We start from the raw sequence: 144,179 nt of genomic DNA, 5'->3' as shown, positions 1-144,179 counted from the left end.
TATTGTTATGCTCAAATTGGAAAAAGGGTTTATGCTAGATTGCTGACACAGCCCTACCCACACAGCACATCCCCCTGAAGAGCGTATATAAGCCAAACACACGTCTGTGTGTGAATTTTTAGCGCATTCCATGACTTATATCTCCACAATGACAAGCCTGCACAAGACACGTTTTTGATGACAACGAGATAACCCCATGTAATGCCTCCACCATGATAACTGGATTTTTGCTAAGCTTTCCATGACCAAATTACAGCCATAATGATGACACTCTGCACACCACTGCCAAGCAGCATAAAGTGACACCTGCTTACAACAGCTTGAAATGGAACTTGTCAATATGACCAGAAACATTACCAATAACTAATGGACTGTTTTTTCTAAACCTTACCCATATTGGATAGTACCTGCTCATCTTGGCAGCCTTACAGAACCAGAATCTAGCTTTACACCACCCAGAAACTCTGAGACCAAAGAAGCAATTTCTATGTTGTTGATGGAACAAAAAAATACTGTCCATATCATACAAAGGAGTACCAGTAAGACAGAGCCAATTAAATCCCTTTGGACTGCATTCAACCTCCATCTAGACTCCATACTACAGAAAATCCACACACTCAATCTGTGCAAAAACCAGAGGTAGAATATTTTCATTACTCAGTTCAGCACTAGGAGGTTAAAAATGCCAATGTCCTATTCCCTTTAAAAATCTCTCATCTCCTACCCCCTACCTGCCAGCTGTATAGAGTATTTCCCTTGCCACTAATTCTGATAGCATGCCCTAATTAACTCATTTTATCTTTTGGTATAAATCAATTACAATTAAAATATAGTTTATCAAACCTCAGTGGAGTATTGTTTCATGTTAAAAACATTTTTACTCATGAGAGAAAGTGTGATTAACTTCAATAGAAAGCTTAAAGTTCAACTTACTATGAGCAGAGGGAATCAAGCACAATTCTTCCTTTGCAGAACACTTCAAGCTTCATCTCGGTGCAAGGAAATTAAACAAGTGGAGGGTTTTACACTGGTCATTCAGATCATTAGCATGTAGCAGGATCTAGGAAAAAAAAAACAAAACAAAACAAAACAAAAAAGTTGTTTTGTTTTGGGTTTGTTTGCTTGCTTTTAAGAACATGTGGTGAATAAGATCATAAATGTCCAACACCTGAAAGGACAAAAAAAAGCTTTTTAGGCATCATACTTTTTGAAACACATTTGAAATGTGAAGTACTGTATTTTAATTTCAGATTGTAGATAAAAATGCAACAAGTCCAATGTTTCACTACAGATAAGGGATTCAGTTCCTTTGGCCATGAGTTAGTAGCAGCAGCAAAGTCTGTCAGAGCTACCTTGTTTTAACAGAACCAGAGGTCCATTGAAGGTGTCGTGTCCCAACTCTTAATCACCACAGAAACCATTTTAAACGTTAAATATACAGTAGAAGAACCTTCCACACACTATAACATTATATATAGAAAACATACTATATTCCAAATAAACACGATAGAGAGGGTTGAAACAGAAAAAGGTCCATACCTAGATAAACGCGACTAAGAGATTTCCACCACCCCACCCCGGGGCATTTTTCGTAACGCATCCCCACTGTCGCAGACTACAAAAGCTCAAATCCTGGTCTAACGGGGTTCTGTGGCTGTGTTGGGCATAAACAGTGGGGTTCTGGTCACAGGGGCTGCAGGGTGTTGTGTGGGAGGACGCCACACACCGTCCCGGGCCGGTCCCGGCCGGTTCTGACAGGGAGGACAGCCACCCGCTGTGCCGGCGCTGCGGCCAATCAGGGGAGCGCATGGTGCAGCTCCTGAGGCGCCGCCAAGTGGAGGGCGGGGGGGCAAAGGGACACACCTGAGGAGACGCTGAGGGGAAGGAGTGGGGAGGCGCATGAGGAGATAGAGGAGGAGGCACGTTTTGAAGAAAACAAGGGAGAATCGGGGAAGGGGACACGGTTGGGGACACAGAGGTATGCCATGCCTGATGGGGGACCTCTGAGAGGATGACCGCCCGTGGAGGACCCCATGCTGTAGCACACAGCCCTGAGGGACTGCAGCCCATGCTGGTGCAGAGACACCCCTGAGGAACAACACCATGGAATGTCAGCAGCCCACCCCATGCTACTAATTTTCAAGAAGAATGAGAACAAACATGTTTTATAAAGATTCTTCCAGCTGGTTCAGACTACAAATAGATGCCACTATTATTGGCAGCCTGTGCATAATCTGTGAGACTGCACAATCTAGATTTACCTGTGTTGGAATAGTATTCTGAGGACAAAAATCCGTAACTGTACCAGAAAGTACTTTTCATGGTTTAAAAGCTCATAGCAGGTATGATACAGAATACAAGAACGTAATGTATTTTTCTAAGAGCCTGAAGAAAACATCCTTACTGTTTCTTATTTATGCCAAGATCCCATGCTTTGTGCTTTGCTGTATGGGTCTAATTCTATACAACACACAACTTTCTAAAACATCTACTACACACACACACAGTTACTCTCTTAACTGCTGCGTGCCTCTATGCAGCTGTGGCAGAACATTGCAGAGTTAGCTGAAAACATTGCCACTCCTGCGATGCAAAGTACTGAACTAGTACAAATCCCACCTGCCCATTAAAGTGTGTTCAAAAACCCCTCAAGTGCAGCTTTGTCTCAGCAGACTTTACAACTAAGTACAGTATTGTCTGTTCATACCTTTTCACTTTGTTAGATCAAGTATCTAGCTTTCTACAGGTGGTATAAATCTTCTTTTTACACTTAAAAACCCTGTTCTTTGCTATGCAGAACAGTGAAAATAAAGGATGTGTATGCCATGTACATGTATGGGTACACAGATACACATTCATACAACATTTTCCTCTGGAGACACACTACCTCCCTCTTACTCCATATTCACCCTGTAATTCTAGCACTGCTCCAACAGTCCTCTTCAACACAATACTCTGCTGATTTTAAAATTCTTAGTCATCATAAAACTCAGGTGTTCAAAATGTAAGATGACTTGGGCATTGTCAGATACATTGTACATGAGCACACAGTCTGCCCAGCCCACTCTGCCCCGAGTTTTCTGTTAGGTACAATGATACTCAGCATCCTCAAAAGCAGCACCTGAAATCCAGGTGGCTGTACTAAAAGTCAAAATTTATTCTCAGCAGTGAAACTGCAATGCAATAAAAGAGGGGCATCATTTGACAAATGGATTTCTGATGCACACTTACATTGTAATGAATAAGATCACTGTATTTACCATTAGCTGGGAGGTTGTAATGATTGCTGCTATCAGAAGCTTGAAGTATTTCCTTTATGTTTTTATCCTTTAAGATTCCATGGGGTTTTTACTGCACATTTGTAACGAGCACAGCTCTAGATTAGCAAACCACGGTTTTGTTTGACCCCAGCTACCATGTAAGCTTCTAGTTTTTCTCTAGACTAAAGTACATTGAAGTATTTTTCTGCTTTCCTGCAGTTTTTAAGTAGATAATAAGTCCCAAACTTCACCAGCCTTTAGCTGAAAGAAGCTTGTCACGGTGGTTGGTAGCTAATGAAGATCCTTTTAGTTTATCTTCATCAATTGTCAAATATTTGAGTCCATGAAGTGGTGTGATGAGGTACAAAGACAGATATTTGAAGGGATTTTAACTCATTTGAGCAATTACATGCTTAACTGCCCTGCGATAATCTGTCAGTCTGAGTCTTTTCTACACAGCAGAAGTGGGGAGTATTAGAATAGCTGGATTTAGAACATAAAGGCCTGGCCTGAATGGAAGAAAGGCACCAGAGAAATTAATTGCCAGTAACAAACAGCAGGACTGCTTGCAAGTTATATATCACATAGTTACCTACCAGCAGTGGTAGAAGCCAGCTGTAAAATAACATCCTGAATTGTGACAAAATAGTCACTGCTATGAAATCAGTGAATACCATGAAGAATTTAAACTACTGTTAGCTAATCAAACACATTGTATTACATAAATTATATAGATACTGAGATAAAAATTTTGTATTATATAAAGTTTTGCTGAATGTAAATTTCAATAAAACAACCATGTTTTTAATTACAGCTCTAGGAGTTTTAAGAGGTGATCTTATAATTTATAAGCTCATGTTTATTTATGCACGTGTTTCTGCCATACTCAGAATGTAACACTTGTGTAGACTCAGTAATGGAACAATGAGTAAAACAAAAAAGGGAAAAAAGATGATTCCTTTACATGTTATTCTTTAATTCTGAAATATTCAATTAGAGTCAGATTATTAGGAAGATCTAACTGATAATGTGTAACACTTATAATGGTATAGTTAGGACTTCCTTGGGTCCCATAAGTTCTAAGGGGAGCCAAGAGAAAGCTATTATAGAGGAGCTTACTTCAGTCCAGGCTCAGTGCTGCTGTGGGCCACTGTTTCCAGAAACCTGACTTACTGTCCTTTTTCTTTTCCTTCCTCTCCCTGTCAGGTCCCTGACGCCATCTCCTTGCTCCATCGGTTGCCTCGCTCCTTATACAGCCTCCCTATTCACCACTGTATCGCATAGGAAGACCTCTTCAGGTAGGAGCCAGTGATCTTGACTGCCAGCAAATATAGCCATTGCACAGCGATATTATCACCAGAAATCCTACTCCACAGCACCTTTTTCCTACACTCATAGAATCCTGTCTAACTCAGTAACACTCTGGGATTTCCTGCAGCAGGGAAATAACAGTCCCAGTTATAGTCTTTTTACACCACAAATTAAGCAGACCTCAACTTTTGCACATGTTTGGGGTTTTGGGTGTGTTTCCCCACCCCCCACCCCCTTTGGAATTACACCATGAAACGAGCATGAGGAATACAGACTTGAGACTACAACCAATGCAAGAAATGTCAAAACACACATACTGAAGTCTCTCATTACCTCTGTGGTAACACTGACCATAAATGGCAAAGTGTGTTTCTCTATGGAGAGGGCCATTTCATTCACATTACTCATGTTAGTTATGATGTTTATTTTAGATTTGCTGTCTCCCTAAGGTGCCAGCTCTGAGGGAGCTAGTTAGCATGGTAGCGTTAGGTACAAAGCAAAAGCCCTTCACCTCAGGGACTGTGCTTCAGTTCTGACCTAAGGTCAGAAAGGAAATAAGATAGGTAATCTCAGCTCTGTCCCTAATGACCAGTATTCCACATCACAATGCTACACAGGGCTGTCAGCTTGTGCTCAGGAGAGGCCCAGGACACAGCCAGCATGGAGAACTAATTACCCTCCCATCCCAGGGAACAAACGGGCAGCCCAGCTCAGCAGGCTGAGATCACTGGTGAGGTACGGCAGCAGGCTAATAAAGTGGAGGAGTGTCACATGCATGGCTGTGGCATACAGTTCATGAGGCACTTTATTTTTCCTTCATTAATGAGGATTTTATTTTAGACTCACTGTATCACATTAACATATCTGGAAAAAAAAAAATAGAGCTGATTTATTCAGTCAGCCTGGTATTGCAAACATCACCTGCCTTTTGTTTTTACAGGCCTAATTCACATGGGCCAAATTAAGTCCAGACTTTTATGAGTGGGGCATAAAGGGCACAAAGAGCTGCTTCCCCCATCAGTGGAAGAAGGAACCATAAATTGGCTGCTTACACTGGAGAATCCAGAGGTAGAAATTCATGCAGTGCCAGCAGCATTAGTTGGGTCAGACAGGCCATGTCTGAGCTGGATGGAGTAGGATGTGTTCTCATTCCCTCCCAACAATAGGGCCAAGGAATCAGTAAGGAAGCAAAGTCTTCAAAGAGCTGATGCTTAGCACTCTTCCTGCACCCCTGGAGCCACCACCACCACCCCTGAGTATCACTATTCACAATGCACAGAAGGGTCTCTCCCTCCATGAGGCATCTGAGACTAATTAGCTCACAACCTAATATTTATTGGGATGCAACAGCTTACTGTAATTGCAGCATTCACTAGCTGCCTAGACCAAAGGATAGAAATACCTGGCACCAGAAACACAGGTCACTGCCAGTACATACACACACAGGTGCTCACAACTCCATTACAATGAGCATCAACACTAGGAGAGCCAGCAGGACATTTCTTTTGTCTTACTATAGCACAGAACATACACACAGCTTACAGCAAAACATGGAGCAGTGAGCACAAAGGAAAGAGATATCTTAAAAAGCTTATGCTTTTACGGCTGTTATAACAGCAAAAGCCTTAATTAAAAGAAAAGTAGATACTGAAGGAAGCAATTAGACAGTGGGAAAAACACACATGAGTGCCAGAAAGTAAGTTCCCTTCCCTTCCCTTCCCTTCCCTTCCCTTCCCTTCCCTTCCCTTCCCTTCCCTTCCCTTCCCTTCCCTTCCCTTCCCTTCCCTTCCCTTCCCTTCCCTTCCCTTCCCTTCCCCACCCCACCCCACCCCACCCCACCCCACCCCACCCCACCCCACCCCACCCCACCCCACCCCACCCTACCCTACCCTACCCTACCCTACCCTACCCTACCCTACCCTACCCTACCCTACCCTACCCTACCCTACCCTACCCTACCCTACCCTACCCTACCCTACCCTACCCTACCCTACCCTACCCTACCCTACCCTACCCTACCCTACCCTACCCTACCCTACCCTACCCTACCCTACCCTACCCTACCCTACCCTACCCTACCCTACCCTACCCTACCCTACCCTACCCTACCCTACCCTACCCTACCCTACCCTACCCTACCCTACCCTACCCTACCCTACCCTACCCTACCCTACCCTACCCTACCCTACCCTACCCTACCCTACCCTACCCTACCCTACCCTACCCTACCCTACCCTACCCTACCCTACCCTACCCTACCCTACCCTACCCTACCCTACCCTACCCTACCCTACCCTACCCTACCCTACCCTACCCTACCCTACCCTACCCTACCCTACCCTACCCTACCCTACCCTACCCTACCCTACCCTACCCTACCCTACCCTACCCTACCCTACCCTACCCCACCCCACCCCACCCCACCCCACCCCACCCCACCCCACCCCACCCCACCGGCACCCACGGTGTGAGCATTTATACCTGGGAGTAGGTTGTGCCCTCTGCTTCTGCCTATGTGGCATCCTGGGAAATGTAGTCTGTCAGGTGGCCCTTCTTTTGCACTGATTACTTTGACTACATTAAATAACATTAAGTAACAAATAACATTAAAGGATTTTAAGTATTTATATGAGTACGTGGGGTGCTGGGCTCTTTCTCAATTAAAAAGCAAACCTGAATCTTTTCAGGTGATAGGAATTATAACCACATCTTTAAAAAATATGCTGGTCTGAGCAGGGAGGAAGCAGAGCCATGTTTATCTTGGCCTGACTCGGACTCAGCAGTGTAAGCTTGAGATGTTTGTCTTTTTATTAGAGCACTGAATTTCAGAATGCCAGTGTAGTACAAGTGAATGCCACAGTAGCCACATGCTTTTGTTCTCAAAAACAAATTTAGGAGTAAAGGAAGGGGACATTAAAACAACACCCATCCACTGGGAATATATCAATTTATTGTATATTGACCTCCTTCCACAAGAAAGGGGTTACTATATACATTGCAGGTGGATGTTCTTCTCGCCTATATGGACCAAGAACCTAATTTTTAAGAAACACAGGCTGAGATAACTCCCTATACTCTCAATGAGAAAGGATGCACTGCGTCAAAATATGGCTTCCTAATGGTATTTTCCCTTGTGTTGCTATGACACATGGAAGGAACACAGCATAGGAAACAAACCACTTCATGATAAGAGTAGGCTACCAACTTTGTCTCTAGATTTCATATCTATCATATCCTAGCAGCAGCAGCATGAGAAAAACACCTGTAAGCTTCAGTGATAATCAAGGAAAATGAATCATACTGTTCCCATCCTTTCTGAAGAAGACAAACTATTTGCAACTTGTGCAGATTTTTATTTCAAACTATATGTCACATAAAAATGTCAACTCAACTGTGGATTAGATCTAAAATCAGGTTGGAGTCTGTTTTACTGGAAAACAATCAGCAGCAGCCTTCTTATAACTGTGAGGAAATCTGTACAGACAGACTACTAGACCAAAGAAGACAGGCAATGCACTCTTATGGGGGTTTTTTGTGTTTTGGTAAGAGCATGTGCCTCTACCAGAAATAATAATCTGGTTCTTAGGTCTTGAATTAAGCTTAAACATTAGTTTTACTTGCAGCAATGTCATTAAGCCACAAATAAATGCAGTAAGTTCCAAAACTGAATCACTCCTTGTTGAACCCTGTCCCGGCAGATGCTCGTGTTTTTCTGGATGAGAAACAAAGCTGGCAGAATGAGGCACAGGCTGGACTTTGTGTCTCTACACCCAGTAGCAGAACTAAACTGGCATATTTAGAAATAAACAGTGATGAGACACAGATCCAACACAAGGATGCCCTGGTTCATAGTATCCCTGTCTGGACCATAACACAGAGCAATGATCCTTACGCAGGACAAATCTTAATTACATGGATTACCACATCGTGATCATAATTTGATAGGGAAATGGGATGCTGGAAGGTATGGCAGTAAAAACAGTTGAATTCCATAACTTTAATTTAGGCAACTGTAAATAAGCTTTGCAAACATGGGTGGTGAATGGATTTTTGCTATTGAATTCAGTTAGGATTTCACCCCATATCTTTTTAGCTTAACAGTCCTGTAAGCTAAATTTACTGACATGTTACAGAAAATAGAACTGTAGTAGCAGGTGTACGCTCATCGCTTTAATTCATCTAGTGAGTCCTGGTGTAATAGAGATTTTATATTACAGCAAAGCCTTTCTGACAGAAGCAAAACAACCTTCCAGTAACACTAAAAATTATCACTTTCATTGTCATAGCACATGGGAGCCTTAGCTGGTGACTAGAACCTATCACAGACAAATACAAAAGACAGAGCAAGAAAGGAGTTTTCAGAATGCAGCATCTTCTATTTCAAAAGTGACAGATAGCCCTCTAAAAATTAAAACTGCAAGAAATGTGAGAGACAGAAGTTTTGCCTGAGATCTGTTTCGTATTCTTATTAGCATCATTCCCCAGGGGCAAGTAATTTTGAGTGCAATACAAAGTTGGTAATATGCTGAGTATAATTATAATGAGGATTGATTAAGTTGGTAGCCAAAGTACAGTAGCTTTATATCTGAGAGAGCATCATAAAAGAAAATCACATGAAAAGTTTTGGAAAAAACTATACACAGGGATTGACAACTAGCTCCCTAGTGAAATAACATCAAAGCTGATATATAGTATGCAAAACAACCCACAAACAGAAAAATTATTCTAATTCTTTTAAGGTTTCCATGTCAAAAACTTAAAATCTGAATACATTAGATGCTGCAAAAGAGAATAAAGTATTGACAGCTGTAGCTATTCCATGCAATTAAGCTCAACGTGCCCCCTTTTTCAGTGGCTGTTGAACAACTAGTTTGCCTTTGGAATTTTCTTCTCAGTTTCACAGGAACATTTGGCAACAGAAACAATTTTTGAAGAAACCATTTCAGGAACTGATTCATCCCTGATTCTAGGGGAATTACAAGAGCTAACTGGTATAAGCACTCATTAAGCCAGTCCACTGTTGTAAAGTATTTCCTCCTTTTGTCTTCTGTTTTTATTTCACATTTACCTGCAGTCCTGCTCTGGGTCTGACATTTGAATGTGTTTTGAATTCGTAACAGTGAATCAAGGTGGCTGAAGTCAGACAAAATCTGAACATTTCACATGCCTGAGTCCTGCTTCTCTGACAGGTAGAACTCATGGATACAACTGTTAATTGTTATTTCTAGGTCATGCTCACTTAAACTACCAAAGAAACAAAAGATTATCTGTACCCAATGTTGTAAAGTGGAATAATCATAAAGACTTTTGAGCCTGATTCTCTGATGGGCTGAAATACTGGCCCCAAAACAGCAGTGAACTTTCTAAATGCCTCCCTTTGTAGGGAGTCTTTCCAGTAAGTGGAATTGTGGATGCCAAAATTAATGGAAAGATTCAAATGCTGAATTTAAAGCATCTGCTTTGAAAGAACAGCATTATCAGACCAGCATGCTCCAGGGCCAGTATCATTCTAGTCTAAAGTATGAAATATATTTGTTTTCTTTCCATTTTAACTGTAGAGCAGGTATGGTACATGACTGTGAATATAAAGCACTTTTTAGGAATCTAGGACCTTCTAGTTCAGCAAAGTCATGTCGCAGTTACTGAAAGTCACTACATCATAAAAAACAATTTAAAAGTAGTCCACATCCCATCTTCACACTACCAAAGCATTTTACCCCTATTGCTTCATTACTCCACTAAGGCATTTGCTCTTCTGATTTTCAGCCTCAGTATATTTGTAGCTTATCATATCCACTCATCCAACTGTTCTTTCTCTGATCTAATACTATCCTGAGTTATGAACACCTTGGATAGTGTCTAAATTTTTTAAGAAATATGAAAGAATATATCTTCATGGGTTACCCAAAAATGCAGAGCCTTTAGTGAACAGGATATAGCCACCTGAAAAAAATTCATGGGTCAGAAGGGGTGCTAAGTATCTCTGAACTGGATATTACAGTGTTGATGTGTAAATGCAGCATTAAAAAGGGTAATACTGGCTCGTGCAGCAAAATGATATTGACACAATTAGTTCAATGCTGTTTTTAGAGTTTACGGAATATGACCTCTGGATTTTTCATCTTCAAAGGTTACTTCTAATTAGCATCCAGTGATAACATGTTCGAGATGCTTCTTTAAAAGATATCACAGCTCTAGCAATGAGTACTGACATGGTATCTATCAAAGTCTCACGGTGCCTGCAATTCTGACAAAAGGCACTCCAAAGGACTGGCACGTATCACCTTATTTGCATTTTTGCATTTCATTATGCTCATAATTGCATACCAACACAGCAATTCTTCCCCACTATCTCAGAAAACATTATCAGCAACGTCTGAAACAAATGCTTAAATGTCAACAATTGATGAGCAAGAAGAGCTGACCTTTGCAGGATCTCATTCTTTTGAGAATTGCCCTGGTATGACTCAGTCCTCAACTTACTGTTTGTGTTTGATAACACCAAAAGAACAGAGTTTCTGTATGGATTGGTTTTGTGTATTGGAAAGAGAGAGGAAGTCAAAGAGCTGTAAAAATACAATACATTTATACTAGTAGTCAGCTGGGATTGACCGAACATTTGCAATGACAATTCTTAAAGTCACCGAAACATTAAACTAAGTGGACATTAACATTAAGCTACAATGGAATTTCTATGGAATTATATGTTACATCCACATTAGAATTAAAATGAATTTATCCATGATTAATGTTATGGCAATGAACAAAACCTTTCTTCCACAAACATGCTATCTGTTTTACATGTTATGAGAGGTGTTTGACAATTGTAAATCGCTAATCTAAAACCAAGGAAAACTATTCACAGTCATCTCATATATACTGCAATATTGACTGGCCTTCACTAGACTGAGCTAACATTTTACTATAGTTTGTGTTTCTACCATCATTTCATGGCTCCATTTACCTTGATTTGCATAGCAATTTTGGTACACATTTTTCAAAAAAACACTAATCAATTTTAGCTTAAAATAAATTACACCACCACAGAAATTGCTGCCACTGTCCAAAAATGCTAATCAATTTTGAAAATCTACATCATGGCTTGCATCCCAGATTTTTTCCATCCAATCCACATCAAAAAGAAATGATAGAAAATTATGTTAACATGTTCGACTGCTTGTTTGCTTGTTTTAGTTGAGGCATTGGTTATGCTTCAATGGCAAACTAATCGCCTGTTTGGAATCTCATCCAGTTTGTGTTACTTTTTTTAATGGCAATATGGAGATGCTGCAGAAGATTTCAACATGGTCCATAGCGGAAGTTTTAGATTCTCTAACAGGAGCATTTTTGTTACATCACTTTCAGAGGTATTAATAAAAAGAAAATTAAACTGTTTGTTTTGAACAGTATTACATTCTTCTGTGGAAGGATTTCCATTTCCCTGTATTACAGTTTGTTCTAATGAGGCAAAGAATACAACAGATCAATCTGAAAAAAAAACCCTCTGAGGACTATCATTTTTTCCAAGGCCTATAAAAGATTATTCCTGGGTTTTTTTAATGTTTCAAATGAAACAATGATTTTAAGCTGGTATTTTCATCCACTTCAGCTCTTTGGTTCACTCATAGCTTTCAGTACAGAGTTCTTTTCCACACAGCTTTCACACAGGTTCATGCTTATTCCTAATTACTATCTGTTATGGTAACAAGGCTACCTGCACCTCAGTCCTCAGATTGTTTCTGTCTTGTGGCTACACCTTTTGTGAATGTATAGGGACCTTTTTTTTTCCTTACAATATAACTATATAGTTCAGTATCCTGTGGAAACAGCTGAGCTACTTCAAGATTAATTAACCTTAGTGAATACATGTTAACAGAGCTATTGCGCTTCGGGTACTGCAGCTAATCTCCATTTCATGGGTGCATTGCTTCTAAGTGAAACAGTGTACAGATAAAGTAAGGAGCAAAGGAAAGATGAGCCCAACAGTATCCATAAATCTAGAAAGAAAAAAATTCACCTCTTGTTCTCTGCAATTAAAAGTGTCTTACAGAGATTCATTTTCACGGCCAGTACTATGGTTCAGTCTATTAACTGGTCAATCCCTATTTTGAGAAGCATTAAACAACGTTAGCATGGTAGCGTTCATACATAGGTGTATGCTACATACGTGTATGCTGACTTGACTTTAAGGGACCAGTATATCATCCAAGGTGACTAAGGACCTGAAAGGATTAGACTTGCAGGTAGATTACTTTCTGAGGTTTTCCTGCACATTACCTTGCAGACAAAAAGGCTTTTAGAAATAACTAGTAAAAGGCACATAGGAGAAAATCCAAGATAGTTAACAAAACTATGCATTAAAATTTCATTTAAAAGTCCTATTTTGCACATTCTACAACACATGAAAGAGAATTATTCTTCCAAGACAAACCATTGTGTTGCATCAAGTCCTGAGGAATTTTCTAATTCATTGATTCACCTTGTTTGAACCACACAACTTTGCTATTGTTGTAATAAATTACACAATGTCCAGATCTCTTTTAAGATGGCTCACATGAAATAAGGATGCACAAACACTATATATTGCATCGCCCTTTTCTTGTTTAAATAGGCAAAAAAAAAAAAGTGGGAGGACAATAGCAATAGATTTGGATCTACCAACTATATCCATCATCCTTATGCAGTATGAAATACTATAGATCTTGAGAAATTTCAGTAGTACTGACCAGCATTTTCTAAAAAAATATGTATTAGCTTTCCTAGTTTAAACATTTGAAACATCGCTTTTAAAAAGCACTTCAACATGATTTCCATTTTAAAATCTCCTAGACCTCATTAAGATCACATTCTTTGTTTCTGGCTATTGAGAGAACTCGAATAAAGCTGATACTCCTCATTATAAAATATTCTGCAACATGATTTAAAACAAAGCATGAAAATCTATCTATAAAAATAACTTCCCACATGGATATGATTAACAACCAAGATGGAAGCATTTCTTTCTGTCAATAACAACTTCCAGTAATGATGAAGATGGCCCATTATAAATGGGAAAAAAACCCATAAGGCATTCCCCACATAAAAAAAAATAATCAATATTTTATAGGAAAAATAGCACTGGAATTATTTAAAGCAATTCTTAGGTTTACGTCCTTTTTGTTCAAAGTTGGAAAATGAATCTTTTTTTTTAGTTATGGTGTGTTTACTATAAAAACATTTGTCCCTGTTCTTCAATGAGAGATAAAATGCTGGAAATACACAGTGCACTTATTGGACAATTTAACATGCTAGGGTCAGGCACTCTGAGACTTCACAGTAGCACAACAAGAACAGATATTGAAGATGCTTGAAATCCAGATTATGGCTTTCAGAAGACATGGTGTATTGTTCACCCAGGTTGAAAGCAGATGTATGTTTATATACTTTAATCTTAGCTCAGATGTGAGCTACCATGTTAACAATTTTGTTGCCCAGGCTGCCCTGGCTTGGGATTTAAATAAAAACAAATTACAGGTCTTAACAGTGATAGATGGACTTCTCTTACATTTGTGTGGAGTATTTTTGCCTTAAGATTAAAGGCTTACGCATTTATCTGCATAAACTAACCCCTGGAGTAGGGTACTGCTGACATTTTCCAAGAAAAATGAATATCCTAACTTATTCCAAAGAGAAGACTTGGTATTTGTATGGCCAGAGTGACCTTTGCGAGTGCCCTTTCAGATTAGGTGCACTACATGGAAAATTGTGCTCTTACAGTACTCCATAAATCATACCTACCAATTTTCTTTAAAGGGGTATGTAAATATCAGTGTACCAGGTGGGTAAACAACACTAACCTCGTACAAATGGCTTGAAAATTGAAGAAAAGCACCTTATTTTGCTGCTGAAATTGCTTTTGAAGCCCAGCATCGTGGCTTGGGTTGTAGAATGCATGAAATGATTTGTGCACTGGGAATAGAAAATGGGTTGATGATAACCACACTCGACACAGTTCCTATGTTTCTGAGTTCTTTCGATGATCAAAGATATCATTGCTGTATATTACTTTTCTTTGCAGATCCCAAATGCATGTGAATTTCAACTGACATACACATTATCTGCATGTTTCCAAAATGGACAGACAGCTTTTTAGTTTGTATTTCTCATTTGAGCTAGTTAATGTTTCTGGTCCAGTTTCAGTCTGAGTCTCCTTGCAATAGTTATGTAGCATTTCCATTTAATAAAAACAAAGCAGAGAAGTTCATGTGCTGAAGAAGAAAAAAATATGAAGTTACAGCCTTTGAAACTGTCAAAAGTGTTATTTGAGTAAATACTGACTATGAAAGTGAGAAGATGTGTTAATTGTTGCTAAGCTATAACAGGTAATAGAAAAGATTCTAAATCAAGAAAAAAGCCCTGGGGTTAGACACATAAGTAGAGTAGCATATATGCCATGGATATCAAAGCACCTTGGTGAAACTCTAAGAACCAAATTCAGATGTGGTCCACACAGGATTATTTCAGTTTAACATTTAACATTTGTAACTTTTATTAATTCTGAAGGTCTCATTTCTACAAATGGGGTGTTGTCATTGTGTTGCTTTTCCCACAACATTCCAGTGCGTTTAGCATAAATATCTACAGAAAACTGGTAACTCATTTTGTAATGGATATTGTAAAAGCAGAATTATAGTGTTCTCAGCCATGATCTATAACCCCAGCCTTACCTTTAAGTACCCTAAGAGACCAAATACAACTATCCGATTTATTGAAGAATTGCCTTGTAGACTAGGAACTGGAGTTTATATAAAACTAAAGATGTGACATATTCAAAAAATTTCTATGTCCTAGGATCTAAGACTATAGTAAGACAAAGTATCAAACTGCTATTAGTCATCGTAAATACTTTTCTAATAAGTTTTTAGGCCCAATTCACCTGTGTTGATAAAATTATTTGGGATCCTTTTTTGGCACGGCAAATGGGAACAGCAGGAATGTACAAACTACATTACCAGAAATTTCCAGTCATTTTGGCTTTATTTTTACTATAGAGATGGAGAGACTTTTAGAAGTCCTGGGCTCACTTAGCTTCAGTTGGATTAATTGAAGCTCAAACACTCTGAGGATCAGGCTGCATGTGTCAACATGGGTACCAAAACCCAGACCAACTCCTGCTAGTTCTGAAGTATGGACCTTAATGGTGTGATCACAATCATATTGTAAGTAGTAGAAGCTGGGAGCAGAAACAGGATGTACATTTCTTCTTCTTGCCCACTACATGATGTTGAAATAAACAGATGAAAACTGTAATCAGCCATTTGGAAAGATGAAGTGTGAGTACAGAATAAAAGCTATAATCCATTTTTAGCATATGCTTAAGAAGGTGCCTTAGAGTTATATTGTATATCAACATTTCCAGTGTCCTCCTTCAAAATCCTTAAATCAGCTCAGCTCAGAGTGCCTTTGGGGCATAAGACAGAAGACAGAATTGCTCGCAGGAAAGCATTTGAAGCATTTTCTGAAAACAGATTTATTTTTCACAAGGGGAAATAAACCCAACAACAGAGGGATATCATCTAACTCCCAAAGAAAAACAACACTGGAGGGAGAAAAGAGCTGCAAATGCTATAAAACCAAGATTGAAGCATTTCTGGTAAAGTTGTTCTCACTGAGAAGGGAAAAGAAATCATGGAGGGGATGAGGGTAGTGTCTGAGGACATCCCTAGCCTACAGACCACTGAAAAAATCAGTATCTACCTCCCAGAGATGCCTCCCTGCCAGCAGCAGGTCACTCAGTCATTTTACCACTGGTCCACCCAACAACTTCTTCAGTGGGACAAGTTAACAGAGGAGATCCAACAGCAAATCCAATGTGTTTTAAGACAAGATTGAAAAGCAGCTTGAAACACTCATAACATTTCAAGTCACAAAACACCACACAAACACCCCAGAGATACATACTGCCTTGTTGGGAATGTGCCACATGTTTATCAGCTGTTCTCATCTCCTCGTGGCCTCTGACTTGATGTGCTCAGCAGCACTCTGAACTTCCAAGAGCTTGCAGTTAGTTTGGAGAAATAATGATACTGAATTTCTGTTCCCTACAGCCAGTATCTAAAAGGCATTTGCTTCCTGCTGCTACTCTCTGTGGTTTTTTCTATTGCTCTTTATACTTTGCATTAGACAGGGTTAAAAATGCTCTAAGAAGAAGTTACAGTGTCACTAGTGCACTGCATGGGAAAACTTTGGAAACAATTCCATTGTTTCAGGGTTAACAGACAGAGGAGCTGCCATAAGTTAGGTCCTCCACTCTATCTAGAATATAAGGACATAGAATTTCTTTCATTTAAGATTAAATCAGAGACAAGCATATTTCAACAAGGGACAGCACAGCCCTATTTTGTTATGATAAAAATATGTGATACATTTAAAGAAACTGTTTAATCCTCAGAACCTTTTGTAATGGAAGTTTTAGTTCTCATCTATGTTTTGCACTGATACTGATTTAAGACAAGACCAGGAATAATTAAATTCAACACAAAGACTCATATTAGTATCTGGAAACTTGCACCATTTCACCTAGCTCCAAAAGGCCTCGTTATAACAGAGAAGTGAATTACCCTTGACTTTAGAAGTCATGAGGAAACACCTGAGAAAAACTCCATATTGTAGGAAAAGGAATAATTTCTGGTTTTTTTTTTCAGAACTGCCTATGTACATTAGGTAACATGGGGGCTTACTGAAAACCACTGATATTTGTATGCCTGAGCAACTGGGATGTTTTTGAAAATTCCCACCTTTTACAAACGTGTTAAGGGAGTAATTTGCAAAGGAACTTGTGGATTTGAGAGAGATGTGTTCAGTTATTGGTAGATTTAGATTTACTCACAAGATGTTGAGAGTTCAATGTGATTACTCTAAGGTATAAAAAGTAAGCAAGTACACACACCTTTATAGACTCAAGGCTGAAACCAACCCAGGACTTGGAGGCAGGCAGAATGAGAATATTTTCAAGGTGACTTCTTCATGTTAGAAGCATTTTTTGAAGGCAGCACAATGTTGCGTACAGCATAATGTTGGAGAGGCTATGGAATGCATTTCCAGTGGGGACTGGAAATAAATATAATGTTAATATTAGTTATCCATTTAAAACATCTTTGAGCTTAGGAGGAGCTGCATCATGCCAAGCTTTACAAACATACTCTATCTCCAATCTTCCCAGCTCCCAATATTTAAGGTCTCATTATCCTAAGGCCCAATCCAGTTCCCAGAGAAGTCACTGATTTCACCATACCATAAGAATGCAACTGAAGCCTGCATCTAGCTTTCACAAAATCACCAATTAAACAAGAATGTCCACTGGCAAAAATACCATCTTAAAATGTCTATTCTGCAAATACCTTGGTAAGATATAACTCATTTTCTATTTACTGAAACCTCAAAACATCACATGACCTTGCATCTACTTGCACAAGAAGAAAGAAAAAAAAAGAATTGTATTTGACAGGCACTGCTAATAATGAAAATGTTTTTAAATGTAAGCTATAGCTGTGTACCAATCACTGCCTAATCAGGGTTATGCTTTTCAAATTACATTGTGTCTTCTTTCACCTCCTGCCTATTATGTGAAATGAAAAGAGAAGTGCTTAGGCAAATGCTTGATCTGTTCACATATATTTTTAATATTAATATGTCAGAGCAGTGGCAATAATGATATTAGGCAAATGACGGAATTCTCCCCCCAGCTGGACATGTTAATTGAGAAGCCAAATTTTAGAGGCAAAGTTCATGTCTGTGCAGATGGCAGGACAATGCCGGATGGCAGGCCTAGGTCAGTGTCAATCCCAAACCGTACTTTAATGGCTCACTTCTCTGCTTTTTCAACGTCAGCTGGTCCCTGTGGGGTGTATAAGTTGGGGAAGTCTGTCTCTGTGTTTTTTTCTGCCCTTGACTCTGGTGCACTAATTTCATGCAGAGAAGATGCCCCTATGTGTGATAATAAAAAAAGAGGAATTTGTGCTTAGAAGCTCAAATGAGAGACACAGTTCCAATGTTTCCCTTAGAGCTGATGTAGCTGCATTAAAACCAATACCATACTCTTGCTCTGTCAGTGCTTGATCCAAAGTTTGCTAACATCAAGGGGAACGTATTCCCCATTAAAATCCATTCACCTGATAGTTTCCTTAGTTTAATAATATTTTTTCGGGGGGGGGGGCTATAGTCTTTATTTGCATTTATGCTGAGGCCACTTAATATTTTGGCCAGGTTGGTCAGATTTTAAGATGCTTTATTCTGCTGCAAGCATATAAAGGTATTTTGCCTTTTGTCAAAAGGCCCTGAATATTGTTCATGTTTATATAAGTATTATATTATCCCCTTTAATGTGATCTGTGAATCAAAAGCTGAATGTATATACTTATATATTTAGAGAGATATACAGCTATACAGAGTCACAAAAAGACTTTAATAGTTTCAGTTTCCTAAGTGATATAATTATTTATTATCTCTAATTAAAATGCAGAGCTTGGCTTCCTGCATGAGACTAGATGAAAAGCCTTTTTAATGAAAAGAGCAACTACGGGCTCTAAATTTCTTTATGGAAGAGATAACTTATGTAATCACTGGTAACCTTTTTCAAGAATATTATCTCACTATTTATAAAACAATACCTTCTTTACTTTAGAAATTCCCATTTACATATGAAAAAGAGCTTTATTTATTGATGCTTTTGACTGATGTGCATTCCTCTTTCAGGAATACCCTCTTTTTCCAGTCTTACATATGCCACAGCACCTACTTTCTTTTTGACGTTACCTGCAGTGATATTTTAAAACAATTCTCTGCTTGAATTATCACTAGGTACAAAATTAGTTCATTCTTCAAATAAAATCACATTATATTTCCTTGTTTTATAATGTTATATTGAAAATGTTTTCTATCCTTATAGGTAAAAGAATGCAACTTTTAACCACTAGAAGCAGGTATGAACAAAGGCAAAAACATTCTTATTTTCCTTTCTTGTTGTAAGAAAACCTTTCTTTAACACATCCCCCAACACACACACACACACACACACACATTTTCTGGGTTTATAAATTTAACTACTTTATGCATCAGGAGGATATAAGCAATGAAGAACTGAAAGTACATGCCAGTAAAACTTGCCCACATCTACATTAAAAATGAGTAATAAACTCATATATTAACATGACTTCTTTAATTTTTATATTGACAAATTCTCCCTTTTATTTCTAAACAGAGGGGTTGCTATCATTTATGAAAAAAATATTAAAATATTTGAAAGCTTTACGGACTAGTATTCTTCTTATATTTGTATAACTTCCAACATAACTACAATCCAAATCTGACCCATCTTAAGCACTGTTAACATCATTTTCTGCTAAATGTACAGCAAAAAAGTGAACTAGTTTTATATTACTATAATATGAATATACAGTACAGATTGATGTGTGGCCAAATATCTTATGGGTATTTCACAACCATATAAGGTTTGATTCAAAGCTCACTGTAGTCAAAGGAAAGACTTCCACTGATTCTAATAGGCTTTCAATCAAGATCTTGACTATGTGTATTTTTTCATGAAATGGAAAAATTCATCATCTGTGGAATTGCCTGGTATGACCGAGGGCAGCAAATGAGTTCAGTGATGCTGCATTTGTGTAAATCTGGGCAAATTTGACCTTGTGTACTGACAGATAGGAAAAGAAGTAGGCAATGTGTTTAACTAAACATCTCCTGGCCTTGTGTTTCACTAATTAATGGCTGCGTAAAGTGAGACCATTCAAATAAACATAATTTTAAAATCCATTTACTCTTTACAGTGCTTGCTTTTCAACTTTTTACTGAATATTGATTACCTTTTAACTTACCTCCTCTCTCAAACCAATACCTCACCATAAGTAATCCCATTTTTTTTCTCCAGAAAAGAAGCCACCAACTTTGCTTAAGGACATAGTACCAGCCAGTGCAGATTTTATGCAACAGACTCCTAGTTATCTGACTAACATTTTTCTGGACCTCCCATAAAACTTCTGTAGGCCTCTCCGGGCATGAATACCTCTATGTAAGCAAAGTACCTATATTTCCAAGTACATATGTGCACATAGTCCATGACATTATCTAATCAATTGTACCAGGTTTAATCTTACAACTAATCTAGTCAGGGAATGGAAAATAATAATCTATGTAAATCAGTTTAAACTTGAACAGTCAATATGAATAACACTGTACACAGGAAACAGTATGCATTGATCAAACAAATGTTTAGTACTCTTTTACAGGCAGCAGATGAGTTTATATTAAGTTGCCTTTAATTTCATTCTCAATATTGTTAGCTAGATTTTATTCTGCTAGTGAAAATATAACTATATATTTTCAGGAAGGACAACCAATATCTTGGAAAACAGATCAAAAGAGCACAGAGTAATGTAGAAAGAGAGTGAACAGAAAATAAATACAGTTACTATTTAATTTTGAAAGTATTATTTAGATCAGTGATATTTTTATTTCTGCTTCATATGGTTAAAAAACATGGAAGTACATATTCAAAATTAACAGGGGGGGAATTTTTCAGTAGTCATTCTGCATACATGGGGAAAGACAGACCTGATACAATGCCCCAGCAGTCAATAAAAAGCCTCTAACTCTAGTGGGCTTTAGATCGGTACTAAAACTACTTGACTTTCAAAATGGGTAACATATAACTGATTCATATATTTAGAGTTGTACATCCTTCAAAGGCTTTTATCAGATAGCATCCACTAACTCCAAGCATCCTCGCTTCAATTGTTCTTGATATAATAACCAAACCTCATCCAATTCATCTCATTTTGCTCTCCTATTAACAGCACTAAAGGTTAAATCCATCCCCCACAACAATAAACTATCTTCATAATTCTCTTTAAAGACAAGAGGTAAAAGATGGACTTTGCATAGGACCATTACACTTACATTTACAAATGCTTACCTTACCAATGCAGATTGCCTCCATGAACAGACACAAGGTTACTGCGTGCATATATTGTTAGCTAGCATATAAAGTCAGCTATGAGTAAGCATGTGTTCATAATTGTGTTCACTTAAACTGAAAAATCTCTATTTAGAAAATTATGCTGGTCTGTTATGGGTCTGCTATTATTGTATAATAATTCCGATTCCACTACTTTTTGTGATTAAAGTCTTGAAAAAATTCACAGTCAATTTAGTTAGGAAGAATCCATATGCTAGAACTACTCAGGTTTGATTTAATCTCAGATGATGCAGATTTATAAAATCATACCACAAGAGCTGAAAAATGAACAGGCAATCCAAGAAAATTTTGGGGAAATCAGACTATTTTTTCCGTTTGTAATTCAGATAACATTACACAGGCTTAATATTTGACATCATCAGATATGTTTCAGCCTTTTTTTCTGTTCCAGTTACTCTTAGCAACTGTGTTGAACACTAATGCAGTTTGTGCATTATTGCCAACGGGAAATCCCTGGCATCAAAGGATTAATTTTAGTCTTTTTCTTGCTTTAGTAATAGGAAATAAATTTTACCTAGTCATTGTCCGAGTCAAGTCAAATAAAGAAACTATATCTGCTGACGAGCCGTTACTCTCACAGTCAAATAGATTAGCATTGATTTACTGTAGGTAAGAGCTGTTGAAGGGTCCGTTCTGTATGTGCTCTGTAGCAGCATGATTATTTACTGTAAACCTACCCTCTGATTTTCTCCTTAGGCTAGTATTGTTATTATTAAAGCTAATTCACATGAAATTATGGTAGCTCTCCTGGTCTACAGTCTTTGGTCAGAGACCTAAGCAGGTGTTTGCTTAATAATTTGGTCAAAGATCAGTGAGTTAAAGGTTAGGCCATAGAGGGGAAGAATGGAGAGGTCAGAGCACTTGCAGGGTCTGAGACTTGATCTTCCTGAGTCTGGAACGGTCGAACCTCAAGGTCACCCATTAGTGATCTTGCTTTAACGGACTGTGAGATGTCAACCATAAATTCACCATGCCAGCACCTTTAACCCTATTAATACTTCAACTACTGGAAATAAAAGCAAGGACTCATAAGGAACCAGCCCATGGAGAATTATTCACAAAATGTCTATGAGATTAAATTTATCTAATAAAGCTTACAACTCTCAATACAGCTCTCCAAGGAAAAATCTTTTCTTCATTTTACCCTCTTATAAAGATTCGTTACATTCTGTATTAAGATGGTAGATAAAGAAAGACCCTTCACACACAACATGCACATACATGTGATAGTGTCTAAATAAATACAAACATATATTTTACAATATAAGATTTTCTCAGATAATAGAAGTAGTAATTAATGAAAGTAGAAACAAAACTGAAACATCTGCTGTTCCCAGAAACTGTACCTGTCCATGTATGTGTAGTCAAAATTTTATAATAATCATCCAAAATTAGAGGCTAACACATAATGACTAGTCACCTGCCTATCAGAAGCAGACACGTTTTCTCCTGCTTTGAGTCAATAACTATGTTTTGATGGTCAAGTATTTTTACATGTAGATCGTGGGATCACCAAACTGTAACTGTCAATTGGGAAAAATGATACCATCTACTTAGGCATTTCTCCTTGAAAAGTACTTCTTTCCTTGCACTCTCCAACTGCACTTCAAGATGGAGGAGTTTGTATTTGCTGAATCAATCCTGAGTTGCAGGGATTCAAATATTTTTAATATCTTAGACTAAACCAATTCAGCATAGTTCAGAGTTTCAAACAATTTCAGATCAAAAATGTGTGAAGCTGCTTAGTATCACCATACACCACAACTCCTTTTGGGGCATCCCACATCTCCAGACCCTGGGAGAGTCATCTTTTGCTGTGCCTGGGATCTTCTGGACTGCATGTGAGCAGAATGAATTTATATTATTAATAGAAATTGCGCTATAGACCTCCATAGCGCTCTTCAGAACAAATAAAGGACCTAGTTTATCTAGAAGAGATTACAATCTAGATTAGAGCCAGGACTGTACGTCGTAACTGTTCATATAGAGGAGATATAAAGGGATAGCTGATGGAGGGATTTCTCAGCCATTTGAGAAATCAAGATATTTGGCCAGTAAAAGAAGTAACATCACAGGCCAGGTCAGGAAAACATTTACTGCTATTACAGTGAGGATGTCCATGGGACAATGAGACAAAGACAATGAATTGTTTCCCCAGAGAGTTCCCAGGGACTCCTGGCAAGCAGCTCCTTCTATTGCAGGATGAGGATATAAGAACTTACAAGCATCAAAGTATCGTGAAAGGGAGCAGAAAGGTAGGAAGGGTGAGACATAAAGGAACCATCCACTTGAGATAAATGAAGACATCACAGCAGAGTAAAAAGAGATAACAACAGACAGTTAGGTGCAGAGTGCTAATTGGGAGTCTGAACTGAATCAGTGGCCCCAGCCCAGCATTAATGAAATATTCATAGACAGCCACACAACACACTGTCAGTAAAGGACAGGTTGCTTTGCCTTTTAGTGAGAAGAATTTTACTGTATCACTATCCTCTTGTTTTCCCTACCCTCACAACTCTGAGACTGTAGGAAGGAAAGGCATGCAATTGCTGTAAAGTATGTTTTCTCCATGGAAATTTCATACTGGCTACCTTGGCTATGCAGGAATAAAAAAATTAATTATATCATCCATAAAGGCCAACCACATAGGAAACTGAGACATCCTGAAACTTCACAGATATCTTTATTTAACTTCTACTCATCTTTTCTTTGACTTTTAGCAGATCTTAGTTTCCATGTCTTCTTATCTTAAGAAACCTCTGCAAACATCTGAACAGAAGTTTTTCACATGTGAGCAGGAGGGAGCGTGGTGTTTCAACAGAGAAGTAGCTCTCCTATTGATAAAATTTCATAGGTATTTCAAACTGAGAAACTAATTGTGACAGAGGCTGTCATCTTTTATAGGATATAAAGTGCCCACAATTCCCACAAAGATCAACAGGTTCTGGGCTCCATCCAGAGCCCCACAGAACTGAGCCCTTCATCCAGAATACTTGGCTTCAATTCATATCACTTGAACTCACATTGTTCAGATGAGCTTAAATCTTTACATAAACTGTTTGCTCAATTGCACTGCATACCGTGCATGCTGCTGTGTGCACCTGTTTGTTTTGATAGCAAGCACAATAGGATATTTTGTGGGTTGAAATCATCCATTGTAACAAAACAGTCTTTTTTTAATTAAAAACAATTCTGGAAATGAATGCACAATAAGAATATGTACAAAAAATCCTTTTGTAATGATTGAAAAGTAAAATGTGTCAAAATATTTTTAGAACCTCACAAGTATTTTGGTGACAAAGTCAGTTTTCAGAGGAGTTCTGTTTTTATTGGGTATAAGCTTGTCTTTTAAATGATCTCTGAAAGATATTTTCAGTAAATCATTAAAGTATTCTGTTTTAAAAATAAAAAAAAAATTACTAAAGGGAACTGTATACTTACTGTGTTTCATGTTCTGCTTGCTAATTAGGAAGGAAATGCACTTTTAAAAAATCTGATCAGAAAACAAGATTTCCAGTCTACTTAATCAGTGTGGGTTAGAATCCATTCACAGAAAGCATATCTTGTAACACTTCTGCATATTGAGTTTGCATTAATTAAAAGAGGAATAACATACACAAAGCCTAAGCTGTAAGACAGACTGACCATGTTCATCTTTAACATGAAGTCTTGTACTTTGGGGGTTGCGTTTATAAATGCCTGCAAACAAATAATATCTTTAGCCCCCAATCTTGCAAAGAACTCTATAATATATGAGGTCAAAATAGAAAGAACTGTAAGGTAATGATAATAATGAATAATTATTTTCTAAGGATAATTTAATACGCTTTGTAACACTGTGCACTTAAACATGAATTAACATGGAAAACAGAAAATTATTCATGTAGCATGTTGTTGCAATAGGTCATCTCATCCTATTCAGTGACAGTAGAGTAGTCATTTGGACACTGCTGTGTATAGCGAGCTCTTGAAATGGAAAATACCTTTAAAGGTGTGAAGTTATAAGAAAGTATTATCATTTCCCCTCAAGACTATATGCTAGACAAGCATAGTGATCTCAGAAATCTTTAAAATGATGGAGATAAAATTTTGTAATTTTCTTAATGGTCACCAAAAGGGTAAAATTAATCCAAACTTGGAAAAGGACAGCTGAAGATCTTTAACAGTGCAGGACAGCCACAGAGAGAAATTTCAATACCAGCTATGTGTCAATCGTTAGGTAGATTCCTGGCTCTGTAGGACAGAACTATTGGCACAATGTAACCTCTTGCTACATCAGGGAGGTTGGATTAGCCATAAACCAGGATAGATGTTGTTCTATGAATTTGTTGCTTTTTTTAGAGTAGGGGAGACCAGTGGTGTCTTCCAGAAATCAGTTCACTGCCCAGCACAAAAGCTTTGCCCTTTTGCCCCCTTTGCATGTGGGCAGAGGGGACGCTAACATGGTAAAATTCACTTCTGGGCAAGAGGCCAGAACATGGCCTATGTACTATTAAGCCTTCAAAATAGGGTTTAAGTGGGACTTAAGCAGTGCATGAGGCTTTTGTTGGCTTTCTGCCCAGAACTGAACTCTACCCACAGAGAATATTACATGTTGTCCATGCATTGTCTACCATATATGGGTGCAATGTAATTCCCCTTTGTCACCCTGACAAAACACCCAGCATTGCTTAAACTGAGTTGTTCTAAATGGTCCGGAGTAAATTATGCCTGCTGCATGTAATACAACCAAGCAAAGTACTGCTAACACAGGAAGAAAGTGTGTCTTTATGGTGAAGGAAATTTAATTTTCTCAGGACTGCCATGCCAACATGATAAACAGTATCGGCCCTTGTTATAGGAAGATGTGGTTTCTGGCAATTACTTGTACAAAGCAGCATACAGATTTTCTGCAGGTCTTTATTTTGAACTTACAAACTAAGAAGAATCACATACTATTATGCTTATGTAGCATTCTTCATATTAAAAGGTAGCTTGAAGTATTGCCACATTCTTCAGTGTGCTTAATTTTATGCACATGAGTAGCCTTTCAGATTCAATAGAATTGCACATGCAGTAGAAATAAATTAAAACATAGTGTATGACTTTAAAGGAGCAAGGCCCAAGTTGTACTTGCATTCCTGAAGTGAAAGCTTTTCCCTTTTCTAATTTTATTTCTATTTCTATGGTTTTTTTGCTTTGGCACTAGGGCTGTCTCTTTCCTGATTGACTCATTTTCCTTTGAGAGTTGTTTAGATAGGTTACTAAGAAGGTTAGAAAAGACAAGAAACAAAGGTTTAATGACTTGCAAAATTATGCACAATACAAGAGAAATACACACATCTTGAACATTTCCCAGACTGATACAGTCTTAGTTGGAGAAAGGATGATGATGAGGGAAGCAGGATTGGCAACAGAAACATCAGATATCCTGGAAGAAATAATAAATCATAATTTGCTATTGTAAATTCTACTGTCAGCTCTTAAAACTGACCACAAGTAGTCTCTGATATATAGTGAAGGGATCCAGAACTGCTGACAGGTCCGTGTATACCAAACTGATTAACACTTTATATTACATAGACAATTATTAGGGCCTTTGAATTGGAGTTCCTACATTGCTCTTACTTTTAAGTAAGCAGCTGGTTTGGGTTTTTTTCTGATACTTTCTGTAAACGGCATGTGGAACCTGAAGATTATAATTCATTTTTATTTAGTTAGCAGATGGCTTCCAGCAGCAATTCCTGAAAAGTTTCCTCGTTTATAAAATATGAAGTGGCTGACCTAAGTTAAACCAATTAGTAACTTTCCTTTATCATTTTTCCAGGTCCTTTCTTCATTAGGAGATATCAATCAACTGCAGGGCAGTAAACATGCTAGTTCTGGTATTTGTGGAATGCTCAGATCATCAATTGAAGTACACGCAGTTCAAGTCTGAAATATTAGCAGTTCAAAAATCCATTAAGATCAGTATCAGATGAGTTGTTATAATACCCATATTGAAATGTGTTGCAGAGAATCAGCGTGTGACACCTTGGAGCTGAAAGAAAATATTTCCTGTTACTACAATGTTCATACAAAAACTCTAGATTGCAAGGGCAAGATAAAATGTTTTTCACCTGGCAAATGTTCCCTTTTAGTAATACCATCTTCATTAATAATGTTCATATTAGCTTCTTCAGCTGTTTTGTACCTCCAGATACAGAAGGTAGAGAAAATGTTTCAGGATGAAAGTATTCTTATGCAATACAACTAAACAGTGATTCACCTATTTGTTAAAAACAGACAAACATTTTACCTTGTTTCTATGACCAGGACCTTTCAAGAAGATACCAGTTTTACTTTCAAAAAGCCAAAGCCACATCATTTGAAATAACATACATGACTCAGACTTTTACCCACTCTAAATTAATAACATGAGAGGTGATTCTATCAGTATCTCTGCCTAACTGTATCACATACCTTTATAGTCTGAAAATTTCAACTATCTTTCCAATTACAGTGGAGTGGAATGCAGTTGCTAGATTTTATATCAAGTAGAAAAGAAAGCAATCTGTGTATTTTCTGAATTGAGGAATATTAGAAAGGAACAAAATCCTGATTCTGTATATCTATACAATCGGGTAAAGCTTCAACTCATATGAGTAGGATCCTGGCAGGATCAAACCAACCATTCACCAGAAATGTTGATGTAATAAATTTGTGGTTTGGAAAAAGGCAGGTTAAAATGATAAATGTCAAATATTAGTAGTTCTTTTTAAAAAGGCATCTCCCCTGACACTTCACCCTCATCCCTTGCTCTCCCCTCCACAGATGGCAACGAGGTGCACAGCAAAAGAAATTAAGATGATAGTGTGTTGACAGGAGCAAGGACACTCCGGTTTTCATTCCTGCAGACAACAGAAATGACATCACATCTCCTCAAACTGACACATTAATAAATTTAGTATCACCTGAACTTTTCTGGAAAAGAGAACCTTTTACACCAGCAAGTTATCTGGTGTCAGTAATAATAGGATTCTGTATCGTATTCTGCTCCATATATGATAGAAGAATTACCTTTTGGGCCCTAACAAGTTGACAGGGGTTCATTTTGCTTCCTCTTTTAATGACATCTTCTTTGCAGGTGAACTGCAGATGTAATGACTTCCTCTTTTGCTTCTGAATACTCCCGAAATGTCATCATGACCCAAGACGTCTCAATCTGGCTTAATGCAAACGGGAAGCAAAGGGTTTTTAAAGGTGAAACTGATCTTGCTAATGAAGAAGTATCACTCTTCATCTGGACAGGGAGCACAAAGCTTGTTAGATCGAGCTAGGTGAATGTCACAGGTTAGAGTTCAAGCATAACACAGAATTGTGACTAAAGATGTTATCTTCTATTTGTGTAGAGATACACAATCAAAACAAAGTAATATCCTAAGTATTTTGGAACAACCAAGCAAGATAGGAAATAAACCTCTGCTGGAGAGGTCAGCATTTTGGGGACCTTAATCATGAAAAGTTCAAACATTTTTAAAAAAGAAGACAATAAACATGTAAGAATATGTTTAAAAAGAAGAGCAGGAATAAACAGCAAAGGAAGAATATTGGATGCTAGTGTAGCCCATTCATTGCTCCAAGCTGAAGAATTAATGCAAAAGTATCTGATATGTGTGTTTAGCCACAGCATTTCAGATGCTAAAAATACTTTATATTTGCCACTAAGTTGGATTATTCCCAAAGTATGTACATATATATTTTTAATGCACAAGAGAGCCAATTAGGAGACTCAGGTAATGTGAGGGCTGTTTTTCAGTGCAAGTGGAAAGCAGCTTGCCATTCAAACATACAGAAAGTTCCCCGAAGCCATTGGAAGCTTCTGGGGAAAAAAAACCCAAAACCAAAAGCATATGCAAGTACCAAAAATATTCAGATTACCTTTGCTGACTGAAAGCACGCCTGCCCGTACTGCCTGTTCATCATAACTTTTGTGGGAGATGGCAGTCCTCTTGTTGAGAAGTCTGACTAGCTGTGGAAAGCATTAACTTTCAAAGCCTTTGCTGACTGCATAGAAATGGTAGTGGTTACAAAATTTAGCTCGCTTCTTTGCAGATGTTTCTTACATGTTTAATTCATTTAATAATGTTTTGTTTACAGTCCAGGTTCTGGTGATACTCTTCTATTTAAAGCAGCCCACTGTTTGCAGGATTGCAGGATGTCTCAGATGGACACATTGTGTGAATGGGCCCAGATTGAAGCTAATGCAGAAATTGTTCAATGATTCACCAAGAGAAAATAAAAAACAAAAGCCTACTGGATTCAAACGCTTCTCTGATTCAGGGAACATTTTAAAAAAAAACACCACATGAATATTTTAAGTGCCAAATCTAAAATGGAGATTTGAAAATAAAGGCTCAGATTTTCAAAGGAATGTTTGCACCATTCAGGCAATCTTCCTTTCTGCTTGAAAAAACCCTACTATTTTTAAGATAACACTATATTTGAGATGGTCTGATTTAAGTTTTTGAGTAGTTTTTCATAGAAAAAGCAGAATGTGTTTGCAATATATTTTGGGTTTGAAACACCGACTTATAAGAGTTTTTCCTTATTTATTCTTGCTTTCCCTAAGATGCTTAGTGGTCTTTACTAATATGGAATATAAACGCCAATAGGAGGGGATCTAAAAAAGAGTTTGATTGTTTTTAAACACAATATCTATGACTAAATATGATGAGCCCAGTCCCTGACTGAAATCCATGAAGATCCATAGCAAGAAGATACTACATAAATTAAACTACATCATAGTAAATTTTACCCCAAACGGTGAAGTCAGTGTTTACAGTAAAAATAAAAAATTCATTGTGTATCAAATCTTAATACTAAAGGACTCAGATGAACAAAATGGAACAACTAGAGGTTACACTCCATAGCAGTGGGTCAACTCTGCAAAAACTATTCAGCAGAGTTCCCTAGAGCTCACCACAAAAAAATGACAGAGATGAAAGAACAGTGAGTTCAAGAATCAAAATTCAATTATGGGGCCCAGAAATCTGCTGGTTGGCTTCTCCATGCCATCTAGATAAGAAATGGGTCAAAATATATCAGAACTTCATACAAGCACTGTAGTTCCTTATTACACAACTGGAAACAAAGAACAGCTTTTATGCAACAGTGAAAACTTCCAGGCCATACATTACACAGTGGATTGATGCTAAGATTGTTTGCTGGAGAACAGCCTTTATTCACTCTAAATCAATGAGTGCTATAGACTGGATGATAAACTTGCCTGTCAAACTCTAAAGTTGCTATTCAAGTTGCTTTATGAAACAAGGGTGGTCAAATACAAGTTTTGGTTATCTAATACCCAATACAGCACAGAAAATACACTACCTTCTTTCTTGCCTGTCTGAGGTAGAAAAATTGGCTAATGAGTTTGATCCACTTACCTTGAAAGAAAAAGTAGAGTATTTACAAATAAGTTTAAATGAATTTTCAATTAAAAAAATTATGAGCCACAGCCTCTGTGTTATTTTAGGAAAACCAAGCAACTACACTTAGTCCTTACAGGTGGAATAATGACTTTTTCACCTGTCAACCAACAGCTTAAAATTCCCACACATGTAGACCATTTCTGTTTCATCTTTTCTTTGAATTTCAGCTGCTTTGCTTTTCAATGCCTGTGCTTTGCTGGTGTCTCCTTTGTGTCTGAAACTCTCACACTGAGTTCTGCCTCTTTGGTGCTGGGCTTTCTTTTCACAGTGACATTTCAACATAAACAGTCAATATTCATTACCTCAAAGGAGACTTCCCTCCTATTGCTGACCAATTAAATACCAGCTGAGTTAGGCAGACAAAGGTAAAGAAGCTGTAACGCAAGACTGGCTTGGAGTATACTTCTTCCTTAATGGAAAAAAAGTATATTCAAAACAAAGAATTGACGATATTGGGAAAATCCAAAGCAGTGCAAAACCAGTTCCTTCAGAAGTTATGCTCCTCCTCTTTCTCTCACGTGGTTCTTTCCTAATGTTATTATTCAGTCTGTAGACAGGAATAGAAAAGATGCGTATGTATCACAGGGACAAAGACAGATCGCAGGTAGTCCCCTACAATCCCAACTTTGATGAAATAACAAGGATGTAACAAAAAATAACATCTAATGTTTGATGCCAAGAGAAAGAGCTTTCCCTTTTTCATTTCTGAGACATGAATAAGATTCAGATGTGGTTTGAATGTTGTTGTATTACATACAGTTCAGCAAAGACTGCTTCATTTTATATTATGTAAGGTTCACCTCTGAGAAGGAAAATGCCATGTAAACAGATGATGAGCAGGGGTGAAGGGGTACACTAAACTTACGGCTGATGAAAACAGGCTGCTGACAGACCACCTGGAGGCTGATAAACCTCCTTCTCTTCCACAGAGTGGGAGGGGATGGGCATCTGTATCATTCACTGTCTCCAAAATGTAGGCACAGCCTTTCGGGGAAGGAACAGTTCTATCCATGGATTCACATAGTTTCACCTGCAAAGTGCAGGACCACTGAATCATAAAAATACCTAGCTGAAAAGGACTCAGGGAGATCATCTATACTGCATACCTGCCTCAAGGCAGGATCAGATACCTGAACTATTTCTGACAAGTTTGTTGGACCTCTTCTTTAAAACCTCCAGCAGCACAGGTTCTAAACCTCCCTTGGCAATCCAAGCCAGTGCTTAACTATGCCTACAAGTTATTAAGTTCTTCTTACTGTCTAAACTAGATCCTTTTTGCTATGAATTAAGCCTTCATAAACCGAAATTTGCACATGCCCAAATGGAATCCAGAGAGAAGACCAGTTACGTTTTGGCCCATAATATTTTTCAAAGACTTTAAGCATATGCAATAGATGTTGGGTGATGAGGATATTCAGAGAACAATTAAAAAAAATACAGTAATGATTTAGAATCTCAAACAATGCAAAAACTTAATTATTTGTCTTAAGAAATGTATTAGTAGAATAACCTAACAAAGAGAATGGAACAGTATGGAATATGAGGGTACAAAGATCAGCAGCAAATGTGATGCTAACAAAAATGAGTCTGAAATCGAAGGGCTTAATGATTGTTCAGTACAAGATCAGTCTGAATTTTCACAGTCTGAAATAGCATGTTTAATGATATGAAATATTTCTTGCATTTTTACATGAATGTATAAGGATTTTTTTTTTCCTTCTTGTGAAATAGAGAGAGTTCTATAGCACAAAAGGGCCCAATCCCACAACCTACCCTCATTGGGAGGCTTGCTTAACCAAGAAAAGTAGTGTCAGGCTTTCTCAGAGGATAAAAACAATGTAAAGAATTGGTGTAGATGCTTTATAGAAAGGTAACACCTTGAATCCCTGAAAGCATCCAAATGATTTTTACTTAAAAGGATGTGACATTGCCAAGAAAGAAACTTTATCCTCATGAGAGATCTTTATTAGCCAGGGTACTTAACCCTAAAGATGAGGAGAATTTAATAATCATAGGGTTGTTTTCTCCTTCTTTCTTTCATTTGTGCAACCAGCAGCTAGAGGGCACAAAAGAATGCTTTTACCTTATGATCTATCATATAAAAGAGCTCTACAGACCAAATAAACAAAAAAGAAATCAGTGCTAATATCATAGTATATTACATATTTTGTTTAGAATCTTAATCTGTATTCTGTTTCGCAAGAAGCAGTAGCAATTCAGAGGGACAATAGCATGACGATGCAGGAGACTAATCAAAGACCTTTATCCCACCAAGAATATGTATTTAAACCCCAGAACATAGCAGGTATTTCACACCGCATACGCTCTCTGTGAATATGGTCATCATTACTTGCCTTAACTGTTTTGCAAAGCTCTCTGTTTAAAACTAATATAAACACGTATTTAACCTCCTTCATTCTTACATCTTAAATATTAATGCTGGCTGTGATTCTGCATTAATAACAGCTATTATTTTTGCATTAATAAGGAGCTTACAAGAATAAACATGGAAGTCATAGTGCAGTCTTCCTGTCAATTAAAAAGAGAGTCAGTTGTAGTTGCAGAGTGCTTTATCTTATCATTTCACTCAGGACATTCCCAGGTTCATGGATCTGATCTGAACAGCTCCAGTGATAAAAAACCTGTAAGTACACAAAAAACCATCATGGCAAGAAAACCACAAAGGAGGTTATCAGCGAGTTGCCAATTTTGGAACTCCTCACTTTGGAAAAAGCATTATCACCATAAACGAGGTCATTTATGTAGACAGTGTGAGCATAGAGCTTGACATTTTTCCACCAGAAATCCTAATAACCCCAGGAGGGGTCACATCTGTTGCTCTACTGGTAAAATGGGGTGGACCTTAATAGCAACGTGTGTATTTGTATGTGTGTACCTACATACATATAGTTAAAAAGCAAAGCAAAACAAAGACCCTTTCCCTTCACCCCTAATGAACTGCACCAACCCCTTAGGCTGAAATGACTTGGATCCGGATAGAGTGCCATTTGCCAAATTGTAAATTGCCTACATTTATTTTGGGAGTGCACTAAACAGAGTGCTAATTGCCTTGTTTAGCACTTTCCCTTCTTTCATTTGCACTGGTGTAAAATCTTAGTAAATTAACTCAGGATTTTATTATGTAGGTAGCATTTGAACAACTGAATCAGTGAGAAAGCGGCATCAAAGGACTGATAAAAGAGGAGTTGACTCTACCCAGAATGCCATTTATATGTCCCTTGAATTAAAAAGGATGAAATTAACTTTTAATCCTTTTGCTTTTCATACAGCTGATCTTAACATAACATGTATTACTCAGTCATTTTATTTGCATTTACTCATTTTAAAATGTTAATAAATGTGGTTGCAAGCTTACTGTATGGGAATGTGCAATTGCTTGTATTCATATACATAAGTGTGTAGGATTCCTTAGTAATTTTTTTGAACTGCAGCCAAACACAGACTTGAGGCTTCTGTTTATTGTCAAAGAGAACACCCTGAAGAGCAATTCCCATCTAACTGTTCAGTGGGCTATGCAAAATTAGCTGGTGGTCTCACACTTATCCACAGCACCAATGGTATCTTATTTTTACATAAAGTCCAAAGAGAAAAAGGGGAAGGGGGAGGGGAAATGATCACCATATTCTCACCTCTACAATAATCATCTTTCCCACAGGGAAATGAGAAATATGTCATTTATTCTGGGAACAAATTCAATGACATTATATATAAACAGGGGGGGTTTAGATTGAAATCTTGCACCAGCAAAATTTCCCCTTAAAAGCCATAGGTAGAGGATTTCAACATGGTAACGCTACCGCTTGTGAACACAACTTCATTACAAGAAGATGCAGACTGAAGACCACAGAGTCAGCACTTACTAGCTCTGGGTTCTGTTCTGAACACACCTGCTAGACAATTGCTATCTCTAAGCGATGGATTTCATCAGTGAGGAAGTATTTGGGATGTTCTACTGACAGAACTTTAATTTTCATAAGTTCAGAAAAGCTGGAACTTTTGTCTTCAAATGCAGCCAAAAGTCTCCTAGGTACAGAAATAATATATAAAAGCCCGTTTGTCGCTGTCAATAAAACACTGTGCTTGCCAAAATTTTATTTAGTCTCTTCTCCTTTCATTTTACTGTCCTTTCAAATCATGAATCTGCATACATGAGGAGCTCAGAATCTTAAAAAATACGAGAATGGATTTATTAAAGTTAGAACAAATTTAAGAAACTATTAAAACCAGTAAGATATGTTTTCTTATTTTCTGATAATTTTTTAAAGGCTACTTTGCTGATTGTTTTCCCCTTACTACCCCTGATTGTAATGGGAACAGGAAACACAAAACAACTTAGTATGAAAAGTCAGTGAGTCCTGAATCCTTAGCTTCATATGTACCCTGGAGTAAATAACATATTATATAATTATTTGCAGGTACCCAAACCTCAATACCTTAAGGTACCTTACAAAATAGGAAAAAGGGATTGATCTACAAAGCAGCTTTTTTAGTGATATTTTTTTAGTTCAGTTTCCAGACCAGCACAGTTTGGGAGGGTTCCAGGTAAGTATGTGAACTTTTGGATGCTTCTCCTAACAGAGCTGCCAAGCCATTTGATGTAACTCTATTATTATTTAACACCTGGCTGCACTGCTGTTAAGTGCTGTGTGAATAAAATAAGATATGATTTAGTGTGTGCTAGCAACTATTTGCCAATGAAACAAAAGAAATGTTTTCTAATAATTCTCTGTACATAAATTTATAATAAAGGTCCACAACCTACTCCTTACATTACAAAGGTGAAGGAAGCCATGCCATATGTTTCTATGACAGCACATACAGGCACACTGTTTGGGACCACATCTTCTTTCTGCAAGACTTAGTGAGCAGGAAAGAAGAAGGTTATAGATTTATTTTTATCTGTGCAAGAACATCATGGTTATTTAGGATGCGATATCCCTATTACTGCTGGTTTTTTTTACATTACAGGTAACACATAGCACTCATTCAAGCACTAGAACTCCATGATGTTCCCTGCTGATAGCATATATGTCATGAAAATTTAGACTCTACATCTGGAAGCTTTTCATTATAATCTGAAAGTGTTGGATTTAAAGTACTGCAGAACAGGCAAAATGGGCACCAGAGGGAAAGTAGCCACAGACCACATACAGCCCAATGGATATAAGCACAGCCTTTCCTCAAGGTGCTGCATAAATGTGTCAAAGATTAAGTTGGTTCTGTCAATACAGTGAAGAAGTGAGCTCCTGAGCCCATAGAGAAGATAAGTACATTTACTAGAGAAGGAAGATCTAGGACATGGGTTGAACAGTTCTAGAAGAGGAATACTCAATAGCCTAAGGAGAGTATTTTGTTTTTAACCAATCTCCAATGTTTGACCACTTTGGCCTTACAGATTCAGGAATATGTTTTTAATGAATTAATCTAATACTGAAAAAGAAATGGAAGCAAACAGCTGCTTTCAAGTCCTTTGTACTTTGGCATTTAATCACAAAAAAAAACATTTAATGCAGCAGAAAAAATACACAAAGGGGAACTTCTCTATGAATAGAGTACAAATATTTTTAGGTTCTAATATAGTCCCTGATCTCAGGCGAAATGAATATGCTAACGAATGTCTACCAAAAACTTTCATGCAGAGGAGTTGGCCACCGTTAATATATCAAGCAAATGCTGCCCAGCTCCACTTTGTAACAGAAGACAATTAATAAAAAATATATTTTATTACAGTTAGAAAATGCAAAGAACTTTACAAGTCTATTAATATAGTGGCTTCTCCACAATAATTTTTACTTCATATTACCAATAGGATTTTCTTAAAAGACACAGCCTTCAAAATAGAAACAATCCAAGCATGACGGTTACATTAATAATGTAAAACTAACCCTGTCCAGATATCCTACAGGAACAAGTTTTGATATTCGCTCCTTGTTCAACAGGCACTTTTGTGTCGGTAAGTTAATTTTCAGAATCAGTTCTAGGATTAGTGCTTCCTCTGTTGCCATTCTTAAGCAAATGCTCTGCTGGAGTACAAAGTATTTCCTTCCATAAACAAATTTTAGAAGTTGATTTACAGAAGTGAATAAATAGGTATGAACTTGAGGATTTTCTCAGGATCTTTTATTAGTTATCTTTTACATTTACATCTTGCTTACAAGCATCTCTAGCAACTATCATGACATATCCCTATTTAGTATATATATACACACATCCACACGCATGTATATGCAAAATGAAAAATTAATGGAGTGGGACTTACATAGTGTCAGAATTGTGGGTAGCATTTCCCTATTTCACTCACAGTGAAATCTTCCACAGTAATATGGCTAAAGGAGATTCCACATATCAACAAAATGAAACTTTTGTCTTAGTCTCATTCTCTACGCACTATTTTATTTAAACTTTTAAACAAAATTAGTGTAATCTGGATGTACAGGGAAATATTTTTTTTGTTGTTAAATAGTTAAAAGTCTGATTAAGTCATGAACTAACAATGAAATGTTATAATGTAAAGTCTTAAGAACCTGAGGCACAAGCACAGCTGAGAGAAAAGCCTACAGTGAGAACAAAATAATAAACACACACCTACTACTGCTGGATCAACCTTTTGATGATGGTGAAGGATACAGGAATAACTCAGTGAGAAGTCATTGTATAGTGGCTGTTCTGCTCACCTGGATTTTTAGGAACATTGTTTTCTGCCTTGCCACAGCCTTCCTATTTGCCCCCCGTGCCTCCCAGTTCTTCATGCAGATACCTTAACTCATTCAAATCATCATGGTACCTGGAAAATAAAGCACCAGTTTTTAAACAGTTGTAGTAGTTGTGATGCTGAGTCAGCAGAGTTTTGAGGTGATTCTGCCTGCGTCTTTTTCTTTAAAGGGAGCACACCAAGAACACAGTGCTATCATTGTAAATGCCAGAAAGTTTTTCTTAAACAGACACAAGAACAATGAACTTCTTCAAATGAAAGAAACCTCAGGAAAATTAAGCAACACAGAGAACAGAATGAAAAACTTGACAAAATTCTCTCCCTGCCTCCTGTGTCCTCACAAGGTGGGGTCCTTTCCCTCAGGCTTGCTCTCAGATCAGCAGCTCAGTGACTTTCTAAATTTTGACAAGCTGCACGCAGTCCCCTGGCTCCCTATGAAGCACTGTGCTTTCGCTGCCTCCGAGTCCTGTCTACTCCCTGTCCTCAGCAGCATCTCGGCCTTAGCCCTTGCTGCAGGGTCCCTTTTCCCCTACCTCGTCTTCTGTGATCATGCTCAGATGCTCTTGGGGAAAGAGTAATCTCTCCTTATTTGAGAGGGCTGACTCAGAGAACAGCAGTCAGGAGAAGTTAAACATCTCCCTAAGGGAGCTTCACAGGCTGTGCATGCATACTGGCTTACACATAATAAACTACAAATAAAACAGGTATAATATAATGCAGTACCTCTAGGCTATTATTTCCTAAATTATACCCTTTAAGAGATACCATTTCAGTTTTCCAAGTCTGCAGAAAAGCATCTTTCCCCAACAGACCTGCTGGAAATCCTGCCTCGACCTGGAGCCTGAGGGAGGCTTGCAGGTGACTTTGGAGGAGCCTGGACTTCCCTCACTGCTCTTATCAGTACAGAGTCTTGCGCATCAAAACTATCTATGAGATCAAGTCACCACACTGCCTCCACACAGCACTGTCACACAAAACAGGACTATTTTTCATCTACAAAGTGCTTCACTCGAGAAGTACAATATATTGAGGGGATTGGTGAAAGTTCTTGGTATTATTTGCCATATTTCATGCTTGTAAACGATGGCACAAATTTTAAATTATTTATCCAGTGCTAGAAACAGATTAGTGACAGAAAAAACAGTGGCATTCATAGCTCCTTATACCCATTTCTGATCCCCCAGCAGTGACCAGCGGTCCCTCCTGGGTAAGTATTGGCAGCATTTGATGTCAGCCGCAAACGATAGCAGCACCAATAAGAAACAGTTAATGGAGGTTTGATATTTCATTTTGGTGGGCAGGAAAATTAAATCTGCAGTTTGTGACTCCTAGGAAATTAAGACTCTATTAGGAAAGGGTTAAAGACGGATTATGTAAATAGGGATATTGTTATTTGTCCCATATGTAGCACTGTGGAGTGAAGACTGCTTTCTTTCCCTCCCTATTTTTTTTTTTTTTTTAGTTTTTCTTTTCCACAAATTGAGAGATTAACCTGGTCTCAATTGAAATGGCAGCCCATATCATACCTTCCCTTGATCTCACAGCATGGCTAATAACAGCTGGGGCCTACCAAGCAGGCTTCTTTATTTTTCCTTTATTGTTCCAGGCCACACAACCGTGAACCTTCAGCATGTTATGTACTTAAGCATGGTCAGGTTGATGTCATTATTTTCTTATTGTTGTGGAGCTCCCTGGGTGTTTGCCCATATTCATAGAGAGGGGCTTGTGTGCTCTTTGTAGGTTAACCTTTTAAAAAGGAGATGCTCGACCACTTGCAAATGTAGCCCAGGGCTGTGACATTGCACTAGGCCGATTGGTACGCTTCAAAACACATATTAGCACCACTTGTGCTATTTCATCTTTCTTTTTAATTTTAGCCCAGTCTTGTTAGATAAATCTTATCTGTGCCACAAGTAAATGCTTGATAGAGCACATTTTTAAAGCCTTTAGAAGGAGGGGAAAAAGAGTGTGGTTTGTCTGGGTCACTGTGTGCTTTGTCTAAGTATAGGCATAGCTATTTGCCAGTTTATCTGTCCACTGTCCCTCCGTCTAGCTCTCCAGCTACCCAACAGCAAACAAGCCATGAGCATTAGTGCTGAATTGTGAGAGCTACAGGGAAAAGTGCTTCTCTGCATGAACCATAGCCACATTTAGCTTTTACAATCCTATAAAAATTGGTCTACTTGCTATCAGTTCAGCCTGGAAAGCAAGCAGCGGCTCTCAATTGCCTCCAGCTTTGATATAAGCACCCCACAATATTTCTGTTTAAACTACAGTGGATAGAGGACACCTATAAAAATATTAATTAGCTCCAGTTGACACCAGATGCAGTTAACATACTGTGCGCCAGCTCTGAAATACTAGAGTTTTTATTAGGTAAGCTAATGTTTATTGCAATCATTAAAGTCTGAGTCATAAAAGGCTGAGCATAAGAAAGATGTTTCAGGTATTATTCCTTTCACGTATCAAACGTAAGTTTGTTAAATCCTACTTCCAGGGTTAATTATTTTGGAATTCATATTGCAAATACAAGCTTTCAAAGAATTTGGCAAGATTTTTTCATGCACTCAGCAGGCCAAATGTAAATGAGTAAGGGGATGAATCTCCACCGGCTTCAATGAATTTTGGCCTTGTAACTTTTAAATGAAGCAGATACAAACAGCAGCACAGATTCCAGGCTTAATGTCTGAATTACTTCAGTAGCGTCAATTATGATAATAATAGTCCTGACACCAATGTATCCTTTGCTACAGTTTCTTTTGTAGACTGGTTGATCCTTTGCTTTTTTAAACTAAGAGGTCAGGAAGGTGAGCTGTACAGCTGGGCAGCAAGCAGCCTTATGTATCTGGGTCACTGTCAGTGCCCCAAAGGTGTATCTTAAGTTATTTGTGTAATGGGAAGCGGAAGGCTGCCTGTGCTTGTATGCATGAGGATTAGGTTTATGGTTACCACCAGTCTGGATGCACAACTTGCCCTCTCTGTAAAACCTGCGCCACACAGGCAGGAGGTGAAACAAAATGATGCAGAGAGCTTTATAGGATGGAAGTGAACTACTCTGGGTTTCACATACGTAATGACACCTTTGGAACCTCCTTGTGTCTTTACTGGATACAGTCAGGATTGTCCCGTTAATGTTTCTTTCAATTATTGTAGAAAAGGCAACCAACAATTAGACTTAATTTTTTATAATTTGGGGGGGGGGGGGGGCCCTTATTTATAACAGAGTTCTGATTTTATAAGCTACCTCAGTACATATGTGCATATGTCTAAGCATAAGGACAGGTTTGTTTGAATCCTTTGCAGGTTACCGTGCAGTGTGTTTGGTTGCCTGGATCATGGCTGTGCTGACTCTTCAGACTTGAGTTTATTGAGCCAAACAGAGCCAACCAGTTCTCTCTCTTCTGTCTGTAAGGAAAGAGCTTGAATACAAGCCACTCCTATCACAAGCACAAATTTCCCTGGACAATCTGGCTTACTCCAGAGTGGAGCTAGGACAGCCAACATAAATAAAGTTTGAATGGGCAGGGAGTTTGAACTTGATGGCAGCCTCAAGGCCCAGGCTAACATGAAGGTGGAGACAGTACCGAACTGGCACTGTGGTTCCCCTTTTTCATCTTCAGACTTTATTTTTATTGTCAAAAGCCCTTGTTAGTCTACAAGACAATACTCAGTAATATACTGAATTCATTTTTTTCTGACATTTTACACCTTAGCAATTTATCCTTTGCAGTGCAAGTAAACTTAACGTTCAGGTAAATAGTTATTTTCTCTTGAAACTAAAGGTGAATATTTCTTTCTACAATGAGACATTCTGAGTAACTGTTTTAATTCCCCAAAATGTGTGTGCGCTTGTATGTATATGTATATGTATATAATTATAGGTATACACACATACATATACCTCACTGAAATGTTAATGTGTAAGGTGTATCCTTGCTTCAACTTTGTTTAAGCAAACGTATAATAAGAATCACAAGTGAATAAAAGTAAGCTCTCCCCCATATGTATTTTAGTGGTATAGTTCTAGAGAATGACACTGGGTTTGGTGTACAGCAATGAACAGCAAATTCATTAAAACCTCATCAGTCTAATCTTTGATTATCTTAAGCAAGGTGGTATCCCCTAAGTTGCTCTTTGTACACTTAAAATACTCCATTTACCTGAAGCTCAGTTTTTAAAACTACTTTAATATTTTCCCAGACAGGCATGGTTCAGCTATGAAAAACCGCACATTGCATTAACATGGGTTTTGTTTTGACTGAAGCCCTTCAGTATGTTATGCCAAAATCTAGAATCATATTGCCTGGTGTATGAAGCCCGTAAAAAATTAAATAAACCTGTAGAAAAATCAAGAGTTTAGCCCAAAACCTATCCTCCTTATAAATATTCTTAATTTTTGTAAATTTTTGTGGACCAAAAAATATTTTGAATTTTACTGACAAATATCCAGTGTCTCTTTTCAAACCTTTTGGTTACATCAAAAACCAAGAAACACAACAACATCAGCAGAAGACATTATTTTCTATGAACCATAGGCTACCATTTGGAAAATATGACTTGAACAGGATGTCCTTTCAGATAGCAGTGTGCTCTGTTTATGATTCCATAAGATCTTTACATATTTTAAATGATATTCAGAAATATGCTTATGCTTTTTTTTTAAGATCTTATTTTCTTATGTGAACTCTTTTAACAAAGGTATTACTCTAAGTATAAAAGCTGTCCAATTTTTTTCCAACCTTTTGCTTCTCTCTAAACCACAGTCATTTTGTTAGACATTGAAAATGTCTTGATTTAGTTGTCTTGCTATTTTGGGCCTGTCCTGCCCCCTGCAGTGGTAATAAGGATGGGGCTTCCTGCTGGGTCCTGAAGAATACCATTTCACGGCCGCCACATAGCTGGCGGCTTTTATTTATGGAGCCAAGAAAATGAATGGGTATTAGTGTCCAAACATTTCAACATGCTCCTGTGGCCATGCACAAAAGGGACTGATTTGCAGCAAATTTCCACTTATTTTCCAAAAGTATTTACCTTGCAGAAGCTTGGCTGATCACTATAATGGCATAGCAGAGGGGAAAAATGACCATTTCAGAACCCAATTTTTATATATGTTTCTGAACCTTAAAAGTGCTATACTTCTTCTGAATAAAGATAATACTCTTGGTTGCTAGGCTTTTATGGATATGTGGCTAATGCCAGCCCTTTTTTTCATGTGTGTCTTTACAACAGATGAAATAGGCATTACCTAAAAGCAGAAAGCCTGTTCTGCAATGGGGACTGCATGGGTGAAGGTTCTTGTAAAAGACCAAAGTTAAGGTTCTTTTAAGCGTTGTGAATGGCACTCAGCATGGCACAGCCAAAAGGTGTTTCCAACACCTGTACTTTTACCTGCCTGCTGGGGGCAGCACAGGGTGTATTTTACACCTTTCCTAAACTACCGTAGGAAATCTGGGGAAGACTTTCAATCGGTGCTCTGCTGTGCAACTGCATGAAACCTGCACTGCGCTACTATACCGACAAAAATTGGTGAGATCCACACCACGATGCTATACTGACAAAAATTGGTGAAATTCCCACATGCTCTTTAAACCACTGAAATGTAATAACCACGAGAGGTTATTAAGATACAGTTGCTGAAAGTTCTGTCCAGAATCTGCGAAGTTCAGGAATGCAATTCAATCTTGTGCTCATGTCTTCTTAAATAGTTCCAGATGAGCTTTATGGCAGCAAACTTCAACTGTAGTCAGCATGTGGGTGTTAGATAATGTAAAGGCTTAGTTAGATAAAGTGAAGACTATTCTTAGTTCTGCAGGTGTTTGCAGGCACCAAAATTCAGGGGCACCTCCATGTATACTCACTCACAGGTGGAGATCATATGCCTGAAGATCCACACCATAATATTTATAGGGAAGCCACAACAAAAAGAAAAACTGGATTACTTGTACTGTAACATCATTTCTTGGAAGTTCCCAGCAGGTAAGATGTAAAGTCTAGATAATAGGATCACAGCACTACACTAGCTGCTATACAAGTTTATACAGGTCACCAGATATTGCAGTCTGCAACCCTTGAGTGTAAGTTTCAAAAGAAACAATACAGCAAAGAAAGACTTGTCAATGACAATATCCTTGCAATATTTTTCCCATTTTATTTTTTTTTCTATAAGATATGATTCTAGATATAAACCACATCACTACTGTTCATGGTTGCCTCACCTGCATTGAAATGGAAAACTATCACAAATTATTTCCAAGTTGATAGTTCCATGTTGTCCTCTGTATTCGTTGACTTTTATCTTGGAAAGTTATCTAGCAATTATAACAACACTCCTGATTTAGCTCCTGATCTTAAGTGTACCTCTTTTTCCACTAAAATCAGTTTACATATATGACAAAACCAAAGCAAGTGTTCTGTTTCACCATAGTGTCTGAATACCTTACAGAGTAAATAGACCCATAAAGAAAAAAATCTGAAATCCTAGATGTGCAGCAGAACATCTGGAGCTGCTTCATAGTTACAGCAATTGCTTCTTATTCCTTTGCTTGCTATTCAGATTCATTCTATTCAGTCTCCATCTCCTAAATCTATTCTCATTCAAGCAATCCCAAAGAAACAATACACAACATGGTTAAATCCTCTGCAATGAACAACTTTACCTCCTCCTGTTATCCTACCTTCAACTGCTGGTATCAGTTTCACTATATATATGGAAAAGAGATGGAGGAATGAAGTGGTGGAATAGAGAAAAGATAAATAACCTCATCTGCTTCAACATCCTTCAAACTATGCATGAGGCATACCAAGGGAAAGAACGATGGGTACATGAGAGATGCTCCTTCCTTTTCTCGCTCCCTAGAGTTTTACAGGATTTTGCTCCTCTTCACATTGCATGGCAGACTACACCACACACCAGAACAGTATGTTGGAAGGAATAAACAAAAGGTGCAGCTGGAAGAGTATCTACAGATCTCTAGGAAAGGAAAGACACTTTCTGTATGCCTCAGTTTCTCCCACAAAGGAACAGATATAATAAGGTTCACAAGAGAGTGTTGTGAGGGTCTGCTATGAATTCTGGACACACCGTGTATTTTTTAAAGTTTTCACTCAGTTTCTGGTCCCTCCTGTAGGCATGTATGATACTTAATGAAAACCTTAGAACACCTTTAGAAACTACAAATTACTTCACAGCTAATGTAACAATTTAATTTTCAGAAGCAATCAAGGCCAATCAAACACCAGACATAAGTGACCTTTTTTATAACAAACTATAATTTTAAACATTTTAAAAATAAGAATATGCCATTAATCTCCCTAGCTCATAACAGTGCTATTAAGACTGTGAATTAGTGAATTATTGTATTTTAATCTGGTTAAGAATAAACTGTCCTGAAAACTCTTGTAGAAAGTAGTGTATATCAAAGCTTGTTCTTCCCACTAAGACTTGATTTCATTATGTTGCAATGAAGCAGGCAAACTTTAACAAAAATTAATACCTTGCACTCCCTTTTATTCCCTTTTTTAATATATCTCGGTTTAGTCAAAGACTGAGAAAGTCTATCAAACCCTGCTCAAGGTCCTTTTCTCAATCATTAGAAGTGAATCATCCTTAAACCCCCACTTATTAAAAAGGTTTAATCTTGTCAGGTTAGGGGAAAAAAAAAAAAAAGAGAGAGAGAGAAAGAAAGAAAGAAAGAAATTTTGCTTTTTTTCCTGGGGTTAAAAATTATTTTTATCTGACAATGCCTTTGCATGTTATGGCATTAATTTTGCAATAAATTATAGTGCAGGTAGGTGGAATTACTCACATTGCTTGACCAAAGTGTCTGACCTAGCCAGGCCTCTGATTGATGAGTAGTTTTTCATTTTGTTCTACTAGTCCTACCAGACAAAATCGAAAAACTGGGTGAAAAAGATCCTATTTCATGTAATAGCATTTTGTTATATATCATTAGCACCTAATTCTGTCACCACTGCCATGTCTGTGTTAACTAGGCCTTTCAACTTAATCCCTTCACACCTCAATGTGACATTCGTCTTGGACAATCCATGCACCAAAACTTTTGGTCCCAAGGAGTGAAATAATTCATAGACTGCTGTTATGTAGTAACTCGGTCCACACCGTCCATGGGGAGGTCTCTTGCAAAATTAAAAATGTGATTAGAGCATGATTAGACCTACCTTTGATCTAAGTTCCTTAACTATCAGTACCAGTGTATTCTCAACAGACACTTTAGGAAAGACTGAATACAAGCCCATGCAACTTTGGCTATTCACCTGACTAGCTATTGCATACTGAAGTTCATGTGGCTGTTACTTCACTACTGTTGTTATCCAAGGTACTCAGATTTAATTTAGTTCAGATACATCTACCTGTATTATTACATGCCTTTATGGCTGTAGACAGCATCAGTTTAGGCTTGTTCAGAACCTCTTTTCAGCACGGCTACTAGATTTTGGTAAACTTTATGGTTACACATTGGTTGTTTCTTCTATTTGGGCCAGAAGTCATGCTTAAGTCCAAGGTTGCCTTATAAGCACAATGATTAAACCAAAATTTTAAATCAGGTGTGGGCCTGGAAGAAGGTCTAGAGTACTACAAGTAAGTCCAAACTCACCCTATCCCCAACATGTCATGGCTCCTGTCATGCTGCTCCAACCAGCATTGTGGATAAGACAATCATACACATGGCTGTGGATGGTTGGCTTGAAACTTTTGACTTCTACCCTGTAAAGCTTTGTGGCAATGTCACAAGGTCTACATGGTCTGTTTTACAAACTGGGCAATCATGAGAACGAAACTCACTCTAACGCAAGTAGGTCTCATGTTAAGGGCTTACCAGTGACTTACATGAAAACTTGCTCCTTCTGCAGGCATTTATAACGGACTTGAATTTTAGTCAAGACAGATGAAGGGCAAAATATTCAATGATCTGGCCTTGCTTTGCAACTCCAGTTTTGTTATTGCCAATCTTACTGCTTCCAAGCAGAGAATGAGGCAGCAACTAATAACTAATAAGACCACACTGTTCTGGTAGTGAGAATTTCAGTGGGTGGCAAAGCTGATCAAAAGATAGTGAAACTTTAAATGTTCTATGTCAAAGGGCTCAAAACTTATCAATTTTTCATCTTTGTCAACATTTCCATGACTTTTCATCAGAATCACTAAGTACATGTAAGAAATGCTTATGTTCTGCAGAGAAATATATTTTGTGTATCACGGTTTTACACGTGCATAGTACATAACAATTTCTTATAGATTTAAACTAGTAGATCATGCTTGTATTGTGGTACTGCTTGTTCAGATTACCCCTGGTGCATGGCATACTCTCTCACAGTTAATTTGTCAAATCATCCCAGAGACATCTCTCATTTTAATTTCCCTTCCGAAGCAGTTCCCTCAAGAAGTGAATTAACAAAACAGTTTTCTTCTTTGGAAGAAGTTTGGTTCTTCTCGAAACCAGTCAAAGTTCATGGAAGAGGCAAGGATCAATTCAAATGACCTAATTACAGGATCAGGGCCCTAAATTATGAGAAGTTTTTATTTTACATTTCATGCTACAACAGCATTTAGCCATGTTTTGCACATGCTTTTCTTTTCAACCAAGGACTACTGTGCTTTGATGCCAGCACACTAGGTCATGTGCAAGTTCTTTGAAGCATAAGCTGCATATTCCTTAACTAACCAATTATGTATTTAGTAAAAACAGGACATAGGTAGCAGGCAAAAACTAATGTCATAGAGACACGTTTTTTTCATCCTTCTCTCTAAAGAAGTCGCTACCATTAATTTTGAAGATCCTTTTTCTGACTTTTATCCTAAGTATAATTTCTTTTTTGGTTGGGTTTTCTTTTGTTGTTGAGTTAGTTTTGTTGTTATTGGGTTTTTTTTTTACACCTGGCATCTGTCTGCAATCTTTAGTCTGAATTAAAGTTACATTGCAAGTGCCTTACCTCAGTCGCAGTGAATGTATATCCAGAGACATTCCATTGGTTCCATTGGCATCAGTCCATACGTGCACAACTGTAAATGACACGAAAAAAATCTGGCCTCTGATATGAAAAAGGCTATTTATGCACTTTCACAAAGGACAAAAGTCTTATAACTTTGGGTCTACACAGAAATGAGACACAAATATGTTAGTGAAAAGCCCCAAGTTTTCTAAATGTAGATGAGCACAGATTAAGAAAGCAGTAATTAATTTCCTTTGACCTCAAGCTGAAATTCCTTTCTAAAGCTGTCATAAAGAGAAAGAGGCCAGAGAGAAGAAGTGAAACTGTGTAACAATGCAATTAAACCCTTGTAATGAGGTCAGCCATTGGACTTGTTGCAACTGATATCATTATAGCAATGAGGAGGCATTATACGATGGCCTGATTTTTTACAGGATTCATTTTTTTCTTTAACTCTTTAACAGTCAGATATGTATTCTATAGCATTATAAAATAATTGTTGTTACTGACCAGAAGAGTAGGCATAAGCTTTATTGTCTTACTAACGCTATTTCATAAGTTCTGGTAATGAATGCATGAAAAAAACTCAGTGACAGTGGAATACAGGACAACTTTGATACAGACAACCCTTCACTCAGACGCTATGTCGTATTTGCTGTGAAGGCTTCCTCCCGGAAGGCAACTCCACTCCCTCCAACAATGGTACAGAGTAACTTTTAGCAATCCGCTGATAATTGGTGATGGGTAATACTTGACTCATGTGGGAGCTGTTGTGCTCAAGGAAAACACAAGCAGACCTGTAGGACCAACCTGAACCAGAAAGGATCCTAAGTAGTCTCAATCTCACTTGAAATTTGTTTATCCATTGAGAGTGCTGGGAAAAGAATTTGCTCCACTGGAAGGGTATCCACGGGTTTCATGTGGTCTGCAAACATAAGTTTTGATTGTCAGGTTAGGCATTAAAAAGAAATAAAAAGTTGTGAAACTCAGATTTGGGCCTAGATTCAAGGAGATTTAGATAGGGCGTATTTTACATAAAACTTTCATTAGATAAACAATCAGTTTTTCAAGTGGAAATCTAAGCTTAAGATATTTACCCTTTCTGGAAGGAGTATCCCAATGGCCTGCAGATGAGAACCACCTCTGTTATTACCTACCTGTTATTATCCATTTCCTCAGCAGCTATTCACAGGTTGGTAAATAAGAAGTTGGGGTTCTTCCTTCAGCATGTTTATATGAGTGAATCCTTCCTAGTGCTTGTGTTTAGGTTTAAGAGGTGGTTCAGGGTCATGAATGCAAAGTGACTGTAGGTATTCCTTCTCAGAATATTTCAATCATACCCATTTCTCTATTTCCATAGTTATTTGTTTAGGTATCCCCTTGCTCAGTATGCTGGTTCCTAGCTTGAGATGCCTTGCAATAGCATAGAGAATATGCATACTGAACTCAGGGTTGTGTATTCAACTATGGAAACAAGGGGACCTCCAACTTATATCTTTCAGCAACTAAATCCATTCATTTATCTTAGAATCACTTATTTCAGTTCACATACCAACAAATCTTTGAATCAGTCAAAATTTTATCCAAGTGCTCTACCCTTTCCCCATGAAGTTTTTATGAGATCAGCAAGCTGCATACACTGCTGAAGGAAGGTGCCCATATCAGAAGCAGATGTTATTTTAGCCTGTTGTGGATCTGCAACCTACTGGGCAGAATTCAACTACCTTACATATGAGAAAGGCTCTTAAGAAAAAGAAGAGATAGCCCACTTTCATTCCTGTTCTAGCTGCAGGAGTATGTTTGCAGGGTAAGGAGAAAAAGAAGTTAATGGAGAAAAATGTTAGCTTATTGGGGCCTTATGCACTTTCACAAAGGACAAAAGTCTTATAACTTTGGATCTACACAGAAATGAGACATAATTAGTCACACCCCATTTATTTCTTAAAAAAAAATTGGAGTAAACCCGAAAAGGAATAAACTGGGGCATTTATGTAATGCCACAGAGAGGAGGAGATGATTGCTTGATGAAGAGTCTGTTCATTGACTTCAACGGGGAAAGGAGATTTCAGACTTGAGCTGCCTCTTTCTTAGGGGGTCAGTTCTTCTGGCCCTTGAAAATGTCAATGCATATGTGAAAGCATCAAAAAGAAATTCAAACTGATATCAAGTATTTCTAACTCTTCCCTCCACAATCCTCAAATTGTTCAGCTTAAACTATTTTGAAACAAAAGTTTCAAGTACCTTCACCTTTTCTGAGTATGTTCACCATCCCCTTTGTGCATATTATACTTTTAAAAGAACTATTAGAAGATGGCTTACTAGTTGGAAATGAAGAAAAGGCACCATTTTCTTGCACTTAGAGGACTGAGTCACCAGTTCAGATGCCTTTCCTTTTAATGGTGCACTGAGCCATCATATGCCTCAGTTTCCCCTCAGTGACTATAATACTTACTGACCTCTGCAGAGAGCTGCAAGCTTTCTGTTAACCTCTGTATTAAGTGCAAAGCCACAGCATTATTAAACATATTTTAAACAGAGTCAGCTGAGTGATGTCCTATAAATTGTCATTTCTCTCCAAATGGACCACAATATAGTATTTCCTCCAGAAATGCATTTATTATTTAACACTTTTCCGTGAAAGGTTTCTTTTACATTGCAAATGCTCAGAGTTCTTTCATAGGTCTTAGACTATTGACCCTTTACCTTAAAACATGCTATTAATGCTTAACGCTGTTATTAGTATTCAGGGAAGTAATGATTGGTACTAAAATGGAAATATGCAGTAAAAACACCTTCTATTTTGTAAAATAATTATGTAGCCTAATAATTATTTCATACGATTCTTTTTGATTGATAGGGAAAGGGCACCAAGAAGTTTGGAATCATGATTCCTTAAGGTCTACATTCAAATCGCAGCCACCAACACCATTGTTTCCGACAGTTACATTTTATGAGAATGGCAACAGGATGATCTCTGATTCTGTTTGGATGAGGGTTACATCAGATAAGGTATACTTAATTAGCTTTTTTTTTTTTTTTTTAATGGCAAGGAATTATAATTCTATAAAGGGCAATACAGCATTCTTGCAATTTCCCTGTAAGTCACTGGTACCCTGGAGGTCAAACATAGTTCAAGTCTGCAGTGAAGTGAGACTACCTCCTTCCACTCTGCTGTCATCGCACCTGACCCTAACCTGGTAAAAGCATCTCTCGTGGTGCTAGAGAGGCCTCTCCATTCTCGGTGTACTAGCTACACTGGTCTTTCACATTTAAGGCTGCCAGATAAATGTCAAATCGCAATGTTCTTATGATGTTTAATGGGAACCAGGCTGAGAGTGCTTGAACTTGTTTCACTTTGGAGAAGTTTTTGTCACTTTGGCTTAGATGGAAAAACAAGTTTTAGATCAATAATGTACATAAATGAAGTAAATTCACTGAGCTGGGCTTTCTTAGCTGATTTGCTGCTTGCAAAAAAACTGGAAAACCTATATAGCTGCATGTGTCTGTGTGTAGTACAGAAATAGCTACAAGATTATTGTTCCACAGTTTACAAAGATGGATAGTTCTAGCTCTATTCTTTTTTTAATGCATAATATTAGAATCTTTTATAGTCGTTTTCATCACAGATTTTCAGACTCTGAGACAGTTATAGCTGGGTGACAGTATGCATGTACAACTATTTTAAACTGTTTTTGCTGGGCCTGTGTTGCCAATTTTTCCTTCAAACACTGTATTAAAATTGAAAGTACTAAATTTAATCCAGGTTTACTACTCATGGTACTACAGCAATGGATTGCAAATGAAAGGAAAATTACTGCGAATAAGTAGTATACATGTACACAGATAAATTAATCATTTGTAAACAATTTTAAATAAATGTTAATGTGAATTTGGAAGTACTGAGATGTATTTCCATCATAATGCTGATGAAGACAAGGGCAGCTGACGTCTTTCCCTCTACCTTTACCAGCAGAGATTCTTAAGTAGGGAGAGAAAGGAGCTAACACCCACCACCACTAAGAATCCCGCTCATCACTCAGTTAACCTGGGAGCTGTTCAGATATTAAAGTGATAAGTGCCACAATAAAACTTCAAGGCCTCTTTAGGAGCTGTGGAGAGGAAGAAAGGAGACCCTCCTGCCAATCCCACCTCACCTACTCAGCCGCGAATGCTCTGGGTGGAGCACAACTGCTCTCCTGGATCCCTACTTCAGTTCCTACAGGACTACTGAAAGACATCAGCAGTGCCCATAAAAGCAGTAAAACACCAACAGGATCAGCAGTAGGAGCAACAGCTGGCCAGATACAAGAAAGGAAATAAAATGTACCATCTGAAGGTAATCAAGGGATTAGTTACGACTCACTAGTCACAACTCCTTTCTGGACAGACTCGTGCTTTGATCTAGCTACATATGGCCCTTTGCTCTGGTTCTGTGCTAGAAAGAGCAAAAAGAGAAACACAGGAAGTACGCGTTAAATGGAAGCAGTAGGTGTGAGATATTCGGAGCTATTTATACATTAACTACTTTGGGACAATTAGCTGGATTCAGAATTACATGTTTTACTACATAATTAAAATTCAGGTAAGTATTTACTTTTGTGGAAGAGGTTATGAAATTAATAAAGAAGAATGCCAATCATCCACCTAAGACATTACCAATGACACTAGTAAGAGAGATGGGAGGCAGGGATGAAGGAAATTTCAAATGTTTTATGAAAATTTTGTCACATTTCTCTTAATAGTGTTGCAGTAAGTAATGAAAAATTGAAAGAACTGCCTTATTTCAAGGCTGAATTTTTCTGGTTTAACTTCTATTAGCTCTAATCATGTTGGGGTTTAAGCTACAGGAAAAACTTTTTGTTAGCTGTTAGAAATGTCTTGCAGACCGTGAGTAAGCTCCTAGGTTTCTATCAGGCAAGTTACGTAAACTCTCTAAGTTTCTCAGTAGGAAAAGTATTTTCATGATCTCAAATCTTTTCTCTCTCTCTTATCAGAATCCTTTTACATGGGTTTTTGTTGTGTTTTTTTTTAAGCAACTTTACTCTTTTTCAGTGTTCTTTTTCTTGTACATCCAAAAATTTCACTTACCCTCTTGTATTAACCCCTGTGTTCAATTATGATGACAACGGCTATTAGTCTTTTTCAGAGGTTCTCCTTTCTCCAAGCTTATAAATGTAATTTACATTCTTGTTCCTAGAAGCATGACTCTACATTAACATTTAGCTGTGATAATGCAATGTAATCTCTATAAAACTATGTAAGTAACCTATTCCTATTGCTATTTACAAATTACTATTTGCAAAATCTGTTTGTATTTTCTCCAAAATATTTACAAATTAGTATCTGCAAAATCTATCTATATTTTCTCCAAAATATTAACTTTGGGCTATATGCAGATCTGTGTGGAACCACACTAAAAAATACACCGATGAATGATCATTTCTCATTTAGGAGCAGATTTTGAGATCAACTAACCATTTTTAAATCTGCTTGGTAGGGGCTACATTGATTTTTGTATTATGCCAATTTTTGTGAGGAAGCCACGCAGCGTAAAATGAGTCACAAAATTTTCATTCTTTCAGAGCAATTACTTTTACCTGTTGGAGTTGTTATTAATTCTGAAATGCTTAATGACATTATAAGCCTGCCCTGACAGTGTTAAGGTTTCAGTTGGACCTGAAACTAGTTAACAAATACGTAGGAGTCTTTTTTCAGTGCCTCCACACACATTACAACTTCTCCTACGGATTATGCAATGATGCATATGTACATTCTGATAATAACAGTATAGATGTGTGGTTTCATATATGCCAAATATATAGAAAGCCTATATATAGAGTGTATATATTTAGCCTCTACTTCCATCACCCTGTGAATGTAATGCCAGAGGGAATAATTAAGGGGCAAGAGTGGTTGACCTAGACATTGGTTGACCCGCCCGACAGGCTTTCAGACTGAATTCTCTGGTCTGCTAAAGAAGAAAGCCTTCACAATGTGTCTTTAAAGCAGCCATGGAAGACAAGAAGAGGGTTCCCTAGCGATTCTGTGATGATGTAAGTCTGTCAGAGATGGCTCAGCTATTTGCCATCACAAGGCATTTCCTGCCCCCAGCATAAGAGGATAGTCATAAAGTCATATATGGAAGGCAGAATGGGAACTGAATGTAGTGAACTTCACTACCTTAGATCCTTTGACAGCAAAAGTAGACTTTGCCCTTTGTAACCAGAACCATGTGAATCTGAATGTTCAGGCCCTTGTGGTTTCTCACTTTGTTCCGTGGCTTTGACATACTAGGAAAATGTGGCTTGATGGTCTTATTATCCAAACAATAAATTTGTCACAAGCAACAATCTATCAGACTTCTATTAAAACTAATTTGTGTATCACTGACCTGTTTTCAGAATGGTCGTCTACCACAACCCAGTCCAAACAAGAGGACTGGCACCAGTAAAATTTGTTTGGTCTCTCCAATTCATTTGTTGCTGAGTCCCTATGCTGAATCTGCACCAAAAATACTGCACAGAGGTGGCATTGGGGTGGCATTGGGGTTTGACCATAAAGCTACTCATTTCACATGGGCTACTGACAAGTCATCAGATACTAAAAACTTCGGTTTGCTGATTGATACAGTCTGAATGGAATCTCCATTTCTACTGCAGAGATGAAAGTCGCTGTGTCAATTCATTAGTCACCTTCTCTTTATCATTAGGAAATGTAAAATGGTAAGTTTGCAGGAAAGATATTCATTACTAGACCCCAGCTGGAGCCTTTCAAGATCAGGGATTAAAAAGCACAAAACCTCACTGTTTCCAATTAGGCACAAATGTCTTTCTCTTCTCTCTTCCTCAACAATCACATGACTTGCTCTGGATGTGGCTAAAATGACACATTTTGGCAAACTACTTGACAACTTTTTTGACAGATAACTAATAGATTCAGCTTATTAATTTCTGTCATGAATTAACCCCAGTTATCATGCCCCTACAAAAAGGCTTCTACAATACCCCTTTTACAGAGCATGCCATACCCTTCAGAGTGTAACCTTTTCCTGCACTCCCCAGCAATTCCCAGCTCAGGGACTGAATGTAGGGCATGGAGCAGAAGACAGTCAGATCTAAAAAAAGAAAAAAACCAGAACCTCCACAAGCCCAGCTGACTTGCAATGAAAATTCAGGTTTCCAAGATTTCCACAGCATGCAATCTCCAAATGACATCCAAGACAATACATCAAATCTCAGGCATGAGTAGTACAAGATCTTTTTTCCATTCTCACCACATTTTTATGACTCCTCTTACTGTATCTTAAGTGTTTGGGGGTTTTTTCCTAGTTCAAAGGCATGTGGCTTATACAGTCCAACTTTCTTTAGAGAAGGTTACCATATTTCAAAGGCACAGTTTTTAAGGGTGCTTAGAAACCTTTCTTAAGGAAACTGTCCACCAAAGTCTGCCTTATGACGAAAGCTGAGTTCCAATAGATACTCACTCATGATCCCAGTAGAGTCAATGAGACTTCTGCAACTGATCATCAAGTTTCAGTCCTTTGTACACTGCAATTATTTTTTCCAATAGATTTTTTTAAAGCCTATTTTCAAATAAAGGGTAAGGTTCAAAAGAAAATGTTAATGCTTTTCTTTCTTGAATGCCCCATCAGACTGGCTGGGAAGAAGGAATTGGTGTACAATTTTGTTCCTGTTAATTTTGTTAATAGTCTTGTGCTGCGACTTGTCTAGATGCTTTGTGACTAGTGCTGGTCTTTTCTCTTTTTTTCCCACTGACATGCTTTTGCCAAGGATATCATTATGACATTCTGTAGTAACAAGCATTCTTCTGTTCAAATTTATATCAATTAGTTTGGGACAGTAATTCAATCGGACGGCCCACTGGATTTTGAAAGACTTGCAACGATGTCAAAGTGGCGACCTTTTTCCTACACTCTCAGCCAAAAGCCATTTTTTAACAAGGAGCTCTTGAAAAGAAATGCCACTTTGATAATTAGTTATTGATCACGGACAATGCGGCGACGAATACCATCGGATTAGCCAGACGCCAGTGGGTCGCGACACGAGGGTTTCCTTATCGCAATAATCTATGAAAAGAAATATAGAATAAAGGTCATTAAGGCTTCTGTTTTGGGAACATAACCCAGTTATAATTTAACTTTCTTATTAAAAATAAAAATACCAAAGCATTCTAGATGCACTTAGTTTTGTAATGATCCTGTTAAAAAAATCTTGTGGGTAAAGAAAATTCGGGTAGTTACACTCTTTAGGCAGCTACAGTTAAAATTATTTTGATAAATTAACCCTGCTTTGGCCAGCAGTCTTACCTCACTAAAACACCATTATCTTTCCTACACTGAAATGTCCATTAGAAACTATTTTGGATCTGTGCATAGAAACACCATAACAATTATAGATTTAAAAAATAATGGACTTTTTTTCATCTACTTTAGGAAGAACTTCAAGGCCTGCCTCAAATTGTTTCATATAAGTTATTTAATGGAGAAAAAATGGCAAAGAACAATTTTATTGCACTTAAAAGAGCAGAAAAGAGGAAGGAATCCATTAGTTTTAGGGTTTCTTTCCAGAATATTAATGAAACATAGCTTTGCTAAAATGTGCAAGAATATACAAGTACCTGTGCTGTAATTTTGGCTGATCTGAGAGACTATTAGGCAAGTACTGAAGTAATACAACTATTTTTGAGGTATGGGGGGGGGATAATGTTAGAATCCCATTGTAACTGAACTCTTATAACACTGTAGGTAATGCCCAGACATGATTGGACTACCAAGTAGTTTACGTTAATAAACATATTACTTATAGATAATCACTTCAAATTCAGCACAGGGCTCTATTACTTTATAGGCTTGCCTAGAATAGTTATAATTTCAGCGTGCCAATGAGAGAGAGAAAAAAAATTATGGTCAGAGGAATAAAATTCCAGAATGTCGCATAGGATATCAGAAGTCTGCAAGTCTAAAAATCAAACCCAGATTACTTTGTTTCTCATATACAAAATGGTTTTCTTATAAACTGATGACTAATGGCACTGAAAGCAGTGTGGGTTGTTTGATACTAGTCAACATTCCCGAAATTAAATTCGTATTATCCACTTACTATTGCACAATTCCTGTCTGTTTCAGCACAGAAAATAATGATATAATGGACACCAAGACAAGATGAACCTCTCAAACCTGAAAGTTCTTTTCACATAGGTTTGGAGTCTTATGGACTGGAAAGCGTATATACCCATTTCATGGGTAATAAGCATCCATTCATTCCAGGGAAAAAGAACCTCATACTATTAGACTGATGAACCTGTCATGAACACAAGATTAATTTCTTCTTGTAGTCAATATTATTTTGTAAAGTTCATTATTAATTCAGTGTCATTTTATTGTTATTATTAAATTACTATTATTTTAATTTATGACAAATTAGCTTTTCGAAGAGCTTCTAGAGATTCATTTTTATATTGCAGTGTGTATGAAAACATTCTAAAAATGTATGCAAGGCAACAATTAAAACAGTTGCTCATTAGCTTCATAAAGGTAATCTGTTCTGACTTCCATGATCTGAACATTATTTCATTTTATTGCTGTGACTGCATGAAATACAGTCTTAAGGAGGAAACTACAATTTCATTGAAGTTGAGGGGACTGTGTGCCCACAACAAAGATAACACGATACAAAAGTTTTGCTGTTGGTGAATAAGGATAGTTCTGCTGGGTGGATATCTCATGACCCTTTTTTGCTGTTATGTTGTCATGGGGACTTTGGCAACATAATTCACTTTTAGGTGGCTGATTTTTCCTTCTGTCTATTATGAACTGTTATTTTGGTCCAGATTTAGAACATTAAAAGAATAATTGTAATACTGTTCTGAGCTGCAAAGAGAGAAACTTGAAGCACTCCAGCTGAGAGCATGTAGATGGTTTCTGGTCTTCCCAGTTTTCCTTTTGTAAGCAGGAAAGACCTGCTATCACTATCTTCAGGTAACCAGTAGCACCCCTTTTTCAGTATACTGATGAACACATTAGTACCTCTTACTTAACCACTATGACTTATGCCTGAAAGCTTTCACTGCATACTATAAAAAATGTCCACAGAGTACATCTGCACATGCAAAATCTCATCTTGTGAGCATAGGATAAGGAGGTCAAACTATTCCAGCGCAGTGTACCCCTCCAGTACACAATTCAGTTTATCGGTTCTTCCCTGTTTTTAATAGCTGGACCCTGGAAACCTCTCCCTTTCCTGACAGGCAGACGGGCCATTCAGGGACAGTGAAGCTGACCCTTTCAGTGAAGAAAGATCATGAATGCAGTGGAACATCTGCCTTTCCTGACGACTGGCCACAGTCTCTAGAAATCTTCTGAACAGGATAATGGTATTAATATAGATATGATCATTGTTAAAATAAAGCATAAGATACAGCTCTTTAGTTGAGCTTACACCTTGCAATCTCACCTTGGTGCATCATAAGGCAATGGAAAGAATACTGTCCCTCAGACCAGTTGTTTGTGTAGATACCACGGTGAGGGGCGTGTGACAAGATAAGGTTTATTTTCACAACAAGGCAGTAAGTCTTACTTACCTATTTCCCCAGGGTGTTCTGAGGACTAATCAGTTAGTGTTTGCTCAAATCTGCAAAAGGCTATATAAAGTACTAAGTATTATTATTATTACCTTATTATGATATTGACTTTACCACATTGAACTGCAGTACTTTCCTCTACTTAGGTGTAATATTACCATGAAGTGTTTATATTCCCGTAATGTAAATGTTTCCTTTTGAAGGTGAGTTGAATAGCTTATTGTTACGTGACCCACAATATAATTTATTTACGTGAGACAGGAGACTCTAAAAGTGTATTCTAGGGACCTTTCCAGTTAGACTTACGCTTTTACATTCTCAGTTTGTCCTGAGCAGTGTTTGTTGACATGCATTTCCGAAAACCTGTTTGGCCAATCCATACAGCCCTCTAGGGCCCTGTGTTTTGCTGCACCAGTAGGCATGCTGTCATTACTTTGGCACTGAAATATAGCTGACTGTAAAAGCTGGGCTGCTATTCTCTTGCTGAATTCACCTGATTGGGAAGTGCCTAGCCTTGTCCTGAGAGCAAAGGCTTAACAACTGGACAAAGTCAAACCTGCAGTTCTGTGCAATGATTAGTACTTAAGCCAAGTGCCAGCCTGCCCCCCACTCTCCCCCAAAAAACCCACAAAGCCACCTGACCTGTCAAGTTTGCTCTTACTATCCATATTCCAAGCTGACAGATATTTACTCTCCTCCCCCCCAGCCCTTACATCTGGATCAATGGGGACAGGCTTTCCACCCCTCAGAAGATTCACTTACATTAAGTGCCGAGGTGGAAGCAGTGAATGAACAATAGACGGCTGTCAGGCTCGACAGCAGGGCATGGATGTATGAGCGTGGAGCTGACAGCGAGGGCCTCAGAGGGTAAACTGCTTTGCTGGAACTAATTAAACAGATGAAATTATTACATGAATATGCAGATGTTGTTTACATTTTACCATATGGTATTATTTCAGGTAATAACTCGCAGGAGGATCCCTTCCTCTCATCAAGAGGAAATGAGTTGAAAAGGAGGCTCCACGTGTCACCTTTCAGTTGCTAGGCAGACATTGATATGTCAGGCTTCTCTCCGAGTCACAGGGAAACTCTTCTCCTTGTAGCTATACGACACCGGAGAGGATCTGCATTCTTCTTACTATGCAATGTTGGAAGAGATTATCTTTTATTAAGCGTAAATGTTAGGGTTGCAAAATTTTTCCCATTATGCACAGAAGGCATGCGCTTTTCCAAATGTTGATTCACAATGTGTGCTTTACAACTGAGATGCTGCCAATCCATAGTCCATAGGTAAGAACTGACAGATCTGTCCAAATATGTAGAGGCTGGAAGTATGACATTTCTGCAAAGTCTGACATGTGGCTGTGCTGGTTAGCATTTACTGCTTTGCTAACCTGAAGTGTTGATAGCAGAGGCATTCCTTTTTGATAAGTTTCCATTCATCATACTGAAAAGGTTGCTCTCTAGAATTACAGAGGCACAGGACTACCATATCCAACGGTATAAAAAATTACTAATTACATGATTTAGGATGGGTAGTCAGCTAGAATCTGACACAACAAAATTGCTGTACAACCTAGGCAAAGATACATACTGAGAACAAGCAACATTGCAAACGTTTCTAAAACATGTTAACTATGGAAGCATGACAGTGACGGACCATAACAAACACAGTGCTGGAACTGCCTGGTTTGGAAGCTACTCGTTACGCGATAACATTCAGGAAGGATAACTGCAGAAATGTAGCCGTACTCACACTGTCTGCATCCAGTCTCTGATGAAAAACTGTCACAAATCTTGAACAAAAAAAAATATGGATGTAATTGCCAAACAAGGCTAACAATCCTACTCATGAACAGATCACTTTGCAGCAGTGTCTACTTCTTAAAGATGAACATGCGACTGTCCTGCCATTTTACTACTAGATTATTCAAAACTCCCACCCTAAAACAATTCAGTATTAATGTAAGAAATACCTCTTTCAGGCTGATTCAGCATCTCATTTTTACAATGACCATTTTCATACCCTCTGAGGGATCAATGGCACCACCTTTTTGATTAGATGCACAAAATATCTTTGTACTACTCTCTTTATTGCTTCTTCTAAATGTTCCTAGCTGATATGTGGACTGACCATATTGATCTTTCCCCAAAGGCTCAAGTACCAGATATATTTCTGTAGCTCATTGATAGGGGATAATGCCAAGTTACATCACCACTGCACTGACAGATTGGTTGCACATTGTCACTGATACATTTGGCTTCCAAATATCTTTCTTAGGTACATCATTTTAATAGTTCATTGGGGTCACTGGTGACCTATATCATTTAAGATGCAAAGACATGATGTCAGTGGTGCAAAATGTGGTCTTGATTCAAGCTATCATACTGTATTTTTGAAATAAGAAAAATGCTTTCTCTGTACCACTATTTCCCCTGTAAAAATCCAACTGAATAGTCAGTATAACTGCCTCTGGCCATTCTGAGTGCATGAACAAGAAAAAAAAACCCCAAACATCCAGGTCTTCGTGACTTAGAGATAGATAGCTTTATAAGGAACCAGTGCTGTAAGTTCAGAAAGGATTTCTTTGACTTTGTCTGCTGACATAAACATTTAGCAGTATAACATATATATATAAACAAACCAGAACAGTTCACTTTATATACATTCCCTTTGGAGAGGAGGTGAGAAAACAAACACAGAACAGATGTTAGTCATGCTTAATATACTACTGGAGGGTACTCGGATACTAAGGTGATGAATATGGTAAAAGAAATGAGTATTCTCTTCTGCAACTGCTGTTCCTAACTGACAAAAAAGCAATGAGGAGTGCTTCATTCCTCTGCTCATCAATGCACCACCTAACAACCAAACACTGAAGATAAACACTCTGGATTTTCCTCAGGCAACTAGCACACACAATAAATGTTGCTACTAATTACTGACTGATATCCACCTTTCCCTCCTCGTTTGGTATTGTTGAAAGTTGGCTTTGATCACGCAAAAAACCACATTCCTCTGCAATAAATTAAATCACTGCAGCAGTTAGGAAAAGTTTCTGTAAATTCCTACAGATTATCTTGTCAAAGTCTTTGTCTTTCTTGTTTTATTCATAACATTATATATTATAGCATACAAAGAAATCTTGTTTTAGAAAACTATTAATTTTTCACCAGAAACTCGTCCTCTGGGTTGCAGGGCAAGCCACAGGTTTTGTTGGGCACACAGGGGGTCCATTTATCTCATCCCTGCCCAAGACCTGTCACTGCACATTTTTTTATAAGCACAACCACCTCTTTCCTGCTGACAAAGACACCGAGTTGTAGAGCAGTTCTGATCTCTCGTTATGAAGCTTATTGTCTGCCCACAATGTATACTGTGTTTCCTGGTCCTACTGAAAAAGAGCCCAGGGGGAGAAAGGCAACAGCATGGAAATAAATTCAAGAACTTCAGTATCAGGTTAAGAGAAGAACTTGCTGTGAGTGGTCAGAGGTGTGGACAAGGGAACAAATGAAACAAGAAGTGCTACAACAAGAGCTGAGAACATCCTGTTGTTGGCATCACGGGAGGTGGAGAGCAACTGCAGACAGATCACTGAGCTGGCACTGCCTAAGGCTGTTACTGCTGAGCAGAAATCATGATACAGCTATTATTAATAATAGTATAATGGTACTCAGAGGTCTCTCGATGGTGTTAGAAGCAGCAAATGAGACACCAGATGAGGCCTGGAGAATAAGGTCCTGCCTTATGACTTTCCATCTTTTCCCATTTACCTCTATCAGATAGGCTTTCTACAAGTCAGTATTACTTCAAAGCCCTATATGTTGTATAATCTGAACACAGACAATGTAAGTGATGGTAAATGCAAGAACATATGTATATATATATCTATATAATATCCCTAAAGTTCACCTTTTCTTTTCTTCTATTTACTACAACAATGAATCACCAGTCATTCATCAGACTTTTTTCCCACTCACGTGATATGTCTAAAATTCCCCACCTAAGTCTTCTGTCTGTCATGCTGTTCCTTTAGTGTTATTGTACTGCTCTTCTTGTCTCACTGTCTGGGTATTGTGAATTCATGTGGACACAACTGTGCTTTCTCTATGTTTGGAAAATGTCCAGCACATTAGTGTCACTGAAAAAAAATATAAAGTAGGTAAACTTTGTTTTCATTTGTTCTTACTCATCTTTTGTTCTTCTTCCAAGAAATCAACTCCATTTGGCAGGTGCCAACTCTGTAAGATAACTTACTAACACTGTAGGACATACAATTAAAAGTAGCATGATTATCAAATGCATATGTGATTTATCATGCAGAGTTGAACTAAACTGTGGCTTCTTACCTCCACTAGAAAGTCCCAGTGAGCAAAGGGCAGTAGAATGTCCATTTGTTTTCTTCATACCGGATTCTGTTTCAGGGTTTCATACTTCAGTATTTTGCCACCTGAGGTTTAAACTTTCCCCAGTGCATGCAAAATGAAGTAAATTGAGTCATAGCAAAGACAGATTTGGCCTGAAGTCTCTTGGATGAAGGCCCAAACCCAAGAGAAGAAATAATTCAGAAAACCTTGCATTCAAAATAAAGCAGTATAAAGGAACTGATATGTGTTCTTGACATGGAAAAGCCACAACTACATAACGTTTCACTTGTCCAAACTTCATGATGATCTGTGTTAAAGAGGAAAACCTAGTGCCAGATCTGGAGTTGTGTTGATTTCCATTACAGTATTTCACTTTAATAGACGTGATATATCAACTAGGGTTTTATCTTGGTTTTTTTTTCTACGAACGTTATTGTGTTGATATCTAGAGGGGAAGACAGATATTTCAAGCTTTATGTATTATGTAGAATTGTTTTCAGGTTGTGCTAAATTCACAAAGCAAAACAGAAATCTGCAAAACATTCCCATTGCCTTAAATACCATTCCCAAAATTTCAAAATCTTTTCACAGTTGCATTTTGTCTTTCCATCAAGTAAAAGCATCTCAGATTCCTCAAAAACAGCAAAGAGATATTTCTTGCACTATATGGGGAGGGGAGAAGGTTTCAGATATGAAGCAACAAATAGTCCAAAAATTGCAGAAAAATACAAAAAAAAAAAAATTTACAAGTATTTTAGTTTAGAGAGAGGTTTGAAGACCAGCCTCTGTTTGAAAGCCCATAAATTATGGCCCTTACTATTTCAGCATCCCCATCCTGCAAAGAATTCAGGCACATGTAGTCCTGCTGAAGCTCACCAAGGAACCTACCCACACGCATCTCAGAGCAAGACCAGGGCTCTTGTTTTGCAAAGCTCAGTCCTGAAAGGAGCTAGGAGCCAGATGTTTGGGAAACTAACTCAGGTTTGTAGGCGCCACCTGCTCATCTGCCCATGGACATGGTCAGCTGCTCAATGAAAACTGCTTCCCAAAGATGCACCGGTGATATGGAGTCAGAGAAATGCCTCACAACTACTTAATGTTTTGTGTTTCCAAATAACATGAGTTAATACCTGTGCCCTACATTTCCTTTTGGGGCAGAATATTGTTGAAATAAACATGTAGGAGGGGAAGGGATCCACTCGTCATATCTATTTTACTGGCCTCTGGCATCCTTCTTGCTGTTCATACTCTAAACTGAAACTTTACTTGTAGAGATTACCAAGAACTCTCTACTGAGAAAGCAATCCATATACAATTGTGTATATCTGCTATGTCCATTTGACTCTGATAAATTTTACTTCAAGTTATTTTAGGAATAGTCTAGAGGGACTCAAGAACAGCAGAAAAAGTTTTTCATCTGAGGTTTAGTTGTCTAGAAAAAAAATAAAAAATCACATATATAGGAATACGTGATCAATGATTTCTTACATGCTAATACTTTCTCCTTTCATTTTAGAAGATCCTCCTCCCATCAGTGGTCTATACAAGGCTCAGCTTCCCAGACCTGTGGACTGCAAAACTCTGGATTTAATTTTCCATTCAAGTTATTGATGGTGCTTAACCTCATGCAAGACAGTCATTTAACCAAGGTTAGTTTTTACACCTATGCATTTCCTATTTTTCTATTGTACAACTATATAAACAAAAGCAGAACAAGCCCTATGGGGTTTTGAAGACTGCAGCATACGCATGTGGCATATACTTTAAGACTGAATGACAAGTTCTGCAAACAGACACAGGCACTCTTCAGCAGAAGTGCTACCAGGAGATCCCAGGTGTCTCACTGACCCACTCTGGTGTTTGGCATAGCAGAGTTGCTATTGTGTTGACTCCTCGTGGCAGATAACTAGCCCTCAGCCCCTTTGGTGCTCAAAACTATGATAAGCACAAGCCTTTGGAGATGCCATCACAACTCCTTCCAGCTCTAAAATGTGAAGAAAGTCTTTGTGCTACTGCAAGATGTAAATTTGTAGAAAGACTTCTTTTCATGAGAGACTTGTAACTGCAAAACTCTTCAAACACAAACATGGTTCACTGAAGACAACCACATATTTGTTTTTCACTGGATACCACTCTGCTCTATACCAGTCTGAATACATCTTTGAAATTACCTGAGTACTAATTGCATGTACATACTGTGACTGTGGGACTGTTGCATAGGTCATGAGTCACCTACATTGAAGCCATCCTCCTTACTGGTATTTTTCAAAAAAGCTTCCATGAGAGAAACTATAGCTTTTTAATGGAATGAAAGAAGCAGTGGAGGTATTGTTATCTTTGTTACTATTGTATTCAACTACAGTCAGAAATACCAAAGAATATTTCTGGAACCATTTTACACGGTGACTAATGCAAAATATTTTAGCTGTATCAGCATGTATCCAATCCTAGATTACATTTTGGCATTTCAGACAAAAGACATCCTGGCAAAAATTAAACTGAGGAACAAGTAATATGATTATGACAATTTATATTTGTAACAGTTGTGAACGGTAACATCAGCGCTTGCTAGTCCTTTGATAAATTCTTGTTACCTTTCAGTTCCCAAACATATCTATGCAAGCATAAAGCATATTGGAGGCAGATGCTGCAGCAGATGAATGCACTTGCCAAGTGGTGTTTTGTTTGTTGGGTTTTTTTCATCTAGGTATTCTTAACTGTTGTGTTACGTGCACCAAATAGTTCTTACTTCTGGCACGCCTCATGCAGTGTTCTGGGACATTGATTAATACAGCTGGGTTTTTTCCCCATTCTTCCCCCTATTCTCTTTCCAACATCTTCATGTTAGGTCTCATCTTGCAGCCTTTACTCAAATGAGTAATATCATTTACTCCAGTGACACTACTTAGATGAGTAAAAGAAACAGCAATAAGCTTGAAGGAACTGCAAAGTCACTCTTATTTGAGCTGATCCAGTAAAATTTGGGGGGGGGGGGGGGGGGGTGTCCTTTCTTAACCTTGAAACATCATAATGGAATATAATAAAACAGAAGAAAAACTGATTTCAGGACAATCAAATTTAAAATTGGGTTTCCTTTACAACAACTCACATTAACAGGAACACAGCATCTGGTCAGTTTTTGGAAGTCTTATAGGCAAGAGCAAAAAAAACCCTGGAGATCTTTACTTTCGCTTACCTGAATCTGGAGAAACTTTAGATATCAACGACGTTGTATCTTTTTGTAGTTTTACACTATCTCCCATCATTAAAAGAATCAGAATGTTTTTTACCTTTATTTACTAGGAGGGGAACCTCATGTCATCTCTGGTATTCACCTGTTCTGCTCCTTAACTGTCTGTAGGGTCTCGAGTTTGTCTTTTTATAAGTTTTGGAATTCATTCACTTTTATTGTTAATATCTTCTGAAATGAAAGAGGGGTTGGTTGGCTGCATAGTGAACATAGAAGAGGGCATCAACCTCATGCATTACTTGGCAGACTGTTCCTGGTTTTGAAAGGAGTGAGTGCACATGCAGGCGTGTATCTTTATGAGAGCATACATATAAGCAAACAGTATTGTCATATAAAAAGGCTGGAAAGGTTTGGGAGCTCGAAAGCAGTATCTTTCCTCTCTAAACTGCTTTATTACTGGCATTCCCTCCCTCTTGGGCATGTGTTCAGCTGAGACTAGGCCAAATTGGCAGTCATTTTCAAAGTGCTTGGCAGCCCCATGATCCCTGGGAGTTTTCAGCTGACATCTCTCTCTCAACCAGTCTATGCAAGGGTCACTGGGAGACCTGACTCCCAGGCCCAGGCTTGCTCTGGCTGTGTCATGAGTCAGGACCAATATAAATTAAAACCTTAAAGCCATACTGTGAAGGCATTCTTTACCCCATGAGGTATTTTTTTTTTTCCCTTTGACAGATTGCCTTTCTACTAGTTTCCTATTTTTTTATTCTTGGATAATACAGTAGCAAGTATGTTCCTTTGAGTTGAAGAAATGGGAAACATCTGGTGAAGAGAGAGTTAAACTTCCACCAAATTTTTTAATATTTTTGGTAGATTGTTGTTGCTCAACAAGCAGGAGTGAAATAATAATAATACTAGGGGCTGCTTATCACTTACAAACAATAGTCCAATGACAATGTTCACACTGACGGAAAAAATGGGACTAGAAATTAATAGTGACAGTCCTGCAGGAAACAAGGGAGAAATTGGATACCAAGTTATAAAATACAGACTAACCCAATAGGCACATGCTGCTGTTATTATATTAATATTGTTAAAAATATCAAAGCACTTTAAAAATGGAATTGTACTGTAGGTAGATGGACAGTATTATTTCCACATTCTTTTAAATAGAAATTTTCACTCCTTGTTTGGCTTGGAGGCATGGATGTAATTTGTTGCTCAAAAACCAGTAGCTGAATGCTGTGAAAAAATAAGACTCAGGATTAAAGTCTCCCATCTGAAGGACAGAATCAGGCTACACCGAGAGCTCTCACTGTTATTAACAAAAGCATCTGAGTCACTGCAGATATGGATTTCACTGATGTTGTTCAAAAGTGGGGTGGGCTGTGTTTATTTAGTTAGTTAGAGAACAGGGAGAGATTGTTTTTCATCTGTGCAAAAATAAACAGAGAAAAAATGGACCAAGCTCATGTAAATAAAACAGTAAACATGAACCTTGACAAATCTCACTGTTGCTGACAAACTTAATCCCACAGCCCAGGCTCAGACAGGTACAATCCCTCTAAAAAAATCAGCGGACTACTCCACATAGATAAAGTTCATAATATGAGCTGTGCATCCTGAAGGAAAAGACCACGGTATCGGTATTGGCAATTCAAGGTGTTACTGCAGCTGCTGTGTTTTCCTGCTATGCTTGTGCAGTACCTAGCATGGTAAAGGCTGATCCCTGACATATGCATCAGAGCCTGGATAATAATGATGCCTCACAGTAGTGCAATTTCAGCTGAAATCAGGGGATTAGGGAATCGATGTGGCTTCAGATAACGCCTCGAGAGGGAAGGGGGCTCCTGAGAGGGTGCAAGATAACCCTACAAGAGGCTTCTCCTCCATGCAGTCCCCAGGTGGAGATGAAGGATGGCTGTTGCCTTTGCTTTTCCCCCATCTGAAATGCTGAAAGGAGCCATGAGAAGCAGTGTCGGTACCCAAGGCTGGGTGATAGAGACAGCACAAACAGTGGCTCAGCACCCGACTCTGCCAGGGACACATCCGGCGTGGTCATGCAGCTCTGTTAGCACCCTGACACTTGACAGAAATTAAAAGACCTGATCAAAACCCGCAAAACAAATGCACTGCATAGCCCCAAAGCTTGTTCCCTTTTTCAGCTGATTGTGAACAAAAATATCTATTCTCTCACATTGACTTCAAGCAAAGTCCACAACCCATTTTCGTTCAAAGAGGTTTCTCCATGCAAATAATTTCACTCCCTGTTTTTAGTAAGGATGCGTTTCCTCCCCTCTCAGCGCTCTGTGAGACAGACCTTCATTTTCTACCAGACACCGAGACTTGACTTAATAAGCAACGGGGGTAAAATATCCACTCTTTACACGTAGGGCATCCTGAGGTACATACAAGCGTCGCTCTAAGATGTGATAAAGCAATCTAAAGCCAGGCCCAGCCTGCCAGTTCAGGCCTAAAGGGATTTGATTCAGTGTCAAAACCTTTGGCTCAGGAGGTCACTCTCTCTTCTTGCTTTTCTTATAACAAAGGCAAGGGTTGGGGGGGGGGGGGGGGGAGGGTTTCCTCCTCTTTTTTTTTCTTTTTTTTTTCTTTTTTTTTTTCTTTTTTGTCTTGTGAATTCATCAACTGTTGTTTGTTGAGCAGCGGGCCTTTATTCAGCCTACTGAAACATTTTCATTAGATGGAGGCCTCTGAAGTACGCTGGCGGCTGGGACCACGCGAGGACAAAATCTTAGGCCTCTCCAGAAGCCGGCTGATTGAAATCAGCACTGTGTCAGGGGCTGTCATATCTCAGAAAAGACATAAAACACACGGAAACATCAATAAGCAACAAGCCTCTGACAGCTCTGAGACATTCCAGCTGACAAGAAGAGAAAAGGGGTAAGGTTAGGGCTCATGGGGGATATTTAAAATGCCTAACAGCCAGCCGAAGTGTTGGCAGGCTTCAGGGAGGCCCAGAAAAGACAAGATAAAGTCTATCAGGTTATCACCTGGTTCGAGACAGATCCCTCACAGCAAGGCCACAGGGATGAGACAATGACACAATGGCTTTTTTCTTTTTTTACTATTATTATTATTATTCTTTTATTATTTATTTTTAAATGTATCAGAGAAACAGACAGCATTTACACTGAGGTTACCCAGACAACGTTTGTGCTGGAGAAGATTAAAAAAAAAAGAAAAAGGAGAAGAAATGTAAAAGAGGGAGGACAAAAAGAGAATCCTGCAAGTTAAAGAATTCTGCTTCCAGCTACCATGTACAGAAATCAAAAAGGATTAACAAGTTTTTTTTCATTTAATTTCCTGTACACCAGACGCTTTTGTTAAGAGATCAGAGATATTGCTATTTATTGAATTTTTAATATGATCTTTATTAAAAGGCAGCACACATGTTTGGTTTTCTATTTTTATTTTTTTTTAAACATGCATGGGTATAAAAATCAAAGCACAGGAATGAACCATAGTTGTTTGATTTTCACCTCTTTATATTATGGTGATTCAGACTCTTATTTAAATTTTAAAATAATAGAAACCCAACCCATATTGAAATGGCCCCTCATCCTCCTTTTAACTCATCTCTATTCTGTTAAGTAATCAATGGGCCCAGAGCAGCACTTTGACCAATCAGATAATGAATTCTGCCTTTGGAGTCAGCGTAAGACCAAGAAATGAGGTGTGTAGTTGAGTAGAAAGGGCTACGTGTAATTGTTTTACATTTTCAGATTACCAATCACACATTCAAAATTTCACCATCAGCTTGCATACCTGTAATCACTGTTGCACATGCTCGTTTGTTACATGCAATATCCCCAGGTTAGTCTTCAGCATGGATTGTATCGTCAATTAAAGGAGTAAAAACCAAACTATATGACCTCCTTCCACCCCTTGGTTCTGGGTGCTAAGGAACAGGACTGATTTTGTCCTGGAACAGCAGATCCAGGCTCTCCTTCCTTAAACATTTGACCTGACAAAAGTATGACGATTTCTTAAGGTTAGCCTTGTGCCAAAATCTAAGCAAACAAAAACATACCCTGACCAAAACACTGCAGCTCTATAGTTTTTCTTTAGAACCTGTAACTATATTCTGCAACCATTTAAAAAGTAGATTAGACTCAGACTTCATAGAATATCCTACCTGTTTCTTTGTTGCCCTGCTCATATTGGTGTAAATCCATAGGATTCAACCAAGTTTTACTGGGTATAAGTATTATTATGCTCTTATTATGCCCAAGTCTGAAACCTGGGAGACTGAGGTTCAAATGCTTTCTTCTACCAGCCTTCAGTTCTGTGAATCACTTAGTCTCTTTGACAAAAACTTCTGTAACCTGAGCTGATGGACCTCAAGAGTGAAGGTGGACATGAGCTCTACCACCTCATGTTTAGTTTCTTTTTCTGGCAAGGTTTTCCCTTTCCGACATGTCAGCGGGATTTCATAGAGCCTAATATGAAATCCCATATATCTTCGTGGTAGACCGTGTCAGGAAATTTCACGATAGCAGCCTTGCGCGTTTTGTTGACCATAACATCACTATCAGGGCAAGCAAACTAGAGGGAAACTGCTGGTGCAGCCACAAAGAGCCAGAAACTGTCCCATAAATAGCTGTAAGGAAACTCCAAAAACTAACCATTAGAGACAGACTTTTGTCTTTCCCTTATCTACAGGTTGCTGCTGCACAGCAGTGTAAATACAGTCTCCGGGCTTCACCTTCCAAAACGTGAACTGGGAGTAACAGTTCTCCCCTATGGCACTCACTTGTGAAAAAGAAATTAATTGTAAAGTTTGAAATCTCTGGACAGCACGGGTCACATACTTTAGATGGATTTAACGCCTGGAGTCCTCTGTAGTGTCTCACACGATAAAGCAAGAGCTCAGCATAGGCTTAAAGACCTACTCCAGTACACAGCAAGAGGCATAGTCAGCGTTATACATAATCAAGGGAAAACAGTAAAACGTATTTACATAAAACATTTCTACACAACCATCAGGCTTATGAAAGAAAATTAATAGGAAGTCAGCAATTTCTACTTAGGAAAGACAAAGATATGATTTTTCCTCATTTGTTGGAAGGGTATATTCTGCTGATTAGCATGGCACAAAGTTACGAACAACATAGGATGCGTATCGCTCAGGTTCTTTTCATTAGCCTTTTAGATCAAAAGCACTCTTACAAAAGGTGTCCTGAGCCTGAAGTAAGGACAAGTCTCTTGACTGAATACAGCATGTGTCAACCTGGACACCCTTTGACCCACCAGGTTATTTCTACTTCTGGCACTAAGAATTCCAGAGAGGATACCTCATCTGTGTCTTTTCTTTTTAATGGAAAGTTGGAGCTATATCTAACATCAGAAGTAATTACTCACTGTATCAATAATTGTGAAGGGTGGTATGCAGATCACAGATGGCCTGTGGGGAACAGCAGGCATAGACAGAATGGTCCAGGTGCTATTTGATGTTGGTAGAAGTTAGAGCCATCTTCCAGCTTGGCACAAGAGACTTTTTTAAGATTACAGGAGTGCAAAGGTGAGCTTTCATATGCTCCTGCACATGACCCGTGCTTTCTAAAACCCACCTGTATCTCAGGCTCTAGACAAAAATCTGAAGTGATATGGGCTGTTGCCTTCCCCGCCGCCCCCCCCCCCCCCCGCCCCCGACTTTTCTGACAGGTATTTTTCCAAAGGTGAATGCATTTAACAACTTTCCATTGGAAACTGATTTTTTCTATAGTCCAAAATAAAAGTAAATGTCCATTTTTCCCAGTGTTTTGAGTGGGAACTTTGTTTCAGGTGCAGTGGTCAAAACAGGATTCTCTTCTTTCACTGAAGAATGCCAGATTATTGGGTTTTTTCCTCTTTTGTCCTTCCCTATTCTTCTCTTGAACACATTTTTTGAAGGAAAAAAAAGATCAGATGAAAGACATTTTTTCCCCCCTGAGATAAAAAAAAGGTACCAGAACTCCTTACTTCTTGAAAGTAGTCCACAAGATGAACTTAAATACATTAGGTTTTTGTTCCTCTGTGTAAAGACTCAGTCTATGGAAGTTGCACTGAAAACCTGCCAAAGAACCTCCTAAGACTGAAAAATCAGGTTCACTGATCACTTCCTTTTAAGTGTATCTGGCAACCCGTACTATTTTTATGACTTGGACAGAAAACTGATTTCTATGTAGCCTACAGCTATTAGGCATTTAAAATCCTCTAGTATGAGATTGCCTGCTATGAGATAGAGCTGCTTCTGACCACAGTAATGAAAATCTCTTGAGCCACTGGATTCTTAGAACTTCAAGTAGCTCAACTTGAGACTGCAGCATCAATAAACTCCAACTTGTTTTGACTAAGGAATTTTACATGGAAGTTTACAAAATGATGTACTGAAAACTTAAGTGGGTAATTAACAAGCGCACAAATAATAACAATAATAGGCTAATAGCTTACTTGTGTGTCAGTGGGATTTAAAGATAATAAAGAACTGTGCTGAAATTTTATACTCTCATGGGAAGCCACACTGAACCATGACTACAGGTACCACAAATGGAATATGTAGCAGAGTGGAAGCAGCCCAATTCCTTTTGCAGTAATGAAGAAGTGATTTCATTAGAGGGCAACATGGTTCATTAACATTCATCATTATGTATTAATACAGACTAATATAGTCAGAAGGGTTTTTTTTTCTTCCTCTTTCCCTCAATGCATGGAAAAGTATGGTCTGAACTGTAGTAACCATCTTGGTGATCAGTGCTTGGTCTGAACGCCAATATATAGTCAATCCCAGAAGTGAAAACACTGTGGGTGTATCCAAATTACTGCCTCTATCCTTGCACTGACTTTCCATGCATGTCAGCAGAACTTCTGGGGGCTTCTTAGAGCTACTGTAAGTCTCTAGGGTCTTTTCCCCAAGAGATCTGTAGAAGAATTCTGCCTTTCTAGGCACAGGGAGAATCATGGGAAGGTAGTGGAAATCTATTCACAATTCCAGTGATGTAGCCCGTTTCTCCATCACTCAAAGAGAATCAGACCTGGATTTCTTATTTATAGCCAGTCCAGCTTGTCAAGCCCCCTTGACTAGACAAAAAACTCCAATAAACTGTGGTGAGAATAAGGAATAAGGGGTGGGGAACTTACAGATAAGAGTATTAATAACTCCAGCAAAGACAATTATGTATGCTGCTGCAGCAAGAATACCTAGGCAGGGCTTAGGGAAGAATTAAAAACACAGTTTCCATAGGTGAGTTCAGGAGGATTTATGTGGTCATCTAGTCTACACCATCTAGTAAAGACCCAAACTAGAATTGATCTAGGATGAGTGCCTCCTCCTGCAAAATGCTTTGCCCAGGACTTTGCAGCTTGTTGCAATGTTCTCTTGGCTTCTGACTGCAAATACAGTAGCTCTTGGAGTGCCATCACTAGTAAGGTGAGCAGGATTTACTATGCCTTAAAGTAATTACATGCAGCTTCAAATTCAATGAGTTCAGCGACAATGAAACTCCAACAAAGTATCGTATTTACAGGAACACGTGTTCATGCACTGCAATGCTGCAGTCAGAACTGTGAAAATACATTTTCTAATGTGTGCTGGGAATTAATTTTCATGAAAAGGGAGTGTAGTCCCTCTGAATTTCCCCACACAAACTGAGTATATGCCATCAAGTACCACTTCTTGAAGAAACCTGTTAGGTTAGTTAGTGCCAAAAAAGCCACTCAGCAAGTAGTGCGACTGTTACAATTTGTGAGCTGTGCTCACTGTGCTCTAGACTTTGATTTAAAAGCATTATGAAACTATGTAATTTTGGTGTAGTCTTTTTATTCCCATGGTAATTTATGTCTCTGTGTAAGCATTTTATTTTATCTGAGCCATGGTACCAGAGTTATTTTCTGAAGCTTTGATGTCATTGAAATTAAAACCAGAGCTGCAGATAGTACCCATGCTGTTTGTCACAGAGTCAGAGGTTAGAATGCATTTGCTGCTATTTATTGTGGCTCAACAACTGCAATAGTTACCGCTGCTCTTCTCATCACTGATACAAAAATATTAATAACAGACAACTCAAGAGTAGCACATAACTGACTTTGTCAGTCACCATCAGCATTATAAAAACACATTGCACAAGTATCAGCAAATCTCTCCATGCTGCAGTAATCTTACTTGCCTTGGGAAAATTTTAATTAAAAAGATGAATTCTGACCTTAAATATTTTATTATGTAGACAAACAATTTGCATCTTTATTAATTAAACACTAAAAGATGTCTCTGGATTTGCTATATATAGATGGTGTGAAATGTTAAAAAGTACCTTGTCCAATATCAATTTATTTCTAAACTATATAAAAATTTCCTATCTGTGCATAAACAGCTAATCATGTAAAAAGCTAGACTACATATTCTTAACTTAAAAATTATATCTAAGGGCGTGATGGCGTTTTCTGAGATTTTTTTTATCAGGAAAACATTTGGCAATGCGTACATTAATAGAGTAATAACGGCCACTCACATGAACTCCTCCAAGGGCAGGTCTGCAATATAGTTCAAGGTGGAGTAGCTATGAGTGATGGTAGTTACCAACAGGTGTGTGATATCATGGCCTTCGTCACTCAGACTGCGTGCAGACCTTGCACAGACCTCTATGAAGCATCTTAGCTTGTACTAGCTTGAGGGTACACCGCAGAGCAAAACTACTTCAGCTGTCTGCTATGCTCCATACGGCACAGGAGACTTTGCAGTCATCTATAGGTGCAGAAGACCCTGCAGAATTTTAGTTTGGGATTTTAGTTTATTTTCACTGTTTTATTTGAAAGCAAACAGAAGATCATCATGTTTGATTCTATACTGTGTTTCCATGTCTTTGCCCAGTGGATAACTTCCAGTCCTCAACATTTCTTGGAGCATTCTGTGCAGGTTTTGGCAAAAGCAGGACTTTTCCTAATCTACAGGATGTCTTTTGTGCCCCGAGTCCTCTACCTGGAGAGAGGCACTAGTGCTTTCACCTAGTGAGATCACATTATGCCTGGGGACCTGTACAAGTTGTGCAACAACTGCATAGCATGGCCCCACAGATGGATAAAGGTCTACAAATCAGAGCTAGGAAACATTGCTCTGGGATATAGCTATGAAGAGTTGCCAAGAAAGGAAATAAAATGCAGAGAGAGGTAAGTAAAAAATTTATGGAAGTAGTTTTATAATCCCCATTCTCAGATGCCTCCACCATCTAGCCCCAGTCTTTTGCCCTGCAAAGGTCAGAGCAGAGAGTTTATGCAATAAACTGCAGACAGAAAAAGTAAAGCACACACATCAGAAAATTAATTTTAAAATTAAGAAAAAATGTACACTTTAAAATAATATATAATTAACCCTTTTTAATCACCACTTCACTACTATTTAGAAAAAGGGGATGGAAGTTCAAACAAATGAGATGCTTTTATTCAACACTAGTCAAATTCACATACGCAAATTCTCTTTAATAATTCCCTGATACAGTAGGTATCCAAATTTTAGAATATACCTATGTAACATTTATCTCAGACTGCAAGTACTGTTGCAAAATTCTGATAAATTCTTGAACAGAATATTATTAGAGGAAGAAAAGTCATTTCATTACTTTCTATGAGTCTGATTATGTACCCTACAATGCAGTTAGAAAATAGAAGTGCTCTTTCCTTTTAAAAAAAGAAAATAAAAAGGGCCATCAGACCACTATACTAGATATCCCATTTCTCTAGCAAGCATCTACTATCTGCAGCAAATCTGCTTCCAACATAATCTTTTGTTGCTCTTAATTATCTAAAACATCCAAGCCCAAAGCTTCTGCCTTCTCTCCATCATCGCAGAGGCATGAGGTATTGAAAATATTCATACGCTTTAACTCCGCTAATATGCAATATCAGACCTGTCTGTTCCATCTGAGAATACTCTATCACATCCTTTGATGGCGAGTACCACAGATGCTATTTACCTATTCTGTGCTCTGTTGTCTTTACACCTAATCTTGACTGAGGTTTCAATAGCAGGATCTTGTAATAAATCTCCCTTCCTGAAGGAAAAAAAGCTGCACCTACAAGCATTCAAGTGAATGACTCTTGATACCAGTCACGAACTTAGATATGTTGCACTGCAACATAAAGAGCTGCTTCTAAGCCTAATAATTTGCCTGTGATGAGCGTTAATGAAAATTTCACTTCAGCTCAATGTACAAATATACATTTACCATACAGCTATCTATGCATGATAATGTAATATTAATGCACCAGGTCAGAGCACAGAATAAATGTTATATCTAAAAGAATTCAGATAAGATTTTTCTTGCAGTTTTTCTAGGCTGAGCAGCCTTTAGTGCTTCTTAGTAAAGATTCTGGGGAAAAGTCAATTGTCTGCACTGACTGCTACCTTTCAATTTCTCATTAGGGTTGTCTACTACATTAAAACTGGGAGTAGACCAGCATGATTACAAAAAAACTTGAATATTTTTTTTCCAGGAACTCCTAAGTTTCACATCTTTCTGATCCATCTTAATAGTTCCTATCTTGCTGATGACTCACATATAGCTGTGATTCAAATAGAGCTAAAATGGAAAATATCATTAAAAGCTTTGTATTTTTTTAATTTGCATTTAGTCTCTGAACTGTTTCTGACCTATGATATTTTCATAAATAGACAGACTGATAACTGTAACAATCTGCACATTCCTAAGGATAGATCACAAAGAATTTCTTCATTTGGAAAATACCTAAAACCGATAAGGCTAATTTTGCCCGTATTCTGTCCAACAGCATATGCCCAACCTAACAATACCATGCCATTATACTAACATAGTCTCATTATGCTACCAAATTTGCCACAAACACTAGTATCCAACTTTTCCAAGGTTTTTGTAGAGACTTAATGTAATATTTCCACATGCACAACGTGTATGGTTACCAACTGATAACAAAACTAGTAGCATTCATTAAGTATTGCTATAAATCTCTCCACTGAAACAGCAATAATATTGCCTTCCAGCAACCACAATAAATGTAATGCTTAATCTCTCTGTGATATTGTATAACTCTAGCCTGCAGCTAGACTTCCACTGTAGGTGGTACTGTAGAGGATAAGTCTGGAGTGACAGCACATGATGTGTTCCTCTTTCCCAGTACGCAGAAGTTCATGAGTTTGAAAGACTTTTTCTTTTCCCCCCTTTCCAGAGAGAAGCCAGGATTTAGAGGGGAATAAGAAAGGAAAAAGAATGAAAAGGTTTCAAGTGGTACAATACCACTCTTAGTAGGAACCCTATGCATTTTTTTAGATTATATTTCTTTCCCCTCTAAGGATGCATATTTGATCTATGTCCCTTGAAACTCCATCTTATCCTCATCTTTGTGGTCCTTTATAGATCACTCTTTGCTTTATCCTTCTCCAGCAGAGTGAATGATATAACTACCAAAGCACATTTTGTGGGAATCACAATTTTTTTTAAGCACATCTCTGCAGTGTCTGGTTTTGACCAAGGAAATAACAGACACACACACACATACACACACACACGCACACACACACACAAAAAAAACCCAAAAACCAACCCAAACAAAAAAACCAACCGAAACCAAAAAAAAACAACCTTTCTTTCATTAAAGTTTTCAGTGCCAGCTTCCAGATCACAGCAGTCTAGGCAGCGTCAGAACAATATTCAATACTTCTGGGAACACTCATCCACAGAAAACACCTTCCTTTTTTTTAAATGTCTGTCCCTTGTCCATCAGTACGGTTCGTTTCCCAAATGTTTCCATTTCTCACCATTAGCCACCTAAGCACAACCTTTGCTGCAAGCAGACATGAAAGCAGCTCAGTTTGGTACATCCCTGTGGCAGGTGGATCCCTGCCTGTCCCATGGGCAGGGATCCACACAGGGGAGCTTCCAACACCAACGTCTAAACTGCAGATCCAAATTCCGCACAAGGCTATGCAAGATGTCCCCTGTGCTTATCCCTGAAGGAAAGGCCAACTCCTGTAGCGCTTCCCTCCCAGGGTATAAGGTGAGGAGGAAAATGGAGCAGACAGAGGAGGACTGAGCATCCTTGCAGGACAAGGGCCATGCCACTGGGGCAAGCCATGCGGCCACACCACCCAGCACCCGTATAAACTCTGCTCTTTGAAAAGCAGCAGCTCTCGCCACAGGCTCCTGCTTGCTGCAGACTGAAGCCTGTGACAGCCAGCTGAGGACCTGGCTGAGGCCTCTGGCTGGCAGACTGTGCCCTCCCAGAGCAGGGGCTGTCACAGTCGCTTGCTCCCCCTCCCCAGCGCTCCCTGAATGTCAGGCTGTAATCCTGCCCTGCTGTTTCGAGCCTCCGAAAGCAAAGCTTCCTACCTTCTGCTTTGCTATTACCATAGGTATGTAGCACAGGGCTGGATTTGACCTAAATTTGATTTATTCATTTTTCCAATGCTTTACAGGGTACTTAAGCCCTAGGTCAGCAAAGCACTTAATCACATGCTTAACCTTAAGCACATGCTTAAGTGCTTAATCAGGGCCTTGTTGCTATATAAAGCACAAAGCTATGAAGCAACTGAGTTGAAAAATTGACACCACCCCATTCTCATTTGCTTACCTGGATATATATTTATAAGCCAAATTATTCACATTAAATGCGTTTAAACATATTCTGGTTTGAAGCCTAATTTAGGAGTTTACAATACAACCTAGACCGATCTGAATATTGGGGTCCCTGTAGGATTTGTGGCTATTAAGAGAATTACACTCCCAGATGCAGAAAGTGATAACCTTTCATAATGTAACTGTTGCCATATATTAATATTCTCTTAATTCTAATGATTGATCTAGTAAGAAAAAAAAGGATTATCTTTAAAGGTAAACTCAAAATGAGCAATTCACATGTAACACAAAGATACTACTTACAGCAAGATGCACCCATATGCACTCTACAGCTACATATGCAGTTTCAAGATTACTATTTTAAAATGTGTACTGCATCCTTATCTAACTTGTCCAGTAGGTGCAATTATTTGTAGAATTTGTTCTACAGTTCTGCAGGAAATTTCCCTTTTGCTCGAATGGTTCAGATTTGCTTCTGCTGTGATTTTTCTTCTGACTAAACATCCTCTGAAACATTTTTTGATGCTTCCCAGAATTACTGGCACTCTGATTACAATATCCTGTTGGATGGATACCATGAAAGCTGCTAGCTTTGGTAACTATATCTAAAGTATACAGAATGTCATATAAAGCAGTTTATTGAGGGGAGGGGGCCTGGACTTTAAACCAATAATAATTTTATTTGAACTGGGAATGCTTATCAAAGCATTTGCTTTTTCATACTACCTTCTTCACTTCTGTTTAACAGAAACATCATACTACACACATCTAATCCATTATTAATTAGGAATAATTGTGTTCCAAAAGTTTCAGATAGAATGGGTAGGAAACTTTCATATTTATTTTTATTTATAAATTAAATAAAATGTATTTAGAAAAAGCTTCAGCCACACTAAGACACAGTTAATGTAACTACGTCTCAGTTTCTCTGATTAAATCATCAATTCAGCATGAACACGGTAAACCACCTATAAAATATTTCCCACTACTCCAAAGGAGCATACACTCAGCATCCTCCAGAAAATGTGCAGTATCATCTCTCTAAGCTATTTCTATATGACATAACTATACTTGCTCTTCTTCCCCTGGAACGTAAGGGAATAAGATAGCAGTATCCTAAATAGTCATTCACACTAGGAAAGTTTTCCTCTCCTGACCATCTTACACCAGTTTAACCAGTTATTCCAGGCTGCAATTAGCCTCTCCTAAATTTTGGCAAAATCCATGCCACTGCAATCGAATAATTACTTTGCCTCTCTAATCACACATCAGGGAACTATATGAGAAACGGTCATGAAAATGGCCATGTCCTGCCTGTTACAGAGATAAAAATCACATGGTCATCACCCAGCCCAGGACCTTATTTCCTTTCTTTGGCTTCTTGCTACACCCATTAACTGGGGCTTCCCAGAAAGGACCACCACTCTTACCTGTCCTTGAATCAGTACATCTCAGCAGCTTTGGGGCTTCCTATGAAAAATGGTTTATTACCTAGACATGGTCAGAAGAACCATATTCCAGTGGAGCAGAAACATGGAGACTGACATGGGAGCACTCTCTTCTGACATGAACTGCTGCTGGGAAGTGGCCAAGGATGAGGGAGCTTCTAAGGAATAGCCATTAGGCCCCTTTTCAGAATCGAGCCCAGAGTCAAGCCCTCAGGTTTCTAGTAGGGGATGAAGTTGGAGGGTTTTTGTTGTCTACCCTGACATTTTCGAAACACGCTTTTTATTTTAAAAACAACCCTGAAAATGATTCAAAGCAAATTTGCATTAGTTTCACTCTTACCTTGCCACATCCAGCGCTGTGGAATTACTTCTGATGTGTAATAGTGTTAAATAAAATCATGCTCTATTCAGGGGCTGGTGAAATCAATGTTTTCTGTTACAGGATTGGTGCATGGTTTATTTCCATCCATTATATTCTCTGCACAGCAATAGCAGGCTCTCAGTTAGGAGATGAACCCCAACCACTTAGTAGTTCATGGCTGGAAGCCATCAGCTCCACATTATACAAAATCCCCGATTCATCACTGCCTCTCTCCATCCTCACACCTTTCAACTCACGCATCTGAGGTAAATACAAAGTAAAGCAGTGGGAAATCAGAACCAAAGTTTCTATAGTGAGTTTTACTGCATTTTACTGCCTTCTTTTCATTCTTTCAAATCCTTAAAAAAAAGGACCTATTTTCTTGTGGTTTTTTTTCCTTCAAAGATAATAGTACAGACTTCAACAATATCTCTGCCAAAAAGGAAAACTCCTTGAACCTTGACTTTCCGTCCTACTACACATAATGAGACAACTACTTAAACTGCATTTAAAAAGTGCTGAGTAGATGAACTCAATGCCTAATGATGTTACTCAGCTTGTCAGCAGCTGATTGACACTAAAAGTAATAAATTAGAACAGAAAATGATTTTACAAGATCCCTGGGATGACAGACAGGCTAAGTGTAATATCCTCCATTACAGTTGTCACTAGATTTTATACAGTTCAGATCTGAACAGCCTCGGCAGGAAAGTGGAACAATTTCATGAGATAGATCTTCAGATGATGTAGAGTAGCATAAATCCTCTGAAGTTAAAGAAGCTAGCCTAATTTATGCAGACAGGGATCTGGCTCTGTATCTTTATACATGTTTCTACTCAAGTATTGGAATGAAATAATTTGTTTTCCAATGCAAATCTGGGCAGAGAAAAGCAGAAACCCTATAAAAGAGGAATGCTGAAGGCTGATGTCTTGGCTGTGTTTGTTTCTATTCCCCCCAGCCTCCCCCCACCCCCCCCCCCCCTTAAAAGGACAGAAAACAGTATTTAGAGCATGGCGTCACTTATTTTGTTGGCTGCCTTCATTTCAGGGAATCCCACTGTAAATCCACAGCTCTGCAGAAGCACCTTTTGAATCATTAGCATTCACTGTCAGAATCCTTCGTAACGTGTTAGGATGTGTAAAAGCAAGACAAAAGGCAAGCATGTGGATACTCCACCAAGCTCAAAAAGCCATTATGCCATTATTGTTTGGGGTTAATGAAAAGAAAGAATAAAAATATGTATTTGAGCCCTAGCTACCTGTAAAGTCTAAATAACTGGTCTGGTTTCGTTTGGGTTTTTTTGTTTGGTTGGTTTTTTTCTGGTTTTGTAAACTTCCATTCATAAAACTTTTCTTTAGAAGAAAACAGTATCTTCATGTACGGTTTATTCCAAGCTCAAGGATGACTGTGGATGATTTTAATTCTGCTTCATTTAATGAGCTCTTCTAATGCAATGATTTTCTCCATGGAAGACCTTAACCACAGTGGCCATTTGCAGCTGATGATTTTTTTTTTTTAATAAATAATTTATAAAGCCATTGCAGACTTATATTTTTACACTGAAAGAAAGGGAAAAGGGGGGGGAGAGGATTGCATCTTAAACTCTATTTACAAATTTACCTTGGCAGGCCCTCTTGCTGCCAATAGGAAGCCATGTTGCATATTTAATTTGCTCTTTTGTTACGATGGGGCTTAGGTTAGTTAATTTCAATTTTCGATTTCAAAAGCTATCAAATATGGCTCAGATGAGAAATCAATTTTTCTCAGCTGCCTCTGTTTTTGTGATGGGGAGGTTTCCCATTGGCGAGAGGACAGCCACGTGACACGGCAAGAGATTAGTTCACTAGACCCCGTGTTTCAGCCACCTCAATTACTGGCTGCCTCTTGTAATTTAGCCTTATAACACCTAATTTCAAGATAGAACTCATATTTAATTCATGAAAGCTTCCACAAGAGTAATTGTGAAATAAATTGCCATAGAAAATATCCATTTGTGACTCGTTTTAATTTTGTATGCTACTAGCACGCTATTTGTTCTACTTGTTTAACACTTTAGCACAAACATATTTTATATTGAACTTTATGGACTGCTAATAGGTTATTATTTTTCACTGTTTCCCCTTCACAGACACACCACTGAATGTCCCTCTCCTTCATGCAGCTCTGGGTCTAGTAACATTGGAATAGATATGCTAAAACACAGAAACTTGTAATCTCCTAATTATTGAATGGATTGTTATGATCTGTTCATAACTTTAAAAGTAGCAGATAAAATCACAAGTGATGGTTTGTAACTGGTAGTTAGATGACAAGGATCATTTAAAGGGCCAAGGAATAAATACAGTTTAATTTCTGTAATGTTTTAAACAAACCCATTCATTACACATATTGATGTTTCATGATAACAGTGGTATATGTGTTTTTAATTCTTTAACCAAAATAAATGTTTCCACTGTATACACACCATTTTGTCCTTTTCCTCCCTGTTGCTATGACAACAAGGTGGGTGAGGCCTCCTCAACTGCCAAACTCAGCTGTCATCCCTTCACCCTAAAAGCCTTATAATTGCTTTTATTTGCATACGACAATTAGGCAGGATGGCTCACAGCAAGAAAACCAACCTTTCTCTCCCCCAGTGCACACAACGCCAGCCTGTAATTTATAAAAGATACACGCCATGTGGTGGAGCACTAAAATAGAGTGATGAGTCCTTTCATCTGATTGTAAGCTATTAACAAAAGAAAACATCCCCTTTCAGGCTGTAAAAAATGCCTATCTGGTGTGAACCTGGAGAAAAAAAAAGGAGGGGGGGGAGGAAAAAGTTTTGCCTTCTCCATGCAAACCCTTCACATTCATTATCGCATTGAACTCAGCAAAAGAGTTTGAAAGCAAGAGTTACATTTTGGTGCTTTATGAACAACGGAGCGCCAGCAAAATTGATGACATGGTAAAACTGGATCTAGATTTTTGTTCTTGGATTACATCACACCCAAAGATGCCAACATGAGATGATAGTTCCTAGCCAGCTTGCTGAAAGCGCTGCAAGAAAAGCATGAGATGGGTCACGATGTCAGACAAGGACAGTTGCATGAGAACCTAGAAGTTCAATACTTTTAATAGCTCTGTCTTCAATGAAGCACTTAAGCCCATGCTTAAAGCACGCTTGCTTATATGTTGAGCTGATATCGGGGCATAAACGCCTGCACAGCTTGCTTATATGAAGAATCAGCGTCCACATAAATGTTTTTATGCAAGTTGTTTAACAACATGCTGCTGATTTTAACTTTCATAATTACAAAAGTATCTTTCTTTAAGGAAACCAGTTAAGCAACTCCTCTCCAACAGCCTCTCTTCCTCCTTTCTACTCTCTTCTGGAAGCTCCTCATGCAATATTTGTAATACCTGAGCTGATTAAATATCTCCAACCCTCAAAAATCCCACAAAAGACCCACCTTCCCTCTGACAGATTTTACATCTACAATCTTGCTGGTAAAAGCACAGCATGTTAAATTTAGAATTCAAAAAACAAATTGGATTTAGGGAAAAATATGGGATTTGGTACTGGGAAAATGAGGATGCAATAACAATACAAAAAAGCAATACATTCTTTCGCTGCTGTACAGCTAGCTTGATCTAAAAATAAACCAGCTAATGCATTACAATGGCATTACAGCACACACATTTTTAAGCCTCTCTGACTTACCTTCCTCAGAAGGGCATCCCTGTTTTGAAACTGGGGAGACTACATAAAGGAGTAAAGCAGAACAGATCTAGGCTGGCTCGAACACGGGACTGATCTGTTGTCTCACTGCGGCTACCTCTGTGACCTGATATTAATGAAGAGGACGAGTCAGGAGCACAGCTTCCAGGTATCTCCTTCAACTTTGCCCACCTTATTGCTCCAAACTCTGCTTTAGCACATGAGATTTACCCAAACCAGTTTCAATGAGCGTGTGGAAGAGGGGGGAGGAAGTTTGGTAGGGAGAGTGGAAAAGAGAACCGGGGGCGATGTTTAGGCATGGGACACGCACTGTCAAGTCCTCTCATGCCCTCCCTTGCTCATTAGCTCAGGCAAGTACTTGCAAAACACAGCACGCAACTTCCAGCAGCACTTCCCAGTTTTATCGATACAGGGAGCAAGAAAAAGTCAACAGACCACAAGTTTCTCGGTACAAAGCTTGAACAACCAAGAGTTTTTGCCAGTGCCCTAGACTGGCAGCAAGTTCAAATCACAGGTCTTCCACTGACTCATAGGCTGATTCCCAACAAATCATAACTCAGGCTTTAGTTTATGTGGCTGCTCGTACATGACATTGGTACTTTTTTTTTTTCTTCTTTTTCTTCTTTTTTTTTTTTCCTTAAGTTCTGCAAAGGACAGGAAAGTCAGAATTCATTTGGCATAGGATTTTTTTCCTAGTGCAATTTACTAATATTTTGTCCACTTCGGCTTTACAAGGTCCAAATACCACGTTTATCCATTAAGCATATATACTCCACCCTAACTGGACTTGATCTGTTTGTCTTACATTTCAGTACGGTATATTCCTCTTCTAACTCTCTAAGTATTCACCTTACTGTTCTTAGCATCCTGTTCCTATTCCCAATGCTTGAGAAGTATGTGGGAATCTCAAATTAGATTCTCAAAAACTGCAATGTAAAATTTTATTTTTTAGGTAATTTTTGAAATAAGCCCTCTCTCAACCCCATTTCCTACTACTGTTACAAAGTCAGTTGAATTCACCTATTGATTTCAATAGGAGAAATTTGTGCCTCTGTGTTGGAACAATTTTTCATTGCATATTTAATCTCAAAACCATGCTATTGCTGAATTGATCCTTTCAAGTGTCTGGAGCCAAATTCTTTCTTGGGATAAATAAATACAGAGACTGCTGTGCCTTTTGACTTCAGACCTGAAATTGGCCCATGATCTTCAAAACAAGATAGAAAAACTTTACTATAAAAGCACATTATGAAAGTAGTATAATGCAGGACTTCACTAGGATCAGAGGCACTTAGTATTTCCTGCTCTGTAAGAGATGGGTACTTTTTACATATCGAGGCTTTTAATCAAAGTGAGTTTTTTTGCTCTGTGCAATAATCCATAGAACCTAAAAACAGTAAGATTTCTTAATATGTAGAAGTACGACAAGACGTAAATGAAGCTTCAGGAGGCTTTTCAGTTTTAGTGTCTTCACTCTCTGTTTCCAAATGCATGCACTTCTTTAAAGAAAAGCAAACCATGAACAATTAGCTAAAGTTTACAAGATGAACCTTCCTTGGGATGGTCCTAACATGCACTCTGACCACTTACATGGATTTTATGTCACTATTGGCTGTTGCATTCAATAGAAACACTTACGGTACAACCACAGTAATGCAGCACTGTTCATCACATTCACATAAGAATTAAAGCTTAATATACTTCTCTCTTACAGCATTCGAATCTCCTTTTATACCTACGTGGTAAAGCCTGTAGCTTTGCTGAAGTTACTACAGCTTTCCATCAATATAAACTAGAGTAGAATTTGTTCCAAAGTGAATATAATACATAAAACAATTTATAGCCATATTTAACTGTTCCAAAAGTGCACAGAGTTGTCTGTGTTTAACTACCTTATGGGAATATGCTGGGGTTTTGTTCAAACTTCTACTTCTTTTTTTTTTTCTTTTTTTGAAAATTTTCCATATAAAGGATAGGAAAAGGACTTGAATGTCAAGAACAGATTTGTGCTATGGAATAGTATCTTGTTTTGTGACAGTTACTGACAGAGTGACATCATAAGGTATAGGAATAAGGTATAAGCATAAATGTTACTTCGAAGATTTGTATTTTCAGACCTAATTTTCTAATATTCATCTTAAAAGTTAGGTTCACTTTTTTTCTGTTCCTCTATTTGTGATGGCTCCTAAAAGCAAACTGAACCAGTTGGATTTTGTACTCACACTAAAGAACATATTAATATGTACAAGAAATAAAGGAGGAAAAGAAAGATAATTGATAAAAGCTGTGAATACCAATAACTAATACCTGGAAAATGAAATAATCTTTTCGGAAAAAACTTTGCTAACATCCCTGCACATATCCAATCAACCTTTAGTAATGGAACAAATAGGAAGTGAATGAATTTTACTTCCCTTGTATGAACAGGTTAAGGTGCTTCTCTGGTTCCACTTGCCCGTATGGCAGGGACAGGCTTGCAAATTTTCACCATTTTTTCTTCCAAGATAAACAATAAAAAGTTGCTCATTTAGGATATCATGAAGTATACACAAAGATGCTTTCTGAACTTTAAACTAAACTGAGAACACCTTCAGGTATTCTCTTATCCACATTTATTTTGTGGGCAGAAAGACCTAGTTCAATTCATAAGAAATTTGCTCCTATTCCCACAGACTATGAAGGTGGTAGGATCAGGCTCTCACTGATGTTTTGATTATCACAACAGAAAAATGCCACCAAGTAATCCTTCACGCAGATATTATACAGCAGTTCACTGTACTTTAATCCATCTCCTACTTTTTTTTTTTATTTCCAATAAAAGGAACAATGTACACTCGACATGAACTCTAAGATTTAAATGAAGCTTCATGCGTGCTAATATTAGAGAGACATTAATAATAAATTGGGAAGCAGGCAAGTCTAAGATGATTTCTGACTTGGTTTTGTACCTCAGACACTAGAACTTGAACTGCAGAGGTTGACACTGACACTTTTTAGGGAACAAAGTCTCTCTCCTACTACCTCCTCCACCCCCCAATTCAAATCTCATCTGAGAAGTGCTGAAATGAAGCTGTCACTCAGGCCTGCTCAGGGACCTGTCAGCAAAACATTGAGCCTTTTCATTTTGATGGGTCAGCCTGCAATCCCCTTGAAAGAGAAGTCCGTGCCACTGTGGTTTTTCTTTCTGCAGGAATTCTGAATTCTAATGAAACTCCAAATCGCTCAATAAAGGCAGGGGCATGGGGAAGTAATCCAGCCCAGATCGGAGTGAAATTTGTATTTTATCTTTTTTTCCCCCAGACTATTATTCTAATAGCATTCACAAAGGGTTGTGGGTTTTTTCTTCTCCCCCCCCCCCTTTTTTTTTTTTTTTTGCAGGGCAGGCGCAAACAGAATGAGGTGTCCTTTGTCTTGATGCTACACTGAGATTAGGTAGCGGCTCTCTGAAAATGAAAGGGCATGGCTCAAATTTTCTTGGGTAAATATCCATCCACCTATTGCAGTCTGCATCTCCGATGCTACAAATATCTCTAATGTATGACTGTGCTAAGAGAAAGAGAAAATTTCACATTAGCATTTCTTCCCCAGAAGAAACAGTGTTTCATTAACACTGTACAAAGCTTTTTCCAGCCAAGAAGGAAAACTGTACCTTTCTCTTTCCCTCTGTTCTCAACTTTTCCTTCCAGATTAGTTACTACCTATGACTGATAACAGGATGGAGGGGAGAGGATGCAGAGAATGAGAAAATAATTTATATAATATCTTGATGTATTCTCTTTAAAGCAGCTTTATTAACACACATGTTTTATGCTTTTAAAATATGTATGAATTCAGTAGCCCTTTTATGTTTCCTCCCATTGAAGGCTGTTTATTTTAACAAGGAGATAATTGTATTTTGCTAACTGTTTAAAATTTGGAATCATTAGAGAAGATATAGGCAGCCTGAACAGACGTAGAATTTCCGACATGGTCAGTGCTATAGCCTAGCGCTTTTTTTTATATTTTAGAAGTTAAGGGTGATCCTACTCATTTTTTTTATATAGACTTCTCTGTACAGTGCACAATAATTTAAAGAGCAATTAAGACAATTAAACACAATAAGATTTAAAAGCCAAATAACTTTGAAATAAAAAAAAATTTCCAGCTGAGTATCATGCACAAAAGCATTATGTGAAAAATACAAAGCATAGTCTCTTTGAGTAATATTTTATGGAACTAGAAAATAGAAATACAGATGGAAAGCTAGCTAAAAATCTTGAATTTAAAGCACAATCTAATGCAATGATGTAAAGGTATCAATTAGATGGTGTAACACTGCTAATAGCATGACATTGTCTGGTTAACCTGCAAGTATGCCCATCAGTAATGTTTCAACAATGCCACAGCAACCCTCCCACCCTAGAGTTCTGTTTGTGTTATTCAATCTTGCAGAATCACCATCTTCAGGCTCATACCCTCTCTCTGCAAGACATGACCCAAACACCTCATCTTCCTCTGCTCTGCCTGTCCAAAAAGAATCTATTACAACCCCAGGTATTGAAAAACCCAGATATATTTATGTGGTACACAGCAAACCAATGCATATATGTGTATGTGCTTGTGCACAGTACATATATCTTTCTACTATTTTCTTGAGCATTGTGATCAAACTTGGATGCCAGAAAAAGTATAGCATGTAATTTTCCTTGGTGATGACCTTCAGAGGTTCTTTTTTTCCCCGTGATTGGCACACGTCTCCATGGGAAATCATTATAATAGACCCCTATTTCTCTACCTACACTGTCAGGGGCTGCTAAAACTATACTTCATTTACCCTGCTATACCTCACTATTGCACCATAGGTAGCATGTATGATCACCCAGAGTTCTGATGCTGCGTTACACCTGGACACCTAGAAAGCAGTTAAAACAGTGATAGACACTGCTACCTTCCTTTTGTCAGGACATGAATGGCACTTTCTCTTTGCTGTATGAAATCCATACCATTTTCCTTCACTCTCTTGCATGGCAAGTAAAGGCAGGGACTTGGATAAAGCAAAAGGTACTTTTGTCTTGGTTCCAAAGGATACGTTTTATTTTAAAGATTATGTTTCATGTGTGCAGTAAACATGCAGTTCAAGATTGGTACGTCTGCGTTTATATAAATCTACCTGCCCCATTAGAGAGAGAGAGAGATTTGTGTATGTGTATATAAAGGACACACATCTAATATTTTTTAAATGGCTAAATGCTTGCAAATCTCCAGTTCAGTAGGTGCTATGTTTCTTAAAACACATGTGCCACAAAGATAGCCTTTGATTTTATCATGGCTATTTTGTCATATACTTTAAACGAGAAATGCATGCACTTAATAATGGGGAAGGTGGCATAATCATTTTACCTTTTCAGTATGTTCGAAGTCACACAAAGCAAATGTTGGTTTTCATTCATTGTCAAGTGCCTGATGATTGCTGATTGCAAAAACTTTATAATGGAAATTTTCCTTCCAGTGCATCACCAGTTTGCACTTGCATAACAAATAATTTAAGACTCTGCCTTGAAAACTTAACATTGGCTAAAATGTTTAGTGTAGAACAGAGCATTGCTTTCATATTATCTGTTTGGTAGTGCTCAACCTTGAACCTTCTAAAAACAGAAGGAAAACTTATCCCTATCTCATTTTGACGGTATGATCCAATACCAAAGACAAACTGAACACTGCACCTCTAGAAAGACAAGCAAATATTCTGAATGAGATTGAGCTGAATTAAGTTACCTTACTCAAAAATCAACCTAATTGTCATCTTTCTTTCACTGGTCCAAGTCCAATTCATACCTTATGTAGTTTCACCTACTTCAGCCAAATTCCCCCTGCTTGGAGGCAAATGTGTGGAGAAACCACGTACCAGAGCGATGCTGCATCCTCTGGTAAGGGTAATAACCCATCCTGTCTTAATGGGAGTCCTGGTTTGGGGAAGTGAGGCTGCCAATGTACAGACCCACAAGTCTAGATCTTCCCATATTCTTTGTTCCAGCTTGACAGAAGTTGTCACAGTCCAGCTTTTACTTAAAAGCTTGCAACCAGTCTCATAGTTCTGTATGCATTAACTATTCCTTAGTAAAACAAGCAGCCTGAACTCAGTTATTGGCAATCACAGAGCTTCTGTGAAGCATTTTACCCTGAATCAGAAGATGGAAGTGTTTGTGATCAGAAACATCAGGGTCTTCTCCCTCTGGCCCCTGAAGGTATGGAATGTGGAAAGATTACGGTTTCAGACTAATGGGAGGTACCAGAAATTTTAAGTGTTACCTACTCATGTACCAAAAACCCACTTAGCAAATTTAGCACCTTTATCTTTTCTTCTTTCTCACCTTTTTCATGTAAATGACAAAATAAATAACTTGACTTCACAAAGTAGTCCAACAACTTACAAATCAAAGATCTGGTCAAATGCATCCAAAAAAAACCCCCACTGCGTACACTGCCAAAATGTGACCAGCTACTAACCAACATGACTATTTCTCTAACCTTTACTCATGTTGAATAACACTTAGCCAAATGGGTCCCCATGGAAGAGTCAATCTCCACGTGGGATTTGAAGGATCGGAGTCCAAGTAGCAAAACATATAGTTAAATGGGCTAAGTTAATCTTCAGGTTAATTAATGGCATTCTAGGTTTATTCTAACAATATGTCATTCTAGTTCATCCTAGTGCTATTCTATTTCCCATAAGAATCTTAATATTTTGGGGTATTTTTATTACAAACTTTCAGTCTCCCAGTGGCCTGGTCTTAATTACTTTGATAGAGTTAAGGCTTGATTTACACCAGTGGCTACCTTTTATGAACATAAACACTTGGACATTTTGATAAAATTAAAAACGTTGTTGCCTTGTGAGCTGGTAAGGTTTAACAGGCATGGACAATATTGCCAAGATAATTAAAGCTTTTTTTCTATTTCATTCAACAAAGTGATATCTTTATCTGTAGGTTTTTACTTCATTTTCTTATTTTTATTTTTTTATTTTTGATGTATTCTTATTTTATTTGGTGTATTCTTATGCAGACCCTCCTAAATGTTAAAAACCACAATGATAAACCCAGGAAGCACTCCAGATACATCTACAGTAGCGAAAGACCCGTTCCTCCCGCCCCAATCCCCTTATAATTGGTTATGATGTTCAATATAAGGGATAAATGAGTGCCCCTCTCCTGCTTGCTCACAGTATGCCACAAAACCCTGAAAGGGTTAATTGGCATTTTAAGAAAAGGTAATTGTAAAGCATATCTGCTGGGGTTATCCCCAGAATTGGGGGGGTGGTGCATAGGTCTCCCACCCACTGGAGCATCTCACATCTTGAAGAGCATGCTGAAGACAAAAGCAGTACTACTGCTGTTTCTTGATTTTCACTTTCAGCTCTAACTGCTAACCCCCAATGTGCTCTTTTGAGTTTACTGTATCAAGCTAGTACTTACGGCAGAGTATATGTACTGTGTCTCGACTGTAAAATTATACTGACATTGTAAGCATAAATATAAATCTCTGTGTATTTAAATCATACATAATTTACTGCTGGATTTATTGGTTGCAGAGGAGCACACTAACTGGAGTGGGTGCTCTAAAAAAAAAAAATTGGATGGAAAGATTGGCTACACTTATAATTTTAAATAAACCAAACATTTCACTGAGTAAAATATATAACCTGGCACATAAAAAGAAATGTTGTTTTAAGTAAGTGAAAAGTCAAACTGAATCTGAGTGAGGTCATAGGTGGCCATTTTCTTACCATATCAAACCCTCTGCCAGTTGTTTGTAGATGCTCATAACATTTTTATCCTCTGAAAATATATATTTCATGTTCACTTTTGCCAGCTGCAACTTTTTCCATGATGTTCTTCTAATGCATTCTAGTGAGCAAAGAAAACTCATATACACTGAACACAAAGGAGACACTTCTAGCTCTGGGCTGACAAATATTCAAGAGCTAATGCCAATTTGGGCGTTTTATTCAAGCAAAATTTTTCTGGGCACATGACTTGATTCCCATATAACTTTTCTTTGGAGCTTGGCTTTAGGTATTCAGTTTGCAAGAGGCAGAGCTCCTGCATTATTTTTTTTTTTATAATGTCATCCATCTCAGTGTACAAAAAAGGGGTGGCTTTACCCTTTTAGTCCTAGATTCATCAACCTCTACAGTGATTCCTCCCTTCATGCCCTGCCCCCACTGAGATTATGTCCATAAAGTGCAAACTATAGAAATGCTTACTGTGAGGAGGATGGCAGAATATGATCCCACACATTTTCTACTCACATTTAGGATTAAATTCACCACCTTGAAGAAAACTATCTCTTTTGATGAAATCAATGTAGCTATTTGTACAAGCCTATGGCAGTAAAGGAAGGCTGCATACCTATTCATTAATAAGTATCTTAAATCTTTAGCATGGGTTTCATAAAAAAAAACCAACCACCAAACCCTATTCCACCCCTCTGTTCTAACCACTCATGTACCTGTATCTCCCCACTTCCTGTAACTGACTCGCCCCTCAGCAATACTCTTTCCTGAATTAAAGGAAAATCACAGCTGGTTTTGAGCAGAATATTTCTTTTTAAAACAATCAGCTGTGCTCTTAATTACATTGTATTACATCCTGCAACACCTTTACAGCTGGACAACTGATTTTTAGTACTGGTATTTTTCACTGTGAATTTAATGCAGGGGTTTGGTCTTGCTCATCCCACATCATCACATGAACATACAGCAAAAAGCACAGTTGTGTACTAACTTCTACATTAGATAACAAAAACCGAAAAATTCAATTGCTAGGACTCTTAGAGGGCATCAGAGGTTTAACTATATGCAGCTGAGAGTTATTTCATATTTACTGGCCAGTGAATTTTTTATCTGTACATGTTGGGAGCAAAACACCTCTCACAAGTAGGAAACTCCAGGAAATGCTGAGCCTGGCAACTCTTAGACATCATGAGCATTTGTTTTGTCCCATATTAAAGGCTAGTGACACAATCAAGGTCCCTGTAATATTTTTCAGAATATTGGCCTTTCTCTTTCTAGGCTGCCATTAATATTTAAGAGTAAGTTCTTGCTGCTGTAGTTTTGGGGTGTTCAAGTACAAATTAGCTGTCTGCACCTTCAGTAGATATTTCTTCCAATATATCTCTCTAATGGGGTATTCACTCAAATGAGTCCCTGTGAAATTCTTGTCGTTGTTGAGCACATCTCCTAGATTCTTTCCTCTTTGCTTTCTGCATTTTCACTTTGTGAGGATGCTTAATGCAGTATAATTGAAACAATTTTATTGTCTCCAGCCATCCATTCTACTGTTTCAGTGGCAGAAAATACTGGTCAATTTGACAAGTTAATATGACTTTAGTGGTCATTTGAACTCCTTTAAGCCACTGGGTGCTAAAATCACTTATCTTTCTCCACCTGAATATAACTGGTCCATGAGAAAAAGAGGAGAAAATTCTTTTCTACCAAAAACATTTACTGGAAGAGATAATTCCAAGTTTTACTAACTGATAGGGAATTGACTCTTCCTACAACAGTTCTGAACCACTTGAGAGCAAAACTTGGTACTCTCACCTGGAGCTCCGCTGATACCTTCAAACGTTAGCTTTTCTTCTTCCCACAGGGCTGGATCATTAAAGACAGAATGGGTTACACAGCCATTTCAACTCTTCCTTTTGGATAGATCATTTTTTGTAATCTAATTTATCTATTAATTGGATGCCTAGTGTTCAACAAATGCAGTTCAAGTGTGAACTTGAGCTTAGTGCTTTGACTGTATAATTCTAAGTAGATATGTACAGTAGATAGGGAGCAGCTGCCAAAGAGAAGAAGAAAACATTTCTTTCTCCTACCTTCCTACCCCCCTTTAAGCATACCTAATTTGCCTGTGGAACTCAATATCAGTAGATACAGTTAAGCCAAAAGCTCAATTTTTTTCTAACAAGTTCTGTTTCTGTGTATATTAACAACACACCAGAAGCATAGGTTATAATTTTTCAAGATCTCTCAAGCTTCCTTCTCAAACTGCCATGCAAACAAAGTATCACATACATATAAGAGTTATATGAAGGACTTGATCCTGTTCCCCTTGAAGTCAATGGCATTCCAATTAAATCAACTAGACCCCACCATATTTTTACTTTAGATCTATTTTTTTAGATTATATGTTAGCTTATATAGATTATACCATACACTCACGTAACATCCATAATGGTTCCATTGAATTATAGCCACAACTACCAGAGAGGTATTGCGGTTAACTCCTGCCAAGAGGTCACGCTGGGAAGTTTCTGATAAATCAATGGGAGCTTTATGGACTGGTTTTCTTCTCCCTTCCAGGAATAAATGCAAACAGTGTCACTGTCTGGACACTTGTCTTCTGCACCAAGACTAATTCATCAGTGTGCTGAGAAATGTCATTCTGGTCTCTCCTACTGCACCCTTTCCCTTCAATACCTTGCATTTTGGTTCCTATTCTTTAAAAACTGTTCAGTAGGAGAACACAGGTAGCATTAAACTAACACAGGTTTCTTTGTATCATTCATACTCCAGTAGACTCACTTTTCAAATCACAGGAACTTGCTCATTTTAATGAGATCCACATAATAAAACACCCCACTTCAGAAATCTACCACCTTTGTGTCTTTAAATATAAACTTTGAGGACACATTTAGTAACATTATAATCTTGTTACAGGGATACTTTTTTTTAAACAGTGATCAGCAGACCCTCAATAACTGCGTCAGTTTTTCCTTACAAAGCCAACACAATTACTGCTCTGAAAAAAGGCTACATGTCAGAAAACATAAGCTAGCTGCTCTTCCTAAAAAACACACATCTAAATTCTTCCGCTAGCCCGGTTTCCTACAGATTTCTGTCCTTTAGCCCTTGCTCCTCATCTATATCCTCACCATACGCTCTGTTCAGGAAGTATGAGGAGATGCTGCAGCCCACCAGCTGTTCCCAACGCGAGTGCGGAAGGGTTGAGTCCTGCCCACCTTCCCCTCGGTGGGGGCACTCCTTCGGGTTTCTCTCCTCTACTGATTTTCACCAAACTTACAAGAACTTAATTATCAGTGACATTTCTGCCCTTCTGTCAAATTCAGTTGAAAAAAAGCAACAATACTAGGAGGCGACTGGCAGGTAAAGCAAATGCTCATGTAAGCCTCGTTTTTGTAGGTACGCAGCCTAAGGGATGCCATAAAAATCTACAGAAAGTCTAAAGCCCTGCATTAGAAATACTGCTAGCTGCATGATCTGAGTTAATGCTTCATTTGTATATGGGTGTGTATTTAGAGATAATTAATATTAGCTGTGACTTTTGAGGCTGGTATCAACACAGTCTCCCTTTGTAGTGCCTACAGTTTTGTAAATGCAAATAATTTTGAGTTCAGTTTTGCATTTTTAAGTATTAGCAGGCAGAGTTCCTTTGGCATTTCACTGTCTAACCATGACTCAGGGTAGACACACACATTCATGGCATTAATTGTGACTAGGACTTTCAGGTGTAAAGAAATCAAAGTGGATTTTTTTTAAGATTACCTCCCAAGTGAATCTTGAACAGAAGGATTTGAGATGCATGGGCTCGGATTTATTTTTTAAATCTTTGGTCAAAGACATTTCTGTTAGTTGAACTATGGTGGTATATGTAACATTAATATGAATTCACACTGTTTTGAACACTTACAGGATAGTATTGGGGGGGAGGAGATATACTGTGATATTAAAAAAAAAAATTATTTCGAGGTAGGCATGCCAAAAGCAGTTCTCTGGAACAGAAGGTGGCCTAATTATTAAAAGAAATGGCTTCCATCTCTATGATGGTCTGACTGTTTGTGGATAAAATCCTACAACTGTGAAGGGCCTCATGCACTGAAGAAAAAAAAAAAAAAAGAGGAAAAAATATCAAAGTGTTCAGCAGCCATACATCAGAGAGACTATACAAGAAGGGTATCGTATTTTTAGAGACCCCAGAATTCCTGAGCAAAGTAGTAGTTAGTACTAGGTCTACATCAAAAGAAAACAACATTCTGTGTCATCGCTGGCCTCCTCTGTGATGTTTTGCCCTCAGCTTCATAATACTCAAAAAGTCATGGTTAAAAAAGACAGACTGTCCCTTTAAAATTAGATCATCCCTTTTATTAATATGCAGAATGAGTTGTCAATTGACCAAGCAACAAATGTACATCCTCATATCCTCATTTTCACTTCTATCTATGAATATTTTAAAACCCTAATGTGTGCTTGGCCATTTGGGTTTTAAGCAAAGACTTATCACAGTGTAAAACCCCTCATTTTTATCCCTTAGCTGAGGGCTTCTTTTTCCCTTTTCCAGGGTGTCATTAAAAATCTGATGCCAAGAGCTGGGACTTGGCAGGGTTTGCGATATAATTTGCAATCTGCAGTGTTTGCTGGCTAGCCCCCACCTGCCCCCCTCTTTTTTTTTTTTCCTTTTTTTTTTTTTTTTTTTTTTTTTTTAAACCAGCCTGCCTGCTAGAGTCAATAGGGGGCATCCCTCATCTGTCTAAAAGAAAAATAGCAGCATACTAATTAGAATTCTATTTGCCAGAAGCCTCGGAGTTGCTGTGCTTATAGATTTCAAGCTTCTTTTGTTTGAATTAAATTGCCAACTTTTCCCCCCCTCCTCCCTTTCCTTCTTTGCACTAGGCATGAGAGAGCGGGTGCCTTATTTGATTGAAAGAGGGGGTAGGGGGATGGGGAGGAGGAAAGCCTTAGCTATGGAAATGCTGAGGAAATGTCAGGGTTGTGTTTAAAAATGCCTGGTATGCTTTTCAGTGCCTGACTCCTGTCTTTCTAGCAGGGTTGTGGAGGGGAGGAAAGGGGGCCTGGCATTAAGCTCAGGCACTCTGCCCCTTCCCCCTGACACCGAAATTCTGGGGGAGAGCTGACATGCTTTTCCCCCAGCTCAAAGCCAGATGGTTCAAGCTTGGATAAAACCTTGGGATGAGATCACAAAGCTTGTTCATAACAGAACACACAACATCTCTGTTTTTCTGTTAATACCTCCTTTTGTACGCATCGTGTGGGGTGAGGGAGGGGCCGGGGATATGTCATAAATCCAAAGGAAAATGTCACATTTAACATTAACTTGTTTTCATAACCCTGTGAAAGAATTCAAGCTTTCCCCATTAAAATGTCATAATTAACCGTTGAGAAGTTTTATTACAAATAATTTTTTAATTTCACGAATAACTGAGCAAAATGAACATCCAAAAGTTTTTCACTGCCCTTAAGTGTCTGAATACATACATACGTAATTTGTTTTTACATGCAAAGAAGAGTTTCACAGAACAAGTTTCAAGCACGGCCACATTTATGCAACTTCCTAAGTTTAGGTGACCAAATAATATTAAGACTGAGCTTACTTTCCATCACCACAAATTATGCCCATGCACAATACAGCCATTGACTCCAGCCATTCACAGTCAAGTCTCATGCACTGATTCACAACCAGGGATAAGCGAATCATGGGGACAGAATAATGCATTCTATGATCTTCATATTCCTCATAATGATGGAATGCTTGCAAAGGAATAAGAATTCTTTTCAAATGCATTAATCAGTCAAATTTACTTGACATTTTCATGGATTTGCTTTCTCCTTACAAATTCTTAACAGAGCTCACCTATAGCTGTGATGGGAGCTCTCGGATGGCACTGCTCTTCCCTACCCAAATAAGATTATATCCCTTGTTTGACTTCTGGCATAAATACTACATAAATTCTTACTATACAGCATGTTTAGAATTCTTGCATGCATCAGCTTAAAGCTTTCTTTCCATACTGTTCATTCATCCTAGTGCAATTTTGTTTCATAAATGTCCACAAAAGGGCAACATATTTTGGACAGCATGAACATGGGAAAAGGAAATTAAGGCCAATTCCAAGTTTGCCTTTTTTGTCTGATGGTGCTTAAAAATAGTAATTGGTAAAGCCAAGTTCTATTCCTGAAAATTTTGACCCTTAAATTTGGTGTAAAAATAATACTGAAATATGCCATCATGTTTGACATAAATATTGTTGTAATTTCATCTTTTAAACCGTTAAACCTTGAAAAATTAATGATATTCTAATTTTTTGACAGAATTCAGGCTCATGCCTGAAATACTACCTTTTTCTTAAAAAAAAAAATTACCTAGGCTTTATCATAGCATATTTGATTTTGGCTTAGTAGATGCTGTGATTATTTTTGCACAGTCCTTCAAAATAAATTTCCCCGAAAAACACAGCTAACCATTGCATTTTTATGTATTCATTAAAGATAAGATCTTAAAGGAAAGAGGGAAAATAGGGACATTAGTAACTCTTACATATACTCCTCGGTGCTATTATATTTTAATTAGCACAGTTTGCAGGCTGTAACCTTTCCTAGGCCTACATGATGCATGAATATTTTATTTGCATTACTATAAAGGAAAAATAATTTGATTATCATTCATACTATTTATGATTACATGTTTCTAGACACGCACATAGTCTCTATTTATAGCAGACTTTAACATTCTTAAATAGCATAGAGTGCTGACAAGCAAAGTATTGATGTTTACAGTATCATGCAAACCCCGAAGCCAACCATGTTCACATCCCTTTGAATTACTTTTCCAATTCAAAGCCTCTAAGAACCCAGACCTCCTTTATCTCTTCTCGTTATAAAAAGTGGCAGGAGGCAGAGTGGCAGAATGACCCACAAGATGGCACCTGTCACCAGTGGGATTTCTTCTGCCTTCTGCAGGCCAAATTTTGTTTGAACTCACTATGGCCTCTGTCATATCCTCATTTTCCCTTCCACTCTTGCCTCTCCTTCTTAATCCCCTTCGTGCAGGCTCAGGCTCTGTTTACCCAGCTTCTGAAACCTTTTTTCTGCAAGAAGCCAAAGTAAAACTTTCTTGAAAGAGGGGCTCAGGATTAAGAGGCAAACCCCATACAGGAGGAAGGCGGCTACACCACCTGCCACCTTTGCCTGGCTTCGCTTAAAGACAGTTTCTCCTACACGCGATTACCAGGCTCATTCTTATAGATGTGCATCTGAAATACATGATTACTTTAGGTCTCAAAGGTGAGGGAGTTGATTAGCTCTCTAATGAAGCCTTTTGTTATTACTTACAGACAAAGTACATCACACAGATAGAACATACCATAAGACTGCTTCCTTACACCAGGCCAGACATATTTTAACTGGTAAGATCATCTAGAGCAATGAGGTGAAACAGTTTCTATAAATACAGAATCAGTAGAATTTTTAAAAAACAGATTAAAGGCAGTGACAGAAAACAACAAACAAGCACCACAAGACCATTAGGCCTAATGTTCCAAAGATGAAACTGATAATTCATCTGCTATACAAGTCATTTTCTACTTTGCCCAAAATTACATAGGGGAACATTTACTAGTTGCCTCATACAGAGTTATAGTAAGTCTATAAAGATGATGTTGATGAACAACCCTCTTATCTTTGACTACACAAAGGGCCAAACCCAAACGCTCTTACAGAGACACAGCATCCACAGAAAAAGCTTCAAGCTGCAGGTCACTCCGTTACTTAATTTCACCAACTGCAAAGAGAATTGTTCTTGCACACAAAAGGATTCAGCAGATCATTGGGACCTACACAGAGCCTGGAGAACCAAGCAGCTCTTCTCTTGGGCCATGCACCCATTCTGGCCGTTGCTGCTACTCTACCTCCACCTCCAGCTTTGAAGACTTGCATACCCCCAGGTTTTCCTGTACCTTGTTGTGCCCAAGCACACCACATTGGGCTATTGGTTTCTTCCATTAATGTCTTTGTGGCTTGAAAAGGGAAAATTTCTTACACCCTATTCCTAATTGTCCTCATTCTTCCTTCTATCAACTTCAAAAATGCACCTAATTACCCCAAAGCATAAATAGGGTCTTTAAGTAGCCACCAGTAAGGACAGGAGGGAAGAATGGTTCCAAGTTTCCCTTTTTCCTAGTGAAATTGGGCCCAAGCCTTGAGTCTTAGCTAGAGAAACATCATAAGTCATTAAGAATCTCAGTTTCACCAAACCTAGTTAAGAAACTCTTGTTTATGTATTATTTTATACCAAGTCAAAATTATTAAAACCAACGCAGTTACATTTAGACAGAGGTTAATCAGTGTTAAAACCAGCTATTACTATTCTGAAAACTTTAAAATATTAACATCACCCCAATGATTAAGGATATCCTTTCAATAACTGTCCACAATTAACACAAACAGCAGACTGCATTTCTGTAGCCCATGTAAGTTGCTTTTGCTCCAAACATCAGAAGTAATTCTCACCTCTCGTGCAAAACAATCAGGCCATAAACATGTATTTTACTGAAATTCATCAAATCCTGGAAATCAGTACAGATCCCAAGAAGCCAGCTTCGTTTTGGTGTTCCCTTCATAAGCAACTGAGGAATAATCGAGGGGTGTTTGTAAAGAAACCGACAACAGCCTCCCTTTGAATTAGAAAATGTGTATTCATAAAACTAAAGTGGGTTTATGAATCACGCCAATTTGCCTTAAGTTTGGGGGGAGGGGCGATTTGTTTTGACCTTTTTGATTTTTCATTTTGAAATGACTTTTATTTCAGGTTTTTTTGGTAGATTATGAAATCAAGCAAGTCCAACCCAGAATGAACCATTTTAATCAATCTGAAAGGCAGCTTTTTTGAGAATTTTCCTCTGCCAAGAATTTGAAAATGTCACATTTCATTCCAGTATGAACAGAAGCCAGATTTTGAACTCTACAAATCCTTCGCAAAACAAAATTTCTGTCTTTTCACAACTCCAAAATTAATTTTCCTCAAAGACTGCAGGGTGGCTTAAGATAGTGGTCAGCAATTACAGATAACACATGGGTGGATTTTAATAGCATTAGCATGGTAGAGGCAAGGCCAGGATCGCAGAGTCGGAGCATCTTGAGGGAAGACTGTGAGAAGCACCAGCTCTCCCAGCTCCTGGCTCTCAGTGAATCCCAAGCTCAGGCAAGCTGGGCTCCAGTGCCTCACTTCAAGGCAAGATATAGACACTGAAGTGAACGCCAGCATTTCCTAGCTCCCACTGCGTTTCTATCAATACTCTTAAACTTTAAAAAAGAAAAATACAATCTGGCATAACAGGCTTAGAATACTGCTGACTACTGCTACAAGAAACTCTCTACAACTGGAACCTATATAGGGATATAAATCCAAGAGCTGACCTGTAGCTTTCCACCCAGCCAAGGAAGCTATTAAATTATTGCTGATACAAGTTACTCTCCAGGAACATGGCGCCATTTCCTGAAGAGAAAAAAAAAAAAAAAAAAAAATCTCCCAATGTCCCTATAAAGTGCAATTTCCTAAGGATTGTGATTTTGCCACAGAACTATTTAAGAAAACTTGGAAGTCACGAGGCCAGATCTGCATCAAATCACAACCCTGTGGCATCAAGGCATCATACTTTCTCTTGTGGCACTGCACAGAAATATCTCACCCTGCCATAGACCTTCTCTGGAATGATTCTGGCATAGGCAAGAGCAACGCTCAGGTAGAAGCAACCTCATGAAGGCCACACAACCACTAGAAGTTAGGCATGTAAAACCCATGGCATCCCTTTTTTACTGGATGTATTTCACAGCCATCCAACCAGACCCAAACACCATTCAGTCAGTCCTCAGTGGACCAAAGCCGTCCCACCCTCTCCCACTGCACGCAGGACAGTCTCCTTCCTTTGCTCACCAGGGGCGATGGGTCTGGCAGAGAGCTAGGCACGGAGCACGCTGCCTGGGCTTTGCAAAACTTGCCCGTACTTCACAAAAGCACTCCAAAAGGAGTTTTAGTTTTGAAGCATTGTAATTAAACTCATCTACAGCTGGTGCAATAAAACAAGTAAGAGAAATTCTCTGTGTGTCAAGGACAGCTATCATTTGTGCTTTTTTATCACTACTGGTTCACAGCATTTGCTGTGTGAGCTCCACTGCTTCTGCTGCTTTTAACTACCATCCTGCTCACTTGGGAGTCATATTTAAGGTCAGCCAGTATGCATTAGTCCTACCCAGAGTAAAAATTTACTCCTTACACTGGAAATGACAGGCCTGTAAAACAACACATGAAGAAAAAAACCCATTCATTATTTATAAAAAAGCAAAAATACAGGGCTGTCTTTTCTTGCATTACACAAATCCAGTATGAAAACTCTAACCTGTATATTATTATAAAAGCTCTGTCCCCTGTAACATCTCTTTGTTTTTGTAATTATTTTAGGCTTTCCACTCAGGAGCAATAAAAAGAGCTTATATTTTCCCAGCAGTCAGATGAAATAACTTTGAAATCGTGCCTTGTAGTTTTCTTTAGTATAATTAATCTCAAGATGTCACTCCCCCCACCTGATATTATAGTCTCATTGGAGTGGATGGGGCGGGGGGAAGAAACAGTGAGGAGAATATTTTGGTTTTCATCCCAGTTAAACAGTCTTCCTCCAAAACAAGATCATAAAAATCAAACAAAACCAGCAAGCGATAATCCTCCACCAACAAATTTATCAAGAGCAAATTTTCTGCAGGCTTGCTAAACTGTCATAAAGGGGAGGAGGTAGAGATCAAATATACTGTTGAGTAAGGAAACAGAGAGCACAAACTTTGTCCTCAGCTCGGGGACAATGATGCTCAAAGATTAACCCACCCTCTCAATTAACACCTCACATGAAAATCCCAGCAAGGTCATGGGATCTGTGCTGCAACTCGGTCAATCAGCATTGCCTGCCTCCATACAAACCAAGATCGAATGCAGAATTAACACTGGTCCCCCAAGCCCTCGCTCACAGACTCACGTCAGATTAAGCCCTTGCATGGAGGAGATATGAAAAGCATTTCTAATTAGGGTCTGAGGTTACTGGTTAAAATGCAGTCGAGCAGTCTACCAACCATTCTTCTCCCCCCTTTTTTTTTATAATTTTAATTAAACTCAGATACTATTTAATTCCTACCTGCATATATTTAGTACTACTTGAATGCAAACCTGATAAAGAATACTCCTGATCCCCACTTAGCTGCCACAAGCACTTATTAAAAGGAGGGTGACTGTCTTCAAGATCTTCCATGGGTCCCTTTGCAATAATTACTTTTTCTATCAAATGAAAAGCATAATATTTTTCTGTAAATAGATTTTTTTTTTCCCTTGTGAAACCTTGACTTCTCTACTCTTGTGACAAAATTATAATTATAACTTCAGTGTAGTGGTTAGTTACTGTCATTCCAGTCCATGAGGAGGCTTTTTTCCATCTATGCTCTGCTCCTCTTATTCCATTGCTTATAGGATTCTTGAGACATACAATTAAGGACATTTTGCACCCCTTTATTCTTACAGAAGCATTGCTGTACATCCTGTATTTTAGGGAAGAGGAGGGAGGGGGCTTGGCACTGGTCAGATCCTGTTAAATTATTTGTAATTCTAGGGCACTACACAACATTTCTGCCATTGTGTGATTAGCAATCTAGATCTCTCCATAACAATTTTTAATATCTACCATGACCCTGGAAGCCTAATGCTACATCTACAGCATACTAAAGCCTTGTGACTCCAAATTATAGCTCTGAATAATTCAGGAATTGTAGCAGTAGCTCAGTACTTATTAAAGCATTGGGAAAACTTTGGGATTCTCATATCTACAGGCTCTTCATTATTATTCTGATTATAAAGATGTTTTAATATATGCTGTTGCTATTCTTACACATTACCACAATACCATTTGTGAGGAATCAATAAATGATCCAAGTAAACTCCTGTATTAAGCAGCTATACCTCAGAGTATCAAAGGATGCAGTTTCCTTTTTTCCAGGGAAGATGGGAATTATGTAATAATCTTTAAATTAAATTTTAAAATCCCAAATTATGCCTTAAACATCATAATAAAAATCTGCTACCAAACTTATTTAAGCAAAACAAAGTCATGTACATATAGAACATCTCAGGTTTTTCCACGAAACACTAACACAAATAGGGACAAAATTAATGTAAGTCCAACTAGTTTAATAACATATTAAACACATTCTGTCTGTGCTAATCCCGAGTAAGCAGCTATAATAAGCCTTAGTGACAAGGAGGATCTAATGAAGAGCTGAATTTTTCATAGAGGTTTTATTAGGTTCATCAGCCTCCTCCAAAGTCCAGGCCTTCAGTCATGCCAGCTCTCAAATCTGGAAATTATTATCTTCAAGTTACCGAGAATGAACACCTCATTTCTATAAGGAAAATTCCATTTGATGACAAAACTTGTTCATGTCCTAAAATTTGAAACCCTGCCACTGGATGTCATACCTGAGTAGCTTTGGGTAAATGTAAAAATTATTTAAAAAGTCTCAATAATAATACTGAAAAAAATCCACGAAGCATTTTTTGTCCGAGAGTAATCTATAGCACAGAAAGCATCCAAAATAGCATTTTGGCAAAGTTTATTAATCAGCTGCTTTCCCAATCTGTTGAAAGAGTTTCATTACTTTCTGGATAGTCAGGCACTTACACTTTTATTGACTGTCCTCATTTGACTACCCTACATTGACTGTGTTGACTATGACTCTGTTAATGGTTTACCAGAGGAGATATCCCACGCTATTAAAAGGAGTGCTCTAGATTCATTTACAATTCAAAGCATCCTCTCCCCCAAACCCTGTAAAATATCAGATGTGTTGAGGGGGAACATAGCCATAGCCTGTCTCACTAAATAAAGCCAGTAAAGTGGGTCAAACCAAAAAGAAATCCTAGTGCGGCCACTGCTTATGCTATCAGGTTTAAAGCAGGTGATAAGGTTTTATTTACAACCACACTCATAATATCTGGTGTGAAGCAGATGATAAGGTTTTATTATTGCTGCCTACTTCTGAAAGAAATTACTTTCCATGTGTGCAAAGCTGTACATTAGAGGAGATTCAGGTTGAGTAGGGAACGTGACTATTCAGGAGGAGGACGACAAAAAGTTCCACCATATTATACCTTTACAGATGTTAATGGGTAGGTGGTGAAAGCTGGCTGCCTGAATGCCATCTTCATGGAAAAATAGACACTGGGCTTTGATGTGTGGGTGCCTCAGTGCTCTGCAGCACAGCGAGAATGGGATCACATCCCCCCAGATTTTGCTCAGTCACCAGGATATGAGAAGTTTCACCTGGAATAAATGCTAGGGTGGCATGCATGCACACACAGGGTTGAAGGTAAGCCTGGGGTCTTTGTTTTTCCCTTAATTCCAATTTATGAATTAAGCAAGTGAAAATGCCTGATTTGTACAGCCACCAACCGCTCCCAGACAAATGATACCTTCACTCCTTTCATACCACATTGGTGGAACAAGCTTCTCAACATTGACAGGAATTGTAGAGAACTCTTTTGTCCATCCAACCCAGTTTGATATTTAGAAAACATCTTCCCCCACAGATATAACCAGGTTCAGTGGTTGGGGGGGCAGGGGGCAGTGTTTTTATTTCTTTTTTAAACTGAAGTTTAGTAACTTCATTACTTAATTATCCTTTAAGCTTCAGAAGGTGTGGAGGTGTTCTGGGATAAATGTACATTAAAGGTTCTTTAAGAAAAATACTTCAAAAAAAAAACCTGACTGGACGCCATTTTTAATCTACTACTGTTGATTCTGGAAACTATTTCTTCTGATACTGTTTGAATGCAACAGTAAAAAAAATACTGACAATTTTGCAAAAACACTTTTAAAAATAGGAAAAATGCATTCTTGTCCTTTCCCGTAGTGAAAAGGAGGCAATGACTATCCTCAGCTCCAGAGATTTTCTGTTCCTGAAAGATACCAAGAAATCCACTGAATGTTACCAAGGAAGGCAACAGGAGCAGACAGCATAACCAGCATCTCAGAGAACTCCTCAAAATCCTTCAGGATTAAGGATACAGGCACCATACTGGGGTCTGTGTTTTACTTCTAAAGCATTTACTTTTAGAGTAAGTATGTCCTGATCAGAAACAACCTGAAACAGCTTATTACAGAAAAATTATGACACAATTTTCAAATAATGGCAACAAACAATCCTGCAACTCTGTTACAGACAGGTAAGGAATAAATGGACAATTAACCACCATGGAAACAAGAAAATAAACTCCTGACAAAAGATTTCAATCTTAAATGCACCATCATTTTTAACAAAATGTGCTGTGTCACTATTATTTATCTTCAAATTACACCTGCCCCTTGTTTATACTAATTCAGTTTAGCATGCAAAAGCACTACTACTTGCCCCTATGTACATTAGAAGACCTCCTGTTCATGTTAACAGAAAAAACTTGTGCCTAAAAGAAAAAAAACTTTAGAATACATTGTTTTCTAAAGCTCATCTCTCCCATTCACCTAACTAGTATTCTTGTCATTTAATCTACTCAGGTAAAAATAACCATTAAACATCACCTAAGTATCACTTAAATTCTATTTTGGGGATTTATGACTAGGATTAGCTTTGTGTCAGCTTTGTGTCACCTCTTAGTACAGGGTTGAATGACAGAAATTCATTTAACTACAGTTTGAATCCCATTTCTTCCCTACCTTTGGATTCATATACATTTTTCTTTGTAACATATATTGATCTTGGAAACCCAAAGCCACTTTTCAACACTTTATTAAACACAATATATACAAGGTAACATACTGAAAGTGTAATAATGAGGCCAATGGTAATATAATAATGATAGTTGAAGCTCTATCAAATATGTAATTAATATTTTAATTATATATCTCATATCTGCACCCCACTGAAAAATAACCTGGTCTAGTAATTTTCATGGATGATGACAAGATTACTATTACTAATGGTCTGAGGTACAAGTGTTTATTTTTAACATTATTAACGGTACTAATTATGATGAATATGATTATTTAGAGTCATTATGTGGTAGAAGAGTTTGATGATCCACTCAGGTGCCTAGAATTTAACATTCTCCATCTACCATCTATGGAAATTAATGACATAGCTTAACTCTATTGTTATTGTACTTACTGACATGAAAATTACTTTTAAAGAAGAAAAAAGCAGAAGAGATTATTGAAGTGTGCTGCCCATTTCTTTATTAACCTACAAACTTTCATGTTTACAAATCAGTAAGAAAGCCTGATAATAAGACGTTACACACTGGAAAAAATGAAACAGTGACTTTTACAGACCGAGGGACAGGTCTCACAAGCACTTCTCCACATAGAAGTATTTTCATTATTGTAGGTCTTGGTCAGAGCGCTTGGGCTAGGTACTAGGTATATACAGGTATCCAAAAACACTTACACAGGCATGAGAGACAAAGGAATATTTTGTAATTCCCATTTTACAGATGGGAGGCTTACACCACAAAAATCTAAGGGGCCCAAGACTATATAGTTTATACCACTCAGAGCTACTTCTGGCATAGCTGCGAGCATGGCATGCCTTACCTCCCTTCCCAGTCTGTCCACCTAAGCATCTTCATAGGTATTTCATATGTGGTGACATGGCCGTTCGTCATGGTTTAATCCCAGCCACCAACTAAGCACCACGCAGCTGCTCACTCACTCCCCCTCACCCAGTGGGATGGGGGAGAAAATCGGGAAAAGAAGCAAAACTCGTGGGTTGAGATAAGAACGGTTTAATAGAACAGAAAAGAAGAAACTAATAATGATAATGATAACACTAATAAAATGACAACAGCAATAATAAAAGGATTGGAATGTAAAATTATGCACAGTGCAATTGCTCACCACCCGCCCATCAACACCCAGTTAGTCCCCGAGCGGCGATCCCCCCCCCCCCCCCTCCCCCCAGTTTATCTACTAGATGTGGCATCCCATGGTATGGAATACCCCGTTGGCCAGTTTGGGTCAGGTGCCCTGGCTGTGTCCCGTGCCAACTTGTTGTGCCCCTCCAGCTTTCTCGCTGCCTGGGCATGAGAAGCTGAAAAATCCTTGACTATAGTCTAAACACTACTGAGCAACAACTGAAAACGTCAGTGTTATCAACATTCTTTGCATACTGAACTCAAAACATAGCACCGTACCAGGTACTAGGAAGACAATTAACTCTATCCCAGCTGAAACCAGGACACTGTAGTATGTGGGCAGACAAGGTGCCACATGAGCTCAAAGCCATGCTGCAACTGTGCTTGCAGACTCACAGGTAGGGAAGCCTTGTTTGGTGGGCAAACTTAGGCTTGTTATCGGCAGAAAGTGCTGATAGAGACACAAAGGCTGCTGTAGGGATAGGCACAGAACACACGTTTCCTAAAACCAGAGCCACAGCCTCAGCACGAGGCCGCCACAACGGTTGCTTTCACTAGAATCAATATGCTATCCACATATCCTCAGCTTGGCCTCACAGGTCTCAACCAAATACTGTCTCTATGAGGAAAATGTATGTATAATTTCACTATCGATTTTGAAGCAAGTCAATGCTTAACCCTTTGCAGGACTCTCAGCCCTGCCAAACAGCTCCTACAGATCCCATGGATTGCTTACACTTTAAGTGCCCGTTGACCATAAACAATTGTCACCTCTGCAGCGAGATTCCTTGTGGCATGCAGAAGAGAGAGGGTAGAGTCATTAACTAGTCAAATCTGATAAATACAGACTCTCAAAAAAGGAAAGAAGAAAATGGACCATTCTCACTTTGTAATGCATTTCCATCAGTGACTGGCACACTATTAGGATTGGGATCAAAGGGGGTGGGATGCTGGTGTCTTTGGATTTGGGGCTTTCACGTTGTCTGATTGATGGAACTGAAAGGCTTCTGCTTGTAAAGCAGTCACCCCAAACAGCTGTCTCTTTCTCCTGTCCTCCTCTCCATTGCAGCATATGCAGTTCAGATTTCATTTATCAGCCCCTTTTGAATAGCAACACTCTTACAGTGGAAGTAAAGCCTTGCATTAAAGAGGATGCTTAGCAATTTGCATGCATGCACTGTATTGCTAAGCGTTGTATGGCGTTAGTTGCCAAAGGACATGCAGCAATATGTATCTCCTATCTCCCTCACTTTTCTGGTTTCTTAAATTATCAGTGTTTTACTTCCCTTTCATGTTCAAAGCATAGCAAATTTATTTGATATATTCTGAATGCTGAAGCATGCCAATGACATCAATCAAACTACAGAACACTGGGAAAGCTGCTATAGAGTAATCAGAATTGGCCATAAGCTATAAATATCTACTGTCTCATGATTCTCTTGGCTGCTACACAAACTTTGATCATTAGCACTGATCAAAGATCATGAGGGATAAAATGGTATTATGATATAATGGCATGTATGCTACAGCTGATACTAAGGGCTATAGATGACCTATGCTTGACTATATCATCTTTCTCTACACACCAGAAACATTCATTAAAATGGCAGGCTTCTTTTTGCTGTACCTTAGAGGATATGTAACAGAAAACTGTACTACAATCAGAATTGGCATAACTATTCATGACCAGCCTGAGTGTTTTGTATTTGTATTCTCTGCAACATACCTCCTTATAACACTGCACAGGTGACTCACGCAGTATCTAATTATGCCTGAGAGGTCACAAAACACAACTAATGACTTACTGTTTTCTTGCTTTTAGATGGATCGGATGTTTCCTCTCTAATAGCAGGACATACCAAGCACTTCACAGGTAAATCTTGCATAGTAGATTTATGCAAGTTAGGCTTCACATTTTAATCTAATCATTATTTGTATGAGAATGGTGTCTTAGTGAACGTAATTTTTACATTTTTTCAAAACACACCCCATGCTCAAAGTAAAATAATATAGACTATGAGCTCGCTTCCCTTGCCTGCCAGTACAGCTCCCCATTCCATACTCTAAATTAAGTATTTAAATACCTTACCAGAGCTCCAAAGCTTTCAGATAACCAAAGTAGTATCCAACCTCACAGTTGACAAATAAAATGACATAGAATTGCCTTGTACAAAAGAAATTAAATTAATACAGCCTTACGCATTAACTTAAGAGTAATTTTCCTAGGAAATACACACAGGAAAAAAAAAAGAACTGTTCAAAGTTCTCTTAATCTTTTACTTCTTCCAGGAAAATTAGAACATCTTTCTTTTCATGTCAGAGTTAGCTTACCCAGTCAGGGACAAGAATGCCATATGACTTGTATGGCCGTAAGCATTTCAGAGCTCTTATCAATAGAATCTACATAGGTAATTTGTACAGTTAAAATGAAAAGTAATGGATACACACACATAGGCAAAATTACACCTGAACAACAAACCAAAGTGCATCTTTCAAGCAGAAGAAAGGCTACAGTTTTCTCAAATGTGTTATTCAGCATGATGTTCTCGTTCTGCTTTGTTTAATATTGCACACTTTCTTAAGCCTGTAGCTCCAATACTTTCAAAAAGTAACTTACTAATAGACAGATGATTACAGTTATCCCCATTTTACACATCAGGAAGAAAAAATACAGAAGAGAGGTCATCTGTCCAAAGTCTTACAGAAAGGCTGAAAAACATCCACAAGAATCAATCCCACCTCTCTTGGGTCCTAGCCATGTAATTTAAACATAAGATATTTCTTCAGCTGAGTTGGGAAGGGAAATCAACGAGCAGGTGAACCCATATTCTCATCAACTGGTTCTGTGTAACCATGTTCTCCCACTTGCCTGGAGTTGCTTGAATTAATAGAGAAAATAATTCATATCGGTTCTTTTGGTGACATATTTAAAACAGCTGTTTCATATACAGGCTTCCCACTCCAGGTCAGAAAAAATTTGTCCTCAAAAGCAACACAGTTAAATTGAGTGGAACAAGCATCCACCAACTTCCAAGGTACATAATATATATTATATACGTTTCTTACTTGGCACCAATTGGACAACCTCAGTTTGAGAGGACAGAGTGAAAATATGTTTTAAGCACTCAGCAACAAAGAGGGACAGCATTCATTATGTACAGTCCTTTAACAGATTGCCCGGATTGTAGAGGCCCTTAAGCAGACTTGAAATTTAGTTTCCCTGCCGCATTTTTAGTTACCACATGTACTATTACGATGTAGCTACTATTACAATACAGACTACTGTATAGTCCAGAGTTTCCCACGTAGAGCTTTTACATATTCCATGTTGCTTATCACATAAAACTTGCTCTAGTCCTTTGTGGATCTATAAGGCAGGAAGCCAAATTCCACTCCACGTGTGTGAATCCAAAGAAGGAAAGGGCTAAAGATCAGTATTTATCTCGATATTGCCAGACTGTGGGGTATCAGCCACTTTGAACCTATCGTGGACTCTCACACGAGGTCTCATAGCACCTATCAGTTCTGCCTTGGTGAAAAATTCTGTGAAAAAATGTATTCAAAAAAGCAATGGAGAATCACGTGGCCTTCATGCAATGCAAAGGTGAATTCTGCACTATTACATCATTCTTACAGATATGACCCAAAATGGTTCAACATGCCATTTCTGATTTACATCTGTGTAAAGGAGAACAGATTCTGGCTCCTGGGGAAACATCTTGTTTTATTGTGCCTTTGATTCTTAAAAGTGTTTTTTCTTTGCCCATTTTGAGAGGAGGAGACTATTTTGCGCTGTTTCTTATCCCCCCACTGATTACTGATTTGCGAGTTAAGCCTTCAGATTTCCTTATCTCACCTAAAAACAAAATAAGAGAAGAGTCAGAAGTGTAATTTGACTTTTACTTTAGGTCACTCTCAGGGTCACTCTGGCAGCAGTCTGATAAAATAAACAGCACAAACCAACAGGAGAAACCTGAATTACAGAGCCCATTCCAGTGCCTACCAATGTCAATAGATGTCTGCACTGGTTACAGTGGGCATTTGATCAGGCTCAGGAGGAGATAATTTGGCACTCAAAACCACTTTACCTCTTTTTTTTTTTTTTTTTCCTAATTGCCATTATCTCAATCTCACTAGCATAGTCCAATTTTGGGCTTACATTACCCATCATGTTGTCAAAGACAATAATCATGATGCTGTTATAGTGCCTTGATTATATCCCTGTGTTTTTACCCAGTGGACTGGCTTCTGTGTTGGAAGAAATTAGCATTTCCCACTGACTTGCTGGTATGACTTTCTTTTAAAGCCTTTCCTCCCACCACCATTGTAAGCCTAACAGTACATTCATTGAAAAACCCCAAAACAACAGTCCTTCTGTTTGAATGACAGATAATTCCCATATTTTCTTATATATATTTCAATTATACTTAACTTTGCAAAATAAGTTTCAGTTTCCCAACCCAGATTCACTTGTGCCAAAGCGCAGGTGCATAGGTCCATAGGATAAATATACCCTTTTGAAACATACTTTTTATCCAGTGATACACCAAGATGGTGCATATATCATTACACATGTACACCTATATCTACCTAAACCCAGAGACAGAAACATGTCAAAGACATTTGTGTCAGTTTGGGGCTAGCGGATGCCAGCTAGTCAGTCCCAGAGAGAAGTACGCATATACAAACAAATATCACATCAACTTCTTCCCAAGGTTTTGTCACTTTGCCCTTAGTCAGAGGAAGGGATTATCCACAAGGATTAGAAAAATCACTACTTCCTAAAGATGCCATCGAAATCTTTACTGGATGCACAAATAGAGAAGAGAACCAAATTATATCAGCTGTGATAAAAAGATTCCTACATTTGAAGCTTAAGAGGAAATCTGTGTCAATTTATTTTTCTAAGCAAAAGGTCTATGGTAAACCTGGAAGTATACAGTGAGCCTAATTACATTAACTTTTCTTAGGCAATCATTTTAAATTACTCTGAAGAGAAACACCTATAAATGCAAACCTTTAGGAGTCATCTAAGTTTGAAAACTGTCTTCTCATTGGCCAGACAGGAAAAATGACTGATTACATTTTCCCAAATTTTGTCCCTCATTTTTTAAACCAAATGCAGGACTTGTAAAAGTGTTTCTAAGGTAAAGCACAGTTTCATTATTTTGTTTCATTTCCATATATATATATATATATATATGCAATGAAAATTCTGACTGCTTCACTTACCTCTTTTGTAGGCCACATTATGGGATAATCTTTTCCAAATGCTTATCTTTTTCTTTTCTCCAAATTAATTCAATATAATCTTAGAATTTTACCCTCTGCAGACCAAACACGATTCCACAATGGATGTTGTGGTCTACTGATATCTTTGTACCTCTCCATAGATTTTCGTGAGTTACATGCTAACAGTCTTCTGCCTCTCCCTTTGCTAACTAGGGATTAAAAACATTACTCTGGTTACCCTCACCAGTCTAAATCCCCAAACAGCCCAGAAATTATCTGCATTCACCCTTTGATTACATTACATTCTCAACATCTGCCTACGTATTAAGACCACACTCAACATCATATGTGGTTTTCCAACCACCTTTTGTAATAACACTAGCCCTTGATACCTAAGTACATTAAAACTGCCTTTCTTCTCTCCTGCCCTAATAATTAGCCTATACACGAACTACTTAGAATGATCTCTTGCAATCAGGCTCACACTGCTCACCTATGCAGAAAGTTTCAAATACTGAGACAGTATTATTTTACTGAAAATAAACTATAATGACCATAGCAGCAAAGAAGAGATTTGTTCTTCTTTCATTCTTTTCCCTCAAAGAAAAAAATCTTGGCAGTAGGATTTTGAAAATAAACACTACAGTCAGCTTTTTTCCATTTTCAACAGTTAGGGGCAAAGTTAAATAGCACTAATGGATTCCATTTATTTCAGATAGATCAAAGAAAGAAAATGTATCATCAAGCAAAGTTTTCAAAGCACGTGCTCACACACATTCCTGTTTTTCTAGGGGGCTTTTTAATGGAAATTACTGTCATTTAGTTCATAGATTATCTTGATTGAACAGGAGAGCAAGCATCATTTGGTGCAGTGCAACACAGGTCGTGCATGACCTTGGGTTTTCTGAACATGCTTAGCCCATGAACGTGCTTAGTTTCAAGTTCATAGTATAAAGGTATTGACAGCTCTAGTGGATCCAGCTCTGGTGGTTCCAGAAGCAGCTGCCTCTGCCAGAGCTGCCCCAAGAGAAAGGCAGGAAACAAGTCCACATCTGCACTACTTATGGTGATGAAGGTGGCTTTCAAGCAAGCAGGAGATTTTGTGCTAAATCAGTTAATTATCAGGTATTCACTGCAGTCCTCCAACTTTACTACACAGTCAGTAACTTCTGGTAGAGGAACTAGGTGGACAGCAGCTCCTTACTCCATTGCAGCAAGCTTCGCCAGAAGTTACTTATCAGCACCTAAGTCACTGCTCTGCATTAGAGTCTTAGAGTAATAACTCAGGAGGGATAATGGAAAGACAACTAAGCATCTGTTTGAATGCTTATTGAAACCCTGGTATTTACCTAGACTATGAAGCACAGCAAAATATGTTCCTACTTCTTTTCTACGAGCCAATATTATCAGTTATTGTCACTTTTAAATATTTTTCCAGCCCTTAAAACACCTCCCTCAGGGCAAGGATGCTGGCCTTAGGCTAGCCAGTGAACATACTGAAAATAAGCCTTGGCAAACAGTTTTGACACATATTTTGGGCTGCACATTTTGTTGATAATGCGCAGACACAATTAGTATTACATGATATTTTTATTAAAACCAATTGTGCATATGTTAAAGGGATTAAAAACCGGGTGATGGCTCTCAATATGTTGTTAATAGGAAATCAGTCAAAAAAACAGCATTTCTGTGAAGATGTGCCTTACACAGTCTGTCTTGATCCACTGCTGCAGAATGTACACATCAACAAACCAGAAGGAAATAGAAAAGGGGTATATTCAGAAATTTTCAAGAGCAGGTAAGAGTCATGGTAGATCACCAGCTGTGACTAAAATTTGCTCGTAATTCTTGGGGTATAAACAGGGATAGAAAGAAAGGTAAGGAGGGAGAACTAGCAACATATGTAGCAGTGGTATTTAGTCATTACCAAAATACTTGATATGGAAAAATCAAGATAGTTTCCCAAACAGATTTAAAAGAAATAATCAACATTCTAAAAACCTGCTGTGTGGCAAGAGATCTAAAAAGCCCTTAATCTAAATAGATTGTCCAGAAAATTTAAGAGTTAACCTGACCTTGATGAAGAAACACTGATGTAGGAAGAAGATACCAGACTGGACTTTCAAGACATACTGAGTTGCTACCTGAATCTAAACAGAAGAGCCAGCTATTGGGTGGCAACAGGGCATGTCTCACTGTACCCAGCAGAAACAGGAGACTACAGCAGAAACTTCAAACCACTTCACACCCCAGGTCTAGACCCTTTGTGGCAAGTCGAGCCAGTGGAACCACTATTGCTTGTTCAACTCTGCAGTAGCCATGCTAAGGGGTTAGCATATAAGTGTCTCTACAGCCTAATGAAACATTAAATCTGATTTCAAGCTCTGCCCTCATCCCAGCCTCCTAGGCTTTCAGTTTCAGAAACAATTGGTTTTTTTGAGTTCACCATGCCTGCAGGCTCCTTCCTTCTGTACCCCACCTTTAAGAGCTTCAGCCTGAGATTTGAGCTGGCTTTGTAGCCATGCCCAAGTGGATGCAATACCTAATAGTTTCCATCTGATGAGCAAGATGCTTTTCTGCTCTCTGAACAGAGTCATGAGCCTCATAGATACATTGCATCCTACTGAATGAACATGTCTGTGGCCTTCAAAGGAGATAGCATGAGACACGAGCTGGGACAGGAGATAAGATGAACCCTCACTCTGAATCTTCTCCCACAGGTTTACCATGGGTTCCAAGTGGTGGACAAACCTAATGTTCAGATTTAGTTGCACACTTGACAAAATTTAATATATATGTCTGAATACAGAGTTCTGTCTGAAGAAGTAATGCTGTGGATAAAATTCACTTTACTGAATTTAGCTTCCCAAATGAGTTACTGAATAGTCACTCACATTTGCCTCGATGATAGTTTTAAGGGAAGTTGTTTGTCATGCTAATATATCTTTCCTTCACACAAAAGCAGATATACATGCAGTTTTGTACAGGATACTAACAGTCTACATATATAAATTGATGTTATTACCAGAGCCACTATGTATATGTTGGCAATTACATATGTTTTTCTTCTTTCACTATATAAATTTCCTCTCCCTAATAAACTGTGGAAGGTTTCCCAAAGTGTTTAATAACCCAGAATCACTGAAGTGTAGCTGTTAAAACAAGCTAAACCGGTTTAACTTCTGAGCTGTCAGACTTAATTTGAAATGACAAGATCTGACCACTGTTTTCATGTGAATTTCTAAAATTAGGTCATTTCCAAAGATATGCAATAAATACAAGAAAGAATGTCAAAGTTCAGGGGGGTTTGTCCAGATTTGCTTTCTTATATGAAATTAAGTGGCAAAACCATTAACTTATTAAAATAATTAAAAAAAATAGTTAAAACAGTTAAACATACTAATAACCCATGAACAGTAGTGTTCCTGTAATTAAAAAAAGATAATTTTCAAAAGGTATTTTAACATTAATTTTTTAAAAATATCTAGTTCAATCTTCTTTTTTTTCTTCAGGCAGTTAAAGCAAATGCATATGGCATGAAAATCTGTTAAAACATAGTACTTTACACCTTTGTTTGTACCTGCTCCAAATATATTTGTCTATAAATCAACTGCACATGGTGGTTTTCACATTGGCTTATTTTATCCGTGTGTTCAAGAAATTTAATACATCATTTGTGTTCCATCAATTACAGTTCTATTCAGCTGACAAAAAGAGGAGGGGTATAAACATACCTACGTATTTTTGCATTTTTATATGCAATTTATGCCCAAGACATCAACTGTATATAAAAAAGGCAAAAAAGTAACCCTGTACTTGTACTACATCTCTGAAGAGCTGAACTCCCTTAAAATACCAATGTATTGAGCATCAAGAAGTGATGTCATAGTTATGTACGGTTAGTCTCTTTGTACAGACAGAACCACCGAGCTATGGGTTTAGTGGTCTACAGGGTAGGTAGTCTTCTAGAAAGATCCACACAATAATTTCATGGTCTTCGTCTCAACATCAACCATTATCTCTTGGCCTGTACAGTAAGGTTGTGTTATACCCACATGCTCTCCAGTAGCAGCTAGTACTCATGTCAGCAGCTAAATGATATTACTGGGAGTTTTTCCTCAAGGAAATCCACAAATCTCAGAACAGAGCCCAGATATTCCTGATACAGAATATGCTCTAAAGACATCACAAGCCTCCCTCCTGCTCCTGTGAGCCAGGGTCCCTATTTAAGAATGTCTGTATCACAGAACACCCCAGGTTCTCCACCACCTCCCTCAACACACACTTCCATCCAAAGTGGGCTGGATGGTTATTACATGTGGGTTGGGTCACCTCACCCCTCTCTTTTAATTTTAGTGCATGTGAAATTTGCCATATGGACAGCTCTGAAGACTGAAGTCCTTCACTTACTTGCAAGAGTAGTAGAGCACAATCATTTCCATTACGGTTACTTTAATGCATCTCATTCCTTGACGTAATTTTTTAGGAAGACAGGAACACTGAGCTAGATCACCAAGTCCAGTTCCCAGCTCCTGCAGACCACACATTCATTTTCACAGGCTAATCAAACCACAGCTAAAACTACCTGGCTTAGGGGGAAATCTCTCCATTTCCACCGCTGCTCCTATTTCCAGGTTGCTTTGAGACTCACTCTTTGAACAGTTAGAAGATTTGTTCTCACTTCCACTCCTAATTTAGCCTCGCGTTATTGCACCAGTAATACCCTTGGTATTACAGACAGGCAAGAGAATTCAGATACTTCTTTCCATTCACTCTTTGCACTGGAAGCTTCATCTTTCTTGGTAGTTAGACTATGAGCAGAAATCTCATTTCGTATCACCCTTGCTATTTTATCAGCCTGCTCTGGATTCAGACAGAAAGTTGAGACTTAAACTCTGCATCTCTTCACCCGATACAATGCTAGATGGTACACTTATTTAAAAAGGTTACATATGGAAAAGGTTAATGCCACAATCCTGCAAAAAACTTGCCTAAACGCTTAATTTTAGGCATACAAATAATTCCATTAAATTCCAATAACTCAAGCCCATTGAATTCAATGTGCCTATGCCCGTGACTAAATTATAAGGCACAGGATTGTAGATGTAGAGATCATTATACATGACACAATTTGGTGGGTCCTCACATAAATCAGATAAGCAAATCCCTTCTGCTCATGTTTGCAGAGTGCAGAATGCTTGCAACCTGGATCTCTTGAGACGAAAACAGGGAAAAGCAGCCAAGTGTCTCAGGCACTATGGCAAATTTGTAACCATGGCCTCAACTATTCAGTGTGGTCACTTTTTAAGAAAAAAATATGCTATAAACAAAACTCAGTTCAGCTTCTTGGTATTACTTATAGGACAAGATCCATGTTCCAAATTTTAACTCAGTAAGCCCTGCCTAGAGAGTGGAAATAATGTCTTTAGAAGCTTCCTTTAATTTTCTCTTCAAAGCTTAATTATATTACAGGAAATATTTGGCTAAGGTGTGGCTATTCATCATGATATCTATATTAACAGCATGATCAGAGAGATTTCTGTCAATTTTTCATTTTAACCTGGCTTTTACTTTCATAATATAATTATATCCCCTCATTCCATTTATGATATAAGAAGAAATTACATCTTTTAATTTTCTTTTACTAAAATAAAAGCTTTTTCTTTAAAAACCTATGTTGTAGTGGGCAACATATTTAGAGCTTACGATCAGCAATTTCTCTAAAGAGGAAGATTTAAGGAAAAAAGTGGCTCTAAAAGTAATTTCAGCAGCAAAGTAGATTAAATATCCACCATATTAGTCACAGAGTATTAGATGGAATTGGATTGACTGGGAAGAGGTCAAAGAGTTGCTGAAGGTTTTAGCCCACCAGAGGAGCAATAAAATTCAACCATACTTAAAATCATTAGCTTTAAACCCTTTGATATTAGATCGGAACCTTCAGTGCTCACAGAAGGAACCTCCGAGTACCATGCCAAGCCAAAAGGAAACCCTTTAAGAAGTCTACATTTCACGGAAACCTTTAAGTGAAGTAGAGAAGTGAAGATAGAAAGAACCTGCATACATGAGAAAGACCAGGACACAAATAGAGGGGAAAGGAAAATGCAGCCTTTGAAGAAAGTTAATTTATAAAATTGCAGTATGGTCACTTTAACAAGTTCTAGTGGGGCCTGTGGTCCATTTTTTAGCTAGCAAATAACTCACCCACCGATTCCTGCATGCTTCCTCCAGTTTGCTTCCTTGCTCCCAGTACCACTGCTCACTTCTCCCTTTCGTTTCTCACAATGACAAGGCGCATTTCCCCTCACAAAGAAGGGCTGCATTTGCCGAGCCAGTATGGCACCAAAACAAGACAATCAGAAATCTGAATTGTATGACATGATAAAGGAAATATGCTACATGCTGACAGCAAGGCAAGTAGGAAATTTAAAAACTCAGAAGTCATCTAACACAGAGACAATCCAAAACAAAGAAAAAAAGGCAGAGGAGTAATTAAAAAACCTGAAGACAGTGATGGGTCTCAAGTTTTTTGAACTGGCTCCCTATTTAATAGAAAGGATGGTTTCCACCCAAGCGAAGAGAAATAAAAGAGAGACTTTGCTGTAACTAATAACCAACTGACATATTTTTGTTGGTTTTGTACATTTTTTCACTCATTTTGAAAATGACAGGTATAATTAAAGTTGTTAAATACATCGAGAGACTTGTCAGTCAACTAAAATATCAACTCTTATAAATTCTCCACAATAAGTACTGCACACAGCACAAAGCAAAAGAAATTAATCTCTCACTAGAAAGGTTTAGTCATCTGATGATCCTTTAAAAAAAAATCCGAGATTTTCTATTTCCTGGGGCAAAATGAACTTTTCTTCATGTGTTTGTGAATATAAAATGTATGTATTTAACTTCTGTAGTATAGCAAAATGAAAATCTCAAGAAGAATTTTGGTGCCTATTCTGAAGTATTTGGGGGGTTAGTTTTAATGCATGTCCTTCATCAGTGTTTTTGCACAGGTATTTCTTTTGTTTCATGCTTCTTGAAAAATAAAGGGGATGCTCCAGAAAGTTGCCTTTTAGGGGCAAGTTCCAGTGGACAAAATTTGGCTCTACCATAAATCTCAAACTAAATTAAACAGGACCTAAGTGATACTTAAGCCTTGTGTTAGCTATGTACGCAGGATAATTTTAACCCCAACATATAAAAACCTCTTGTGTTGAGCTATAGCTTTTCAAGCCATTCAAAAAAAGCCAAGCCCTCAGAATGTGATGTTGGCACTCAGCTAATCCACGTGTGGTAACGGGTATAACGTGATTCAAAGGGCTAAAAGCCTGTTAGTGGAGAAGAGCCCATGCAAATACCTGAACTACTTCAGAAATAGTGCTGTAGGAAATAACCTATCTACAAAAACATGAAAACGTGCTTTTTCAGTATTTGATAAGAAACAGTGTCTCGAAGAAGCCATCATCACTCTCCATCACCAAAGCATGCATTTCTGATAAAACAACGGATTAAGTTCACCTAAATTAGCGAGCAACCTGTGCATATGTCGAAATACTCTGCTTCAGCCTCCTTCCTCTGCAGAAGGTGGACGTCTGCAAATGGTAGAGACTCCGCTCATCGCTTCTGGAGGAAAATTTCTACTGTTCTGCTTCTGACACCCCCAAGGGAAATGAGAGCTGGGACACTGCTCAGGGCCTGGCAGCACTTAGCTCTAGGTGGCAGTGCAAGGCCACGAGGGGCAGCAGGTCCTTCCCCTGTCCTGAATGCCCTCAGTGGACAACAAATCCTGAAAGAGATGGGGGAAAGAGAGGTTCCTGGAACATAGTAAAACTCTCAGGGAAGCAAAACCCAAAGGAAAATTTAGCTTATTTCATACGATTCTTGACAAAGTGTTCAAACCTCATTTGAGTATACTGCAGTCACTCCTGTAGCTGCTGTATAAATATAACCAGAGAGGAGCAAAAAAAAAAAAAAAAAAACATATGAAGCTTTGGCTCAGCCACTAACACACATGTTCAAGAGCAAAGGCAGTACGAAGGGAGAATAACTTCCAGCTTGTCAAAGGCTTCAATAAGTGATTCCCTTCCAGGCTGAATTCCTCTGACTCCTTCTGGGGCGATATAACTACGAGCTTATTCAAGAGATTAGAATCCATGCTGTCTAAATCAGCACAACTGGTGCTACGGGATGTCAGTTGGGTTCTCATGGTAAAAATTAAGAAGCCATAATGATAAAAGCGGTTCTAATTCTTGTTTGGAACTAAAAAAAAAGAAAAAAAAAAAAAAAAAAAAAGGCTGGTTTACGCTCTGGCATTTTAGCATCCCCAGTAGTTTTAGCAGAATTTTTGTTGTTACATTTCCGAGATGATCAGATGGGAACCAGACCAGCTTCTCACCTCCCGCTAGTGGAAGGTCAATCCTCAAAGCAGCTCAGCCTTTGTTGTTGTTTAAACCTTGACAACACCGCTGGGATTGGCAGAAATAAGTGAAGGTTTATATACAGAGAATACCTGACCACGTAGAGCTGGACTCGGATCTCCTGTACAAGACAGATTATGGATGAAGCTTACAAAATACGCTTCATAAAGCAAAACAGTTTCTTTTACACTTCATAAAAGTAAACCTAGAGACCTTATGAAATTTATTTTCCCTGATGGAACTTACTGCTTTAAGCTGTTTTGATGAGTAGGTACTCATGTGGTAGTAGAATAAAATATGCACACACAAATATTAGTATCTGAGGACACTCTTTTAAGAGTATCTCCAAGGATGTTGTTATACGCAAGGTAGAATACACTATTGTATCAAAGCAATTCCTGTGTTTCATAATTTAAATCAGAACTGGAAGAATGAGGCTTGAGTGATCAATTTCTTTTCACAGATAGTGACTGAAAGAAGAGTTGACATTTCATAGGTTTTTTAGTGCCTAAAATAGTCTGTTTTCAATCTCTGAAGGCTTATTTTTCTTTCTAAAGATGGCGTGGGGCCTGTGGGACCCACTTAAAGTTTCTTGCCGTACTTGGCCAAGAAACACAAAGTGTTGGTGAAGTATAAACACAGAGCCCTTTTTCTTTGACCCATTCTGCAGTGTGATGGGATAGTGTTGTTAGTTTATGTGAGAGAAAATAGCATAGGCTTTCTGAAAAAAAAAAAAAAGTGGAATTGGATTAAGGCCTTTGTGCAAGCCTCAATGCTGAGGGGAATTAGCAATAGTTGTAGGCACTTAAAGGAGCTCTCATGCTGAAGCTTATCCCAGATTTTACACAATAAACATTTGAATATCAACAGTGTTTTGCAACTTGCAGCACTAATGTATAAACTTCTTCCTTTTGAAACTCCCAAATCCCTCCAAACGTTCGCAATACCCTCTACATAAACATGTAGGGCCTATAGTGGAAAACACCCAGTCAGGGATGTGATTTTTTTCTTTTTTCTTTCTCATCCCTAGAATCTAAAATGATCTAGTACCATTAGCTGTTTAAGCACTTCAGAAGTTCTGTATTTTAACCAACTTTTTCCACTCCAGCCTTACTTTCCATTTAAAAGACAAAGATGTCAATGAGACATGAGTTTGACTTGAGTATCCTAATCTTACATATTCCATGCTACAATAAAAAGGCACTACAAATGAATTTTAATGAAGTGATTCATTAAAATACTGAACTATCCCTCTTATCAGTATGTTCATAGCATATTTTTCTGGAGCTCAGCTAGTGAGCTTAAACCATGCTACGTCATGAACACCTGGGACAAGCATTCAACTGCCTTCACTAAAACTCATCTGCAGGTGAGCAGGACTCAGAATAGGCCACCTAGGGAAAGCTGGACTCCTTGCTGCTAGAGCTGTACTAACATCCATGGAGCTGGTGTCATTAGCTTTAAGTCAAGCCTGGACGTTAATGACAGATTGGGAGTTTTGTAGCATCAGGTGTATCAAATTCACACTGACATAGCTGGGGAAAAGATCCATCTTTTACAAATAGTGATCAGGTAAATTTGCAGTTGACGTGACATTTCTACTAGCTTTTCTGGATGCTACTTAATTTTGGTATCCTGTTTAAAGGATGAGAGCCAATTCAGGAACAAATTACTTCCATGCTCTTAGTATGAGCCCAAAGTAAATCTTCTCAATACAGTTTGTAATTATAAAAGATCCCCCCCAGTTTCCTACCTCATATTAGGTAGGGATGTATGTAATCAATTTTACAGCTTTGTATCTGTAGCTGCCCACTAAAAGATCGAACAAAAAAAATAAGCCCATGGTGAAATAGCAGGGTGGGAAAAACTTGGAGATCATTTTTTTGTTACAGTGTTTGTTTTGTGCTTGAAAGGACTGCGATAAGAAACTCATTGCATTAAGAAAAAATGAAGACATTACTGCCCTGTCCAGTTCTGAAGCATGTTGAAGCAGTTTGCCTATTGAATTTGATACAATGATGTATAGATGAATAAAGTTATCTGTAGTATTGAATGGGACGGTGTCAGTGGGAGGGTAAAAAGGGAGGAACTTGGAATCTGAAAAGAATACTTCCCCCCCCCCTCCTTTTTTTAAGAACTTGAAGGTCAGGGTCCAGCTGCCGTAAAAGGCTAGAGGACAAACAAAATGCTGCACAGGCCCAAATAAAGACAACTATAGACACATTGCAGAGGTTTCCTGCTTCAAGTAGCTATTATATTAACCTACACTTTAGGCAAAGAGCATTTTAGGTTTCACACTGATGAAAACATAGGATGAGCAGAAGCATCAGTAAAAGTTGCATCTTTAATGAAACAGATGAAACAGGCCAGCAAAGGTAGGAAACATTTTTTTAAAAGAAGAAATTATATTGATCCTACTTTACTTGAAAGTCTAATTATTTTGATCAAGATGAGCCAGTAACCTTGCTTTTCTCTTCTTTACAACCAGCTAGTAGCTATTCTAATAGATCTGTTGGCTAGCTCTTTGCCAGGCCTATGTCATACAGAGCAAGAAATACAGTCTTGAAATTTGAGTTAGTATATGAAAAATATATACTTGAACTCATTGTTCATTCATCCATGTTTATAAACTGTTAATATTCTGAAAATATATCATCCATATCATGGTCTGGGAAATAAGGGGAAGAATCTTCAGTGAAGTAGTCAGAAGGGTTAATATCACTGATGAGAGGGGAAAAACTGCATTAAAACATCAAATTGAGCTGCATTTTGTCATTCATGCTCAGTGCTGCTTATTGTTGTCTTGTAATTATTCTAAATTTAAATGTCTCCCCATAAGATGAAAGAATGGCTAGCATCTTTTTTTTTTTTTTTTTTTAAGAATAAAAACTACTAGCCTGCCCTGTTCAGCAGGGAGGGGGAAAGAAGCTTTGTCTGAGTTTGCTTGGCTTTTTTAAAACAAGAAAGAAACAGCAGAGTTTTTCCAACACTGGTTGTTTTTAATTATTTTTATCAGTGGCATAAAATCCTAAAAAAAATATTCAAAGGAATTAAACAGCTTGATATAGCATATACATTTTGCAATAAAGAGATCTTGTGGTAAATAAATCTAGGTTCTACTGATACCACATAGTCAGATAAGCTCTTTACAAGTTAACTTTTAGACTAAAGTAGATATTTAATCATGTAAGTTGGTGGAAAGGGAAAGGCAGAAACTAGAACAATCTTCTGTTAAAAAAAGACTATTTTCACCTTCTGACAGAAGTGTTTTGAGAAAAAAAAACGGAAATGAAGGTCGAAGTATAACATGAAAAGAAAAAAGATGCAACAGTTAAGTTTTTAAAACACTGTTTCCAAGCTAATGTAAGTTGCAGATCATTAACTGAATGCATTGTCTGATGGGCATAAATGATAGCCTTCGTTTTGAAGTTTCTCTTTTGTCTGCAGTCAAACTTTGAGTTTGATCCAATCTATACAGATAAATCTAGGGATTAATCTGGAGGTTTAAATGGTTTAGCCAAAGGTTGGTCCAGCTTTATAATAATGACAGCTGATTTGTGTTACTTTCCACTGAGATTTCTTTTTTGGATGACCCCCCCTACATATTGCATCTTGCAATTAGACTGTTGACAACTCTATTATGCTGACAGCAGAGGTAGAGCTATGCAGGGAATTATACAGCATGTTATGCTGTAAATGTTACTCACAGATGTCTTAAGAGGCAGTAGTTTGTCCCATGTGTTCATATCTATGCTGCAGTGCATCTTGAGTTGCAGTTGTTTGAGTCAGAACTGGTGACATGCTGAGTCTAATGCAACTCTTACCAACAACTTTCCGAGATTAGGAGCCTGTCAGGATGATATCAATGGAGGTTTAAGACGTGCTTTCTGAAGTTGTTCTGAGTTAATAATTAATGGGTATCTCCCTTTGATAGTTCTTTTATATTTGGATGCAGCTGGCTGGAAATAACCACAAAGGGAACCTGATTTTATTTGTCATTAATTTTGACTTTACTTAGCAAATGATCATGTGTCCCATCATCACAGCTTCACTAATCGGGCTGCACTATAATGTGAAGATGAAATCTTTGATTAACAAAACAGATTAATCAGTTCCTAGGGTGTTTTGGGGTAAGATGCATGTACATACACCTCCTCCCAAGCAGTTTTCCAATACATGCTTAGAGATGTGTTAAGTGTTAAAAGCTGTCGAGTAATCAGAATGAGGTTTTTGATGTAGGCTACATCTTCATCTTGTATAAATGAGTGTTTTGCCAGCTAAAGCAGAAACATTTTGTCTGCACACATGAGGTGAAGATTTGGCACTGCATACTGGAAAATACAGGTTTAGGGCTCAAACCCATATTTCATACTCAAAAGTCAGCTTTACTAGCGAAGTTAATCTGAGTTAATTTCTAATACTACTATTTTGCTATGATAATGCCCACAGATGCTAAATGCTGCCTTATATATATGCCAAGGCTGTGCCCTACCTTAAATAATTACTATTTTATATTGATTCATTTTCCAGTACCTGAAATATGTGCATATGTATCACGCATTCCAACTCGGGCACAAGAAAAAATTCACACATATATGACCTTAATTTCTTTACAAGAAAAAATGCTTGAAGTTTCAGCTCTTTATGAAATCGCAATGCTGCCACATAAATGTACTTAAATTACGCTGTAAAATACTTTTGTCAGACTGACCTAGTCTATTAAAATTAATTCATAAAAGAAATTAGGGAAACTGAATCAGAAGACTTGAAAGAAAAGGACAGAAAAACACAGTATTCTGGATATTCAGAGATTGTCACTGTTTGAATGTTTGCATCTACAAATCATAAGGAATAGATTAATCTGTATTACCTCAAAATATGCTTAAATTAAAAATGAAATCTTTACAGTTCATGTGAGAAAAAAATCTATGCAAAAGATGCGTTCAAATGCATTTGGGCTATTTTCATATGAGAAAACAAATAGTTAATGATGTTTTATTATTATCCACAAATTAAGAATCAAAGCAAAATCTAGTAGTTAAATAACAGGTCTCTTACTCTCCTGTGTGACCCAGCCAGTGTAGATGAAATCCTATTGAGACAGAACATTTTACTAGTCAGATAATGAACAAGCAGCAAGTTTATTGTATTGATCTTTAGAGAGCACACATTTTGAAGTGGTATGAATACACCATTTTACCAATTTTCTAGTTATTAGGTATTTTTCATCCTGTGAATCGAGTTTCAAGTTCATCACAAGCGCAGACTACAAACTTCTCTAGTAAGACCAGGAAATAAAATTAGAAACAACAGGTTGAGTCTAGACACGACAGTAGGTTCCTGCAGATGCAATAAATACATGTTCTGGTCCCAAGTTTTTAATGCAGTGTATGGATTCAGTTACAGCAGTGGGTAACACCTGTTAGCAACTTTGAAAAACTTCAATACAAGCAGAGATATGACATCCCCCCCCACCAGTGTGCATCTCAGATATATAAAAGTATTTGAACATATTTGTGAACTATGAAGGACACCCTTAAGAGTTAAGAGAAGATTGACCAACATGCCAGAGTTCTCACAGATCATCCATAATTGAAAAGAGCTTCTCTTCCTCTCCCCCCATTTCCCAAACCCAGCTTAAAAAATTGTTTTAAAAAGTTGACAGGTGTCAGCAGGGAAGCTGACAGTACAGTGATGTCTTCAGATTCAGAGTTTTTTTGGTTTTCTCCCCTCTCCCCCCCTCCCCTTACCTGTTCCTGTTTAGACAGATTAAGTTAGGAAAAAATGCTGTTTCAGTCATCCTGAACATTTGATTACTATTTGAGCTGGATATTATATTTATCAGTAATGTGCAAGTAGGGCAAACTTGCTAAATCTTGGTGAGGGAACTCTAACAGCTTTTGTTTAACATAATAACAAACAAACACATACTTCTGCATATGTTTATATATGTAGCTGTATATGTTTATCAATAAAACATACAAAATGCATTGAACTGCATCCAAGCATAAGTCATTATCCTCTGCATTTTCTCTCCCATTTAAAAAAGGACAAAGATTACAGGGAATTGTAAGGATTTTTGTTAATGTGTACTCTAGAAAATCATCTGATTGAAATAATATATTCTTCTGAGAAACTTTGAATCATGTGTTTCAGCACACAAATTTTAAGATAACTACAGATAACAGATTTTGAAAGGCAGCGTTATGAAACTGAGCCTATAACATTTCAGTGCCCACCACCGGGCTGCACAGCAAGAATTTGTCCATAACTTGTTACTACCTCAATTATATTTTAAAGTTTGATATTAAGGGAACACTTTAGTTTTCAACTTAGTATAACGTTCAATTTTAGCTCAATGTTATGCTCTTAAATGCAGATAAAAATTATTGAAGAAATATTTCTGAATAACTCATCAGTTCCAAAGGACTGCAGAAAGAGCACGCATTGAGGGTGTCTGTATCTTCACTTCATACTTATTTGATCTAAGCAGCAAATATTTTGTGCAAATTTAAAAATAGAATTTTTTTTGTAAAACTGCAGAAAACATTTCAGATAAATGCACAGCTCATGAAGCACATAACTAGATACAGGACTTTTCTATTGTTTCTTCTAAAAAAGATAAAATCCCCAACAGCAAAACATTTTAAATTATTTAAATATGTAACCAATTAAGAACAAATAGTCATGTCCTGGGTATAAAATTCTGATCTTCAGTTCCAGATGGAAAATATTTGGTTTCTAATAGAAGCAAATAACTTGACAAGTCATTTTATATTTAAAGAAAAAGACAAAGTAATATTTCCTGCTGTGCTAGCTCTGTTTCACTGATGTGGTTAAATAGATCTTTAATATTAACCACTTCTTAAAGGTACATATAACCAGGGTGATGACAAGCTATCTATGTTATGGTAAATTGAGAAATAATTATTCTATTCTTTGATTTATTACATCAGTTGTAAAGCATCTAACTAGAATCTGGGTATTGCAACCTATGCACATGTGAATACCTTTCCTCATGTTGTCTCAATCTATTCAAATGGGTTAATTACTCATGGGTGTAAAGATGAACAAAATTTGGACCTTAGCTCTCCACTTTACCCTTAAATCTTTGTTAGCCTCTGTCTACAAGACTATACCTGTAAAGTAAAGAAAGGGGCAAATTACACAGTTGCTCCAGTGTAATTGTTTTAGATGTTTTGAGCTTGAAATAAAAGCTATGTTAATAAGTGCACAGTTGAAAGCTTTGCTTTCTATAGCATTAAGATGCTTGTTTTCGTTTGATGAAAATTATTAATACTAACACAAAAATTGTTTTGAAACCATTTATATGGAATACATACCTACCTCTTTGGTTAAAATCAGTGATCCATTAAAGCTTTTCTTGCTTTTTTCCAAGCTGTGAGCATACTGCGTATTTAAGTGTGTGTAAGAGAGAAGGTGGGGGGTAGGTTTAGCTGAATAAAAGATTGCTTGATATCTTGAAGTCCTTTGAAGAGTTTTATAGGCTTATAAAGCCCAGTGTGAATGAATGACATTTTTCCCCCTTTACTTTTACATATGGAGGTTTGTTAACCTGCATTTCAATTAGTGAATTATTAATTATACTAATTACAGGTTTAATGAAAACCACATACTTTGCAAAAAAGTTAAGCTTAAGGCTGAAATTGTAGCTGCAGACAGTGGTGCTGCAATAAAGGCTGAAGCAACACTTTCACTTGGGGGTTTTACATACATGTATAAATTTCTTTAAGAAAAAAAATAAAGCACTAGAGCAACTTTTTACAAGAAAAATCCAGAGAGAACATATATCCAATAAATTATTTCAGACAATCCTGATTTTTTAACTGAAAGTAATAACAGTTTACTTTGTTTTAAAACTAGAACCCTGCTAGATTCATTAGAATCCTTATACAACACACAAAGCTGTCTTCATTTTCTTATTTATCTACACAAAAGAAACCAGAACAAATTGTAAGTTATCAACTGCTAGAAATTATAATACTTTATTCTGACAAAAGAGAGCATTGCCTACATTATTTTAAGCTAGCAATCATACAGCAACACTAAAATGAAGTTAGGAAACTTAGATCTAATGCTGTCATTCTGTCCAAAGCAAGCCTCATCATCGTATTTCTCCTCACAATCTTTAAATTCCAAATAGGAAAGAAGACTGAATTTGAAACCTCTCCATTTTTGAATGCCTATATTTGAGTATGCACTGTTAATTATACTTTCAAATAAACTTTTCACAGTCCTCTAACACTGTGTATTGCTTCTCCCTGGAAGAAGGCACCCTCAGAATGTTTTAAGAAATGCATGTGAATTAGAAGCTGGTTATTTACATCTTTTACATATATGCAAAGACTAACAAAACATGCTGTTTACTAGAAATCAATTATATTTTAATTTAGTGTCAGTTTTAACTAAGGATAGAAAGTAACATGACCAGAGATCATTATTTAAAAAACTTAAAGTGTCCATGTATACAAAACTGGTCAATCATTATTTCATAGTAGAGTTTGAAATTACCTGAACATTCAGTATTAAATGTTACAGATATAAAGCTACTGTTGCTTTTCCAAAAACCTTTGCCTGGTTTGGGGGGGGGTTTTTTCTGGTTTTTTTTACACCAGTTTTCCGTTATAGCCTGGATTTAGTTAAGCATGTGATTTAAAGAACTGGAAAATGTTTCCATCACATTATTATCGCACAGCAATTGAAACATATTTGCATAATGAAAAATAATTACATAGATAATATCAATAAGTATGATTAAAACCATCTATTTTGGGGGGTTTGAAAGTGGGAAGATGTAACTAATATTTATAAATTACCATTGTAAAATTAATAATGTTAAAATTTTTTTTAAATAGCATGCAAAGCAGCCAGCAATTGTTTTATTTTAAACCTCTTTTTATAATATTGTTGTTGCATTTTCCACAATTAACTGGAAACTTAATCCATCAAAAGTACGTACAATTAAATCAACTATAGGGAGATGAAATTACTCTTCATATTTCTCTTTCCATGCAGAGAGAAAATTCCAAAATTAAAGTAAATTAACTAGCTTATTGAAATCCACTTGTGATCTTGATTTTAGACTTAAACAATATTTTAGCAAATACTTAAACAGGCAATTACTGTTTATATAGTAAACAGAAAACTGCCTGCAGTTTTAGATGAACTAGATTCACTAATATTGACAAGTAAATAACTGTTTGAAGCTGGAATCATACTTAATTACTATAGTCAACAACATTCATTATTGAATGCAGCACACAGCTTATATTAAAGTATAATATTATATATTTACATATTTGTTATTTGCCCATTTTTTCCTAATAAGATAAATTAGAAAAGATGAAAAATGTATAGGATATTTAATATGCTAGCACTAGAAAATGCAGGTATTAATCACTTCAGCAAACTTTAAGGCTCAAAAATCCAAGTCTTTTCATTTCCAAACAAAACAAAAAAATATTAATTAGGCTCCAATCTTGTAATCTGATCAGAATCTTTGTAACAGTCTCCCTGAATTCAGTAGGGCTTGGACCCGGACCCTTAACAGGCTCACAGAATTTCTTTCCTCTTGATTTGAGCTATTATCAAATTAAAGAACTACTGCAGCTTGACTTTCTGCCAATTGTACTTGAATTTTCAGAGATCAGCTTTATTTTTTTTTCTTTTATAACCTATTGTTGGATTAGTAATAATGTTAGCTCTTGATATTATTGCCTGAACATAACTGAAATTAAACAGCATGAGAAGATATGTCTGTTCCTAGGGTTAGTGCTACTTTTTATTGTATATTAAGGCTCTGAGAAGAAATCTCTGGGAGGCTGCCCTTACAGAAACACCCTGTAGAGTAGTTTTGGGCACACGAAGGCTTCTTTTTCCTGTCCCTCTGCAGGAAAAATTGGTGCCTACTTAGACCAGGGAGTTTTCCCAAAATGCACAGTAAGTAACAACATGCAGAGATCTCTCTGCTTGCTTTGGCCCATAGTGCAACTCCCACCGACTCAACAGCAGCACAGAAATAGTTGCAGCCCGAAATACAAAGTATGATTGCTCTGGACAAGCAGCTGCTGCACACATCACATCGGAGCCATGACATGTAATAGCTCACAGGTCAGCAGAACAGACTACAATAAAAACAGACAGCTGAAAAACAGCTGGTAGCAACTTCTGGCATGGACCTGTCAAAGATCCACTTGCTGAGGCTCTTTGGTAGGTCCCAGCAAGCGTTGTGGCTTTTGTGTTAGGGTCTACAAAACCTCATGCAAGCATTAGGTAGTGCAGAGGACCCTCAATGAGATCTCCACAGCACAGTGGAACAAAGCAATCATGTTTTCTTACAGAATATAAGTTTACATGCAAGAGGGAAGAATAAATGGGCCAACTCTCCAGGAAACACTGCACATCTCCAATTTCCACTTGAGATGCTTTAACAACTTGCAAGCCCTTTGCATTAAGCCCTAGTTTTGTAGCCATTCCCAGGGAATTCAGGCTTCATCTCCAACACCTTCAGATCCTTTAGCTATAAAATTTCCCACAGCAGATCCTACAATGGATCAGACCTGGGCAAAAGGGTCTGAAGAGCCCCGAATTCTACCAGCTTGGGAAAGGACTTCCTTTCCACCTTTGCAAAAAGCACTGCAGTGGGAAGCAACCTTATGGAGGCACTGCTCAGAGCACACAGAGCAAAGCAACCGGGGCTCCCCAGGCTGCTCTCAGGTTTGGGGGGTGGATTTTCCTTTCCAGTTCTTCTTGTATGAATAATATGGATTTTATCACACAGGAGGAACTGACAGTTGTAAAATGGCTTTAGTAATCAATATATCCAAGTTCTTATATTAGTAACACAATAATTCGCAACCACTGTGGGCTAGAAAAGAAACACATCAGTATTAGGTCACACCAAGGCTTACTCAAGCCCTGCTCTTCACTGTATTCAGGCATAACTCCTATGAAATCAGTGGGAATTTGCTTGAGTAAGGAGTAGGGTTCTCTCAGTGATAACCCTGAAGTTAAAATATCTGTTGCTTCACCATAGACCATTTCAAGGACTAGCTCCGATTATTCTTCCCCCGCAATGCAAAAAGCTACACTCTCACATTTCAAAATCAGGGGTGGGCTGATAGGGCTGCCAAGTCTCCTCCAGCATCATGGCACACTGAAAAATGGCAGTTCATTGTTAATACTCTTCAGAAGCCCCTTATTTCCATTTACATGAGTTCATTAGGATTACACAGGTGACTGATGTTATATGCTAAGTGTCTCCATGATTGCACAAAGTGCCACATTAACAAGAATGAAAATAAAAATGTCTTGCCAAACACCACACAAAATGCTGCTGAAGGCTTCATGGGCAACTGTTTTAGCCTCCATATGCCGGCACACTGTGAGTCAATCTTTAATTACATGATCATAAACAAAACTTCAGCCTCAGTGGCAGGAGCTCAACAACATTGCAAGCAACAAAACACAAGGGAAGGGGAACATAGGACTGCCGTAACTTCCCACTGCCTTCTCACCAGTAACACTGTACCAATATAAGCCTGATCTCAGGTCTTGTTATTCTCAAGTTTCCAATGGAAGAGAGGGGGTTGTTTCAAGACCTAGGAATGCAAAAACAGTCTGCAAACACAGGTATCTTTACATCACCAAAGCCCGACTACTTCTGAGTTTTGGATCAGGCCCATACCAAACATCCTGTGGTAGGATTACTGCTGTCCTCCCTCCTCCTTTTCTCCCTTCCCCAGGAAGAACATAAAGGCTGACTCTATAAACAGTGTCCGCTTGCAATTTCTCCTATGAACACTGCAAATTTCTAAAAGCCAGAAGCAACACACTCAAGGGATTCTGCCAGAAATATAAAATAAAAGCAGATGAAAAGTGGGGGTGTGGGTGTGATGGTTTTCTCTCTTTCTTTTTCTCCCCTCCTGCATTTCACAGCCTTGACAAGTGGCATGTGCCGAGCCTAGCCGGCAGCAGCAGCCGGTCGCTGCCGGCTGAGCGGGGACCTGTGGCCCCGGGCAGCAGAACAGCGTCGGGGGGGACCCAGCCACAGGCCCCAGCCCCGGCGGTTTGCTCAGCTGAGCAGAGGCAGCTTCTCTCTCCAACAGAGCTGGGCCAGACTCTTCCCTTGGTGCCCATGACTGCAACTCCGCCAAAAGCTTTGTGCCAGGGCTAAGAGCCCTTTCCCCTCCCTCAAGCTGCTCTTCACAAGCTGAACTTTGCTGCCCTTTTCCAAAGGCAATGCCCAAAGTGATCTAGCTAAGCAACTTGACCAGGAAAACACATTGGAGAAGTTAGAGCTGTCTGTACATAAACTTCACTTCTGTTGAATGTATACAGAGCTAGGTAAAATACAAGTATCCGACTGATTCATCCCTGATCCTAACACAGAAGCCTGTATGCATCTTTACTCCTAGGAGTAATTCCAGCTACTTCAATAGGACTCTGCTGAGGGAGGAAAAAAAAAAAAAAAAATCAGGCAGATAAACTAGTCCATGTTAAGCTTTAAAACTGTGCCATTTCTTCCTTTACATAATTTGCTGATTGCTTCCTGATTTGGGGTCTTTATGAGAATTTTGTACGATAGGCACTTCTGCGGCAGGCAAAGTGACAGTGAGTCTCGGGTGGATTTCTGGACAATAGAATAATATTCTATCATCATGTCTGCTCGGTGCCCTCTCCATGCACAATAGCTCTGAGTGGCAGCGCATGGTAAGCGGATGAAGCAGTAAGAAGTATATGATCTGATGAGCTTGGCTAAGCTGGGGGCGTCTCCTCTACTCGGCTAAATTAAAAACCTCCCTGCAATTTCAGTCCTAATCACCCCCTCCGATGCTGTAATTGATGATGGTCAGTTAACTCCTTCACTCCCAAGGCCATTTATCAGAACCTAGAGAACTGTGGACTAGCCAGCTCTTCATGACTTAAATCAGTTGGATTTAAGGGGGTTTTTTTGGGAAATTTTAGAAACTTAAGTGATATGAAGTATACAGGGAGTCACAGCATAAATATTTCACGGCAGGTCATTGGTTACTTTAGATCCACCATGCTCCACTCCCAAGTGGTACAAGCTGTCTTCAAGCCTGGTTTGCAGAAAAATCTCTCCTCTTCAGTGGCACTGAGACATACATTGGCTTCTCTGCCACTCTCCTCCCTGTGGCTGGCACAGGCAAGGAGCCAGCAGCGGCATTATTACACCCTTGCACCTCCCAGCTGGCAAAACGGCCCTTTGCAGCCTTCACCAGTTGGTGCAAGCTGCTCTAACTTGTGTTGAGAAACCAAACCAGAAAAGAAAGTCCTATTTGCATTTTCAGCCTGAGTCCAGACACAGCCCCTGTACGCTCTACATGCAGGCTTACTGTTGGCTCTTACACAACATGCTCCAAACTTAATAACAAAGGTGTGACTAGAGCTGTTAAAAACGTTCCTGAAGCTAAATAGTATCTTTCCATTCCACCTCCTATTTATGAAGGTTTTTAGGGAATGTCTGTACAGTGCATTGTTCGTCTCTTGCAGAATTTTTTAAGTCTGACTCATACTAAGAAGAAAAAAAAAATCTATAAAATGTGATATATGTTTATACTCTGCTGAATAAGAGGCTTTTCAGCACTGGGAAATCTATAGCATGAATTATTCTAACTGATTTATAATAGACAGCTATGCCTTAAGGACTCTGTTCTGACTATTTGTACTTTCATGACAGGGTCGATGTACTAGCTGCATCGTATTCAGCAACTAGAGCGTCCAAAGCATATGTCCATATACCTGTTTTAGAATTACAGCCTATTACTGCACTTTAGAAAAGGGCAAAAGGCTTGCCCTTTTTTTATTATTTTTAAGGTCGTCTTGAAAGACTCAGATCTCACTACAACTTATATTTAATATAGTTCCAGTATCAACATCCAGTCATCGACCCTAAATTTTTAAATCTCCCCATGCTGTATTAGAACACCAGCAACTGCTGGAGTCTATTCTTATTTTTATTTCTGTTGTGTTGCTTTGCTTTCTTTTCTGCGTGGGGAATAGGCTGCAAAGTCTTGATAATGTGAACCTACTTTGTTTACAAATCCCAGCACTGCTACTCTGTAAATAGGAAACGAACTGACTCAGGAGACATCTGGATATCACGAGATGAGCCAGCTCAGAGGAGGCCAAGGCAGAAACCCCTCTTTGCAGCCTGAGTAGCAGGGGTTCAAAGCTACCCCCCCAAGATGCTTCAAGACTACTTTACCCAGTGACTAACACCTGACTGGTGGCTGATGTGTGAGAAAATGGGCTGAACTGATAAACCTTTCCACTCAAGGCACCATTCCTTGTTACCTGCCTGCAAAGGAAGGCAGTAATTTTTCTAGATGCTTTGACAGATGAAAGCATTGATTCTAGACAGCCATTCCTACCCAGATCACTGATTCATCTTGTAAAGTGTACAATAGCCTCATAACACTACATCATCGTCCAATATTAAAAAGGAAAAAATACTGCTTTTCACTTTTCTGGATGTATGAGAAAGACTGAGTCCTGGCTGGTTCCCGGCAGCCTTTATTCAAGTCCAGCTCTAAGGTAACTGAAGACATAGTAAAAGGCAAGGAAATAACTTTAGAGTCTACCTCCCTTGCTGCTGTTATTTTTGAGAGATAATTTCCCAGGCCCCCAAAACAACCACATCATCCCTTTTCCAATACTGTTTGCAGTGTTTGACTAATGCAGCATAATACCAAAGTTCATATTAAATAAGGGTGCAACAATTCAGTCTCTAACACACAACAAAACAACTGGCCCTGAAGTTCTCCCAGCACAACCAGGATCCACATGGCACTAAAACGTGGCATGTCTGCCAGCCAGTAAATGAATTTAATTAAGCAGTGGAGTGGCTGGTCTCATATGGCTGGAACCGTTGAGTAGAGGTGTGTGTGCACATGCACTCTTGACACATTAGCAGAGCCAAGCCAAACTGCAAAAGAATCCATAAATTTCTCTTGCAGCAATTAAGCTAAACAGACCCTTGCTCTGACCATGCCAGTAGGACATCTACTGGACTTGACTGGTTGGGAAATTACTTTAAGTTTGAAAGGGGACACATAGAAAGAGGCATCTGCATAAAGACATCTGAATTTTGAATTCTATAGGCCTTGTTCTGTATTTCACAATACTTTACACCAGTTAGAAGCCATAGAGACAGCAGAAAATTAAGCCTGGTAATGAAAAAATAATTTGAAGAGCATCTGAAAAAAAACATCTGAAGATTAGACTGTCCCTTTTACAGGTCAGATTTGATAGCTTTGCTCAGAGAAAAAACATTGCCTACAGTTATTAAAGGAAACGTGCCCAAGACATTGAGGAAACTATTCCATTTACTGGGTCAGATACCTGGCATGCAGCTATGCTTCTATATCCAAATGACATGCAAAGTACTAGGACCCAATGAACTGTGAAAGATAATTTATTCACTTTTTGAATATTTGCTTTTATATATTTTACTGACCAGCTCTCCGCACTTATTCAGGCACCAATACCAATACAGCCCACACCAGAAACATCTCTTTCCTTTTGCAACCCCTTTAGGGCAAGAAAGGCAAGGGCCACAAACCAATTTAATTGGCCAGTAGGGATTTCCCTTAGAGGAGAAAGCACTCTTAGGGTACATAGGGCTGACATCTTACCCCATTCCCCTTTTGTAGTCTGTGACAGGAACGAGTCTATAGGCGACAGGTGGGACACGCTGGCCATATGGCTACAATGCTTTGTGTTACAGCTATTGAGGGCCAACGGATCTCCTAACAGGACAACTGAAAGTCACAATAAGCTGGTGCAGCCTCTCGTACACCTGAGGTTTTCCCTGAAGAGTTCTAGAAGATGGCAAGACAGTTCCACGTTATCTTTGATTTAACCTTATTCCCAGGCAGTGCTTGCAGAAAACACCAAATGAGGGACTCCATCTAGTCTGTTGGCCTTTGCTGGCTTTCTATTCCCACTTTCTTATTTTTAACAGTTTTATTGTAGATGAGTAAAGCATTAGAACATTAGCTTATATTGTACTGCAAAGCCTATTCCAGTAAACCTGTCAAAATTGGCATCATTAATAATAATACTTAGCACTTACATAGTGCTTTACATTTTCAGAGCACTGTAGACATTAACTTAATTAACAAGTGACAGTTTCACAAGTAGAAGCTCTCCCTACAACACTAGCCTGTGTGTCTGAATTTCTCACAAAATCCCAAACTCTGCATTAATCCACTTGTCTTTCATCCTTCTGAAAAGATTATCTTCCTTTTTATTTGCCTCCTTTGGACATATACACCCATGCTTTTAAAAACCAAGCTATTAAAAATATTCAGGTGGAAGAACACTGACTTATCATAAGCTAATTGGAAAATCCACATTACCCTACTTTTCAGCCTAAATTACGCAAAAATCAGAGCTCTATAAAGCACATGTCTGGACAGAATAGTTCTCTAAATTGGTGTAAAGTGTACTTAATATTGATTGCTCTGCAATTTCCAAAACTGTTCAGAAACAGAGAGACGTAATTAGGTTTCATTTGAATTTTTCCTTCAAGTTTAAAAAGAAAGATGGCCAAAAAAAATCAATACATTAGTCTATCTACAGAAGTAAATGAAACCCCTGTCTCTAGCAATTTACATGGCAAATTCACTGGGGAAGAACAGCATTCAGTTCTCAGGGCTGTATGTCAGAGGTCTGTAGAGCCCATACTAATTTCCAAAGTTTAAATTTAGGCATGCTGGTGTCACATCTGGCTTGTTTTCCACCTGTAGCCCACCAAGCAAACTCAGCATGCAAAGGACACCGTTGTACCAGACAGAAGTGCCTGCTTGGTCCACCTACACAGCGAGGTGAAAATCCTTACTCACTCTGGCCTTTATCAAGAAGCTTCTGTTTACAAAAGGCAAAGGAACAACTTGAGAAGCTGCACCAACGGACCCCTCTCCCAAGATGCTCATAAACTTATTAACCCACAACCTGTGTGGTTGGCAGATGCACTCACTCACTGCCAGAGCAAGCCACATAACACAGGGCCACTTGCAAACACCACCATGACCCACAGCACCAGGCTCAAAGGGTCCAGTAGGAAACACAACCCAAACACTTGTGCAAGAGAGCAAAGAAATCACTGTTAAGACACAGCCACCTTGAAACCACAGAGGTGTGTTGCCTCTACCGCACCAGGGGCCTCCAGGACCATCAACAAACCCACCTCCTGCCAGCTGGGTGTCAGCCATTAGGGTTTAAACCCTCCCCACCACACACTAAGAGCAATTTCCACAACGAAAAGTGGGTATCTCAAGGAAGAGAGCACCCAGAGCTGCTGCTGGCTTTGGGAAAGCCCTCAACACCTCCAGTCTACCCTCCCCAGAGCCCCCAGCAATGGCCCTGGCACACTCAGCCCCTCAACACAACCAAGAGGGACCAAAGATCTTGGTAGCCTTTGGGTTACGCACATGTCTGCTGCCTTCAGATCAGCATCTCTCCATGGATCAGACCAGGCCTTGCAGGAAGGTCTCCTTCTCTGAAATGCTTGTAGATCCTCCTGTTGGAGACTGATGGGAGGAAAAAACAGCCCAGCCCTAATGAGGCCCTGGTGAAGGCCCACAACTGCTTGCACTCATGAGGGAGCACCACAACAACCCATGCCTCCAGCAGCCAAACCCTATGACCTTCATTCCCACTCTTTTATGGTGGGGCAGGGTGGGGCCATGGCTAAAAGCCCCCACACCCACCCAAATGGCAGCTGTAGGAGCAGGTAGGGAGTGCTCCCACTTGGTGGTTGGCCCCATTTGGAGGCACCTCCACCCCACTGTGGGCATTCCTCTCCTGTTTGGTCACAGCCTCCCTGGTTGTTCCAGCCCCTGGGAAACCACCTGCTGATGTGATTTTCTTGAATATCCACACAATGCTGGCAGTTTTTCTTAGAATCCCAGCTCCTGGAGTCAGGGGGTTTATGCATTTCTAGTCCAATTTGTGCCCACAATGGTTGCTTGAAAATGTCAACAGCTAAAATGCTCCAAACACACACAGGTGCTACCAGAAAAGTGTTACACATGCCTCTCCATTTTCTAAGCGCCTGGAGCCCGGTGCAGGCTGAGAAGTCTCCATTCGCCCTCCCCACAAACTGCCCAGGCTACACACCCATATGTCTGAAAAGCAGCTTCTCCATACAGCACAACTGCTACAAGGGCTTAGCCCTGATGTGAATGTTGATCTAAAGTGTAACAGTTACATTGGGAAGTGATGTTGCTTTTCAACTACTTCTTGTGTAAAAGTGGGCACTGCCCTGTGTGTGCTCAAAGTGTGATGGACAGGAACTCGATGGCACCAGGGAAATTGCTGTAAATTTTTACAGGTGGTACTTCCTATGGGACAGACTCTCAGCTGATGAAAATCAGCATTGCCCCAACTAAAGGTGATGCTAACAGTAATATAGGCTGATTCTTCCAACAAATCTGTTGCTTAAGGAGCGTGTCATAACAGCTAAATGTCTGCTAAATTAATTGTTTTAGATCCAAAGACCCTTTTTTAGACATCTAATGCTGGTAAGCCATTTGGCCGCAGAATGTTTATGCACAAACACACACACAAAAAAATAGCCAAACCAACTTATTCAACTAGGACAAGCGATTCTGAAACAACATTAACGCTACCACACCGACACACAGTGCTGACAACAATTCACAATTTCCCTTCCTCTAATAGACAGTTCAAATACGGGCAAAGCTCCTGTCAGAGCATTTAATATCTGCTGTAAGCCTCTGTTTAGCAGGAAGATTACATCCCCCAGATTTCACAGTTCAAAAGTTCATACAGTACTGTTCTATTTATAGACTGCCTGACACTGCCTCTTCTTTAGTGGAATTCTGGGGGGGGGTGATCAGTCTGAACAATTTTACAACAAGGTTTTAAAGAGTTTGTTTTATGCAGCCAGGACCAAGTCTCAGTCCTGCATCAGAAACTTTTGTTTGCCGGCATGGGGCAATTAAGAATTCTTCTGACCTGCCATTAAACTCAACACTTTGAAAAGACAGTTAAAATTCAGAACTGGATAATCAATACTAAAATGAACATATCCTTTGCTTCTAGTTAATAATTTTCTCAGGAGGAACAGGAATGGCTTTGAAAAAAAAAATTAAGGAATCCACAGGTTAAAAATTACTTTTGCTGGAACAGAATGATCATGAATAGAAAGACCCTTCCAGCCTGTGCATCCTTGATTATTTTTATATCTAGTTTTCACTTCCCATTGTACATCCTTTCTCTAGGTCTTTCAGCAAGTAAATCCGTCAAACTCTATCTTGGTGCAGGACTGCTTTAAAAACACAAACTAGATATTTTTAAGTCATCTCCAGAAATCCAGTTCCAGAGAGATAAGATGTAGGCCTCAGTCTAATTTCATTTACACACATCAAAATCAGAACTCATTCCACTGGAGTAAGCAGTGTGACACTGCTGTAAACCTGCACTGCTTCTTACTTTTGGTAGTTTTGCATGTGATGCTTTTAACACATCTCTGAGCCAACTGATTTGAGTGTATTCTTTAATTAAACCTCTGTTTTAAAAATGAGGCAGTACTCATGCTTGTGGAGTGCTCTGCTGTGCCAGTGCTTTCAGGTTGATGTCCTTCATGCACAGCCTCCATCCAGCTTGACCCTGCCCTGGTCTGATGTTGGCAGTATCACACTGATGTGCGTTTTTATTCCTCAGTGCAAATGATCAAATTCCTATTTTATAGTTGTCCTGAAAAGGGAAGAGGTAGAGAGAGGGAAATCTTCTGGAACAAATCAAGAAGAGGACTCAGATTTACATCTTCTGGAGCTGCAGAACGATAATAAAGTTGCTCTGCCATCTTTATTGCCAGAACTGGGAACTGGGTCTAGAAAGTCCTGTCTCTGCATATATGTCCTCAGCTATCTACTTAGCAGAGTACTTTATGAATGTAAAATGTGTTGACTATCTTTCAAGTAGCGCGTCAGCTAGCTAGAGAAATTATTTTGTTACTGATTCATCTGAATATTAAAAACATCAGACAACATTTCTCAGAAATGTGTTTTTCCGTAAGTAACTATGTTGGTATGATGGTTACTTTACTAAAAGAAGCACAGGTCTGACACTCTTTTATAATTGAACCCAGCATGTTTTAGCTTGTGGATTGTCTTCAGGTCACAGCTAGATGAAATATCCCTTAGCCACTTGCTCCATGCAACATCATCTTTCACAGAGCAGCTTCTCGCCATCTTTTCTTCTCCACGTTTCCCCCGAGGCATCATGAGCTAGATGGGACAGAGGGTTGTGCATGACTTTTCTACACTGCAAGTATCACAAACAGTGGGACAACCTCATTCTTTTTCACAGTACTCCAGAGGTCATAAAGTATGTGCTTGAAGACGTGTGCATTTAGCCAGTTCACACATTGAATAAAATTAAGCTTAAGTTTAGGCATGCTCTATCCAAAGGGAACTCTAGCTTGCAACCACGGCATCCAGATTTCAGCCAAATACCTTGCATCTTTGCAAAATCGTACGATTTTCTGCCCAGTGCTATTCTGCTCCCTTTTCCCAAGTGGAATGCACCTCCCAAAGGCATAATATGTAAGTGTCTTGCCAGCATATCTTCTGACAAGATTTGCCCCACTAGTCCTTGCAGAGCAGCCCACATACCCTCGGTTCCCCCTCCTCTCAGCTGAGATGGCAGAAGCAGGGCAGTCTAAGTGCCGCTTCTCGTACTCAAACTGCAAGTAGCAAGCTGCTTACACAAACCCTCCTCACGGCTGGCCTAGCGTGACAGCTTTCGGCATGGTAACGCAGGGCTGTATGCCTGGAAGAGCCAGCCAGCCTGCAGTGGTGGGAGCATTTTGATCGCAGACTGCAGTAAATATTTAATTATTGTGTGATTTCTTCTGTGCAAACCTCAAAGTGTTTCTCAGTATCAATACTTGCTCTAGTTATATGTAACCATCTTTCAACTTTAAGAAATATATTCAGGAATGATAATAAATATTTCATAAAACTGTAACTAAAAGCTGTTTGTAGACATTAGGTGACCTGCTGCTTATTCCGAGGTGAGAGGAAGTACTTCAAGAGTGTATTAATTTCAAATAATTTTAGAGAAGTCTTATATTTGTTGGATATCTGCTTTACCCAGCAGAAAATCAAGGCCAAGATGACTCAGTCATTATACTGTAACGTGAATTCACTATCCTCCGTTCATACAACATACAAGGCATGATTCAAGGTTAAGCATAGAATATCAAAAGACTCAGAGCATGGACAATTTTAATGGTGAAGGAACCTTGACTTTTACTGATTATATTAGTTCAACTAAAATTGACCTTCAATATATGAAGATTTCATTTTCACAAATAAATGGTATGACTGATGCCTTTTATTAGGCTTACAAAAAAGTAATCAGAATTGAAGCTTTCAAGGCCACAATCTCTTTTTCAGTTCAAATTACAGATAACAGAAGGAAAGACATAGTTATGAGATCTTAAAAGCTAAACTAATCTTTTGTTTGTTTGTTTCTTTCTTAATAAAAGCCAGTAGTATTACTACTTATCAGGTCCTGCTAGCTAGCATTGCTGCTAAGTAACAACATGCCACTTTCCAGCATTATCACCAGAGTTGTTGCTTGTGCATATTTATCCAGTTAATGGGATGGATTTATTACAAGTATTGAATAATTTGGACCCAGCCTACACTGATGTATTTTATGGCATGTGGTCAACACAGCTATTATGGCATGGATCTGCAACTGCTCTATAAACTGGAGCATACAGTCATTAAAATGAATGAGCACAAGTGTTTGTTATGCTGTTTTTAATTATATGTTTATCTCTTTCTCTTTTATATTTCCATTTTATTTATACCACATGTGGTCACATATGGGCCATAGATGTCATCTTAGGGGGTTTAGGCAAAACCTAGGCAACCATCTTACTTTATTCAGGAGGGCATAACTTACCTTAGCAGCAATTATAGGGCTATATATCTTAATTTACATACATATTCCTGATTTTTAGTGAAGTCTAGGATCCAGAGTTGAGGGTATTCTAAAGAGAAAAGGAGCAAATCTCCATCATGTGGAACACTGATTATGACATGGATTGCTTTAATGCTTATTACAGGTTAAACTTATGTTTATTATTTAAATTAGATGTTTACATTATGACTTGGACATTTCCTGAAGAAGTTTCTTTAATAACTTGCATAGAACAGTAAATCCTGGAGACTGAAACTCATTGAACTGTTAGTTCAACAACTAATAGTTTAAAATGATAATTTAAGGCACAAATTAATGATTCTTTCAGGGCTTAGTTCTGTTTTCTTAAAGTTCTGCCATGTGGATAAATATCACTCCCTTGTACACTGCTGAAAATCAGTCTGAAAGGATAGTACAGGTATTGGAAGACGTCTCTGATAGCAAAACTCCACCAAAGCTTCCAATGGACAGGAATGCACTGGAAATGAGACTCCATGTAATGGCGCAAGAAATCCAGGGGAACGGACTTTGCCTCCAGGGATCATTGGCATCCTGTTAGGTCTGTGGTTTATACCATGAAAACCATTTGACTTATTAGTTGGCTTATGGGCTTATTCTTCATGTGATTTTATGGGTGGAAATGGGCCAGAAAAACTGAAAGGAAATTGAAAGCATGCTTGCAGTGAGTTGTATAGCCTTCAAATTTGCTTTCTATGAATGTTAATGCCAGAACACAGAATCATCTAAACTTTCGTTAAAAT

At 38.3% G+C, this 144,179-nt stretch overlaps 2 long non-coding RNA genes across 3 annotated transcripts; one reads left to right on the top strand and one right to left on the bottom strand.

Moving 5' to 3' along the window:
* Positions 1-46,653: 46,653 nt before the first annotated feature.
* LOC126043344 (uncharacterized) lies at positions 46,654-84,085 on the bottom strand. The gene is made up of 4 exons (XR_007507409.1): positions 84,003-84,085; positions 48,547-48,661; positions 47,737-47,806; positions 46,654-46,844 (listed from the first exon to the last, which is right to left on the bottom strand). It is a non-coding gene; the product is annotated as an uncharacterized LOC126043344 (long non-coding RNA).
* Positions 84,035-109,632, top strand: LOC126043343 (uncharacterized). 2 transcript variants are annotated; one of them, XR_007507408.1, is made up of 4 exons: positions 84,035-84,168; positions 88,452-88,553; positions 105,763-105,967; positions 109,581-109,632. It is a non-coding gene; the product is annotated as an uncharacterized LOC126043343 (long non-coding RNA). The 2 variants fall into 2 exon arrangements; XR_007507407.1 differs by lacking the exon at positions 109,581-109,632 and having other exon boundaries at positions 84,037-84,168; positions 105,763-107,053.
* Positions 109,633-144,179: the final 34,547 nt, after the last annotated feature.

This window comes from Accipiter gentilis, chromosome 10 (genome assembly GCF_929443795.1).
Source record: "Accipiter gentilis chromosome 10, bAccGen1.1, whole genome shotgun sequence".
NCBI lineage: Eukaryota > Metazoa > Chordata > Aves > Accipitriformes > Accipitridae > Astur > Astur gentilis.
This window is presented reverse-complemented; position numbering and strand designations above follow the sequence as displayed.